General features: G+C 39.7%; 3 protein-coding genes and 1 non-coding gene across 17 annotated transcripts; 3 read left to right on the top strand and 1 right to left on the bottom strand.

Annotated features, from left to right (window-relative positions):
• The first annotated feature begins 7,447 nt into the window (after positions 1-7,447).
• Positions 7,448-29,646, top strand: ELAC1 (elaC ribonuclease Z 1). Of its 12 annotated transcripts, none has more exons than XM_066352405.1 (8): positions 7,448-7,685; positions 10,033-10,186; positions 10,557-10,602; positions 11,677-11,823; positions 13,043-13,129; positions 14,781-14,945; positions 22,179-22,646; positions 23,792-29,646. In XM_066352405.1, exons 6-8 carry the CDS (start codon positions 14,789-14,791, stop codon positions 24,256-24,258), a joined length of 1,092 nt encoding a protein of 363 aa, XP_066208502.1. In that variant the 5' UTR covers positions 7,448-7,685; positions 10,033-10,186; positions 10,557-10,602; positions 11,677-11,823; positions 13,043-13,129; positions 14,781-14,788; the 3' UTR covers positions 24,259-29,646. The 12 variants fall into 12 exon arrangements, with proteins under 12 accessions (XP_066208502.1, XP_066208501.1, XP_066208506.1 ...); XM_066352404.1 differs by having other exon boundaries at positions 10,557-10,610; positions 11,683-11,823; XM_066352409.1 differs by lacking the exon at positions 11,677-11,823 and having other exon boundaries at positions 10,033-10,167.
• On the top strand, positions 24,897-25,000 carry LOC136383627 (U6 spliceosomal RNA). Its single transcript, XR_010747448.1, has one exon. It is a non-coding gene; the product is annotated as a U6 spliceosomal RNA (small nuclear RNA).
• A 7,842-nt stretch (positions 29,647-37,488) lies between the features above and the next one.
• Positions 37,489-50,218, bottom strand: LOC136382878 (serine/arginine repetitive matrix protein 3-like). The gene is made up of 3 exons (XM_066352290.1): positions 50,078-50,218; positions 49,361-49,945; positions 37,489-39,969 (listed from the first exon to the last, which is right to left on the bottom strand). The coding sequence occupies exons 1-3, from the start codon at positions 50,216-50,218 to the stop codon at positions 39,910-39,912; spliced, it is 786 nt and encodes a 261-aa protein (XP_066208387.1). The 3' UTR covers positions 37,489-39,909.
• On the top strand, positions 49,418-114,838 carry SMAD4 (SMAD family member 4). 3 transcript variants are annotated; one of them, XM_066353433.1, is made up of 12 exons: positions 49,418-49,794; positions 76,126-76,503; positions 78,950-79,124; positions 79,695-79,724; positions 85,238-85,450; positions 88,291-88,410; positions 88,505-88,621; positions 89,978-90,028; positions 102,561-102,744; positions 104,638-104,806; positions 106,896-107,034; positions 107,574-107,703. In XM_066353433.1, exons 2-12 carry the CDS (start codon positions 76,255-76,257, stop codon positions 107,585-107,587), a joined length of 1,461 nt encoding a protein of 486 aa, XP_066209530.1. In that variant the 5' UTR covers positions 49,418-49,794; positions 76,126-76,254; the 3' UTR covers positions 107,588-107,703. The 3 variants fall into 3 exon arrangements, with proteins under 3 accessions (XP_066209530.1, XP_066209527.1, XP_066209528.1); XM_066353430.1 differs by lacking the exon at positions 107,574-107,703 and adding an exon at positions 108,496-114,838 and having other exon boundaries at positions 49,420-49,794; XM_066353431.1 differs by lacking the exons at positions 49,418-49,794; positions 107,574-107,703 and adding exons at positions 49,897-50,181; positions 108,496-114,838.
• The last annotated feature ends 862 nt before the right edge of the window (positions 114,839-115,700 follow it).

The following is a 115,700-nucleotide window of genomic DNA, read 5'->3' as shown; positions in this document are numbered from 1 at the left end:
TGAGCTTTTTTGGGGGGTTCAAGCTGGTGAGCTTTTTTTTTTTTTTTTTTTTTTTTTGCTCAAGCTGGTGACCTTGGGGTCTTGAACAAGTCCTTTTGCATCCCAGTCCTACGCTCTATCCACTGCGCCACCGCCTGGTCAGGCTGTTCCACTTATTTATGCATTCATTGGTTGATTTCTTAAAAGTGCCCTGACCAGGGACTGACCCCTCCATGTTGGCTTATCAGGATGGCACTCTAAGCAACTGAGCCTATCTGGCCAGGTCTGGATTTAATTTAGAGCTAAGTGGGGATGAACAAGGTAGGTGTTCAGACCATTTTTAATAGTCTATTTTTAATAGTCCCATTTTTGTGCCATTTTTGATCCCAGTAAATTGGGTAATAATTGGCTAGTGAGACTAGTTTTTTTATGTGGTAAAATCCAAAATAACTTTGAGAGATAGTAATATTGGTATATATGCATTTAATGTGGTTGCTTTGAGGGAACAAAGTTTTTAATGTTCACTCTAGAATATTAACTATAAAAAGTTATTCAGTTACATGGCAGCATGCATGTTATTTGACTTTTCTCTCCACAGTCCTTGATATGTTAGATGTAATATTCTGTAGGGAAAAAGGGGTGTTGCTTTATTTTCATCTTTTCTACCTATAGGTAGAGATTAATTCACAATAATTTTGAATATAATTCAGCATTTTAAGAATGCTCAAAATGGCATTCCCATTTAGAGTGTGGGAAATGCAGTTGGTTAACAGTAAAATCAGAAGTCTGTGATACAAATCTATCTCATAAATTAAAGCAACTAGGTTACAATTTGTTTCTCTAAATATGCAAGGTTTATGTTTTTCATATTACCTTTGTCAAAACACAATCACTCCCAAAAAATATTCTCTGTGAAATCTTGATTTTAGTTTACAAATGTAAATAATTACTAATCTGCTCTTTGCTTAATGCTTATTGAAAGTAGGAAAATGTGCTGAATTTCACTTTGTAATTTTACTAAGATGTTTGCTTATTAATATGGCTAGTACAGCCCCCATGGAAATTATAAATATTTCAAGGAAAAACAAGGCCAAATAGCATACAGCCTACTTAAATAAGAGAATTTTTTTTTTTTTTATAGAGACAGTCAGAGAGGGATAGACAGGAACAGACAGACGGGAATGGAGAGATGAGAAGCATCAATCATTAGTTTTTCATTGCGACACCTTAGTTGTTCATTGATTGCTTTCTCATATATGCCTTGACCGTGGGCCTTCAGCAGACCGAGTAACCCCTTGCTCGAGCCAGCGACCTTGGGTCCAAGCTGGTGAGCTTTGCTCAAACCAGATGAGCTCGCGATCAAGCTGGCGACCTTGGGGTCTCGAATCTGGGTCCTCCACATCCCAGTCCAACACTATCCACTTCGCCACCGCCTGGTCAGGCAATAAGAGAAATCTTATATGTATATATTTTAAAAGCTACTTAATCTCATTATGTGCTATTTACCAACAGCTATTTTAACAAGTAACAATTATTGGATGTAAATTAAAGAAGAAAATTTATTTAACATTAAAGCTAAGAATAGAAGCGGAAATTACCAGCATGCTGGGACAGGGGTCTCATCATGGCATCAAAATGGAAGAGAAACAAACATTTGGATTTCTATGGAAACATTTACCTAGTAAGAAGGTATTCTGAAAAATAAATGGAGAGTCATTTTAATTCTTTTGAATAAAGAAGAAATCCTGTAGATCAGTCTGTCAAAAATTATTTAATAGGGAAAAGTGAGAATTTATGATTTTTTAAATCTGCATCTACCACACCTGTAGTATGAAACAGATTGGATAAATAGTGAGGGTAAGGTTTATTTACTATAATGGGAAAGGTGTTAAAAATTTTGGTTAAAAACCTTTCTAAAGAATGGATTCTTAACCAGAAAGTTGCCTCAGAAAGTCACTGAGAAGGTTCTTTAAAATGCAGGGGCCTCTTCCCCTCCTTCCAGGTCCCATGGACCGGTGGGGCCCACAGTTCTGCATTTCTGACAAGCTCCCAGGTGATGCCCAGCTGCTAGTACAGAGGATGTACCAAATGGCATTGCTCCCGAGTACCGAGCGTGGTGTGCAGTTTCAGTTCTGTGCTCATAGGGTATGTGCACCGTATATGAAAACAATAACTAAATTATGTTCTTATAAAGAATTTCTTCCATCTATTTTTCTGTGTAGTTTTCAAACGATGTTTATAAGAACAAAAACTAGTACAGGACTTTTAAACAGATTTTTCGGAAAATGCATAACTAGAATACTGTTCAATTTTAAATTATTGATTTTAAATGTTCTTACTAAGTAAAGCCTAGCAACCAGTTTTCATTGATAAAAGATCAGCTATCAAATGGACATTTGTTTCTTCTCTAGGTTTTCTCATGATATGAGTTAACCCTAGCCTTTGTCTTTCTCTAAATTTTCGGCCCCTGGAAAAATAAGATTCTACACTCTCTTTTGCAAAGGAATTACTAATAAATTAGACCAAAGCATATTTTTAAGGGGTGTGGAGCATTATTTACTGTTATCAGATAACTAAGAAAGCCTTAAGGGGATAGTAGAGGAGTAGGAGAAACTGTCCTATGGAAAAAAATTCTTCATTCAAATGCTCCTCCGGCTTCATTCCTAAACCCACTCAGTGTCCCTCAGAGGTAGTTTCCTCATACAGTTGAACAGCTCCAGTGTTAGTGAATTCACCAAAATGAAATCAGCTCTGTTGAATATGCATAATACTTGAGGCCATTAATATAAATCTCAAAGCTCTCCACTGGGAGTCCATTTAAAGGGACTATCCTAAAGAAATGGAACCAATATTACATTTCTTTCCCAGGCAAGATTACACATGTTCAGGTGCAGACACATTGTGATTTCATAGCAAATGGAATAGAGTCATTATCTACTTTGGCTCCGATTTGTGATTTGTATTTTGATGTACATCTAAATGTTAAAGTGAAAGAAATCCTCTAAAAATAAGCTAAAGTAACATTTTTAATATTTAAAATATTCAAGATAATTCAACTGCAGAAATTTCACCCTCATCTGAAGTCAGGATGTCTCCATGTGAGCAAAGAAAAGCTCAATGCTTTGTTTCAAATTTTCATAAATTCAACTGGGCCTAATTAGGACATGACTCTTATTGCCTGATTTGCTTAATCCTTCCCAGGAGTTACTCAGATAAACTAGTGATTAGATTTTAAAACAATAATTATCTTTCTTTCTTGGACAAGAAAAATTGTGCTTGTCAGAGAGAGAAAAGTTAAGTCAGGGTTTGATACGGAAATGTGTTCATAGTTCAGTTGCATAATATATACAAATTAAGGTAAATGACTTTTGGATGCTTTATAACAGGTTTTTGCTGGTAAACTTTTTCATTTGGCTATTTAATCTTTTTTTTTTTTTTTTTCCAGATAAAAACTTATTTGCCACTTTGCTGTTTGGGAAGTTATCTCTACATTCAGCATACTTTTTAAAATACTAAGACTAAGTGGAGCCTTGGCTGGGCAGCTCAGTTGATTACAGTATTGTCCCCATATGCCAAGGTTGTGGGTCAGGGCACAATGAGCAACTAGTGAATGCATAAATAAGGGGAACAATAAGTCGATGTTTCTTCCCTCCCCCCCCCCAAAATCAATAAAAAAATTTAAGAAAAGACTAGGGAAATCTATTCTCCAATTTTTAGTATGTTCTAGAAAAATTGTTTTCCTAATTTTAAGTGTATATTCTCTAGCAGATCATTGATTCCTACATAATCATTGAACTATCACCTACATAGATTAGGTATATGCAATTAGCGAATAATAGTAAGTTAATTTCACAGATAGCACCTACTCTGTGCCAGGCATTGTTCTAAGTATCCTACATGCATCATATTTACTCTTCACAATCACCTGCTGTCACCTGTTTCAGAGAGAGGGCTCCAGGCTCAGGTTACACACCTTGTCCAGGCCCTCAGCTGCTAGTAGCAGGGCACAGGCTCTTAGCCTCAGTCCCTCAGGGAAGAAGCGCCTCTGTGATCAATGATTTTCTCTGGATCGTAAATACCTTATCTCCAAGAGTTGTTATTTCAGATGAAAATCTTCACCTTCTAAGATAAGTCTTAGGTCCTTTTTAATGGGTTTTACCAGTTCACTTGACTTTAACTTTGTTTCCATTTATAATTCAAATACAGTATAAACCTATTTTATTCATTAGTCTTCAACACTTTAAGTATGGGATGTAAACATAAAAGATTTGACTTTGATAAAGATTTGTTTTTGAATATGATAAATTACAGTAGATTCTCTGCCAGTTCACTAACATCTTTTGATTTATAATCTTCACAGAACCACTAACTGCTATCATTTCTGGGCAAATTGGTTGCAAGAGTCTGCCAGTGTCAATGTAAATTTGAATTGTAAGGTATATTTTAAATGATATCTATTGTATTATATTGCATATATATTACTTCCATTAAAAGGTGAGAACAGTTAGAAAGTAGTGATATGTACGTGTGGAATAAAGAATTTCTGAGGAGACCTATTTTAGCTTAATATTTGACATGGTAAATTTTCTGCCTAATGATTCATTATACTTTGCCTAATGACCTTTAAAATTAAAGCATATTTTTTGCAGTTGATACTGTGTTCCCTCTGATAATATCCCAGACATTAATTATTGACTTTCAAGGAAACCATACTTTACAAAAGTCACTGCTTAGCTTTTCTCACCTTTGTATTTAAGATGAAGAGATGGAATAGTCTTGCAGTTATTGTTTATGGGAATACTAGTGTAAGAGGAATGCCTTGTGTAGAGTATGTTATACCAGGTTGACTTGTAAACAGGTGGTTCCAGGAATCAGTCTAAAACCTTCATAATGATGTGAATTATTTTTCTCTTTTGTGATATAATGAAATGTGTGTATTTTCTTAGTAAAAATTTCCTATGCATAAAAAAATTGGTTATGACTTTGTTTTTAAAGTCCAAGTTTTTAAAACTTGATGTTATTAAACCTTAAAACACACCAGAACGCTTGACCCCTTGGGAGTAATTGTTAGACTTAAATTCAGAAGTGGAGCACTAGTCGTGCTCCTCATCTTTTTCCTTCCTTTCGTTCTGCTTTCTACTCACTTTCTTTCCTTGTACGTTAATCATAGCGGTAAAGGAATTATTTCTTCTCACCTCTTCTCTCCTCAGCACATACACATCCCAAATATTAAAGTACTAAATCAGGAACAATTACTAAGTCAAGAAGTGTTCAGCATCACCTATGAAGCCAACTTGCTGAAAAATAGACCCTGAATGGGAGCACGCCCCTAGATTTAAGGCCCATGTGATAGGAAATACGGAAGACAGGATATGTTCAATGATTCCACAGGGGTGCAATCAGCAAGTTCAGAATTTGGGAAATTCTACAGGACAAATGACCCAATTGCTTCCACAAATAAATGGCAAGAAAAAGAGGAAAAAAAGAAACTTAAAAAGAGAGACTTAAGAGACTTCTACCAAGTGCAATGTGTAAATTATTGGATCCTGATTGAAACAAACCAACTGCATATGAGACATTTGGGGAATAATTAGGGACATTTGAACATTGAGCAGTTATTAGATATTAATAAATAAGGATGCTATAACAAATTAGATATTAAGGAATTGTTAACTTTTAGGTGAGACAATATTATAATTTAAGTTTTTTAAAGAACTTTAATTTTAAAAACTTTATATTTTAATTTTCTGACTTACAGAAGTAGGCTTCCGCTGGATTAAGCAGTGGTGCAGTGGATAGTGTTGGCCTTGGACGTGGAGGACCCAGGTTTGAAACCCCAAGGTCGTTGGCTTGAGTGTGAGGTTACCAGCTTGCATATGGGATCATAGACATGACCCCATGGTCACTGCTTGAACCCAAAGATCACTGGGTTGGCCGGAGTCCCCCTTCCCGTCAAGGCACATATGAGAAAGCAATCAATGAACAACTAAGATTCCGCAACTAAGAGTTGATGCTTCTCATCTCTCTCTCTTAAAAAAATAAATAGGCTTCAATAGTTATGAATTGATATGAAAAATTTGAATGGTGACTGGATTTGATATTGTCTTTTTCTGATAATAATATGGTTGTATTTTTAAGTCCTTTTATATTTATATGCTGAACTGTCTACCATCATTATGTAATGGTGCAAAAAAATTTTTAAAGTTTTACTTACTGATTTTACAGAAAGAGGAGTGGGGGATCAATGAGAAGTTATCAACTCATAGTTGCTTCACTTTAATTGTTCAATTGCTTGTCATATGTTCCTTGACTCAACAAGCCCAGGGTTTGGAACTGGTGACCTCGGCGTTCCAAGTCAACACTATCCATTGTGCCACCACAGGCCAGGCAATACAAGGAATGTTTAAAAATAATCTTTAAATACAGGTTTATTTATGGGTAAAATGGCATTGTATCTGGAATTTGCTTTTGTAGGGACATGGGTTATAGGTACAAGAAGATGGACCAGATGTTACTAACTTGAAGGTGAGTGATGATTATATGTAAACAGTATTAAACAGTATTTCAAGCAAAAATCATTGCATCTAATTTACAAAGGCACTTGAATTACTTTTTTCTAAATGTTAGAATTTAACCCAAATAAGATTTTACCCTTTGAGGTTTGTATCACCCTGTGGCTATGCTGTGCTGTACCTAAGAGAACACGCCTACAATGCTTGTGGCGAGTACACAGTGGCAGCTTCAGATTTTTAAAAAAATTTTTATTTTAAATTATTGTGTTAGCATGGATTCAAGTGTCCCACTCAATATAACTTCCTCCCCCCCACCCCCTTGACCCCATTATACCCCCGTTGCCCCCTCCCCTAATTCCCTCCTGCCTTCCCTCTGGGATTTACTGTCCTGTTATCTGTATCTCTTGTGTTATGTATATATAATTTCACTAATCCCTTCACCTTCTCTGATCCCATCCCCTCATCCCCCTTCCCTCTGACAGCTGTCCCTCTGCCCCCCCCCCCCCCCCCCCCCGGTGACCCTGCCTCTGTCTCTATTCTTTTCCTCAGTTCACTTTGTTCATTAGATTCCACATATAAGTGAGATCATATGATATTTGTCTTTCTCCGCTTGGCTTCAGCTTCAGATTTTAATCAAGCATTCCCGTGTGTTCTCGGAATGGAAAAGTGGAAAAAACAGCTGAGACTCATGATCACCAGTACTGCTGATGTGAACTCTGATTCAAATATACATTGCTTTCGCCTCTTAAGGCACCTCAAGCTTAAATTTTTAGGTTCAGTGGCTGAAAGATTCGTCCGAACGAAAGAATAGAAATTACACAACTAGGTGCATGAGTGTAGCGCAGGGACAACACTCTTGATTGAAAACATTACACAGAAAACAAAACACAGAACAGTTTTCATTCTTGGCGCTCTGGCCTTCACCGGTTCTGCCCCCTCCTACTCAGCGAATTGGTGCGGGCAGGAAGGAGGAGAGGGACCCAGGGAAGGTGTCTCGGGCCCGCGCCTAGACTCCCCGCGCGGAAGCGCAGAGTGGGGGCCACCGAGCGCGGACCTCCGGCGCGTCCTAGAGCGGCGGCGCGCGCACACAACCTGCGGCGCACTTCCGTCCGTGTCCAACGCCACCCGCGGATTGCTGGGCCTTGCTGTGGGCTTGCGCCTTCCTCGGCACCCGTCACGGGCCCTGGGGAGTGGGTGAGTGGTGCAGGGCGCGCCGGAGGGGGTCGGGCCGGGGTCTGCGCCGCCGCGGCCTCCCACGCGGGCCGGCGCGCGCGCTTCCCCCCGACTCGCGGCCCGGGCCGCGCGCCGAGCACCCAGGCCAGGGAGCGCCCGGGAGCCAACGCGCGCCTCGTCCACCCCGCGGGCGGCAGCCTCCCCTGCCCGGCGCTCCTGCCGCCGCCCACCCATCCTTCTGGGACACTGACATGGAGGAGAGCTTGGGCTCGCTAGTGGCCCGAGAACTGGCCTCTGGCCCTGTCTCTCCAGGCCACGGTTCTTTTTTGTCTAAAATGGAGGATGGCAGTGTCTGCCCTGCCTGCACCACGGGGGTCGCAGGGTGGGCTCTGCCTGCCGGGACGCTGGTTCTCAACCCAGCAGCCCTTAGAGTCCTTGGGGGAGCGTTCCAAATGCCCAGGCCCCAGAATCACCAGGTGGTTGTGATGTGCAGCCAGGGCGGAGAACCACCGACCCAGAGTGACAGTACCGTGGCCCCATCCTGTGTTCCGGACAGAATGTGCACTTGTGGTTCAGGGCGAGTTGTGGTCAAGAGAAAGCAAACGGCTGTAGTTTTGTCCAATAAGATAGGGACCAAAATCTGGTTGGGTTACTTTTGATAACTAGTGCCTAGAGTGGTCCGTGCCACAAGATACGCACCACTGATTAAATAATTAATTTCTGATTACTTCCCGACCTAATGGAAGGGTTTTGATTTGCTCTGTCGTTATTTGATTTTTATTATGGAAACTTTCTAACATATACGGAAAAATTCCCAATTCATGAGCAATTAATCATGTTTTATCTATTACCCTCACCCCCCACTGGATTATTTAAAGCAAATCTGAACATTCCATTTCATCCATTAAATATTTGTTTATATGTATAAAACACAACTCCTTTTTAAAATACAAAGCCATTATCGATCTAACAAGCATTTTGTGTTAACAGCTCTCCAGTTGGCATTCACATTTCCCCAATTCTCTTCTTCCCATTTTCAGTTTCTCCAAAGCAGGATCCAAACATCTCTTAAATCTGTTCTAATCTCTTTATCCTCTCCTTTATTTTTCTCCCCTGTACAGTACTTTACTTGGTTAAGAAACCAAATCATTTGTCCTTTAAGTTTCTAGCGCTCTGTATTTGGCTTTTTCCCTCCCTGCGGTGTCCTTTAGGTAAACTGGTATTCAGATTACAGCCTTAAAAGATCAGTTTCTACTTTTTGGCAAGAAAATCTGATAGGGTTTCTGTGTCTTTCATATCCTATCTCATCAGGAATTAGATAAGGTCTTGTCTGTCTTGTGTTAAGATTGATGGATCAATGGGCCCCTTCTGTACAGATCGCACCACAGGGTAAGGAAATAGTTGACCAGGGAATTACAGAAGGTTGCCAGCTAATAATTGCAGAAGGAATGAGAGAATATCACCTTTTGGCAACCCCTAATGGAATAATGGATCCTGGCAATAATCCTTAGTGGCTGTTAACATCAGAAAAACAGAGACAGCCAGACAGTGTGTGCTTCCTTATGGAATACCACTCATCAGGTATTCTTGAATGAATACTTAAGTATTCTTGGATGATGGGTAGAGGCTATAGATGAAATAAGATTGGCCATAAGATAGTTGTTAACTATTGAAACCCTGTAATGGATGTGTGGCAATACAGTATACTAATCTCTCCTTTTGTATATGTTGGACATTTTTCATAATAAAAGGTTTTTGTTTTTTAAAGATTGACTAGTTGACTAGTGAGTTCAGGTTAGCCTGTTCCATCCATTATAGTTCTCCATTATTTTTTCTCTAAGTGGTTCTTAAATCTGACTGCACATTAGAATCACAGGGGAAGAATTTAAAAAAAAAACAAAACTAAACTAAAACATATGTCTCACTTGCAGAATTTCCTGTTTAATTGTTCTGGGATGGAGCCCAATCATTGATGTGATTCAAAAGCTGATTCTAATATGCTCCAGGGTTACATACCGCTGGCCTAGATCCATTATTGTTAGGGATTGAAATGTGATTATATTTTATTATTCCTTCTGCATTTATTAGTTTTTAACCCTTTGAGTAGTGAGTTTTTTTCATGCTCGCTGACTCCTGGAAATGAGTTTATTTTCAAAAAATGAAATTAGTTCCAGTTATAGGTTTATTACTTTAAAATCATGTTTGATAACCAAATTATGGAAACAAGAAGAACATACATTTGCCTTTTTTAATGTTGCCATACACATTTTAAAAATAAATCGATCATACTCTGGATGGTCAGGAGGCACGAGGACGTACATGAACGTTCATACTACTCATTCATATTTTTAACTCTCTTTTTGTTTAGTTTCACCTGTCTTGTGAACTGCAATCCAATAGGAAACCTCTGCAGATTAAACTACCTAATTATCAACGGAAGGTTTGATCTTGGAAGTGAAAATGTGAAGTAACACATGGAAGGGACACTAGCAGTAACCTAAAGGCTCGTGTGGGGTAGAGAGGTGTGTGTAAGGCGGGGGTGGGTTGGGGGGCGCCGACTGTATCCCCAATGGAAAGAAAGATTGGGTGAATTGTAGTTAGAAGAGTATGTTCAACCTTATGACACATCTTAAAAAATCATAAATGTTAAATATAAAATAAATTAAAATTAAATAGATCAAATACTGTTTATTGCAATAAAAAAAATTTTTAAAGAAAAAATCATCTCTCCCCACTACCACCATTTTAATCAGCCCTCAGATAACTGGTATGGTGTATATCATCCACACCGGACTTTCTCTGTCTCATATAAATGTAGGAGTTTTGGATATTGTTATAAAAATGAAGTCATGCCATAGCTATCTGTAACTTTTCTCACTGTCATTCCTCCAGGACAAGAGTTACAGACCTGAATTAGCTGCAGAATAAATAGTTCATGGTAAGAATGTATAATAAAACATAGATTATTCTGTAAGATTTTTTTTTCCAGATTGCTTCCAAATTTTAGCCCACTTAAAAGTACTGCAGTAAGCATCACTGCATAGCTTCTTTATTTCTGTAGGGTAGGTTCCCAAAAATGGAAATGCTGGGTTAAAGTGTGTTGTTATTAGGGGCATCATTATTACTGGTAACATATATTGCCAGATTACTCTTCTAAAACTTAATAGCCATTCACAGCTCCTCCACTAGTAACTTATAAGTACCTATTTTCTCTGTTTTGGTTAGCCCTGGCTAGCATTAATATTTGCCAGTTGGTGTGTGGAAAATGGTAATTTGTTTCTTTAATTTGCATTTGCTCTAACTACCTAGAGAAAGAGCACTTTTCATACTTACTGGCTGTTTGAATTTATTCTATGAATTTCCTGTATATATCCATTTTTCTATTGTATCGGGGATTTTTGTTGTTGTTGTTTTTGTATTTTGAATGCATTTGCATGAATTTTTTTTTAATTTTTTTTATTTTTCTGAAGCTGGAAACGGGGAGAGATAGTCAGACAGACTCCCGCATGCGCCCGACCGGGATCCACCCGGCACGCCCATCAGGGGCAATGCTCTGCCCACCAGGGGGCGATGCTCTGCCCCTCCAGGGCGTTGCTCTGCCGCGACCAGAGCCACTCTAGCACCTGGGGCAGAGGCCAAGGAGCCATCCCCAGCACCCGGGCCATCTTTGCTCCAATGGAGCCTTGGCTGCGGGAGGGGAAGAGAGACAGAGAGGAAGGAGGGGGGCGGGGTGGAGAAGCAAATGGGCGCTTCTCCTATGTGCCCTGGCTGGGAATCGAACCCGGGTCCCCCGCACGCCAGGCCGACTCTCTACCGCTGAGCCAACTGGCCAGGGCCTGCATGAATATTTTTTTAGGGGCATTCACTCTTTATCATACAGTGCAAACGGTTTCTCCAGGTGTTTTTTTCACCTTTTGACTTTGAGTCTTGAGATATGAAAGTTTTTATGTAGTGGAAATGCCTATTTTTACATTTTTTTTTTTTTATTTATTTTTTTTATTGATTTTTTTAGAGAGAGAGGAGTGAGAGAGAGAGAGAGAGAAGGGGGAGGAGCAGGAAGCATCAACTCCCATATGTGCCTTGACTAGGCAAGCCCAAGGTTTCAAACCAGCAACCTCACTGTTTCAGATTGACGCTTTATCCCACTGCACCACCACAGGTCAGGCGGAAATGCTTATTTTAAATTTTTTTCTGTGTTTCCTGTCTTATAATAAGGGCTTTTCCAGCCCCCAAATTATATAAATACTCTCATAATATTTTTAATGTACTTATTGAACCTTTTACATTTAAATTTCTAAATCATGTGGGATGTATTTTTATATACAGTACAGTAAGAATCTTGCTTTACTTTTTTCTGCAAAAATAGCCAATTATGTCAGTGCTATTTATTAAATGTCACCCTTTTTATACTTTTGTTATCTATTGATTCCCATAAATACCTAGATTTATTTCTAAACTGTCTTTCTCTTTCATCTCTATTTTTGGTACTAATATTACTCTCTTAATTATACCTGATTAGTGTAGTAAGTGTAATATCTAGAAAGGTAAGTCACTACTCACTGCTTTATGTCATTTTCTTGTCCATTGTTAGACATTTATTTTTTCTTCCATGTTTTGATTGTTTTTTGTTCTAAGATCAATCACTCTCACTGGATATCTGATAGAATTTGCATTAACTATACCTATACTGATGAACATTTCTGTGATATGAAGTCTTACTAAGGAACCTAGTATCTGGGTCTTTTAGGGTTTCTTCCATTCTTGTTAACTTTATTTCTAGTGATTTCATAAGGGATTTTTTTTCTCTTGTGATTGAAATCTTTCTCAGTTTTATTTTTATCTGGTTATTTTTTTATTATTTTATTTATTCATTTTTAGAGAGGAGAGAGAAAGGGAGAGAGAGAGACAGAGAGGGAGAGAGAGGAGAGAGAGACAGAGAGAGAGAAGGGGGGAGGAGCTGGAAGCATCAAGAGGCAAGCCCAGGGTTTCGAACCGGCGACCTCAGCATTTCCAGGTTGATGCTTTATCCACTGTGCCACCACAGGTCAGGTATTTTATCTGGTTATTGCCAGGACAGAAAAGTTATTGACAGTTTTGTATATTTATCCAGCTTGCTGTCAGATTTTCTTATCTTAGTATTTTTTCTTGAAAATTAAATATATATATATTTTATTTTATTTATTTTTAGAGAGGAAGAGAGAAAGAAACATTGATTTCTTGTTTCACTTATTTAATGCTCTAATGAACTGAACTACCCAGCCAGGGCTAAAATGACTTATTTTTGTTTTCTTCCCAGCCCTCAGTGTGGATTATGTATAGTTGTTTAGGTGTTTGAGTTTGTTCTCATTTATTCTACTTGATGCATGCTCCCATTACAGAAGTATTACAGAGATGGCAGCTGTGCCTAGAAACAGTGAAAAGAAAAAGAGATGCCAAGAGTTGGCAGAAATCTACATACTCAACAGGTTATTGCTGATCACTTTTAATAGCAGAAACCCACATCTCAACCTTCCTCTAGGGCAGTGGTTCTCAAACTTTTTGAAGTCAGGGTGCATTTAAAATCCTACAAATAATTGTAGGCGCACTATATACAAATTTCTGAGAAATATGTTATAATAATTAAGTCAGATATTAAAGAAAAAAATAGTATATAAAGTCCAAGCATGCTTTTATGGTAATTAAATGAAATAAATATGACAAAATTAAATTTATTCTGACATTAAAATACATTTTTATGTTACATTTTTTGAGTTATGCTTTTTAGAATTCATAAAAAAGAAGGGTTAAAAATTTTTTTTAAAAAGTTATCTTTTTATATATATAGATACATTCTAAGTAAGATTTAGTAAATTCGGCAGGTCCTGGCATGAATGTGTTAAGTTTTTTCATTCTTGTGTTTATGAGAAACATGAGCCTGAAGTGCCCTAGCGATTTCTTCAGTGTTTGGGCATATATTTGAAAGACAAACTCTCATTTCCTCATCAATACATTGAAGAGTTCCTCTCTTTTTACTCTTGTGTTGAGTGCAGAAAACCCCCACCATACATATCACCTTAACTTTACACCAAAGGATAGAAGAAACTTGCCTCCAGTCTTTCCAGGAAACACGGGGGTAGTGTAAACAATCCAGCGCCACAGCTTAACAGCCTTTGCAACCTAATCAGGCAAGTGAGGTGGGGGGTTGGGCAGACTGTCAGCTTACAGCCAATTCCCCACACCTCTGTCCCCCCAAAATCTAAACTCCAAAAACCCTGTTGGATTTTTGGTCCCCAACAGGCACATATTTCTCTGGAATACTATAGGGCGCACCTGGAAATCTAGGGTGCACCAGTGTGCCCTGGCGCACACTTTGAGAACCACTGCCCTAGGGGAATGAGACTCACTTGGCGTTACTCTAGTGCTGTGGAGTGTTGCTGTATTTTCGATCATTCAGAGAAGGAGCACACTGGATGTGAGGGCGATCTGGCTGCGACATGTCACCCCATTGATCGCCAGGGTTGATTCGGCTGATCTGGCTGGCTAGGCGGTTGTCCCCTTCCTCCCTCACCGCTCCTGTGCGTCCCTCCCGAAGCTGCACGCTCAGTTGAAGAGGACAACCTTCCCTGCTAGAGGAGAGGACCGTTCTTCAGTCAAGGGTATACGAGTAGCTGCGCTCCCCTGCTAGAACCTCCGAACAAGTCTCAGAGAAGGAGCACATCCCCATGGACACCAACATACCATTTAGTAAATGTAATTAAATTTCATCTCAGAACCTCAAATAGAGCGTTTATTGCTGTTAGTGTTTTATTAGAAGGACTTGGAAATGCTCAGAAAGTACAGAATTCCTATATATTCTCTCACTCCTCTCCCTATTGTTAGCATCTTGCAGTAGAGTGGTATTTTTGTTACAATTGAGGAGCCACTATCGATACATTATTATTAACTAAAGTTTTCAGTAGAGTTCATTCACTCTTTGTGTTGTACATTCTATAGGTTTTGACCAGTGTATAATGACACACCTGTACTGCATCAGAAGAGTTTCACTGTCCTAAATACCAGTTAAGTCTCTCAGGAACCTGTTTTGGGTGATTTTGAGCAACGATGTGAAATAACACCTAGGTGATCTTTCCACTGCAGGGTAGAAGATGTCTATGGATGTGACGTTTCTGGGGACAGGTGCGGCGTACCCCTCCCCAACCCGGGGTGCCTCTGCTCTGGTTCTTCGGTGTGAGGGCGAGTGCTGGCTCTTTGACTGTGGGGAGGGAACACAGACGCAGCTTATGAAAAGCCAGCTAAAAGCAGGTTTGTGTGCATTTACCTATCTTTTTAATACCCTCCCATGTTCTGCTTCGTTTTCTTGGCCTTCCTTGGGTCTGGGCTCTGTAACAGCACTCACAGTTGCTTCCCACTCAGTGCTAGAGTCTTGGCAAGACTTGGAAGGGCCCTGGGCACTTGGTATGCTCCTTAACCATATTTACTTATTTAACCTTCCATTCATCCTGTAAGTTTTGAGAGCAAAGATTTATAAAGGCTCAAAGTAAAGGATGGAGTGAGGCCCTGGTCGGTTGGCTCAGTGATAGAGCTTTGGCCTGGCGTGCAGGAGTCCTGGGTTCGATTCCCTGCCAGCACCCATCTGCTTCTCCACCCCTCCCCCTCTCCTTCCTCTCTGTCTCTCTCTTCCCCTCCTACAGCCAGGGCTCCATTGGAGCAAGGTTGGCCCGGGCACTGAGGATGGCTTCATGGCCTCTGCCTCAGGCGCTAGAATGGCTCTGGTTGCAACAGAGCGATGCCCCAGAGGGGCAGAGCATCACCCCCTGGTGGGCATGCCGGGTGGATCCCAATCGGGCACATGCCGGAGTCTGTCTGACTGCCTCCCCGTTGCCGGCTTCAGAAAAATACAAAAAAAAAAAAAAAGGCTGGAGTGAGATATATCAGGCATATTGGATGGACACTGCCCAAGCAAAGGAATAGTGTATACACTTATTTCCACCTGACGTAAGTACATGGTGTCTTCGGATTACAACAGTCTCGATGTACGACATTTCAAGTTTACGATGCTCACTTCTATAAAAACTTATAAAAACAGACGTGAGCGCCCTGGCCGGTTGGCTCAGCGGTACAGCATCGGCCTAGCGTGCGGAGGACCTGGGTTCGATTCTCGGCCATGGCACACAAGAGAAGTGCCCATTTGCTTCTCCACCCCTCCGCCGCGCTTTCCTCTCTGTCTCTCTCTTCCCCTCCCGCAGCCAAGGCTCCATTGGAGCAAAGATGGCCCGGGCGCTGGGCATGGCTCTGTGGCCTCTGCCTCAGGCGCTAGAGTGGCTCTGGTCGCAACATGGCGACGCCCAGGATGGGCAGAGCATCGCCCCCTGGTGGGCAGAGCGTCGCCCCTGGTGGGCGTGCCGGGTGGATCCCGGTCGGGCGCATGCGGGAGTCTGTCTGACTGTCTCTCCCTGTTTCCAGCTTCAGAAAAATGAAAAAAACAAAAAACAAACAAACAAAAAACAAAACAAAACAAAACAAAAAAACAGACGTGAGTAATTTTTTCTGTTACTATAGTACAGGGTACAGAACAGTATATTTATGTCCTTTTCCTTTTTCTGCAGCTTAGTTGTGTTTTTATGTTCTAAATTATGATTTTACAACTGTGTTAGGATAGGTAAGTGACTTAGGCTAAGGTATATTTCAATTTACACCAAAATCTGGGTTACATTACTATCATAGGAACAGAACTGTGCCGTACCCGAGGACACCTGGGATCACGAGAGAATGCATTTAGATGTGCAGAAAAGGGAGACTTTTTTCCACTTGGTTATCAGGGTAGGCATCTCAGAGAAGGTAACTTATGTTGTTGAAGGAAGAGGAGGGATTCCCTGAACAGGGCAGATGAAGGGCATTCAGCCAGAGGGCACGCAGTGAGCAAAGGCCTAGCAGCTAGGAGGCCAGGGACAGGGGTGAGGAGCCTTGGGGTGGAACCAGGCAGACCTGGTTTCCGGTCCCAGCTGTGTCTCAGCTTGTGACTTGAGCAGATCAGCAAACTCAAGCGTTACTTTCCTCATCTCAAAAATGAGAATAAAAACTTTATTCAGAAGACATGCTATGAGAATTATATATAATAGTAATCCCTTCTCTGTGTGGTGTCTCCTCATCAGTTAACTCAGCTCAAGTGCCATTTCCTCAGAGGCTTTTCCTAAACCTCTGGGGTTAAGTAGTTCCTTCCCTGCCCCAGGCATCCTACAGCTCCTTTTTTTAACTTCTCAGCATCATCAGTATCTAAAATTATGTTATTTAAATAGTTTTTTTTTTTGTTTTTGTTTTTTTTTCATTTTTCTGAAGCTGGAAACAGGGAGAGACAGTCAGACAGACTCCCGCATGCGCCCGACCGGGATCCACCCGGCACGCCCACCAGGGGCGACGCTCTGCCCACCAGGGGGCGATGCTCTGCCCATCCTGGGCGTCGCCATGTTGCGACCAGAGCCACTCTAGCGCCTGGGGCAGAGGCCACAGAGCCATCCCCAGCGCCCGGGCCATCTTTGCTCCAATGGAGCCTCGGCTGTGGGAGGGGAAGAGAGAGACACAGAGGGAAAGCGCGGCGGAGGGGTGGAGAAGCAAATGGGCGCTTCTCCTGTGTGCCCTGGCCGGGAATCGAACCCGGGTCCTCCGCACGCTAGGCCGACGCTCTACCGCTGAGCCAACCGGCCAGGGCAAATAGTTGTTTTTGTGAGCACTATCTCCCTGTATTAAGCTCAGTGATCACTTGTGTACTTAAACGTTCAATAAATGCATGAACAACATATTCAGCACTCAGTACAGGGCCTCTGTCTTATTAGGTCTTGATAACTGGTAGTTATTGAAGTTGTTACTCCTATGATGCAACACAGTACATGGCATTTGATAACTAAAAGAAAGATAGTTCTAGCATCCAAGGATCTCTTGGTCTATTGGGGGGAAATGACATGCAAACAGTCATGATGTAATGTGATAAGTAGAATAATGGAGGTGTTTTCTAAGTTCTTTTAGAGTACGAAGAAGGGACACTAACTCTATCCGGGTGTTCAGATAGAGCATTCCAGAGATGGTAAGAGTTGAGCTAGGATCTAAGAGATGAATAGAAGTTTCTCTAGGGAGAGAAGTAGGATTGGACATTCAAAGAACAGACAACAAAGTGAGCAACAAGCAAGGGAGTTTCCAGACACGTTTGGGGAATATTAAGCCATCCAGAGCTTTGAATACTTAGCTAGGATAGAAGAGAGATAAGAATGCTGAAAGAAATGAAGGCAGACTGTGGAGGCTTCTGTGATATGCTAAGGTGTTTGGACCTTATTATTCTATTAGCAGTAGGGAACCATTGAAAGTTTTTAAGCAGAGGGTGATATGGTCTGATTTGTGTTTTAGGACAGATTTTTCCTATGGTAGATGTGTTGGCAGGAAGAGAATAGCATCAGGGAGACCAATTTCAAGGCAGTTGCATTCATCTAAGAGAAGAGAGAGATGATGTTGAAGCAGGAAGAAGGGACAGGGATGAAGAGGAGAGACTTAATCTAAGAGATACTTGTAGAGCCAGCAGAAGGTGGTGATTGATTGAATGGCTTAAGGTGTAAAGAAGTCAAGAATTATTGAAGTTACAGATGGTTATGTTCCAGACCTGGGAGTTATGAAGAGAGCAGTTAAAGGAAGGAACTAATCAATATCACTTGGGACATGTGGCCCAAGGTGTACATAGTTCAACCCTAGTTATTTACTCTTTTGTGCTGAAACCTTGAGGTGAGGGCAGGTACTATGCTTTATGTCCCTTAGGTCCTACAGGTGTTTGTTTCATGAGAGTGGAGCCTGTACCATTCAACTGTTTAGAGAGTAGGGGTTGAGGTGGCAGGGTGATTAAAATAGAAACAAGAAACTGCCAAGTATGGGTACTAGAGGTTTGGGTATGGGGATAAGGGTTTTTCTTTTTATTTAATTCTGTATCAGTTATCTAATGCTGCAAAGCATTACAAATTTAGTGTCCTATTTGCATTTATTATAGTTTCTGTGGGCCAGGGAGTATCCTACTTGATGGTTTCACTTGCTGTTATTGGCTGAGGCTGAGATCTCATCAGAGGCTCAAGTGGGGAAGACTCTGCTTCCGAGGTCACTCAGGTTGTTGGCAGAATCCTTGCTGTTGTAGGACAGAGGCTGCCCACAGCTCTAGAGGGTTTCTGATCATGTGAGTTTCTGCTTCATGGTAGCTTGGAGTAGTACCAGCAAGAGGGAAAGAAACTCAAGAGGAAGTCTACTAGCAAGACAAAGTCTTTTTTTTTTATCTTATTTTTATTATTTTTAATGCAGTGACATTGATAAATCAGGGTGCATATGTTCCGAGAAAACATCTCCAGATTATTTTGACCTTTGATTATGCTGCATACCCCTCACTCAAAGTCAAATCGTCCTCCGTCACCTTCTATCTGGTTTTCTTTGTGCCCCTACCCTCCCCCCACTCCCTCCCTCTCCTTCCTCGCCCCTTCCCCACCCCTTCACCCCACTCCCTGTTACCATTACATTCTTGTCCATGGCAAGACAAAGTCTTAAAACAACCTAATCACATTACATCTCTGTGTCATAGTCTACTGGTTAGAAGCCAATTACAAGTACCACCCACACTCAGGGGAGGACATGAATATCAGGTTATTAGTTTCTCTCAATAACCCAATATAGGCTTATCATTATTTGATTCATTGAAACCCTTTCAGTTTATACTACCTCCTGGGGTAATAATATTTTATGAGATTCATAAGGAAGTACTTCGTATTTATCCAAACATACTACTTTCAAGCTTCCATGGTTTTAAATGTCAATAAATGTATGAATAACACCTTCAGCATAGGTTTGCCATGTCAATTTCTGCCATAATTTTAAAGACTGAGCTTAAGCTTTCCTTTGTTTCCCTTTAAAAATAATTATAGAAAGTATACATATTCATTGTAAAAATTCAAACAAAGCAGGAAAGTATAAATAAAAGCCTAAATTCGTGTCTTATAGGTAAAATTTCTGTACATGTAGATATGGTAATGGTATAGGCATATTTATATGTGTGTGTGTGTAATTTTGCATAAATGGAATCACACTATACTTCATGTAACCTACTTTTTTCAACTGAACCACATATATGAAGACTAGATTGCAGACATTCTCCTAGAGCAGTAAATAGAACTGCATCATCCCTAGGGGATGCTTAGTATTTCACTCCTCCATGGATGACATATTCTTGTTCTTAAATGAAAGGGAACTCATGCATTTTTCTTTCTTCATTTGATAGCTCCCTCTTACCTTTGATAATTGTGGTTGCTATTTCTTCTCCCTCTGGAATCAAGTTTCTTGAAAAATGAAATGTTTGTCGTCCCTGAGACTGTGATAACTGTGGGAAACAATTTCTTACTTGATTTGGCTCACTTACTTTGGGTTCACAGGTTGTTTTGGTGTTCAGTTTCTCTGTTTTGCAGTAGACAGGGAGAGGGCCCCGAAAGTCCTCTGTGGCACTTCAGAGGTCAGCGTGAGGTCAGGACCGAGCAGCCCCCATTGTTCTGCTGTCTGCAGAGGCCTCGGGTCTCGCTCTGAGTGCCTTGGCAGCCCAGACAGCAGGAAGGGGAAATGCAAGGGCTCTAAAAGTCAAAAACCAGCAAAAACAAGGACTGAAAAAAGAAAATAAAAAGGAGCATATTGAGGAAACTTCTCGAGTGCCTCCTGGGGATTCTCAAGGTCCAGAATCAGCCTTTGCCCAGTCTATTGTTCTGTGGCACAGAGCCTGGGCTCGGGGAGTAACTGGAAGACAGGATGGAGAACACTTGTGGTTTGCTATCACAGGACAAATCACATTAGTAAACTATTCCTGTTCTTTATTGGTATCAATAAAGTCTTCCACTCTTTTATGGTAGCAAATGTTTGAAATAGGTGGGCCATGAGCTCGGACCAGAAACCTCTGTTATACTACATATGTGTTATTGAGGCTAATTTTAAAATGCTGATGTAGCATCCTGCCACATGCTAGCAATAAATTCAGTTTACCATTAGGTAAATCAAGTTACAGCCTAGGCCAGTGTGGACTGAAAAATCCATCTGTTAGTTCAGCATGAAGGGAAGGGATGGGCCCATGCACCTTTACGTAACACCACAGGGGGTCTGCCCTCTGGTCTGCATTCTTATGTCTGTTGCCCACCTCCTCCCATCTCAGTTCTTCACCCTGGTGCTCTCTGACCCCCCTCTTTCTCCCTCTTCCCTTGCCTCTCCCTCCTTTATCATCTTCCTATTCCTCCTCCTCTGCCAACCTCACTCAGACAGACAGGCTTTTACTTGGTTAGTTAATCTCTGTCCGGCCTTAAAAGGCAGTTTTGGTTCAGGCACTAGTCCATTGGAGCCAGGGGAACTTGTTTTGCTGGAAATACATACAGTATTTGCTGTTCTCAGTGGTACCAGTAGGGGGCACTGTAACGGTCAGATGTTTTTTTGTGTTTTTTTTGTTGTTGTTAAAAAGGAACACTTTATTCATCTATACATTATAAAAGCAAGCAAAATCAGAATGTTTTCCTCAGCCATCCCGTCCACATTTTATGCAGTTTTTGTGAACTATAAATCAATGATTTCTTCATGCCAGCTGTGAAAAGGCCTTTGGTGCTCTGTCTCAGACTAGAAGGTCTCACGATTGCTGAAAGCCCTAGTCGCACCACCTCTCCACAGTCAGGATCATGAGCAAGTTGTAATAAAGTTTCTTCCACATCTCTGTTTTTTCTAGGAGGGTCCATAATATGGTATATTTGTTGCTGTAACACTTTGGGCAATGTCATTAGCTGAGTGAATTGTCCTTCTAGGCTTTTACCTATCTCCAGTCTGCCTTGCTGGATTTTATACACCACTTGTGAATTCTCCCGCAGTATGTTGCCATACAGCTCACGAAAGTGGGCTACGTTGGGCTTTACAGTATTCAACACTTTTGCCTTATCCTCTCCAACCGCCATCCGAAAGTCGCAATTTAGAGCACTGGCACCCACTTCTAATTTTTTTCTCCAAGAATCACTCAACTGGCAATTAAACTTCTTCACTGCTTTGTTTTATTCCTAGAAGTTCAGACAATTTGATATCGAAAGAAACCCATTCTCGCTCTTACACAAGAGTGCTTGAAGGTGTTTTTCATTCCACGGTCAGATGCTTTTGACTCGATGCTTACCTAGTTCCTTAAGCAAATTATTTTGGTACACTTCCTATTCCAACTTTTTTTTTTTTTTGTAAGAGGATATATAGGAAAATACTTTGAAAACTGTAACACTGTGTAGTTCAAATCTGGTTTATGAAAAAGTCTTATTAAAACTATCTAGTAAATAAAGTGTGTCTTTATTGCTTCTGAAATCACGTAGAAAAATATAAAAAAAATAAAATTATGGTGTTAAGTAAAACTCTAAATTCATTTTACTGTTTTCTATGTAAGTTGTTATATATGTTTCAGGTAGCATTGTGTGCATCTTTATTTCTGAAAAATTCCCAATTTTATTTTTCTCCCTCAATCGAAAGGGAGAATTACCAAGATCTTCATCACGCATCTTCATGGAGACCATTTCTTTGGCCTTCCTGGCCTCCTCTGCACAATCAGCCTGCAGAGCGGCTCCACGGCCACCAAACAGCCCATTGAAATCTACGGCCCTGCCGGGCTCCGGGACTTCATCTGGCGAACCATGGAGCTCTCACACACGGAGCTGGTCTTCCCGTTCGTGGTCCACGAGCTGGTGCCCACAGCAGATCAGTGTCCTGCAGAAGAGCTGAAAGAATGTGCACACACGGATAGAGCAGACACCTCTCCCAAAGAGGGACAAGGAAGAACTATCTTCTTAGACTCAGAGGAAAATGCATACCTTCTGGTCGATGATGAACAGTTTGTTGTAAAAGCATTTCGCCTCTTCCACCGAATTCCTTCCTTCGGGTTTTCGGTCGTAGAGAAGAAGCGCCCTGGTAAACTCAATGCACAGAAACTGAAAGACCTCGGTAAGTGTTTGTTTTCCTCTTTTCATCAATCAAGCTGTTGTTAACTGAAGCTGTGAGAAGTGTCATAGTAACTTTCCTTTCCTGTCTCCCATGCCTAAGACTGACGTTTTCTCCACTTAGTTCCTTTGCCCAAAGTTAGCTTATTAAGGAAAATTCCCAGGGTCAAAAGATGCTATTCAAAGCAAAACCCAGGTACATGTTTGAGTCCCTCTCTCTTCAGCTCTTCTGATGCCTATTCTTAGTCTGCCTTGTTATCTTCAGTTTACTCTGTCCTCGTAAGCCAGGTAGCTGTTGTTGTCTCAGGTCTAGGCTTTTATTTTTTCATGTCTGCCTCTTGAAATATGTTTTCAATGACATCTTTGGCCTAGAACTTTTCTGTGTCTTAATCTTGCACCTGCAACCAATGACTTTCAAGGTTTTCCTTTTCTACCTTCATTACATTAATATGGTGTTCAGAATACTTTGTCTCAACCATTTTACATACCTGGGTGTCCTGTGGAGACACTCTTATATCGGGAAACTTCAAGCATGATCTATGCTGAAATTAGTAAGCACTTTCTCTTTGTTTGTAGGTATTGTCCAGAGTGATAATCAGGTACTGTTCTAAATTAATATGAGATTTAAACCCAATTTGGTAAATGTGGAACTGCCCCCTGTACATGAAGATTGGTTATGTATGATTGCCTGAAAGGCCCCTTGACCTCGTGATCCAAACAGTCCTAACAGTTTTTTTATTGTTATTCAGTTTGTAGTACCTTGTCATTATTTAAATGGACTCTTTAATTTTGCCCAAAGATGAGCTTATCAAATAAAGCGCTCTCAAAACTGTTACTCCCATGCACCACAGAACATCAAGGCTGTTTTCTTGACTGTAAGGATGTTGTAGTGGGACTTAATAGCTCAAAATCTATCTGATACATGTGCTTGGGAAATGTTTTAAGTGATACGGCATGGCCAACACAGAACTCTTAATAATGTATAAATATTCCAGCTTTCCACAAATAGTAAAATACGTACTTATAAAAATTATGAAAAGAATTAGATGCCTTTTCCATTTGCTATTTGCTGTGCTGTTAAAACAGACTCTCCTAACAAGCCGTCAGTTTCATTCCCATGATGTGATGTTATCTGCCTTCTGTCATTAGGTGTCCCGCCAGGTCCTGCCTATGGGAAGCTGAAAAACGGAATTTCTGTTGTTCTGGAAAACGGAGTTACAATTTCTCCCCAAGATGTCTTAAAAAAGCCTATTGTTGGAAGAAAAATCTGCATTTTGGGTGACTGCTCTGGGGTTGTGGGTGACGGAGCAGTGAAGCTGTGCTCCGAAGCAGACCTGCTCATCCACGAAGCCACCCTGGATGACACCCAGATGGACAAGGCAAAGGAGCACGGCCACAGCACGCCACAGATGGCTGCGGCCTTCGCCAAGCTGTGCCAGGCGAAGAGGCTCGTTCTCACTCACTTCAGTCAGAGGTACAAACCAGTTGCCTTGGCCAGAGAAGGAGAAACAGATGGGATTGTAGAACTAAAAAAGCAAGCTGAATCAGTGTTAGATTTCCAAGAAGTGACTCTAGCAGAGGATTTCATGGTGATTGGCATTCCGATCAAGAAGTGAAACCAGTGTTCCTGAATGCATACCGACATGTCCTGATTATGTTACTGAACTTAACAGTCAAGTTTGTTGTTTTTGTTGTTGTTGTTGTTGTTGTTTTGGTCTAAAATTACTTGGGTCCCAATAATCCTAAAAAGGATGGAGTTTCATTGCTGAACTGACTCAGCAGTGAGTGGGAGCAAGCTTTTTGATAATAAATCATTTTAAAAAGAAAAAAAATAGTATCCTTTTCAAAGTCCAGATTTGACGTAATGCTAGACTAGTCAGATGTACTTCATGTTTTGTGGCTGCTGCCTCAGCTGTACCCCAAGCACCCTGGGCTTAGCTTCTCCCCAGCTTTATTGCTGCTATTGCAAAGCACGCAGGGCTTAGCCCTCTTGGCTTAAAATGGTATTTTGGCAGTTTGTGTTGAATCTGTTCATGTTATTAACAATAAAGAGAAGTGTAATGAGACATTGGACATGCAGGATTGAAGCTGGCGTGTTAAATCTTGAATTCTCTGCTGGAATACTGACTGCAGCGTCAGGCTAGGTGTTTACCCTTTCATCAATGTGTTGTTGAACTTTCCGGTTAGCTCTAAACCTGTGGTTCTCAGCTGAGGGTGATACCATTCCCTCAGATGGAGTTTTGAAATCGTGGGGGTGCTTGCTTTGGCAGCACATAGACTAGAGTTGGAACGATACAGAGATTAGCGTGGACCCTGTGCAAGGATGACATGCAAATTCATGAAGTGTTCTGTATTTAAAAAGGAAGGAAGTGAGGGAGGAAAGGAGGTAAATAAATTATAGGCATGTTTCTTGTCAGAATGACTGGGAGGTGGGGGGAGAATACTACTGGTATCTAGTCAGTAGGATCCAGGGATGCTAGATGCCATATGATTTGGGATGAAGAAGTCTCACTCCCAAATACAAATTGCAGGCCTGTTGAGGTACGTAGCAAATTAAAACAATGTGAATATACGTTATCAAGATTCATGACATCATGAGTTGAACTACTAGGTAAATCAAATTCTACAACAAATCCTAAAGAACTAGCTAAGTGAATATGTTGGAATTAGAATGTCATATGAATTGACAAGTTTTAAAGAAAATAAAAAAAGGCTCTCCTTGATATAAAAAATTATTTAACAGAAATGAGCTATGAGCTGGAGCTTATGAATCTGGAGGTAAAAAATGGTATCGGTTTAACTGAGTTTAATTTACATGTTCCTATTAATATTTTTAGCACAATTTTAATAGATGTTCTTTCGAGAGTAGCTTTTTCTTCTGAGCTGCTTCCTACCTCCTTTCTGCTATGGAGTATCTTTGACTCAGTTGCCCCACAATCTTTCTCAAAATGCATTACATGGGAAGATAGTCTCAAGTACTGATTCATTCAAAAGGGTTCCCTAATCAAATCCGTTTGGGAAACATTTTATGCTGTATGATCCTGTGGGATTGTCCTAGTGCTCATTGATATATTTAAAACATTGCTGCTTGAATGGTCCTACACTAGCCTTTGGTGCCAGAAAGACCTTATTGCAGAGTCCCATGCTGTGCCTTTCGGTGGTGCCTGTGTGTCTGGAGCAGATTGCCTGCTGTCTCTGAGCTCTGCTTGCTCCTTTCTAAAGTGGGAAAAATAATACCCATGTCATGGGATCTTTGTGATGAATAAAGAAGGCTGCATGGGAGCAGCATAGCACGTTGCTTACAGGTGTTGAGGAGCCTTGCAGCCCAGAGGCCTGTCAACTTGGTTGCAGCCCCTTCTTAGTCCTTCTTCACCATGTACTATCTGTTACCATCTCAAGAACTGGAGAGCTGTATAGTGCATATTTAGGAGTACTGCCATGTTTTCTACTATTCAATTCCTTTGGGGTCTGGAGCTTCTCTAGTAAAAAAAAAATTTAACTCATAAGAGAAGCAAAGAAATAAAACAAGCTTTTTTTATGTGATTAATATATATATATTTTTGACTCCTGGATGGGTCTGACGTCCCTAGAGTAGTGATGATCAAGATGGGCCTAGTTACTCAATATCTCAGTCGTTCTGAAGCAGTCTTCAGAACGGTCTGATTCTGCCCTGCTCTAGGCTGTCGGCCTGCCAGAGTACCAAGTGTTACCAGACTTAATGTGCAGCTTGGTTTCTGAATTCAATTCAAACAAGCATTTATTAGACTCTTACTGTGTGACCAAATGTGTACAACAGGAAGTGGCTAATACGAGTGCCTCTATTGCTTGGAGCTCTTGAGGGTTAAGACTATATTTTAGTCACTTCTACCATCTTAGAAATACTCACCCATAGTAAGCACTCAGAATGAAATAAGATCATGTTTACTGAATGAAATAAGATCATGATAGCATGACTGCACAAACTTAAGGACTTCAAGTTTCCAGACCTGAGCCTAGTTCGTTACATTACTGCATTTGCCCCAAATTTTCAGTTACCTGGTTTGGTGGTGCCTCATTCACTGAGCACCAACTAATTGCCAGGCTTGACTGTATTGGGAGTAGGGAAATGAGGATAAGACAAAATTCTAGTCGTCCTGCCTAAGCAGATAAGATAGATACGTAAACAGCAATAAATACATAGTTCCTTCCAAAGTTGAAGTCGTGTGGTCTGCCGCTCTGTTGTGCTGCTCCTGAGCATTATTTGTTAGCTGACTTGAGCTGCGCCCTTGGAATCAGGCTCTATGGATGTATATGTGCTACCCTCAGAGACCATGGGCATATCGGATCAGGTTTAGGGTTTAAGTCCATGGTAAGAACTCTTTCTTGGACTCTCTTCTGGTGTAGAATTTGAATTTGTTTTTAGTGGTAGGACACACACTAGGAATTTGTGGAGCTGGAATTCAGAATGGAGCTTATATTGGATTTCCCAGAACCTATAATTTGTTTATGGCCATATGACTGTAAGAGCGGATTAGAATATTTATTGTGTCCAAACTTGTTCGATTCACTGAATCCTCTTTTGCCAAAGAATTTTCATCTTGGAACACTGAGAAATCCTGTTCCTTAATACTTTCAAAATTATTGTACTTCTATTTAAACCTGCACAATTTATTGAGGTATTAATCTCATATCTATACTTAGTATATTTTCTTTGTCCTAAACTGACTTTCTTTTTTATTGAATTTGTTGGAGTGACTGACATTGGTTAATAAAGTCATATAGGTTTCATATGTGTAATTCTATAATATATCCTATGTATAAGGTATCGTGTGTTCACCGCCCCAAGTCTGGTCTCCGTCCATCACGACTTAGCCCCTCTATATCCTTTCCTACCTCCCTCCACACCCCTTTCCCTTTGTAATCATTGCACTGTTTTCTGTGTCTATACAAACTGACTTTCAATAGTCAGGAATCCACAATCCCTGCTTATTCTAGATTTTAAAAAATTCACTTTCTAATTCTCAAAAGGTGTTTAGACTTGCCCAAATAGACCTCATGTTAGCTCTGTCTTTTAATATTCATTCCTCATTGATATACTTTTAATAAACTTTATTTATTTTAAACAGAGAGGAAGTGGGAGAGCAAGAGAGAGGGAGAGACAGAGCATTCATTTGTTGTTCCACTTAGTGGTGTATTCACTGGTCACCTCCCATATGTGCCCTGGGATGCTCTAACTGACTGAGCTAACCCACCAGGGCTAACAAACTTTTAATCATAAAAGCAGCATAGGCTTGGTAGAGAATATTTTTTTAAAGATTCAAGAAAGGAAGACAGTTATTCATAATCCCATCACCCAGAAAGCTACTACTTCTGGTCCAGTGGTCCTCAAACTGAAGTGTGAGTCAGTATTACTCAGAGTAGTACATAGGTGGACAAGGACTTGTAGGTAGACAGAGATCCCACTTGGTTTCTAGCTCACACTTACTGCAGCGTGAGAGAGGCCCATTTCATTACTCCATCAGTAGATGATACAGAGTATCATCAATTAGTGACCCTTCTAACATGTTTCTTCAAAGACATGAGTCTTATAAAGATTATTTTTGCCTACTAGGACAAGTGACTTTATTATGTATTTCAAACAGCACATATAATTCAACTATGATTTTTTTAAAAAGTATTCTTATGCCAGCTTAAAATTTTAGTACTTTTTGCTTAAGAGGGTAAGAAATCCTTACTGCTACAAATATGCTCATGACAGATGTACAGTGAAGATATTTTTGTCTTCATAAAGGTATAAATTTATAGTGAAAGGTACTGTTTCTATCCTTACATATTGATGGGTTTTTCAGGTAAAGAATGAGTCAGAGCACATTTTTCCTTATATGGGAAGAACAAAAAGGAAATGCTGGTAATGCTTTGAATGTTTGCTCTTGGCAGGGTAAGAACAGAGAGTTATAGGGGGTGGGGTAGGATGATCAAGAAATTCTTGTCTTCGATTGTAAACAATATTTAAAACTTAAAAATAAATAGCACTTTATATTTATATTATATTAAATAAGGGGGAGGGAGTAAGTATATACCAGATGAATAGTTACAAGTGAAGGAAGGGATCTTAGTTAACTTTTTTTAGAGTGATTTTAGAGAGATAGAGAAAGAGGAGAGAGAGAGAAGCATTCGTTTGCTGTTTCACTTTGTTGTGCATCCGTTAGTTGCTTCCTGCATGTGCCTTGACTGGGGATCAAGCCCGCAACCTTGGTGTTTTGGGTTGACTAGCTAACCGGTTAGGGTGGGCTCCTTAGTGAGAGCTACAAAGGCATGGGGAGGGACACAGTCAGGACTATTTTTTATAAGCTTAATAGTACTAGCACTATGTAATATTTTGAAGTACTTATGTGTGTTTGTAATCAAGTAGTTTAGAAGTACATTGAAACACCCACACATAGGTAAGACACTACTCTGAATAATCATATCAATTGCTGGTCTCCAATTTTTTTTCAAAATGGAAAGCTGAGCCTAGCACTCACCCCTTACCTGCCACCTGAAGCTCCTTAAAGGCCTGGCGGTAGCCACCCTTTCCAGCCCAGTCTTCCCCACGGGGCCACGCGTTTTTGCAGTCCCAGTCACGTGGGCCTTCTCTTAGTCTTTTGTCAGAAGTTTCTGTTGCACAGTCTTGGCATGGACTGCTCCCTCCGCTCCCGGGGCCTAGAATATTCTTTGTCTTCTCAAGTTAACCCTTCCTGGGCCTCTTGATCACAGCTCTGCAGTCACATCCTCTTGGAAGCCCCCCTAGACTTACCCTCTAGATAGCATGTTCCTCTCACAGCACCTGCACCCCACTTTCCTGATGCTTGTCACTTTATATTTTCATTTTGTTTGTGTACTTGATTGATGTTTCTCTTTCCCACTAGAACTGTAAGCTTCAGAAGAACAGAACTGTGTCTGATTTTGTTTACCTTGGTGCTCTAGCGCCTAGCTCAGTGCCTGGAATGTATTAGGCACTCAATAAATAGTAGCGACTGGCACAACTTTTCTTGACATCCTTAATTTTATTAATGTTCAATGCCTCGTTCTCGTAAGAATTTTTTTTTCCTAACTAACATTAAAAACAAACAAAAATCCCCACCCTTAGTCTCTGAACTAAAACTGGGGAGAAAGAGATTGGTCACCTGTGACTTTAATCAGGCAAATCCTTATAAGTACTAATACAAAAGCTTTAGCTTAGTGTCCTAAGATATGCAATTACCTAGAATCAGGGAAAGAACTGAAAAAGGAGTTAACTTACCCAAGAAACTGGGATGTTGGCTTTAGCTACACATAGGAAATTTGGAGCAAAGGTAAGGTCAGACCCCACAATGGGGCTTCCGTACTCTTCAGAGTAGGGAAATGGTAAGAGAACCTGATAATTTTACAGTGGCTGCATTGTTTTGAAGCAAATACTATTGTTTCCTCCAAACTTTCCTTTAAGTCAGCTGGACTCATAGCATTTGGGGATCCCTGCCCCACCCTGAAGAGCACCAAACAAAAACAAGTTCTGAGTTCCATAACTGGGTTGACCTGGGGCAAAGGGGCAGCAGGAGTGAGAGAGTGAGACAATTCAAAGCCAAGACTGCACAGGAGCTTGAGTCAGAGGTGACCACAAGACAGAAGTCCCCAGGAATATTTAGAAAAGTGAAAGGAGGGTGCTGACCTTTACATAACCCATGAAATGGGGATGCCAGATGGGCTGAGCCAATTTCATATATACCTTAAAGCAGTGGTCTCCAACCCCCAGGCCGTGGACTGGTACCGGTCCGTGGGCCATTTGGTACCAGTCCACAGAGAAAGAATAAATAACTTACATTATTTCCATTTTATTTATATTTAAGTCTGAACAATGTTTTATTTTTTAAAAAGGACCAGATTCCCTCTGTTACATCCATCTAAGACTCACTCTTGATGCTTGTCTCGTAAGTTCGACAATTATATTTTAAAATACCACAGTTTTTACGCCGATCGCATAATTTTATTTTGTGCATTTATCCGTCCCACCCTAAAGGCAGGTCTGTGAAAATATTTTCTGACATTAAACCGGTCTGTGGCCCAAAAAAGGTTGGGACCACTGCCTTAAAGGACAGGGTAACTCTAGCTAACGTGGACACACATTTCTGTGTCCTTGGTGGACATATTCTAAGGATTAAAAAGCTGTCATATTCAGGATAACAAGAGGAGAGTGCCTAAGTTTATCCAAAGTAAAAAAATTTCCACCCCTAAATAAAGCTAGCAGAAAAACACTTGCTCAGATGTCAGCATGCTAATTATACACCCAGCAGCCTTGGCAGGTACAAAGGTGAAATTCACCCGCAAAAAAGTAAAAGGGGGAAAGCAAGGGATCAAGTTGCCCAGCTATATAAATCCCCCAGTAACTTCCAGAAACTGTGCAGGCAGCCTCAGGTAGAGCTAAGCACCTGAGGTTCAGTGTCACCAAAATGAAACCAGGGTTATTTTCTCTAGGTGGTTCTCTACATTATTGTGCCTTCCAGAGATCATAGGCTTGTCCACGTGAGGTCGTATCTCTGTCAGACATCCTGGACTGGAATTGACCTTGTAGAAGTACCCATGTCTGGGTAGGTACACCTGACTGCCGGCCCTCACTGGCCCACCAAGGGCCTGACAACAGAACTCATCTTCATACAGCCAGTGGATACTGGAACATGATCTGTTTCCTACCCCATAAGCCTTTACTGAAAGACAGTGTAGTATACTTACAGTGGTCTTCAAAGTAGGGTATTTGTACCCCTGGGGTATGCAAAGGCTTTTCTGAGGATACACAGGCATTACTTTCATATGAAATATTTCCTAAAATCAATCTTCCTAAGAACTCGTGTATACGAAGTGAGTTGCTGGCTCCTTGCACAATGCTCCAGGCTGACAAACATCTGGGATACCAAGGAAAGGGATCATTGAAATTTTGGTATTGGGGTTGAAACATGAATGATTAGCTAAATTCTTTTGCAAGCTGGCTAATTTCCAATCTGTTGCTTTGAACAAAATTGAATGAGGACCTAATCAAATCCAGATGAAGGTGTATCTCATCTGTCCAATGATAGATTTTTAAAAATATCTTTATTGAGATATAATTCACATACCATACAATGCAATGGGTTTTCGTATTTTAAGAGAGTTGCGCAATCATCGCCACTATCAGTTTTAGAACAATTTCATTATTCTTCCAAAGAAACCCTTTATCCTTTGGCAGTCACTCACTTTCCTCTCAAGTTCCCCAACCCTAAGGTATTTTCTACCACTGATCTACTTTCTAACTAATTTACTTTCTGTCTCTATAGATTTCTCTATTCTAGGTATTTCTTAAAAATTGAATCATACCATATGTGGTCCTTTGTGACACTTCTTTCATTCAGCATAATATTTTCAAGATTTATCTGAGTTGTAGCTTACATATCAGTACTTCATTCTATTTTATGGATAAATATTACATTGTATGGATTTACTACATTTATTTATCCATTTATCAGTCAATCCAATGATTGATTATTTATAAGATATCTATATTAGGAGTGAAAAGGAGAGATTGCTACAGATCTTATAAATAGTAAGTTAAAAGAGGATACTATAAGTAACTTTAATTTTAGGTAAAATTACTAAACAACTTTCTTAGGAAAATACACAGAATTGACACAAGAAAAATTGATAACTATTCATGTTTTCTACTTATGAAAGAAAGTGAATTTGTAGTTAAAACTCTTCTAAAAACAAAAACAAAATCTACCTCCAGGCCCAGATGGTTTTGCTAGTGACTCATTCTAAACAATTAAGGAAGAAATCTACCTTTATTCCACAAACACTTCCAGAAAATAGAAAAAGAGGGAACAGTTCCCAACTCATTTTATGAGGTCAGCATAATCTTAATGCCAAAACTTAAAGACGTTAAGAGAAAGGAAAATTACAGCCCTGGCCTGGCTGGATGGCTCGGTTGGTTATAGAGCATCATCCCAAAAAGTAAAGGTTGTGGGTTCAATCCCCGGTCAGGGCACAAAACAGCAACAGATTGATGTTTCTCTCTCTCTCTCTCTCTTTCCCTTCCTCCCTCTCTAAAATCAATAAATAAAATTAGAAAAAGAGAAAGGAAAATTACAGACTAATTTCTCTCATAAAAAACCGCTAAAGAAGCCTGACCTGTGGTGGCACAGTGGATAAAGCTTTGACCTGGAATGCTGAGGTCAGTGGTTTAAAACCCCAGGCTTGCCCAGTCAAGGTACATATGACAAGCAATTATGAATTGATGCTTCCCGCTCCTCCCCCACATCTTTCTCTCTCTCTCTCTCTCCCTCTCTCTTTCTCTCTGATCTCTCTTAAAAAAAATCAATAAATAAAATCTTTTTAAAAACTCTAAAAAAAGTGATTAGCTAATTGAATTCAGTAACATAAAAAATAAGACATCTTGGAAAAGGAAGTTTATTCCAGGAATGGAAGATTTGTTTAACATTTGAAAAATCAATATTTGCCACATTAACAAAATTAATGAGAAAAATGTGGTAAAATTATCTTTACAGGCGCATTTAAAAATAAAATTTGTTACTCAATTTTAAGAATTCTTCATATTAAGAATAGGAAGTCCTGGTCCAGCAGTGGCACAGTGGATAAAGCATCAGACTAGGACACAGAGGACCCAGGTTTGAAACCCCAAGGTCTCCAGCTTGAGTGCAGGCTCATCTGGTTTGAGCAAGGCTCACCAGTTTGAACCCAAGGTCACTGGCTTGAGCAAGGGATAACTCGGTTTGTTGTAGCCCCCCAGTCAAGGCACATGTGAGAAAGCAATCAATGAACAACTAAGGTGCCGCAACGATGAGTTGATGCTTCTCATCTCATTCCCTTCCTGTCTGTCCCTATCTGTCCCTTTCTATGTCTCTTTCTGTCTCTGTCACATACACACGAATAGAAAGAAATGCCCTTAATTTCATAAATATTATCTGCAAAAAAAATACAGTAAATATTATATATATTCTGTAATAAAATATTAAACGCTTTTCCCCGGGATGAGAAACAGACAAGGATGTCCACTGAATACCACTTCTATACAACATTGCTTTGAAGGTCTTGGTGTAAAAAGTCAAGAAAAATTAATGAAAAATATAAGGATTTAAAAGGAAAAAATAAACTGTCATTGTTAGCAGATAATATGATTATGTACATAGAAAATCCAAAAGCATAAGCAGATAAACAGTTAGGATTAACAAGTGAATTTTGCAAGGTTGCTGGATATTCAATAGAATAAAGAAAATTTTGTTTCTGTATTCCAACAACAAATAGATTGAAAAATTTTAAATGACACTATTTACAGGAGAATTAAAGCCATCAAACATTTAGGTATATAGCTAATGAAAAATATAACCCCTCTATTGAAAGTTATAAATATAAACTATAGCTGACTGGTGATAGCACAGTGGATAAAGCATTGACCTGGGTCTCTGAGGTCCCAGGTTCGAAACCGGAGGTTGCCAGGTTGAACACAGGTTCACCAGCTTGAGCATTGATAATCCCAAGGTCACTGGCTTGAGCAAGGGGTCACTGGCTCAGCTTCAGCCCCCTGCCAAGTCACATATGAGAAGCAATCAATAAACAACTAATGAACTAAAGTGATGCAACTACGAATTGATGCTTCTTATCACTTTCCCTATCTCTCTCTCTCTCTCAAAAAAAAAAAATATATATATTGAGCTATATATATTAAAGAAGGCTCAAATACATGGAATAGCACACCATGCCAATAACTTTGGAAGATTTAGTATTGCAAATATGTCATTTATTTCTAAATTTCTCTGTAGTTTCAGTTTTAATCCCAATCAAAAGCTCTCCAGGTCTCTATGTAGATATGTATGAGGAAATTGATAAGATGTTTCTAAAGTTTATGTGGACATGCAAAGGATCAAGAATAGCCAGGAAAATCTTGAAAGAAGAAAATTAGAAGACTATATATACTACCAGATACCAAGACATTTTAAGACTGTAATCATTAAGACCATGTGATATTGTTGTAAGGAAGACACAATGTAGTAGAATAAAGTCCAGAAAAACCTCACACATATATATAGTATTTTATTTATAACGAATATGAAATTCCTATGCAATAGGGAATGGATTGTCTTTTCATAAATAGAGGGCCAATCAAATGTCCAAAATGAAAAATAATTACCTTGATTTTTACCTTAATACACAAAAATAAATTTCATATGAACTTTATATGCAAATGTAAAGTAATATAGAATAATTCCTTGCCTAGGGGTAGGGGGAAATTTCTTAAGTACTAAGAATATAAAGGAAAATGATTGTTAAATTTGACATTAAAATTAGGAACTTCTATTCATAGAAGATACTATCAAAAAATGAATAGGCAAGCCACAGAGTGCTAGGACATATTTTCAACACCTATACTCATAAAGGATTTGGATCTAGAATTCAACAGTACTGACCAGTTGCTACATAACAAATTACCACAAAAGAATTGTGATTATCTCCCAGCTTTGGTAGGTCAGGACTCGCGGCACAGCTTAGCTGGGTTCTTCTGGCTCTAGATCTCTCATGAGGTTGTAGTCAAGCTGCCAGCTAGAACTGTGAGCTCATCTAAAGACTCAACTAAGGGAAACCTCTTTTGAGCTTCCGCATGTCATTGTTGGCAGACCTTGGTCCCTTGCCACATGAGCCTCTCCATGGGGCTGCCTCATGACATGGCAGCTGGCTTCCTACAGCACAAGCAAGAGAGAGTGAACACTCAAAACAGAAGCCACAGTCTTTAAAAATTTTTATTTATTCATTTTTTAGAAAGGAGAGAGACAGAGAGAGAGGAAGGGGGTGGAGCAGGAAGCATCAACTCCCATATATGCCTTGACCAGACAAGTGCAGGGCTCTGAATCGGCGACCTCAGTGTTCCCAGGTGGACGCTTTATCCACTGCGCCACCACAGGTCAGGCCAGGAGCCGCAGTCTTTTTGTAATTTAACCTTGCAAGTGACATCCCATGCTGCTTCTATATTTTATTCTTTAGAAGTGAATCAGTAAGTCCAGCTCACACTCAAGGGGAGGGAGGTACAGAATGGCATAAATACAAGGAGGCAGGGGTGATTATGGGTCATCTTAGAGGCTGACTACCACAAGAATATATTTTAAAAAAACATCAAAACCCTTAAAAGTCTTAATGGGGGGGGGGGGTTATATTTCACAGTGTGAAAATAATCTGCTATCAGTTGTGATTTGGGCATTTTTCTGTATGTGGGTTATATATCAATGAGAAGTCGATTTAACAACATTTTTTAGTTATATGTAAATAATGATCTCAATAAAGCCAGGGAAAAAATATTTTTGACGAGAAATTAGCTGTTGCCCCATAGCCCACTGCCCAGCCTCCGGGATAAGTGCACATTCTTGCCTGGACAATGGGAGTGTTCCAGAGTAATTGGTCAGAGGTGAGCTCATGGCCTCAACTCGGCCCTCCTGAAGCTTCCTCGAGATCCTTCGCACTGGAGCTGGGGAGAAGTAGCCCTGTTGTGCCACCTCGTTCAGCTAGAAGCCTGTGAATTAAGGGCTCTGCGGGCTGTGTTTTCCCCAGGCAGAGGCAGCAGTGGATTGGAAGAGAGGCAGTCCAGCAGCAGGGAGCCCTGGGCTCAGTCTCTGGACTTACTCTGCTTCTTTCTCTTCCTTCAACCCACGAGCTCAGCCAGCGTCCTCCCCACACATCTCTCTCTGCTTTAACCAGTGCTGGCGGGGTTCCTGTCACTCACAATTAAACCTCCTCACGGGCCCTCGGCCGGTCACTGAAGATGCAGTGATGACCTGGACACTATGCTTGACCTCCAGCTGCTTCCAGCCTCCAGAGAGCAATAAGGAGGGAAAGACAATGACTTGCAATGCAGTATGAACATACGCAGAGGGTGCAGGACCTGCCCGAGTTGAGGCTCCGACACATCTCCCGTGGCATTGGTTAGCTTCCTTAGGTCTTTTTTTTTTTTTTTTTTTTTTTTACAAAGAGAGGGATAGAAAGGAACAGACAGAGATGAGAAGCATCAATCATCACTTTTTCGTTGCGACACCTTAGTTGTTCATTGATTGCTTTCTCATATGTGCCTTCAGCAGACTGAGTAACCCTTCGCTCAAGCCAGCGACCTTGGGTCCAAGCTGGTGAGCTTTGCTCAAACCAGATGAGCCCGCGCTCAAGCTGGCGACCTCGGGGTCTTGAACCTGGGTCCTCCGCATCCCAGTCCGACGCTCTATCCACTGTGCCACCACCTGGTCAGGTTTCCTTAAGTCTTTTTTTTTTTTTTTTTTTGTATTTTTCTGAAGCTGGAAACGGGGAGAGTCAGACAGACTCCCTCATGCGCCCGACCGAGATCCACCCGGCACGCCCACCAGGGGCGATGCTCTGCCCACCAGGGGGCGATGCTCTGGCCATTCGGGGTGTCGCTCTGCCGCAACCAGAGCCACTCTAGCGCCTGGGGCACAGGCCAAGGAGCCATCCCCAGCGCCTGGGCCATCTTTGCTCCAATGGAGCCTTGGCTGCGGGAGGGGAAGAGAGAGACAGAGCTGAAGGGGGGGGGGTGGAGAAGCAAATGGGCGCTTCTCCTATGTGCCCTGGTTGGGAATCGAACCCGGGTCCCCCGCACGCCAGGCCGACGCTCTACCGCTGAGCCAACCGGCCAGGGCCTCCTTAAGTCTTTACAATGATTTTTGTGTTCAAAGCCGCCTAGTATCCAAACTACTGTTGCTCATGATCAAGTCAATAAATATCAGCTGGGCACCTACTCTATGCCAGGCTCAGCATAAGCCTGGTGATACAGACCCACTGGACATTCTAAGAGGGATAGGTGTACTTCTAACAAAATAATAAAGAATGCATGGTAAATATAAAATGAAGTCATAAGAATAGTCTATTTCTACCTGTATCTTTCTAGAAGAATAATTTAGCATGGTGGTTAAGAGCATGGGCTTTAGGACCCCAGCTCTGTCACTAGCCACTTAATCTCTGTGAGTCAGTGTCCTCTGTAAACTGGATAATATAACAACATTTATTTCATAGCATTTGGGGGAAGATTAAATGAGTTGATATAAGTAAAACACTTAAAATAGTGCTTGGCATATAGTAAGTCCTTAAACAGTACTATGTCTAAATTGTATGGATTATTAGCTCTTCAAAAGCAGGAGGCCTTGTGTTCTTTGTAGCTCAGCTAACATGTAGAGACCACTTGAGATTTTTCTACTTGCTTGGCTCAGCAGTATTAATTTATTAGCAGATGCAGGCACTGTCTTGCTTGCTGGTTTCTCCATCTGCTCTAAATTTAGTACTAAATAAAGACAGCTGTGGGGGTGGAGGAGGTTTTAGAGATCTCTGATTCAAAGACATTGGGATTTTGTTTTGTTCGAAAGCTGTATTCCAGAGAACCCAGCATCTGAGAAAGACAATTTTAAGGCATGTTTTGCAGAAATTAGTAGCATCTGTTTACATTGTTATGTGCATCCATACTTTGAATCTTCAACCATTTGCATATAGTAATATCCTAACTGATGTTCCAAATTTGATGCTACTCTCTATGAGCCTGCATAATTTCTAACTCATTATAATATATGCATACTAAATGAATTGATTTATGAAAAGTAATTCACTTTTTCAATCTTGGTAAGTAGAATAGTCACAATTCCATGGTCCCACATTTGAATAAAGGTTCCTGCTTAAACGTCACCTCCTCAGACAGCCTTTCCTATTACCCTATCTAAAATAGTATTCCACTTCCTCTTCAAATCTAATCACTCTCTGGTCTTTTTTTTTTTCTTTTTTCTGGTCTTTTTTTTTTTTAATAGCAGTTTTTACCATTTAATGTTTATTATTCGGTTGGTTCCATGTTTACTGTCTGTATCGCCCACTGAATGTAAACTGTTTAAGGACAAGGAGTTTGACTGATACACCACTCTACCCCTATCTAAAGCAGTGCCTGGCGAACAGTAGATACTCAAATTCTTGTTGAATAATAGAATTTTCATTTAACCCTCAGGGGGAAAATATTAAACAAGCGTGATGATACTGTCTTTTACAGATGAAGTAACGTGCCCAGAGCACACAGTGAGAGCTCCAGGGTTTACACACTCGTCCCTCTGACTGCGGAGCGCTGGGGTTTACACACTCGTCCCTCTGACTGCGGAGCGCTTCCATAATCTCCACCCCCGTGCCTCTGTCTTTTAATGCGTGCGGTGTAAGCATGCCAGACAGTAGTAGGAGACCGAGGGTGAGGTCAGCAGCGGTGGAGTCGCTGGCAGGAGGAGGGGTGGACCTCAGGGACGGGATGACAGGGTTTTGGAAAGGTGGAGGAGGGGAGGGCAAACCGCGGGCCTGGGCCTGATTGCCCCCTGGGCCCTTTTCCTTGGCTCAAGAGTCAGTTCTGATTTGCTCCTGGGGAGCAGTGATGACGGAGGGCAGGACATCAGGGAGGATGGCATAAATCCGCATTCCTGGGCTGCTGGGTCAAACCGTCCCATTAAGAACCCTTTCCTAGGACCCTTTGTGGACTGTGGGGAGGCCCTGAGTCCAGACCAGAATTCTAACTACTTGTGTAGCCTCTGACAAGTTCCGAGGAGCTCCCAGTTCTGGGTGTGCGGGGAGGGCAGATGGGTGTCCAGGCTGGAAAGGGCTCCTGAGCTGGGACACCTTCCATAGAGAGAGTCAGGGTTCTTGTGAGCCCAGGCAGGAGCTAACCAGAACACCAGCCTCCCTAAAATGGAGAAGGGAGGGAACAGCCGCCAGCAGCAGCTGCCGCAGGGCCCCGCGCGTCCCAGAGTGTTGAGTCTTCATTTCCTTGTGGATTAAATGTGCATTCCTCGCTGCCCGGGCGCCCACGCGTCGGACGGGGCTCGCTTGGCCCTAGAAAGGGCTGTGGCCCCAGCTTGTTGTAGGAGCAGACGCGTCAGGGTTTCTTCGCTGGGTCACCTGCAGGGCCGTTGTCATCGGTGGGAAGGAGCCCCTGAAGTGCGGGAAGTGTTGGGACAGTTGAGAGGCTGCAGCTGGTGCGGTCTCAGAAAGGCCAGGGAAGTGAAGCCAGCCAGGGGACGGAGAGGGGAAGGGGCAAAAGCTGAGAGGCAGGAGCAGCTGCTGGGAGAAAAGGAAAGGACAATCCCAGAGGCAGGGCGTCCCGGGAGCCAGGGAGAAGGGGGCCCTGCTGGCTGCGTCTGCTTGGAGGAGGGGCCAGGAAAAGCTGAGTCTGGGAACCAGCTAGTCTCCTCTGTCCTTCGCAGAGCTGGTACCTCAGTGGTGAGTTATGTGCGTCTTCCTCCAGACACCTCATTCTCACCTCTAAAAGGTGGCACTTGATTTTCCTTGAAGTTTAAAAAAAAAAAAGTGACTGTAATTTTGGTTCAAGATAAAGTGAGTTATTTTCTTCAAGGTCTCCCAAGAAAAATGCTTTAGAAACAAGAAAAGATCTTGGTGATGTTAAGGTAAGCTATTTCCCCCCTTGGAGTTGAAAGCTAAAAAGCCCTCACATGAATATTCATTATAAAATTCTTTATCACCAAAATGATGTCACAGCACAAATGCCAACTCTATTTTTTAAAAAGGTTTTGTGTTGTTTGCTTTTTGATGAAATTGTTGTCTCCAGCACTCCCTGCCTGCGATGTTCTCTCTGTGCCTGTGACATTGAATGAGACTTTTAGATGCCAAGTTCACTTGTTGGACTAAAAAGTGTCTAGATTTGGAGTCTTCTGGGGGAAGGGAATCACTGGGTAAAGTATAACTGTTTCAGTTAATGTTCATCACCATTCAATTCCTTACTCTGCAGGGGTCCCCAAACTTTTTACACAGGGGGTCAGTTCACTGTCCCTCAGACCATTGGAGGGCTGCCACATACAGTGCTCCTCTCACTGACCACCAATGAAACAGGTGCCCCTTCTGGAAGTGTGGCAGGGGGCCGGATAAATGGCCTCAGGGGGCCGCATGCAGCCCGCGGGCCGGGCCGTAGTTTGGGGACGCCTGCTCTAAAGTATGGAACCCAAAAGGCTCACTCTGCATGTTTATTAAATGAAAGGATGTTTGAAAAAAGAAAGCTGGGAAGCATTTGAGGTACATAGAATCACATCTGTGGACTGTCTTCTAATCCACTTAGTGTTCCTTTCCATTCCTCTCCCCCGGAATTTGAATCTTAGGGCCTTGTCTCGGGAACTCCTATCCAGGAGCTAGCAGTATCCACCTCATTTGGTAGCTTGTGAGAAATGTAGGCACTCTGGTGCCACCTCAGATCCACAGAACCAGAATCTGCTTTTTAACCAGATCCCCAAAAGGTCTGTAAAGTTGGAGAAACAGTGCTCTAAGGCAGTGGTCCCCAACCTTTTTTGGGCCACGGACCGGTTTAATGTCAGAAAATATTTTCACAGACCAGCCTTTAGGGTAGGATGGATAAATGTATCACGTGACTGAGACAAGCGTCAAGAGTGAGTCTTAGACAGATGTAACAGAGGGAATCTGGTCATTTTTAAAAAATAAAACGTCGTTCAGACTTAAATATAAACAAAACAGAAATAATGTAAGTTATTTATTCTTTCTCTGTGGACCGGTACCAAATGGCCCACGGACTGGTACTGGTCCGTGACCTAGGGGTTGGGGACCATTGCTCTAAGGCACCTGAGCCCTGCCCTTAGGCTGTAGCTATATGAGTGGCAGGGCAGCACCACACAAACACTGTGCAGAGGGCTCAAATTCCAGCGCTGCTGCTGAAGGAACTTCATCACACTGACAAATGACTTAAACATTTTTTACATTCAATTTTAGAGAAAACTTGCAAGAACAGTACAAAGAACTTCTATATACCTTCTACCCAGATTCACTCATTATGAACATTTTGCCACCTATGCTTTAATATTCTCTCCCTACCTAAATATTATTATTATTTCAGAACCATTGGAGGGCTAGTTGCATACATTGGTTTGCTTTTCCCTTAACACTTTAGTGTGTACTTCCTAAGAACAAGGACATTCTCCTATATCACCGCCAGATCCAGGGGAAGGCAAGCAAGACCTGAGAGGGAGTGGCCCGGGAGGGCTTCCGTAAATTCTGCACCCTAAAAGCCTTGCTTGGTACGCGCTAGTCCTTTCCCTTCACACTACAGTTATCAAAATCAGGAAACCGAACATCAATTCAATACTATGATCTATCTAATCTACTGCCCATATTTCAATTTTGTCAATTGCCCCAATAATGCCCTTTAGACTAGAGCAAGTTTTTTTTTTTAATTTTTTATTTATTCATTTTAGAGAGGAGAGGGAGAGACAGAGAGAGAGAGAGGAGAGACAGAGAGAGATGAGGGGAGGAGCTGGAAGCATCAACTCCCACATGTGCCTTGACCAGGCAAGCCCAGGGTTTCGAACCGGCAACCTCAGCATTTCCAAGTGGACGCTTCATTCACTGCGCCACCACAGGTCAGGCTAGAGCAAGTTTTTAATACCTAATTCAGGACCATACATAGCACTTAGTTTTCATATCTATTGGATCTGCTTCAATAGGGAACAGTTCTTCAGTCTTTCTTTGTCTTTCAGGACATTTACATTTTTGAAAAATACAGATCAGTTATTTTATAGAAAGTCCCTCAATATGGGGACAAGTTATTCTTAATCTCTTGATGGTTCATCTTCACCACCCATAGATTGAGAATAATTCCTGCTTGGTGTTGAATCAACTAAGCTAAAGCATGTAATAGACCTGACATATGGCAGGTGTAAGGGGATTAAACAGTTGCTACCACTGCTCAGGTGCTTGTCAGTACAGTACCACGCTAAGTGCTTTTCATGCATTATCTCATTGGGCCCTCCCTATAGCTCTGTGACATAGGTTTTATTTTACCCCCATTTCACAGATGAAGAAATGGAGACTTAGAGTAATTGGTCCAAGGTTTTGCAGCTAGTAAGGAGGGAAGTGGGAACCTGAACCAAGTCAGTCTGCCTCCAAGCACCATCTGCTTAGTAACCATACTTGCGATGCTTACCTAAAACATAAGGTTTTAAGATAGAATTTACATAACATAAAATTCACCATTTTGGCCCTGGCCAGTTGGCTCAGCGGTAGAGCATCGGCCTGGCATGCGGGGGACCCGGATTCGATTCCCGGCCAGGGCACATAGGAGAAGCACCCATTTGCTTCTCCACCCCCCCCCCCCTTCCTCTCTGTCTCTCTCTTCCCCTCCTGTGGCCAAGGCTCCATTGGAGCAAAAATGGCCCGGGCGCTGGGGATGGCTCCTTGGCCTCTGCCCCAGGCGCTAGAGTGGCTCTGGTCGTGGCAGAGCGACGCCCCAGAGGGGCAGAGCATCACCCCCTGGTGGGCAGAGCGTCGCCCCTGGTGGGCGTGCCGGGTGGATCCCGGTCGGGCGCATGCGGGAGTCTGTCTGACTGTCTCTCCCCATTTCCAGCTTCAGAAAAATACAAAAAAAAAAAAAAAAATTCACCATTTTAATCATTTTATTTCCCCCTAGCTTTATTGAGATATAGTTGACATATAGCATTGTGTAAATTTAAGTCATACAACGTGAAGATTTGATACATGTATGTAATGCATAATGATTTCCATTATAAGGTCAGTTAACATATCCATCATCTCACAAAATTACAATTTTTTTTATGGTGACACCATTTAACATCTATTCTTTTAGCAGCTTTCGAGGATATAATACAGTATTGTTAACTATAGTCACCATTCTATTTAGCTCCCCACAACTTATTCACCTTATAACTGGAAATTTGTACCCTTTGACCAACATCTCCCCATTTCCTCCAGCCTCTGGCAACCATCACTTTTTTCCTATGAGTTTTAACCACTTTAAAGTATACAGTTCAATGTATTTTAGTATATTCACAACCGTCAGCATATTTCCATCGCCCCAAAAAGAAACCTCATATCTCCAGATTCCCCTATTTCCTATCCCCTGACAACCACTAAGCTACTTTCTCTTTCTATGGATTTGCATATACACACAAGGAATACTACTGAACAAAAACAAACAGGAACTAACCACTGATACACAATAACATTTTGGATCTCAAAACCATCATGCTGAGTGAAAGAATCCAGATACCAAAAAACGAAAAACCCAAAGAAACCCCAAAAAACCTTCCATACTGTAAGATTCCATTGTGGTTTTCCATGAAATTCTAAAAAAACCCAAAATAATAGGAAGCATGTCAGTGGTTGCCTGGGGCCAGCAGTATGGGGGTGGGGACTGACTGCAAAGGTGCATTATGTTCTTAAACTATGTAACTTGTGGTCCTGGTTGCACAATGTATACATTTGCCCAAACTCATCTAACTCTTACTTTAAAAAGTTTATAAATGTAAATGATATGTCAATAAAACTGTAAAACACAGAGACAGACGATCTGTCCCTCAATGGCATTCTGTCCTCAGGGACACTGCCTAGTGATGTCCCCGCATCACTGCCTAGTCTGGGAGCAGAAAGGACACCCAACCCAGACAAACATCAGAGATCCTAGAGGACCACTGAGTCTTAGAGGAGAGAAATATGAATATACATTCTAGTCACTTTGAATTTCAAGTTTTAATCGTTTCCATTTAATTTTTTAATAGGTAATACATTACATGGTTCAAAAATAAATTATACAGTGAAAAATTTCCTCCCGCCCATCTGCCCAGTTCCCACTCTACTCCATATAACCATAGTTTTTATAAATATATATTATTTCCTTTTTAAAAGAAAATATAGCATAACATACACATTGTTCTGGACCTTGGTTTGTCATTTGGCAGTAAACCTTTGAGATTTGTCTATACAGTTACCACAAAAAATCTCACTGTCTTTTACAGTTACAGTGTCCCACTGCATGGATGGGCCATCATTTACTTATCCAATCTCCTTTTGGTAAACATTTGTGCTATTTCTAACAGTCTATTATGGTGAACAATGCTGTAATGTGTTACCTCTTGTAAGTGGTGTTTTATGTTTGTTTTGTATATGGCAAATATATCTATGGCTACATATTGGATTTCTTTTTCTTCTTTTCTTTTGTTTTAACCATTTCAGAAATAACACCAACCACTCTTCATTTTCTCTGCCTTGAAAGTCCCCACTGAATCCTTTTCTATCGGAAAACTCCTACTTTACCTCAAGATTCAGCTCAACACTTGAAACCATGTCAACACAATAAATTAAAAAAAAAAAAGATCCAGCTCAACTGTGACTTTCCTGTGAAGCCTCCTGAATCATCTGGCAAGATTAGGCAGCTCCTTCTCCTTTCTCTCCCTGTGTTCCATTCCCGCATCATCAGAACTCTGGGTTGACACTTCACTCTTCCCGCAATAGACTGGAGCTACTCAAAGGCTTGTGCTATTGTAGACTTCTCTCTGAAACCCTTAGTACTGGGCACCTGGCAAGTGTTAAGTCAGATGTTTGTTGCATGGTTAGCACTGACAAAGGGCTGTTGTACTGCCCTGTCCCTCTCTTTCAGCTGCCTCTCAGCCACTGTTAATAGAGGACTGATGCCAGACAAAGGTGGGCTATGATTTCCCTTCCCCATCCACCTAATTCCTTCCTGCTGGCCTTCACTCCTTTCCCCCGTGGGATTCTGTCCACAGCTACCCTTGTGGCCCTTGCTGAATCTGGCATGGATAGCAGCTATTACAGTTTTTTAGAAAATAAAGACATAAATGAAATAGAGCATTGGCTCCACCCATCTCCTTTCTTCCTCATCAAGTCTTTGGCCTTCCCAAAGCTGAAAGAACAAATTGCTTGATAGTCAAATGCACATCAGTCACGCTCAAACATAACTTCCTACACTGTAAGCAAAGGAGATGACAGTTTACTGGGGTAATTTTAGGGGTGTGGGAAATGCTTATAATATTCAGATGAATCATGGCCAAGTGATTTTCAAGGGCAATTTAAATTATTTTTAAAAAACATTGGGTTAACTCTAAAATGTCATAGCGCTTATACATGCCTGGAGCTCTCTCCTCTCTAAAATGAATTAAAAAAATAAGAGAAAGCAAAGGAGAAAGAAAGCTTTCAAATCTGTAGCTGCCCAGGTCAGAGGTGGATATAGGAATTGACTTCTGGGTAGGTCTCAGGAAAGGTGGTAGCTTAGCTCTCCCTCGGAGTGCTTTGAGACTGCTCTTACAATTTCTTGCTTGCTTACCTCCTCAAAGAAGTTGGAGAAACTAGGTTTCATCTTGTACTTTCAAGGGTCAGATGTAAAACGTTTTCTCTTAGTTTTTTGTTTTTTTTTTTAACAGAGGCAGAGATAGGGACAGACAGACAGGAACGGAGAGAGATGAGAAGCATCAATCATCAGTTTCTCGTTGTGCGTTGTGACTTCTTAGTTGTTCATTGATTGCTTTCTCACATGTGCCTTGACCGTGGACCTTCAGTAGACCGAGTGACCCCCTGCTGGAGCCAGCGACCTTGGGTCCAAGCTGGTGAGCTCTTTGCTCAAGCCAAATGAGCCCGCGCTCAAGCTGGCGACCTCGGGGTCTTGAACCTGGGTCCTTCCGCATCCCAGTCCGACGCTCTATCCACGGCGCCACCACCTGGTCAGGCTTTTCTCTTAGTTTTAAAGAATGGCAAAGCTTGTTATTTTGGCACATAATAAGTATTACCATTTTGGTTTTTTTAAAAGATGTTATTTATTGATTTTAGAGAGAGGAGAGAGAGAGAGAAAGAGAGTAAGGCGGAAAGGAGTGGGAAGCATCAACTCATAGTTTCTTCTCATATGTGCCTTGATGGGGCAAACTTGGAGCCTGGAACTGGCGACCTCAGCATTCCAGGTGGATGCTTCACCCACTGCGCCACCACAGGTCAGGTGGTAGTATTGGCATTTTAAAATAAGATTGTTACATCATTCTTTAAATGTATCTAAAAGAATCTATAAATATCATAATGCTCTATCACCTGTTTTAAAAGTACACACAAAAGCTTTTCTTTAAAAAAAAATTTACATCACTGTTTTTCCCCTTATTTTGCCCTTGAACATTTTAATGTAAGATTTTAGGCTGGACCCTTGGTCAGGTGTGTGGCAGCCACAGGGTTGCACCTCCGGTCAGAGCACATATGAGAAGGAACCAATGGCCTGACCTGTGGTGGCTCAGTGGATAAAGCGTGGACCTGGGACGCTGAGGTCGCTGGTTTGAAATCCTGAGCTTGCCTGGTCAAGGCATATATGGGAGTTGGTGCTTCCTGATCCTTTCCCCTCCCCACCCCCTCACTCATCTCTAAAATGAATAAATAAAATATTAAGAAAAAAAAGGAGAAGCAACCAATGAATGCACAACTACATGGAACAACGAGTTGATGTTTCTCTCTCAAATTAATGGGGGGAAAATCTTTAAAAAATAATAAAAGATTTTAGGCTAGAAAGTTTTACTGATCAGCATATCATATTTCCCCACAAAAAATTAAAAAAAAATAACATTCTGATTTTATTGATAAAATTTTGAATACCTAATTGATTTAAACAACAAAATAGCCTGACCAGGCAGTGGCACAGTGGATAGAGCATCGGACTGGGATACAGAGGACCCAGGTTTGAAACCCTGAGGTCACTTGCTTGAGCACGGGCTCAGCTTGAGCCCAAGGTCACCAGCTTGAGAAGGTGTCCCTTGAGCAAGGTTTCACTTGATCTGCTGTAGCCCCCCAGTCAAGACACATATGAGAAAGCAATCAATGAACAACAAAGGTGCTGCAACGAAGAATTGATACTTCCTATCTCTGTCCCTTCCTGTCCATCCTTATCTGTCCCTCTCTTTGTCTCTGTCACAAAACAAAAATAAAAAACATAAAAACCCCACAAAATAATACAAATTTTGATAAACCATTAAAATGAAAGCCTAGAATATATATTTTAAAAGATTTTATTTATTGATTTTATAGAGAGGAAGAGAATTGGGGATGAGAAGTATCATCTCATAGTTGCTTCACTTTAGTTGTTCATTGATTGATCGATTGTACTATGTGCCCCAACCGGGGATGGAACCTGCAACCTTGGTGTATCACATTCTAACCAAATGAACTACCTGGCTAGAGCCTTGCAAAGAATTTATAACCCTTTAATTTGGGTGGTTTACTTTCTCAGCACAGATACCATCTTCTGAATTATCCCTTTGAATTGCCCTGGAGGTCTTTACATGTTGGGTCAATGCACCTTTAGTAATGGCTGAGACTTTTGACTATTTTCTAAGGTGAGAAGACAGTTTTAAAGTGGGATGCTAATCTTCAGGTACTTTCTGAAGCTGAAAAATTTTAGATACTAGTAGAGTTCGCAGTGGAAGATCTGGAAGTGAATTACCTTAAAACTAGTCTTGGAAAATCTTCACAAACCCCAGAGGGAAGGGAAAACCAGTGAAGACGACAGTTTTAGAGGCTTTCTGGTAGAAGAGGGAAGAGCCAGGGCTATGTTGACAAGGGCCGCATGAGGCTAAGGGGTGGGGCACTGTATGAAAGGTAGGAGGGGGACTAGAAAGTTTCTGGGCCATGTGATTTAAGAAATGACTTTAGAACTTTCTAATTAGTCTTGGTGGGACCTTCAATGGAGGTTATTTCCTGATTGGTGAAAAGAAATATATTTATATAATTTGTATTTTCTGAAACTTAAATTTTAAAAAATATTGATTGATTGATTTTAGAGCGAAGAAGGGAGAGAGCGATAGAGAGTGAGGGAGAGACATTGATTTGTTGTTCCACTTATGTATGCATTCATGGGTTGATTCTTCTATGTGACCTGAATGGCAACCTTGGTGTATGGAGACAACCCTAACCAACTGGGCTACTCGGCCAGGGCTGACACTTTTTAAAGATTTTTTTAAAATTTCATTTTAGAGAAAGGGGAGAGAGAGAGAGAGAGAGAGAGGTAGAGAGAGAGAGAAAAGGGGGAGAGGAGCAGGAAGCATGAACTCCAACATGTGCCTTGACCAGGCAAGCCCAGGGTTTTGAACAGGGGACCTCAGCGTTCCAGGTCGATGCTTTATGCACTGCACCACCACAGGTCAGGCAGGGCTGACACTTTTTAAATATAAAAGAAATGCATTCTTCTTGTAAAAATTTCAGGTAAAAGAAGTATAAGGCCAAAAGCAGAGTTTATGCCTTTCTCTACCCAAGTTACCTAGTTAACAGGTGTGTTGTAGATCCTCAAAGGTCTCTTTCAACTCTAGCATTCCGCCTAAATCTCTTCCAACAAGAACCACTAACTTTTAGAAACGCTCGGCCAGGCTCTGAATGTGTGTGATTCCTTGACCGTCCTGTGCATCTCTTTAACCCATAAGGGTGTCTTGCGAAATTAAACACCTCTGAATCTAGTGGTCCAGGCTGGTGGAAAGGGAAGGTGCAGACATCGCCAGTTTCTTCCCAACGTAAACCGCTAGCTATTACAGTCTAATTTTTATGTCCACTTAGCCTCCATGACGGAGGTCCTCAAAACAAGGCTCGGCTGACACCAGTTATAAACACTCGGTGCCCACTATACAACGAGCGCTCCCGCGTTGTTTGGGTACTTTTTTGCAAAAGGATGCCAATTTTTCTTGTGACCATTCCCTCCAAGAAGCCTTCCCTCTGTGGGACAGCGCATTGGTGCAGAGCTAGATCCTATGCTGGGCTCTTAGCCCAAAGACTGGTGTTTCTCCATCGGCGCCTGCGCAGAGCGACCCTCTCGTCACTCCGGGCGGGAGGCGGGGGCAGCCGGGAGAAACGAAAGCTGCGGGGAGAAAAAGGGCCAAACCCTGAAATTACCCGGATGTGGTCTCCGCGCGCGCATGCCCAGTGCCTTCTCGACAAGTTGGCAGCAACACCTCGGCGGTAGTCGCCGTCGCCGCTGCGGTAACGGAGCGGCTCGGGTGGCGGAGCCTGCATTCGTGCCCGCCCGCTCTCCTCAGCAGGCCCTTCCCGCCCTCCGCTCGGCTGCGTGGCCGCCCAGGGGACGGGAGCGGGTGAGGGGAGCCGGGCGCCCCGCAGGAGAGGCGCCCCGCGGCGGGGCGGCCCGGGAGCTCGAGGCGGCCCGGTCCGCGCGGGCAGCGACGCGGCGCCGAGGAGGGGCGGCCTGGCCCGGAGGCCCCGGGGCGGGGGCCGAGGAGCGCTCCGAGCCGCCGGGGAAGCGACGGGCCCGCTGCCCTCGCGGACTCGCCCCGGCGGGAGAGCGAACTCCCCTCGCCATCGCCCGAGCCCAGGTAACGCGCCATGTCTCCACCCCTTCCCCAGCCGGGCCCGCGCACCCCTCCCGCGGCCTCCCCGCCCCGGGGCGGGCTCCCGGCGGCGGCGGCGGCGGCGGCGGGGAGCGCGCGGGGGGCCGGCGGTCCGCCCGGAGAACGAGCGCGGTCGCTGGACGGGCCGGACCGGCCGGGCCAGCGGCTCTTAACGGGCCGGGCCGCGGTGCCTCGCATGCCTCGGGCTCCAGGGTCGGTCCTCCGGTCCCGAGCTCCCTTCGCAGTTTGTCGCAGAATCAAGTTAAACTCGGAGAGGGACTCCTGCCGCGGCCGCCGCTCCTCTTTGTTGTTCTTGACTAGTTTCAGTGTCCGCCCGGGCGGAGCGCGGGGGGTCGGCCGGAGTGTATTGCCGTAGGTGTCTAAATGCAAGTTGTAAATGATTTGTCATAATTTCTTTTCTCAAGTAAAGTTTTGTTTTCTCTTTGTCTCTAATTTTCTCTTCCTGGTTGTGTCATTCTAATTTATGTTCTGGCTTTGATTTGTTTACTTACTTTTTGAGTATTGTGGGTGATGGCGGCGTGCAGGGAACAATCTTAGCACCTAGCTGACCACCGCCCCCTCCGGTCCCTAATAAAAAAATAAAAGACAGTTTATTTTAAGACTACAAGTACTGGGTGTGAAATTGGTGTAAGTCGGAGGGCGGTGGCTCTATCTCAACCCAAACTAGATCTTCAAAGAAATGGATGCGTTTAGTTAACTTGAAAGGTTCTCTGCGGGCATAGAAAAGAAAGGTTTTGAAAAACCCAAATTGAGTATATATGTTTCTTATTAATTTATTTGGACTTTAGTTTCCGAATGTCTTTAGTTTTTGCACCATGGTCTAAGGTGAAATTGCCGTTTATTTAGGACTAATAAATATAAAATAATGTGGAATCATTTGACTCTTAATTAACTTACTAAAGGCTTGTGGTCTTAGCCTTTTTGTTTAACAACCTTTGACTTTGGACAAAATTAGCATCCTTTTAAGTCTTAGTAACAGTTTGATTATTCGGGTGTTTAAAAAGTTTTGAGTACATTTTGGTGGAAGAACCCATTTAGTCTTAATAGAAAATATATACTCTCAAAGTAATATGACATGGAACTTGTATTTGAATAATTTTTATTGTGGCTTTTATAATTTGCCTTTGCTACGTTTTACCAAGACAAAATATATTTCAGTTGAAATATAGTATACGAAGTTCTAGCGTGTAACTTTTCTGATACGGACTTATTTTCTCTTTTGGAAAGTTAGTATGTGTCATTTCAAGTTGTAATTATTGATATAATTAACATTTTAAAATATGATTTCTTATTAATGTTTCTTTGATAATGTAACAATTTTTGTTTTCTTTATTGGATTTATTACAGAACAAGTGTAACAGGCAGGCCAAGCATTTAAGATTTGGAGTATCTTTAGATGTAAAAGTGGTGATGAATTATGTAGGTTTAAGTTGTTGGAGTGAAAACTAAAAGCTTTCTATACAAATTTGATATGCCATTTTGTGACTATTAATAGAGGTGACTTTTTCTTTGCTTCCCAGGTTTTTGGGAAGGTTACTTTAAAGAGGTATTGCATCTTGTTTTATTCTTGAAGTGGGAATATCTAAATAGAAACTTCTCTGTTCAGCTAAGTGCCTTCTTTTTAAATCTTGAGCTTAGGAAAAACAAACAAACAAAAAGCCAAAAGAAAAAAACTTCAAATCTGTTTCAGGTTTAATGAAAATTTGTTCTGAGAAAGTCACTTAAATTTTTCCCAATAAGTTCTATATGCATCATTGACCTTTTCTGATGGTTCTGCTGCTTGAAACAATTCTGCTTATACCAGGAAGCAGCAAATATTTGTAAAAACCCACGCTTCACTTTCTTAAACTATATTTTAGTAGAGCTGTATCTCCATTTGTGTGTGAATTCTTTTCTCTGCATTTTCCTTTAGACCCCCCCACCCCCAATTAAAGAGCAATATAAAACTAATTTATGCTGCCCAGTCACACTCCAGCTCTCTGGCTTGGGAACTCTTTTTTCTGAGTGAGCTGGTGTTATAGTAACATCATTAGACACTATTCTAATTGAGCTGTGAATTGCTGAGGCTTCTACTAGGGCAGTTAACCCTTCAGGATCTGCTTCATTCATTATATTTAAAATGTAAGTTTAGTGTTGCCTAAAATTTTGCCTCTTTTGGTGAGAACATACATTGTTTTTCTCATGTTTAAACTTATTTCAGTTCTGTTTCATTCTTTCAGCGCATTACTTTTTTATTTTTCATTCAGTGATATTAGAGTGAATGTTTTTTAAACATCTTATGTTAGCCATTTCAGTGTTCATTGTACATGCTTGTATTTCCTTTTTTTCCCCCCTAAAAGATTGTATAGTTAGGCAGAGGTTATTTTTGTTTATTTGCGCTTAAGTGATGGTTAAAATTGACTCTCAGATAATGTCTAATCATATTTAAAACTAATTGGTTATAGTGATTTCATTATTTTCTACTCTAAATGAAAGTTAAAGGAGGTAGATTAGCATAACACAGAATTTAATTCAATTTTATAAAATGATCAAATTTTGGACTTTTTACTCAACAGTTGAAGATTTGATTGTTTTATTTTATTTTATTTTTTTTAAATAATTTTATTTTTTTAATGGGGCGACATCAATAAATCAGGATACATATATTCAAAGATAACAAGTCCAGGTTATCTTGTCGTTCAATTATGTTGCATACCCATCACCCAAAGTCAGATTGTCCTCTGTCACCTTCTATCTAGTTTTCTTTGTGCCCCTCCCCCTCCCCCTTTCCCTCCCCCCCCCCCCCAACCACCACACTCTTATCAATGTCTCTTAGTTTCACTTTTATGTCCCACCTACGTATGGAATAATGCAGTTCCTGGTTTTTTCTGATTTACTTATTTCACTTCGTATAATGTTATCAAGATCCCACCATTTTGCTGTAAATGATCCGATGTCATTATTTCTTATGGCTGAGTAGTATTCCATAGTGTATATGTGCCACATCTTCTTTATCCAGTCATCTATTGACGGGCTTTTTGGTTGTTTCCATGTCCTGGCCACTGTGAACAATGCTGCAATGAACATGGGGCTGCATGTGTCTTTACGTATCAATGTTTCTGAGTTTTGGGGGTATATACCCAGAGGGATTGCTGGGTCATAAGGTAGTTCTATTTTGTTTTTTGAGGAACCACCATACTTTCTTCCATAATGGTTGTACTACTTTACAGTCCCACCAACAGTGTATGAGGGTTCCTTTTTCTCCACAGCCTCTCCAACATTTGCTATTACCTGTCTTGTTAATAATAGCTAATCTAACAGGTGTGAGGTAGTATCTCATTGCAGTTTTGATTTGCATTTCTCTAATAACTAAAGAAGATGAGCATCTTTTCATATATCTGTTGGCCATTTGTATCTCTTCCTGGGAGAAGTGTCTGTTCATGTCCTCTTCCCATTTTTTTTATTGGATTGTTTGTTTGTTTGTTGTTGAGTTTTATGAGTTCTTTGTAAATTTTGGATATTAGGCCCTTATCTGAGCTGTTGTTTGAAAATATCATTTCCCATTTAGTTGGCTTTCTGTTTATTTTGTTATCAGTTTCTCTTGCTGAGCAAAAACTTCTTAGTCTGATGTAGTCCCATTCATTAATTTTTGCCTTCACTTCTCTTGCCTTTGGAGTCAAATTCATAAAATGCTCTTTAAAACCCAGGTCCATGAGTTTAGTACCTATGTCTTCTTCTATGTACTTAATTAATTGTTTCAGGTCTTATGTTTAGATCTTTGAGATTTGATTGTTTTAAAAAAAGAAATTCAGACTGGTGACTTTCAGTATGTTACTGTTTGCTTCATAATATGCCAAAACATATACTTGATAATGGGTCAGACTTAGAATTTTTTGGATTTTTTTCTCATTCTAAAATGTGTAACTTAGGTGATGGGAAATGTGGCTGAATTTCTGTTTCTCAAGAACAAGGTATTTTTGAGCTGTGTCACTTTGACACTATTAGTGGTGTGATTGGCATCCAGGAAAATTTATTTTAACCATGAGAATGGATAAAAATGAGGGTAGTGCTTACCTATGTAAAACTAGAATAATAGGTGGTCAGAATCTTGTAATTTAAGTCTTGATTATTTGCTTCTGCAAGTTATAGCATAGGTAAGATAGCTACCAGAAGCTGATTGTAACATGCGTCTATTACTGCATCTTAATTTCAAGTTGGTGGTAATTGTAAATGCTTTTAGGTCCAAGAACTATACTTTATTGTTTACATTTTGTATATATTTATTTATTTATTTTAGGGAAAGAAAAAGAGGAAGAGAAGCATCAGTTTGTTGTTCCACTTATTTATGCATTCATTGGTTGATTCTTCTTTTCTTTACTTTTGATTTATTCTTGTCTGTGCCCTGACCAGGAATCTATTCCATAACCTTGGTGTATTGGGATGATGCTTTAACCAGCTGAACTTACCTGGCCAAGGTGCTTTTATTTGTATATCATTTGCATTTTAAATGAGAATTGTTTGTGGTCTGGAAAATTTATAACAGTGTGGGGTTCATCTTTTAATTTTTTTTTTTTAACTCCTAAGGTTTATGGCAGTGGTTTTCAACCTTGCCACCTGCACTTTGAAATCCCATGGCTGGATCCCACCCCCAGAAATTGTGATTCAGTTGGCTTGGGGTATAGCCAGATTGGAATTTTGAAGTGGCTGAGCTATCAGGTCCTCAAGCTTTTTTTCTTTTAACTTGTTTCAGCTTTACAGTCTTTAATACAGTGATACATATGTGTACAATGTAATCATCTCACATCTGATGGGTTCCTTGAGGATATTGCCACATTTGTTTTGTTTCCAAGTCTGTCCCTTCATCTCTCCTCTCCTCTCCTCTATTTTCTTTTTCATTTTTCAATTTGTTTGAACTGTCAGGTAGCAAGTTTTAGGATGGTGTATTTCCCATGAGAGATCGTTATAGCATCACTATCCTAACTAGGAAATTGATCCTTAAATACTCTAAAATGCTTACTTGGGCTCCTTTTAGAGACTTTGTTTAGGTTCCACAATCAGTATCTAAACTCCCAAAGGAACTTGGTCTTCATTGTGGGTAATCTGTTTGGAAACCATAAAACTTTCTAGGCACCAATTAACTGGTCACTTGTTTGGTTCCTGAGATGCAAGTTGCATTGATGTAGCTTTTGCTGTCAGCGTTCAACTTAAACATTGTGAGAAAGTTGCTCAGCAAGCTTGACTAGTTGGTAGTTGTTTAGAGGTCATTTATGCAAGTATGTTCAGTTCTCCATCTATATCACCTGAAGCACTAGTCTAAGAACAGTTACAGCCCTGTCTCTGGAAGAGCTGTTTAAAAAATAAAACAAAATATTCTTTTTTGTCCCTCCCCACACCCCATTCCAGCACACACAGATTCAGAAGTGGGAATGGAGTAGAGGGAGCATGGGAATTTATTGTATTAAAAAAAAAAGTACCTCTTGATTTTGAAGGCTTTGGATATTTTAGTATGCTTATCCTATTGCTTTATTTTCATTGGTTAATTTTACAGAGAGAAGGAGAGAGAGAGAGAGAGAGAAAGAAGGGAGAGAGAGAGAGAGAGATAAGAAGTATCAACTTGGAATTGTGTCACTCTAGTTGCTCATTGATTGCTTCTAATATGTGCCTTGCTTGACCAGGGGGTTCAAGTAGAGCCAGTGACCCCCTTGCTCAAGCCAGTGACCCTGGGGTCATGTCTATGATCCCACACTCAAGCTGGCAATCCCACGCTCAAGCTGATGGGCCTGTCCTCAAGTCAGATGAGCCTACACTCAATCAGGCAACCTCGAGTTTCGAACCTGGGATTTTAGTGTCCAGGGGCAACACTCAATCCACTGGGCCACCATCTGGTCAGGCTATAAATAAAATCTTAAAAAAAAAATCTTTGGTGAAGCAATAGAAGTTTTATATTATCTCCAACCTGGAGTGCCTATCTCTTTAGTATTTAGCATGATTAAATGAAAGTGTGCATAAAGTGTTTCTGTACATCAGAGTACAAGGTTTAGTTCTAGGAAAATCACTTGTGTGATTGAAGTGCAAGCTAACTTAGCTGCTTTATAAATGCACACTACTTTTATTTTCCCAAGTGACCAGTGCATGGGGTTACAAAATCATGCAGTTAGGCGATCCATTTATTATTTTATTTTATTTATTTATTTTAACAGAGACAGAGAGAGGGAGGGATAAACAGGGACAGACAGACAGGAACGGAGAGATGAGAAGCATCAATTATTAGTTTTTCGTTGCGCATTGCGACACTTTAGTTGTTCATTGATTGCTTTCTCATATGTACCTTGACCTCAGGCCTTCAGCAGACCTAGTAAACCCTTGCTCGAGCCAGTGACCTTGGGTCCAAGCTGGTGAGCTTTTGCTCTAACGAGATGAGCCCGCGCTCAAGTTGGCGACCTCGGGATCTCGAACCTGGGTCCTTCTGCATCCCAGTATGACGCTCTATCCACTGTGCCACCGCCTGGTCAGGCAGGCGATCCATTTAAAATACAGTGTAGACCAGTGGATTTTTATATAACAGAGCCAAGTTCATTGATACGGATTCAGATTTCACATTACAACTAACCTTTAAGAATTGCCATTTGTTGCATTTGGTGTTGAATATCCATTATCTTAAAAGGCCATTAAAATACTCTTCTCTTTTTCCAATTACTTATCTACGTGAGTTACATTTTCTTCATATACTGTAACCAAAACAACATATCTAAACAGATTGAATGCAGAAGCAGATGAGAGTCCAGCTGTCTTGTCTTAAGCTAGACAACTAAAGAAATTTGCAAAATGGAAAACAAAATCACTCTAAATACTGACTGCTTTGTGTGTTTTGGAAAATAGTTATTTTTCATAAGAGGTTATTTATATTAACACATAATGGGTTTATTATTTTAAATTAATTTAATATTTAATTTTTTCTGGCTTTAATTTGTATTATGGTAGATGTCAATAGATGTAACTCATATGAACAAAGACTGTTTGGAATTCTCTATAATTAAGAATGTAAATAAGGGGACCTGAGACCAGAGAGTTTGACAACTGCTATTTTAAAGTAACTAGTTATTTGTATCATTGATTAGATTATTGCTTGGTTCCATTGTTTGTGTAGTTTGTATTATATCACTGCTCTTTGTGAGAATGTTATAATTTTTTTCAGTTACTATATACTAGGAAATATGTAGAAGTCAAACTTAAGAAAAAAGGAAATTTCCTTGGTTTGGTCTGGAAATAGAGCTGGCCTCAGGAGTGCTCAGTCAGGATACCAACCAGCTGGTATCATCAGGACTCTATCTCTTGACTTTGCTTTCCTTTGTTTACGTTTGAGTCTCAGGTAGGCTTCATGCTAACTTCTCCAAACTTTAAGTCCAGCAGAGGAAGAGCTTTTTTTCCCCTCTGCAGCTGAAATAGAAGTCCTGGAGCTGTATCATTGGCCTGACTTTGGTCTTATCCCATTTTTGAAACAACTAATGTGGCTAGGTGTTGGCTTTGGTTAGTCAGTCTGGGGATTATCCCACCTCCCTAAATGGGGAGATTCTCTTTAGAAAATCAGATTACTGTTTTCAGAAGGGGTAATAGATCCTGGTAGATAAAAAACAGATGTCAGCTAGAAGACTTGGTTGATTCTTCTTTTAACAACCTTTAATTTATCCAGAAAATACTAATTTTTAATTAAGATGATATAAGGTGAAGCTAGTGTACCAATATGACATTTATTTATTTACTTATTTTAAAATTTTTATTGGATTTATTGGGGTGATATTGGTTCATAAAATTATATAGGTTTCAGATGTACAGTTCTGTATCACCTGTATATTGTATTGTATGTTCACCCAAAGTCTAATCTCCTTCCTTTGCCATTTATTGCCCTTTTAACCTCTTCTAACTCCCCACAACCCCTTTCGCTGTGGCAACTTCCGTATTGTTGCAATATGACATTTAAATCTAAGGCCAAGGGACACATGAGCATACCTCTAAATTTGTTTCTCTGTGTGTGGGTGTGTGTGTGTGTGTGTGTAACAGAGACAGAGAGGGACAGACACAAGAAGGGAGAGAAATAAGAAGCATCAATTCCTCATTACAGCACCTTAATTGTGCATTGATTGCTTTCTCAAATGTGCCTTGATGGAGGGGGGTACAACAGACTGAGTGACCCTTTGCTCAAGCTAGTCAACCTTGCTCAGATCAGATGAGCCTGTGCTCAAGCTGGTGACCTTAGGGTTTTGAACCTGGGTCCTCCGCATCCCAGTCTGATGCTCTATCCACTGCACCACCGCCTGGTCAGGCTCTAAATTTGTTTCTTGTAGTTTATCTTAAAATTTATCACAGAAGCATTTTATTGTATTATTCCCATCTCAGTTTTTTTGTTTTTGTTTTTTTCAAGTGAGAGAAAGGGAGATAGACTCCCACATGCACCCTGACCGGAATCGGAATCGACCTGTCAACCCCTGTCTGGGGCTGATGCTTGAATCCACTGAGCTATCCTCAGCACTGATACTCAAAGCAGTTGAGCCACTGGATGCAAAGAGGGCAGAGGGAAAGAGAGAGAAAAGGGGGAGAGAGCCCTGGCCGGTTGGCTCAGCGGTAGAGCGTCGGCCTAGCGTGCGGAGGACCCGGGTTCGATTCCCGGCCAGGGCACACAGGAGAAGCGCCCATTTGCTTCTCCACCCCTCCGCCGCACTTTCCTCTCTGTCTCTCTCTTCCCCTCCCGCAGCCAAGGCTCCATTGGAGCAAAGATGGCCCGGGCGCTGGGGATGGCTCTGTGGCCTCTGCCCCAGGCGCTAGAGTGGCTCTGGTCGCAATATGGCGACGCCCAGGATGGGCAGAGCATCGCCCCCTGGTGGGCAGAGCGTCGCCCCATGGTGGGCGTGCCGGGTGGATCCCGGTCGGGCGCATGCGGGAGTCTGTCTGACTGTCTCTCCCCGTTTCCAGCTTCAGAAAAATGAAAAAAAAAAAAAAAAAAAAAAAAAAAAAGGGGGGAGAGAGAGGGGAACAGAAGCAGATGGTTGCTTCTCATGTGTGCCCTGACCAGGGATGGAACCCAGGACATTTGCACGCTGGCCACGCTCTATCCAGTGAGCCAACTGGCCAGGGCTCCTATCTCAGGTTTTTTTTTTTTTTTTTAAATAAATTTTTATTAATGGTAATGGGATGACATTAATAAATCAGGGTACATATATTCAAAGAAAACATGTCTAGGTTATTTTGTCATTAAATTATGTTGCATACCCCTCGCCCAAAGTCAGATTGTCCTCCGCCACCCTCTATCTAGTTCTCTGTGCCCCTCCCCCTCCCCCTAACTCTCTCCCTCCCTCCCTCCCATGTCCTCCCTCCCCCCACCCCTGGTAACCACCACACTCTTGTCCATGTCTCTTAGTCTCGTTTTTATGTCCCACCAATATGTGGAAACATGTAGTTCTTGTTTTTTTCTGATTTACTTATTTCACTCCATATAATGTTATCAAGATCCCACCATTTTGCTGTAAATGATCTGATGTCATCATTTCTTATGGCTGAGTAGTATTCCATAGTGTATATGTGCCACATCTTCTTTATCCAATCTTCTATTGAAGGGCTTTTTGGTTGTTTCCATGTCTTGGCCACTGTGAACAGTGCTGCAATGAACATGGGGCTACATGTGTCTTTACGTATCAATGTTTCTGAGGTTTTGGGGTATATACCCAGTAGAGGGATTGCTGGGTCATAAGGTAGTTCTATTTGCAGTTTTTTGAGGAACCACCATACTTTCCTCCATAATGGTTGTACTACTTTACAGTCCCACCAACAGTGGATGAGAGTTCCCTTTTCTCCGCAGCCTCTCCAACATTTGCTATTACCCGTCTTGTTGATAATAGCTAATGTAACAGGGGTGAGGTGGTATCTCATTGTAGTTTTGATTTGCATTTCTCTAATAACTAATGAAGCTGAGCATCTTTTCATATATCTGTTGGCCATTTGTATCTCTTCCTGGGAGAAGTGTCTGTTCATGTCCTCTTCCCATTTTTTTATTGGATTGTTTGTTTGTTTGTTGTTGAGTTTTATGAGTTCTTTGTAAATTTTGGATATTAGGCCCTTATCTGAGCTGTTGTTTGAAAATATCATTTCCCATTTAGTTGGCTTTCTGTTTATTTTGATATCAGTTTCTCTTGCTGAGCAAAAACTTTTTATTCTGATGTAGTCCCATTCACTTATCTTTGCCTTCACTTCTCTTGCCATTGGAGTCAAGTTCATAAAATGTTCTTTAAAACCCAGGTCCATGATTTTAGTACCTATGTCTTCTTCTATATACTTTATTGTTTCAGGTCTTATATTTAGGTCTTTGATCCATTTTGAATTAATTTTAGTACACGGGGACAGGCTGTAGTCGAGTTTCATTCTTTTGCATGTGGCTTTCCAGTTTTCCCAACACCATTTGTTGAAGAGGCTTTCTTTTCTCCATTGTGTGTTGTTGGCCCCTTTATCAAAGATTATTTGACCATATATATGTGGTTTTATTTCTGGGCTTTCTATTCTGTTCCATTGGTCTGAGTGTCTATTTTTCTGCCAATACCATGCTGTTTTGATTATCGTGGCCCTATAATATAGTTTAAAGTCAGGTATTGTAATGCCCCCAGCTTCATTCTTTTTCCTTAGAATTGTTTTGGCTATTCGGGGTTTTTTATAGTTCCATATAAATCTGATGATTTTTTGTTCCATTTCTTTAAAAAATGTCATAGGAATTTTGATGGGAATTGCATTAAATTTATATATTGCTTTGGGTAATATGGCCATTTTAATTATATTTATTCTTCCTATCCAAGAACAAGGAATATTTTTCCATCTCATTGTGTCTTTTTCTATTTCTCTTAATAATGCCTTGTAGTTTTCGTTATATAGGTCCTTTACATTCTTTGTTATGTTTATTCCTAGGTATTTTATTTTTTTTGTTGCAATCGTGAAGGGGATTATTTTTTTGAGTTCGTTTTCTAATATTTCATTGTTGGCATATAGAAAGGCTATGGACTTTTGTATGTTAATTTTGTATCCTGCGACCTTACTGTATTGGTTTATTGTTTCTAATAATCTTTTTGTGGAGTCCTTCGGGTTTTCGATGTATAGGATCATATCAGCAAAAAGTGATACCTTTACTTCTTCTTTTCCAATATGGATGCCTTTTATTTCTTTGTCTTGTCTGATTGCTCTGGCCAGAACTTCTAGCACCACGTTAAATAAGAGTGGAGAGAGTGGACAACCCTGTCTTGTTCCTGATTTAAGGTAGAAAGTCCTCAGTTTTATGCCGTTTAATATGATGTTGGCTGATGGTTTATCATATATGGCCTTTATCATGTTGAGATATTTTCCTTCTATACCCATTTTGTTGAGAGTCTTAAACATAAAATTGTGTTGTATTTTATCAAAAGCCTTTTCTGCATCTATTGATAAGATCATGTGGTTTTTGTTCTTTGTTTTGTTGATATGGTGTATTACGTTAACCGTTTTGCATATGTTGAACCATCCTTGAGATTCTGGGATGAATCCCACTTGATCATGATGTATTATTTTTTTAATATGTTGTTGTATTCGGTTTGCCAGTATTTTGTTTAGTATTTTAGCATCTATATTCATTAGAGATATTGGTCTGTAGTTTTCTTTCTTTGTGCCATCCTTGCCAGGTTTTGGTATGAGGGTTATGTTGGCCTCATAAAATGTGTTTGGAAGTATTGCTTCTTCTTCAATTTTTTGGAAGACTTTGAGTAGAATAGGAACCAAGTCTTCTTTGAATGTTTGATAGAATTCACTAGTATAACCGTCTGGGCCTGGACTTTTATTTTTGGGGAGGTTTTTAATAGTTTTTTCTATTTCCTCCCTGCTGATTGGTCTGTTTAGGCTTTCTGCTTCTTCATGACTCAGTCTAGGAAGGTTGTATTGTTCTAGGAATTTATCCATTTCTTCTAGATTGTTGTATTTGGTGGCATATAATTTTTCATAGTATTCTACAATAATTCTTTGTATATCTATGATGTCTGTGGTGATCTCTCCTCTTTCATTTTGGATTTTATTTATTTGAGTCCTGTGCCTTTTTTCCTTGGTGAGTTTTGCCAAGGGTTTGTCAATTTTGTTGATCTTTTCAAAGAACCAGCTCCTTGTTTTATTGATTTTTTCTATAGTTTTTCTGTTCTCTATTTCATTTATTTCTGCTCTGATTTTTATTATCTCCTTTCTTCGGCTGGTTTTAGGTTGTCTTTGTTCTTCTTTTTCTAGTTCCTTAAGGTGTGAAGTTAAGCGGTTTACTTCGGCTCTCTCTTGTTTGTTCATATAGGCCTGAAGTGATATGAACTTTCCTCTTATTACTGCTTTTGCTGCATCCCAGAGATTCTGATATGTCGTATTTTCATTTTCATTTGTCTGTATATATCTTTTGATCTCTGCGCTTATTTCTTCTTTGACCCATTCATTTTTTAGAAGTATGTTGTTTAGTTTCCACATTTTTGTGGGTTTTTCCCCCTCTTTTTTGCAGTTGAATTCTAGTTTCAAGGCTTTATGATCAGAAAATATGCTTGGTACAATTTCAATTTTTCTAAATTTGCTGATATTGTCTTTGTGGCCCAACATATGGTCAATTCTTGAGAATGTTCCATGTACACTAGAGAAAAATGTATACTCTGTCGCTTTGGGATGAAGTGTCCTATAGATGTCTATCATATCCAGGTGTTCTAGTATTTCGTTTAAGGCCACTATATCTTTATTGATTCTCTGTTTGGATGACCGATCTAGAGCCGTCAGCGGTGTATTGAGGTCTCCAAGTATGATTGTATTTTTGTTAGTTTTTGTTTTAAGGTCAATAAGTAGCTGTCTTATATATTTTGGTGCTCCTTGGTTTGGTGCATATATATTAAGGATTGTTATGTCTTCTTGATTCAACTTCCCCTTAATCATTATGAAATGACCATTTTTGTCTCTGAATACTTTTTCTGTCTTGTAGTCAGCATTATTAGATATGAGTATTGCTACACCTGCTTTTTTTTGGGTGTTGTTTGGTTGGAGTATTGTTTTCCAGCCTTTCACTTTGAATTTGTTTTTATCCTTGTTGCTTAGATGTGTTTCTTGTAGGCAGCATATAGTTGGATTTTCTTTTTTAATCCATTCTGCTACTCTGTGTCTTTTTATTGGTAAGTTTAATCCATTTACATTTAGTGTAATTATTGACACTTGTGGGTTCCCTACTGCCATTTTATAAATTGCTTTCTGTTAGTTTTGTATCTTGTTTGATTCTTCTCTTTTGTTTTTCTATCATTTGTTTTTGTTTGTTTGTGTTCCATACTTCTTTCCTCTGTTGCTACCTTTTTTAAGTCAAGTGTTTTTGTGGTGGTTTTTTCAAGGGTGGTTACCATTAAGTAATGAAAAAGGTACCTACCATATTCATTGTAGTACCCTATCTTATGAGTATTTCTGCACTTCATCATCCTTTGCTACTGTTAATCTCCATCCTCTCCCCCCTTTTTTTCCTTTGTTGTCACAGTTTAAGTTTGGTTTTATTGTGTTCTTGGTGGAGCTGTTACTTGTGGTGTTGTTTTCTTTTGTTCTTTGAATCTGGTTGGAAAACCCCCTTTAGTATTTCCTGGAGTGGGGGCTTTCTGCTGATAAATTCTCTCATCTTTTCTGTATTTGTGAATGTTTTTATATCTCCTTTGTACTTGAAGGATAGCTTTGATGGGTATAGTATTCTTGGCTGAAAGTTCCTCTCTTTCAGGGCTTTAAATATTGGGGTCCACTCTCTTCTAGCTTGTAGAGTTTCTGCTGAGAAATCTGATGATAATCTAATAGGCCTTCCTTTATATGTTGTACACTTCTTTTCCCTGGCTGCCTTGAGAATTTTTTCGTTGTCATTGGTTTGTGTCATCTTTATTATGATGTGCCTTGGAGTGGGTTTGTTGGGGTTAAGAAAACTCGGTGTTCTGTTTGCTTCTTGAATTTGAGGCTTTAGTTCTTTCCACAGGCTTGGGAAGTTCTCGTCTATTATTTGTTTGAGTATATTCTCCATTCCATTTTCTTTCTCTTCTCCCTCTGAAATACCTATTATTCTTATGTTATTCTTTCTGATGGAGTCAGACAATTCCTGTAGAGCTTTCTCGTTTTTTATTATTTTTGAGTCTCTTTCTTCTTCTCTCTGTTGTGCCTCAAGTTGTTTGTCTTCTATTTCACTAATCCTATCTTCTATCTGGGCTGTTCTGTTAGCTAAGCTTGTTACCTCGTTTTTCAGCTCGTGAATTGAGTTTTTCATTTCTGTTTGATTTGTTTTTATAGTTTCAATTTCCTTGGAAATATATTCTTTGTGTTCATTGAGTTGTTTTCTGATCTCCCTAAATTTCTTTTCTGTGTTTTCTTGTATATCTCTGAGTATTTTTAAGATTTCTATTTTAAATTCTCTGTCATTTAGCTCCAAGGCTTCCAATATGTTAAATCTTTTCTGCATAGATTTTTCCACATCTATTTGTGTTACCTCTCTTTCTTTTGTATCCATAATATTCGATTTCCTCTTTCTTATTGGCATCTGGGGGTTGTCTTGTTGATAGCACTAATTAGAATTAATAAAGAATAAAAAGTAAAAAAAAAAAAAAGCTAAAACACCCCACAAAAAAAAACAGTAATAATTTATTATTTCCCCCTTTTTTCTTTCTTCTCTTTCTCTCCTCTCCCCTCCTCAGGGAAATATCGTGATGACCTGTGAATTATATTATGCTAAATGGAACAAAATCTGCCTATAATGGAGGGCCTGATTTGGGGTGAAGAGTTCAAGGGGCAAAAAAAGGGAGTAGGGACCTACTAAATGCAAAAAAAAAAGAAAAAGAAAAAAAAAGGAAGAAAATCTTAGACAAGCATAAGATGATTTGCTTGTAAGTGATGGTCAACTAAGAGAGATAATGAGAGGGATAAGAGGGAACCAGAAAAAAGGAGAGAAAAAAAGAATAATAAAGAAGAAAAAATTAAAAATATTAAGTAAAAATCTGGTGTATTAAGTGGAGCGAAGACTAAATACAATGGAGACCTTGGGTTGGGAGAAATGCTAGTGAGTTAAAAAGCAACGTAAAAAGTACCCAAAATGCCACAAAAATAAACAAACAAACAAACAAAAAAAACAAAAGCGAAAAAGAAAAATAAAACCAAAGAAAACCCCTTGAGTCCCAAATTAACTAATTTGTTCGTGATTGAGGATTAAATGGGAGGAAAAGTAAAACGAGAAAAGAAAAAACGAATAGAAAGGAAAAAATAAGAAAAAGAGAAAAACGAAGGAAGAAAAAAAAAGGAAGAGAAAAAAACAAAATAAAGCAAAACAAAAAAAAACAAAAGAGGAGAGAGTGAGAGTTAAGTGTTTTGGAGTATAACCTTAAAGGAGGATGAGGATGAAGAAAAGAAATAAAATGTAACATTCATGGGAAGTGTAGTTCAAGAAAAGGGAAGCATAAGATGGGCAGAGAATAGAAGGACCGAGGTGGAGGAAATAGAAATAATAATAATAAAGGCAATAAGATAGAAGAAACAAACAACAACAACAAAAAAAATTAGTGGAACAAGTTGTAAAGTCTGTGGATTTTTCTTGATTTTGAGAGGTTAACTTCTTCCTTTTTCTTTTCTCTCCCTCTTCCTGGTCGGTGACTCTGTACCCCAGGCTCTGCCCCTGTGTCACACTTAGGTAGGGATTTACAGTTGATGGGATTCTATGGCAATGTCATATAATTGGCTTTAGTCTTGCTGGTAGTCAAGGCTTGTTGGCGTTTGCAGGGTCCAACGATGAGAGAGTTTGCTTTCCTGGAGTCTCTCTCCTAGTCCCCCCTTCCTGAATTAGCAGCCTGGTGATCCAGCTATAAGGCTGCTACTGCTTCTGCCTGGGGAGTAAGAGGCTCAAAGAGCTAGGAAATCCTCACTCTATCCGCACTCAGCGCAAGGCTTTGGGAAAGGCTCTGGCAGTTTGAGCCTCCAGTGTAATCAGGCGGGGGTGGGAGTCAATTGTTGTCAAGGTGACTGTTCAGCGCCTAGCATTCAGTTGGACCACTCAACCCAGGCTTTCCACACTTTGTAGCCTGTTTTGGCTGGGAAGAAGAGGCACTAGTCTCTGCTTGCGACTAGTGTAGTATAGATCTTATTATCTGCCAAGTCCCTCTTGTTAGCATTTATCCCTGAATATGGAGGCTCTATCAATCAGAAGTTGCCCCCGCCCCTTTAGTGAGAGGCACTAAAAAATATCACGCCTCTTGTCTTGGATCGCTGAACTGAGAGAGATCTTATCAATTAGAGCCCGTGGATGCGCAGATTTCATGGGTTAAGCTAATTTCAGTGATTGGGTCCGCAGCTGTGCTCCCGAAGGTATTTCAGGCTGCCTGCGCGCCCCTTCCCCAACGCTTGATTGTTAGCTTGAATGGCTGGGTGAGGTACCCCGCCCACGGAGAGAATCTCCCAAGTAGGGAAGACCGCCCTAGCGCCTCTCCCGCTCGCCCCGCGGCTGGGGCGCACCGTGCGCAGGATAATGGGGCACCCTGGGTGTGCGGGCCAGTAGGGCGCTCTGGGCGCGTAGGATGCCCAGGGCACGCGCACGAATGGGGTGCTTCGGGCACCGGTGGCTGGGGACTCTCACTCGCAGTGCGCGGCTGCTGGGAACGTTAGCGGTGCTCGCTCTGCAACCGGACCAGGCGCACGCCGGCGGCTGCTCTCCGCTCCCGAGTGTGGGCCAACTCACCACAGGCGCAATCCCTCCGCGGCTTGAATGAAGGTCTCTGCGATACTTAGCTTCCTCCACACCCTCGTCTCTCAGATTCAAGTGAAAACAGTCCTTTCGCTTTCAGTTTGTGTGGAACTCCGGAATGCTCCGAGGATAAATTTTTCTGTTTCTAGTTGATAAATTTGTTGTGATTTTGGGGAGATCTGTCGGACGCGCTGCTCACGGCGCCATTTCCCTATCTCAGGTTTTTATAATCATTAATACTTGTGTGTATAATCTTTTGTTTTTGGAGGTTCTCTTCCATCTGCCCTCAGTGTGATGAACCTCAGCTCTCAGATGTTCCTCTTTTTAGAACCTAGGCTGTAACTTGTGCTATAGGCTGTTGAACTAAGTGTACACACACCCTTTGCCCCCTGCTTGTAAAGCCTATGATTAGAATTTCTTCCTAGTGATATTTCACCAGGCCAGGTCTTTCTTTTTTCATGTTAAATACTTTTCTCAAATATTTCCATATTAATAGCTTATTGATCATTAATCAAAATACCTATAATTTGTAGAAAATATATGTTTCATATATAATACAGCCAATAATTCAAAAGTAAACAGACATCTGAGAATTAAAAACATACCAACATTCAGTAACTAAAGTTTGTGAATTCCATGAGAGCCCTTCAGGCCAGCCCTCAGCCTTTTTATTTTTAGAAAGTAACTTAGTTGGGTTCATCTGGCTTTGTGTAGTCCATGGAGTTGCTGTTCGACCTATGGTCGACATGAGGTGACAGCTTATGAATAAAACAAGGCTGGACAGAAAACACAAAATAGGTAGATAGATAAAAAAACAAATCTTTGTCTCTTTTGCTGACTTTCTACCTACCATTACCACTGTCACCATGCGATTGGTCTGTTACAGTGACTTGAATGTTAGCGACTTTCAGACAGGCTTCTCTATGGAGCTCTTTAAAACTGCATAGTTAAACTCTTAAACTTTATTCTGTCATCATTCTATTTATCTAGGAAATGGGTCATCTTTTGACTCTCTCTTCTTTTCATCCCTTATACTTAGTTGATTAAAATATCTGGTCTGTTCAATGTAGAAATATTTCAGTGGTCCCCCTTTTGATTCATTGCCCATGCCTGTAATCTAGGCCCTATCACTCTTGATTTCTGTCTTTTAACTACTTTTCTATTTAATTTTCCAAAGCTATTTTCCATCCTCTCACTATAGAATTTTTTCTTATGGATGTCTAGGGTTGTTATTTTTCTCCTTCTCTCCTATCATTAATTACTATAGACAAAACATACGCACTCTTCTGCTTCTGCTTATCCCTGTGATTTTCATTTAGCCTGGCACATTTTTATTCACATGTGGTAGTCATTGGTACTATTCTATTCCATCAATAATCCAATGGCTCTCTCTGGCACATAATAATATTGTACTTCTCTATCTCCCTCCCCCACCTTGAAATTAGGCATGGTCCAGGGTTTCTCAGTCTTGGCACTACTGACATTTTTGGCTGGATAATTTTTTATTGTGGAGGACTGTCCTGTGCATTGTAGGATGTTTTACAGTAGCCCTGGCCTTTACCCACTAGATGCCAGTGCTCTGCCTTCCATTTCCCCATTCCAGTTGTATAAATTAAAAACATCTCTAGGCATTGCCAAATGTCCCCTGAGGGAGAAAGTTGTTCTGGTTGAGAACCACTGTCAAGGCCAATCATATATGAGCAGAAGGAGTGGTCAGCCTTTAGAACAGTGGTCCCCAACTTATTTTGGGCCACGGACCGGTTTAATGTTAGAAAATATTTTCATGGACTGGCCTTTAGGGTGGGATGGATAAATGCACAAAATAAAATTATGCGACTGGTGTAAAAACTGTGGTATTTTTAAATATAATTGTTGAACTTACAATATTTATTGGGTTAAATTAAAGGAGGAACAAGCATGTCCTCATTATTCAGGCTGTATTTAAATTTGTTATTCTGACAACGTTTCATGTTATTTATTCTTTCTCTGTGGACCGATACCAAATGGCCCATGGACCGGTACTGGTCCGCGGCCCGGGGGTTGGGGACCACTGCTTTAGAAGACAGAACATGAGTTATCCTCTCTCTTTCTTGCCACTTAAGGACATGTGTAGAGATGGAGTCTTTGTTAGCCTAATCCCTGAGCGATAACAATGAACAGGCTTCCAGTTTATGTAGAAAATACACCTATTTAAAAGAAGAAAAGAAAATACATTTATGATTTAAGCTATTAATATTTTGGGGTTGGTTGTCGCTGCAGCAGAACCTGACTGATACATCATGCTAAGATTTAGTTTACCTGTGGCCTTTCCATGCTTTCTCATTTATAGTTCTAAATCACATTAACACCAACCTCTTTTTGTGTCTATTAGTGTAATATGTTTAGATCTTCTAGATTAGTGGTTCTCAATGGAGTCAGTACTACTCCTTAAGAGATGTTGTGGAAATTAGTGGGAGGAACTTTGAAGAATTATCTTGTATTCCACAACACCTTCAACTGCCCGGAAATTCACGTAGGAGGAAACATAATTAGCCTAGAACCCAACTCCATTTCACTATTTACTCAATTTTTCAGAAATGAAGTTTCTCTTAATTTGGTTTCTTAATTGAAGTTGTTTTGTTTGGAAATTTTATCAGGAGTTTGCGATTTTGGAAAACCCATGTCATCAACTGCAGTAGCCATTGTGCTATTTGAGTTGCCTAAACAACACACCTGTATTAGAAGGTTTGAATTTGTAGCTGTCATATTTCTGATGATTCTACATATTATTGCAAGCTTCTATAATTATTTTCCAAATTTGTTGATATGCCAGAGCATATTTATTAAAATACATACTTTAATATATATTATTGTTATTATTATTTATTTTAATGAGAGGAGGGGAGGCAGAGAGAGAGAGACTCCTGCATGCATCCCAACCGGGATCCACCTGGCAAGCCCACTAGGGCAGTGGTTCCCAACCTTTTTTGGGCCACGGACCAGTTTAATGTCAGAAAATATTTTCACGGACCGGCCTTTAGGGTGGGATGGATGAATGTATCACGTGACCGAGACAAGTGTCAAGAGTGAGTCTTAGACGGATGTAACAGAGGGAATCTGGTCATTTTAAAAAAATAAAACATCGTTTAGACTTAAATATAAATAAAATGGAAATAATGTAAGTTATTTATTCTTTCTCTGTGGACCGGTACCAAATGGATGGACTGGTACTGGTCCGCGGCCCAGGGGTTGGGGACCACTGCACTAGGGGATGATGCTCTGACCATCTGGGGCTGTTGTCCATTGCTCAGCAACCGAGCCATTTTTTAGTGCCTGAGGTGGAGGCCAGGGAGTCATCCTCTGTGCCCGAGGCCAGCTTGCCCGAACCAGTTGAGCAGTGGCTATGGGAGGAGAAAAGAGAGAGGGAGGGGGAGGGGTGAAGAAGCAGATGGTCACTTCTCCTGTGTGCCCCTGACTGAGAATCAAACCCAGGATATCCACATGCCGGGCCTACACTCTACCACTGAACCAACAGGCCAGGGCATTTATTATATATTAATTTTTTTCTCCTTAAGTAACAATCAGGGCATTGTTAAAAAATCTTTTAAATATGTAAATAGCTTAGAATTGTTTCAAGATAGCCAACAGGATGATGGAAAGTATTTGTTACAAAATAGGATCTTGGTCTGATAGAGTTGAGAACCACTTTCCCATTACTGTATGTGCTAATTTTGTATCTGTAGTGATTTGCACATAGTAGATAAAATGTTTTTTGGATTGGTCAGTTTGTGGGTCCAGATTGCTTTTATAGTACACTGTTGCATTTGATACTAGCAAGTCTGTCAAGTTGGCAAGACATACATTGTTTCTATTTTATAGATGAGAGACTTGAAAGAGATGTTAACTTGCTTCAGTCACACTGCTAGAGCTTTACTTAGAACATATAATTTTATTTATAGCAGTCTAGTGCCCTTGTCTACTTATCATTACACACCAGTCTTTATTTTATTTATATTTATTTGTTTTTTTTAAGTGAGAGGAGGGGAGAGAGGGAGATAGAGTTCCACATTTCACCCCTACCTGGACCTACCCAGCAACTCCGGCTACTGTTAGCACCTGAGGCTGCTGCTTTTGGACCAATGGAGCTATCCTCAGTGCCTGAGGCCAATGCTCGAACTAATCAGTGGCTCCAGGAGGGAGAGAGATAGGAGAAAAGAAGCAAATGGTTGCTTCTCTTGTGTGCCCTGACCAGGAATCGTACCTGGGATGTCCATACACCAGGCCAACACTCTGTTTATTGAGCCAGCTGGCCAAGGCCAATATAAAAAAATTATAATGTAGAGCAGTTTAATGTAGGAAAACATCTGTACACCCCTGCTGTTATTATTATTATTATTATTATTTTTTGTATTTTTCTGAAGTTGGAAACGGGGAGGCAGTCAGACAGACTCCCGCATGCACCCGACATGCCCACCAGGGGGTGATGCTCTGCCCATCTGGGGCGTCGCTCTGCCTCAATCAGAGCCATTCTAGCGCCTGAGGCAGAGGCCACAGAGCCATCCTCAGCGCCCGGGCAAACTTTGCTCCACTGGAGCCTCAGCTGCAGGAGGGGAAGAGAGAGACAGAGAGGAAGGAGAGGGGGAGAGGTGGAGAAGCAGATGGGCGCTTCTCCTGTGTGCCCTGGCTGGGAATCGAACCTGGGACTCCCGCATGCCAGGCCGACGCTCTAACACTGAGCCAACTGGCCAGGGCCCCTGCTATTATTTTTTATACAATGAACTTTTTAATGTTTTAGGCACTTGTGGTCATAGGACCACAGCAAAGACAAACATTTAAGAAAAAGCTCTGTTTAAGAAAGCCAGAATATTTTCATGAGTTTTCAAAGATGTGTATAATTAAAACAGTTTTTGAGACACCATTAGGTCCAAAGATAGCTTAAATTTTAGAAATAATAACATTTGATAGTGAGATTATGGTGAAACAGTTATGCTCAAACATTATAATTATATTATAAGTTGGTACAAATCTTTAGGAATGTTTTATCAGAAAATGAGTTCAACAACCAAATGCTTGTACTCTTTGAAATTTGTTGCAAGGAAATGCTATAGAATAAAAAGCTATCGTCAGTGCACAAATTTGCCTGGTATATATCGTATATATGTGAGGAACAGCATGGTGTCGGTGAATTTTTATTTTTGTGACAGAGACAGAGTCAGAGAGAGGGACAGATAGGAAGACAGACAGGAAGGGAGAGAGATGAGAAACATCAATTCTTAGTTGCAGCACCTTAGTTGTTCATTGATTGCTTTCTCATATGTGCCTTGATGGGGGGGGGGGGGCTATAGCAGACTGAGTGACCCCTTGCTCAAGCCAGCGACCTTGGACTCAGCTGGTGAGCCTTGCTCAAACCAGATGAGCTCACACTCAAGGCTGGTGACCTCAGAGTCTTGAACTCGGGCCCTCCGCGTCTCAGTCCGACGCTCTATCCACTGTACCACCGCCTGGTCAGGTGGGCCAGGAATTTTTAAGATGAGAAAGTGTTGCTATTTTCTTGAACTTCTAGATTTTTGGCAACAGAGTGTGAGACAGATCCAAATAAGTATAATATAATGTGTTGTTTTAATTAGGGTGTATTTTAAATTTGAGGAATGGGTCCAGTAACATATAGGAAACAGAGTAAACAGACCAGGGAAGTAATTCTCCAGAATCAGGGGAGAGGATATGGTATGTTAGGGAATGGTCTTAGAAAAAATGAGACAGTTAAACCAGCACTTGATGAATGGCTAGGACTTAACAAGTGGATAAAATGGAACTGAATGTTTTATGCAGAAGAAGTAGCATGAGAAAGGATCTGAAAGCACAAGCAGAAATGCATTCATTTGATAATAAGGAGTACTTACATGTCCTAGGAATTGGGTGTATAATGATGAATAAGACAAGAGCAATCACTATCCTCTAGAACTTTCAGTCTAGAAATTAAAATTGTTATGAGTTGGTATTCAGAGCTTTCAAACTGATGCTACTCTTGGGCCAGATTTTAGTTAAAGGTGTGTTTTGTTTGGCATATACAGTAGTTTCTCTCTCTCTCTCTCTCTCCCTCTTCTTTCCTCTCCTTTTCCACAAATAAATGGCCAATACTTAAAACTGAGATTTCACACACAAATGCCTATTGAAAATCTGGCAGCTTTGGTCGAGCATTCTGAAATATCATTCTCGCCATAAGTGCGTAGTGGCTACCATCTAGGTAGGTATGCACTTGAACTCCTCTCTGTACTTTTTCTTTACCTGGCACATTTTATTCACTTACAAAGTTTGCCTACTTGTTTCTGTATGCCTTTGAGTTGTGAGTTCTTGGATGAGTGGTTTACCTCAGCCCTGCCCTCCTAAATTTTCTTTGACAATTTTTAATAGGAGAAAGTGCAGAAAAATGGATACTTTTTAAGAAAGTCTTTTTTTTAATAATTAAAATAAACGTTTTAGCCTGACCAGGCAGTGGCACAGTGGATAGAGTTTTGGACTAGGACACGAAGGACCCAGGTTTGAAGCCCCGTGGTGAGTGTGGACTCACCAGCTTGAGCACAGGGTTGCTGGCTTGAGCACGGGATTATAGACATGACCCCATGGTCGCTGGCTTAAGCCCAAAAGTCACTGGCCTGAAGCCCAAGGTTGCTGGCTTGAGCAAGGGGTCACTTGCTCTGCTCTAACCCCTCGGTCAAGGCACATATGAGAAGGCAATTGTTGGACAACAAAGGTGCCGCATTGAAGACTTGATGCTTTTCATTTCTCTCCCTTCCTGTCTGTCCCTAGCTGTCCCTCTCTCTGACTTTGTCTCTGTTAAAAAAAAAAAAAAAATCCCCAAACCAAAAAACAATAAACATTTTAGTATTTGGATAATAGCTGCTTTTTACTCAACCTTACACGCTAGGCACTTTAGAATTTCTCATTTGAATTCTATGTACTCTTCTTTTAATTCAGGTTCAAATACCTTTATTTGTCCAGTTACTTAGTGTGAAGGCTAAGATTCTAATCCAAAACTCTAGACTCTAAAAACGCCCATGTAAGGTAATTTTTGGTTATATGGAAAGTGTACCTTCAAACATGTATTTATGAATGTATATATGTGCTAAGTATTTAAAGATTTAAGAAAAACTGCTTCTCTGCATGGGGTTTATAATTAGTTGAGAAGACAGGCATTTATGTAAAACAGATAACAATAACAGGGAACACATGTTAAAAGCAAGTGATTGATATAAATTCTAAGGATGCTCCAGGCTGCAGCAAGTGCCAGGGAGAGTAGAAAGGAGGAAACTGATTGAAATGACAAAGATAGCCTTGGCCGGATAGCTAGAGCATCGTTCCAAAGTGCCGAGGTTGCTGGTTCGATCCCCAGTCAGGGCACATACAGGAACAATGATGAGTTAGTTTTATTTATTTGTTGGTGGGAGGTGGATTTGTAAAGATTAAAGTAAATAGCAAAAGAAAAGCAAAATAAGCATGGAATGCAGCAGCATTAACAAACAAAAACAACCCAACATACAAAGTACAGCCTCCACTGCTGCTTTCTCTCATTTATTCTTAGATTGATGGCCTTTTCTTATTCCATGTGGGTTCTTGAGGTCAGATAAATTACTCTAATTTTGTATATATTGAATGGTTCTTCATTAATATTCAATTTCTATATTTTAATTTGTTTTGAAAATAATTTACTCTGTTGCTTTTACAGGTTAAATCTTTTGTGGAATTCAGTGGCCTTAAAAAATAACCTATTGAGATATAATTCACATACTATAAAACTAATCCTTTTAAAGTGTACACTTCAGTGGTTTTCACTATAGTAACAGTTGTGCAACTATCATATCTGTCAATTTTAGAACATTTTCATTACCCCCAAAAGAAACTCCATACTTATTAGTAGTCACTCCTCATTTCACTTCCGCCCCAGCCTCTGGCAACCACTAATCTACTTTTTTTTTTTAAGAGCAAGAGACATAGAAAGGGAGAGAGATGAGAAGCATCTACCCATAGTTGCGACACCTTAGTTGTTCATTAATTGCTTTCTCATATGTGCCTTGACCAGAGGGCTCCAGCTGACCCAAGTGACCCCTTGCTCAATCCAGCGACCTTTGGGCTCAAGCCAGTGACATGGGGTCATGTCTCTGATCCCACGCTCAAACTGGTGAACCTTCTCTCAAACTGGATGAGCCTGTGCTCAAGGGGTTTTGAACCTGGGTCCTCAGCATCTCAGGCTGATGCTTTATCTACTGCGCCACCACCTAGTCAGGCTCTACTTTTTGTTTTTATGGATTTGCCTATTCTGGACATTTCATATAAATGGGATTATATAATATGTGGCTTTTTTTTTTTTTTGACTGGCTTCTTTCACTTAGTATGTTTTCCAGGTTCATCTATGTTGTAGCATGTATCAAAACTTAATTCCTTTTTATGGTTGAACAACAATACTATATCATTTACACATTTATATTTATACAGGAGGTGGACATTTGGGTTGTATTTACATTTTGGCTATTAGGAATGATGCTGCTATAAATATTTATGTACAGGTTTTCAGTAACCTTGGGTGGGATTTCTGGGAATTTGAGGAATTGTCAGACAATTTCCCAAAAGTGACTGCACCGTTGTGTAGTCCCACTAGCAATCAATGTATGTAGGTTTCATTTCTCTACTCCCTTGCTAATACTTATTATATATCTGTTTTTAAATTTTTTTAATTGAATTTATTGATCATGACATTGGTTAACAAAATTATATAGGTTCCAAGTAGACAGTTCTATAATACATCATCTGTATACTGTATTGTGTATTCACTATCTCAAGTCAAGTCTCCTTCCATCACCATTTACTCCTTCTTTACCTTCTTCCCCTTCACCCCACCCTTTTCCTCTGGTGATCATCATACTGTTGTCTGTGTCTGAGAGTTTTACTTTTCTTGATCCCTTTACATTTTTCACCAGCATTCTTTCCCTTTGACAGCTGTCAGTCTGTTTTCTGTATTTGTAAGTCTATTTCTATTTTATTTCTTTATTAGATTCCACATATAAGTGAAATCGTATGGTATTTGTCTTTCTCTATATGAGTATTAGAATCCTTTGCCCATTTAAAAATTATTATTTATGTTTTTATTGTCAGTAGTCTATTTTAACAAAGATGGGTGTTAACAGATAAAAGGCATTTGGTACTAGATGATAGTTCATTTTTCATGCGTGTTAGTTGTAGACTATTAGGATTAACTATAAGTAGTTGCTAATCAAGAATATTTGATTTGAAAGTGCTGGTCTTTGTAAGTATTTCTTTTTAAAATTTCTAAGATTTTGCTTTAGGGTGAGTAATACAGCCAACAAGGCTTGACTGAGCATGCCTCTATAATAACAGGAAGGCCTAACTTTAATATTTTTGAAATGCCAAAAACAGCAACATTTTAATTTATTTAAACATCTAAGCACCAAATTCTATTATGTGCATTGAGTCTTTGACCTAACTGGAACATTTCCATCTTTTCCCAAGTAATTGAATCAACTTTGTAAAATGTGTTCTAATATTTGTTTCTCTCTCTCTCTCTTTTTAAGGTTATCCTGAATACCACATGTCTAACAATTTTCCTTGCCACGTTAGCCAGTGTTTTTCACTGCCTCCAAACGATCAAAATTGCTCTGGAAGTTGGAGACATATTTGATTCAAAAGAAATACTTTAACAAATGGACAATATGTCTATTACAAACACACCAACAAGTAACGATGCCTGTCTGAGCATTGTACATAGTTTGATGTGCCATAGACAAGGTGGAGAGAGTGAAACATTTGCAAAAAGAGCAATTGAAAGTTTGGTAAAGAAACTGAAAGAGAAAAAAGATGAATTGGATTCTTTAATAACAGCCATCACTACCAATGGAGCTCATCCTAGCAAATGTGTTACCATACAGAGAACATTGGATGGAAGACTTCAGGTTAGCCTTTTTTCTTTTTTTATTGAATTTATTGGGGTGACATTGGTTAATAAAATTATAGATTTCAGGTGTACAATTTTATAACACATCATCTGTACACTGTATTTTGTGCTCACTAACCCAAGTCAAGTCTCCTTCCATCACCATTTATTCCCCCTAGACCCTCTTCAGTCTTCCCCACCCAGGTTAGTCTTGTACTAGAATTGTATCTTCTATAGTGACAGATTAAAATAATTGTTTTTATATTTCCTCTTATTTCTTTGGGATAATTTAACCCTTGCTCCACCTCTTTATATAATGTACGTCCTGTACCAATATTCTTTGTGAGAATATATGGAAGAATATGTATTCCATAAAATAAAGATATATTTTAAAAATTGTTTAATGTTCTGAATAAAAAGTTAAATGTAGAAAATTTGGAACATTAAAAATAAAAGGGAGAAGCCCTGGCCGGTTGGCTCAGTGGTAGAGCATCGGCCTGGCGTACAGGAGTCCTGGGTTCGATTCCTGACCAGGGCATACAGGAGAAGCACCCATCTGTTTCTCCACCCCTCCCCCTCTCCTTCCTCTCTGTCTCTCTCTTCCCCTCCTGCAGCCGAGGCTCCACTGGAGCAAAGTTGGCCCAGGCACTGAGGATGGCTCCATGGACTCTGCCTCAGGCGCTAGAATGGCTCTGGTCGTAATAGAGCAATGCCTCAGATGGGCAGAGCATTGCCCCCTGGTGGGCATGCCGGGTGGATCCCGGTTGGGTGCATGCGGGAGTCTGTCTGACTGCCTCTCTTGTTTCCAACTTCAGAAAAATACAAAAAAATAAAAATAAAAGGGAGAAGAAAGCCCATACCTTTAGCACTTTGGTATTCATTCTTGTAGCTTTCCCCCCCTCTTTTTGGTATGATTTGAATATTTTAAAATACCCATATTATACTTGGTTCTTTTATAATTTAGAAATCTGATATTGTATGTTTGGTACTTTTATATACAGTGTGTCCGTAAAGTCATGGTGCACTTTTGACCGGTCACAGGAAAGCAACAAAAGACAATAGAAATGTGAAATCTGTACCAAATAAAAGGAAAACTCTCCCAGTTTCATACCTATTCAGTGCCGTTTGATGTGGGCTCATGCACAGATTTTTTAGGGCTCCTTAGGTAGCTATCCCATATAACCTTTACAGACTCGTCACTGACTAATGGCCTACCAGAATGGGGTTTCTCCACCAAACTGCCGGTTTCCTTCAACTGCTTATCCTACCGAGTAATGTTATTCCTATGTGGTGGCGCTTCGTTATAAACGCGCCGATATTCATGTTGCACTTTGGTCACGGACTCGAATTTAGTGAGCCACAGAACACACTGAACTTTCCTCTGTACCGTCCACATCTCGACTGGCATGGCCGTAGGCTGCTCCGCTGTATACATGGTGTTATGTCACCATCTGCGCATGCGCACATGCTGCCACATCATCCTACAGAAACTGGGAGGGTTTTCCTTTTATTTGGTGCAGATTTCACATTTCTATCATCTTTTGTTGCTTTCCTGTGACCGGTCAAAAGTGCACCATGACTTTATGGACACACTGTATATAAAGCAATCTATTAATAGGAGAATTCAAGTATGGCTTTAAAATGTGTTAAAAAGCTTATATTTTACAAATTTTCTTTACCTTTCATTTTGACTGTCACGTTTTTCATTTAGAACTATGTAATACATCTGTGCTTAATACTTTTAAAGAAAGTTATAGAAATCTTTTGTCATTAGTTTTTAAATGTTTATTTCTAGGTTTTAGACATTATTTCTACAACAAACTTAAACATTTTGTGTTTTTAAAACCCAGGCACAGGCCTTGTAATCATACCTAAGCTCACTGCTTTGCTATGGCCACATAAGTTATTTATTTATTTATTTATTTATTTATTTTTCTGAAGCTGGAAACGGGGAGAGACAGACAGACTCCTGCATGCGCCCGACCGGGATCCACCCGGCACGCCCACCAGGGGGCGACGCTCTGCCCACCAGGGGGCGATACTCTGCCCCTCCGGGGCGTTGCTCTGTTGCGACCAGAGCCACTCTAGCGCCTGGGGCAGAGGCCAAGGAGCCATCCCCAGCGCCCGGGCCATCTTTGCTCCAATGGAGCCTCAGCTGCGGGAGGGGAAGAGAGAGACATAGAGGAAGGAGAGGGGGAGGGGTGGAGAAGCAGATGGGTGCCTCTCCTGTGTGCCCTGGCCGGGAATCGAACCTGGAACTTCTGCATGCCAGGCTGATGCTCTACCACTGAGCCAACCGGCCAGGGGCACATAAGTTATTTTGAGCTCTAGTTTTCTCATTTATGAATGAAGATTAAAACATTGACTTTGTAGGATTGTAAGAATTAAATGAGAACATGTATAAGTGCCTTGTATATGTATGATGCGTAACTGTTGCTCAATAAATGGTCGTTTATTTTTTCTAGGTGGCTGGTCGGAAAGGATTTCCTCATGTGATTTATGCTCGTCTCTGGAGGTGGCCTGATCTTCACAAAAATGAACTAAAACATGTTAAATATTGTCAGTATGCATTTGACTTAAAATGTGATAGTGTCTGTGTGAATCCATATCACTATGAACGAGTTGTATCACCTGGAATTGGTAAGTAGACTTTGCTTTTATCTTTAGAAGCACAAAGGGCAAGATCTCAATAGTGTTTTAAGTCTTCTAAAGTTAAATTATAAATTTGGAGGTGACACAGAGTTCAACTAAGGTTAAAGAATCAGACATTTTTAATGAAATAAAAATATTTAAATTTTAACTTTAAACAAACCTATGTTTTGACTGCTAAAACTAAGTAGTTGGTATTTTGCTCATTTAGAATATTTTTGAAAAATAAGGTGGAAAGTGACTGAGGGGCTCCAGCCAAGCCAGTGACCTTGGGCTCAAGCCAGCAACCTTGGGGTCATGTTTATGATCCCACACTCAAGCTGGCAACCTTGGGGTTCCGAACCTTGGTCCTCAGCGTCCTAGGCTGATGTTCTTTCCACTGTGCCACCCCCAGTCAAGCTAGTCAAATAGCATTTAAATTATTATTCTTGAGTTGAAATGGTTCATTAAGTTTTGACTCTTGCTTATATATATTTACATTTTATAATTTTAAATATAATGGAAAGTATTTTCATGGTAATGATTAATGTTTCATTTTTTTTTCTCCTTTAAAAAATTAAGATCTCTCAGGATTAACACTGCAGAGTAATGGTAGGTAATCTGTTTCTTGTAACTTTCTGTCCCCTCTATTTTTTGTGTGGTTTCTGGTAACATTTACAAGAAAAAGACTACTGCTTTGGAAATGTAGGTTTGGGGGCAAGTGTATCAGCAGTTAAAACTGGATTTAAATAAACTGTTGGCTCTTTGGATTTAAACTACTATTATTAACTAAAGCAGTCTAAAAATATGATAGGGGAACATAAAACATAAAAAGGAAGGATATTTTTTGAATCAGTTAAAACTAGTTATTTTGGAAGAAAAACTCTCAGAGCTCATTTAAATGGGTATAAGTACCTGTAATGTTTGGTAATTTAGAATTATATATAACATCTTTTAAATATACCAGCATTATAATTTTTTTTCGCTACAGCTTAACTTATTTTTATGAATGATGGGTAATTGTAAGAATGATTTAAAACTACATATATTAGTATTTTTTTATTCTTAACATTTTGAGTAACTAAAACAAGGGCACTTTAAAGTATATGCTGATCACAGGTGATCTAGTCTTATTTTTAAAAGGAGAAAGTGTTTTGAGATGGGAAAATGCAATAAATGGGTGTGTGTGTTTCTGGCTCTTTTTTTTAGTGTAATATTTGAGACCAGAGAACATGTTAATAAACTCAGTTCTGTGAGAACTACTTAATTTTCAGAGAGACTAATAAAGAGCCACTGTCATCTTAGAAAGGTGTACCATTGTTCTGGAGGGAAATTAGTGGCTCAGCACCTCCTTTGTTTCAGAATCTTAGAGGTGGGTCAAAATCTGATCTTAAACAAAATTTCGGAAGAGCATGAAAGTGTAGTTGTTTTTATTCTCCAGTTTTCTTTCATGTCACTAGTAATAGAAGAAGACTAGCGCCTTTTGGTATTTGTTAATGGTTAGTAGAACAGTGAGTGGGTTGGTAATGGAAGCTGTTGTGGTGGTCTGGGAAGGGCAGCTTTAATTTTTCCATTGATTTGAGAGAGAAAGAGGAAGGGGGGAAGGCAGAAGAGAGAGAGAGAGAAGCATCAACTCATTGTTCCACTTAGTTCCATGTGGTTGTACACTCATTGATTGCCTGTTGTATATGCCCTGACTAGGGATCAAACCTGTGACCTTGGTGTACTGGGATGATGCTTTTTTCACTGAACCACCTGGCCAGAGCTGGGAGAAGTGGCTTTAAGATTGATTGATGTCATGTCATTTCCCACCTTCATCATTCTCCATCCCTGTTTTCGGAGAATTAAAGCATTTAGCTCAGGGGATTTTGGGGTTAGGAAACTGCAGTGATAACTGTCAGAATCAACATAGGGAGGTGGTTGTAAGGAGATCCACTTCTGAAGACTCATTATGCTCCTTCCCTGTGCTAAAATCTGCTGTTCTTGAGTACCTGTTATTGATGGGATTGTGTGGCTCTAGGGCTGTCTTCAGGCTTGTAGATCCCCCTGCTGGTGGTTATGTGAAGGCTGGCTTCAAAAGCTTGTTTTCTCAGAAAACAACAGGTGTTTTTAACAGCTCCTTCTACACTGCTTACAAAAATTAGGAGATATTTTATCGCTTCATATTCATTTTGAAATATCCCCTAATTTTTGTGAGCAATATAGATTTGGTCAAAGAAATGATACAACTATAACTATAAAAGTTAAGAAAATGGGTTAATTCCTTCACTTTTGAGTTAGGATTGTGGTAATCATTTCCAGTCTATCTCATCTCTTCTATGAAACTTTCCATGACCACATTGACCTGTGTAGTCATTTTAACAAATATTTAATGAGCATGTATTACCTGGTACTGTGTTAGGTTCCAGGGACAAAGGGTAAATAAGGTACGTTTTCTCCAGTTGGGGAGCTCATAGTCTAGTGGGGTAAAGAACAAGTAAATAAGACAGTGGCAGTACCATCAGACAAGTACATGGCCTGCCTGCTGGTGGTGACCAAGAGTGTAGACCTAGGATGAGAGCAGTGGCTTCAGCTTTTCCGTTCCCTGTACATTCCTTACCCCTTATTGAACATTTCACAGTAATTATGTGCATTGTATGACTGTTCTAAAGATATTGTTAAACCATAATAGCCAACACTAAGTACTCATTTTGTATCAGGTATAGAGCTAACTGATTTACAAGTATCCTGTTATCATTTTCATAATACCCCTAAATCGTAGGTGCCATTACCCACACTTTATCAAAGGTGAAGAGACTGGTGCCTGGAGAGGTCAAGGAACTTGCCCAGGATTTGACAGCTAGGAGGAGCTGGCGTAGTTTGCTCACTAGCAGATATTTAAACAGTAGAAAAATATTATAAAAGACTAGGCTCCATGAGGGCAGAGGTCCCTCTTTTGTTTATTGATGTATCCCAAGTGTTAGAACAGTACCTGGAACATAGGTGCTCAATAAATATTTTTTTAGTGAATGAATTTGTTGAATGTTAGTCCATAAAGAGAAATACTTAATAGTTTGGTATCTGTTTTTCTAGACTTTAAAAATATATACTATATGTTTCTTTAATTTTATTTTTTTGAATAGGCAATACATGGTCCATAAGTCAAAATTCTATAAAAAGGTACACAGTGAAAAGAAGTGCTCCCACCCCTGCCCCCATTCCCCCCTACCTCAGGTAATCACTTTTATTAGTTTCTGGGGTTTCCTTCCAGGGTTTCTTGATGCAAAAATACTTGTACTATTTCCCTCCTTTATTACACAGAAAATATAATGTGTACTTTTCTGGACCTTGCTTTTTTACTTACATATATGATTTTTTAAAGATATATATGATCGTAGTGTATAGTAGTGTTTTGTATCCTGCTTTTTTCTCTTTGCAAAAATGTATTGCAGACATCTGTCTTGTTGATGTCTACAGCTTTACCTAAGAAATATGCTTTAAATTATTTTATTTAGAGACTTGTAGACAGATAGGAGTTCCAAACTTACATTTGGGAAAGTTTAGCCAACATACTAGGAGGCATACTTCTTGAAAGGCAGAATTCAGTTGTTATGATTGCATTTTAAGCCAAAGAATCAGTTGAAAAGCAGAAGCAATGAGTATCAGTTTGACCAGCTATATCCTCAAATCAGTAGCTTTCTCCTTATGTATTAGCAATACCAATATTTTGGTAAAAATATCACTGTAACAACAAAAAACCCTAGAATGTCCAGGAATTAAATAGAGACATCAATATCTGTGTGAAAAAAAAATCACAGAACTTTGTTGAAGAGTAATTTTAAAAAAGATTGAATCGATACAGCCATACCCACATTATGTCCCAAATGATTTTTTCTTTTCTTTTTTTACTTTTCCATTGATGATTGAGAGAGGAGGGGGAAGGGAGTCAGGGAGAAGGAGGAAAGAGAGAGACAGAAAGAAAAGCATCAACTCGTTCCATTTAGTTGTGCACTCATGATAGCTCCTCATATGTGCCCCAACTGGGGATGAGAGCTGTGACCTCAGTGCACATGGACAACATTTGATCTATTGAACCACCTAGCCAAGGGCCCCAAAGGATATTTGGTTTGTATTTTTATAATTTGGCCAACATTAATGATGAGTGCTTAGGTTCTTTACTTTTCTTTTTATTTTTTTCCTTTTTTATCTAGAAAGAGAGCCAGTAAGGGAGGGAGATGAGAAGCATGAACTCATAGTTGCATCAGTTTAGTTGTTCATTGATTGCTTCTCATCCATTCCTTGACTGGGGGACTCCAGCCAAGCCTGTGACCCCTTGCTCAAGCCAGCGACTTTGGGCTCAAGCCAGCAACTTTGGGCTCAAGCCAGCAAACTTGGGCTCAAGCCAGCGACCATGGGATCATGTCTATGATCCCACGTTCAAGCCGGCGACCCCACACAAGCTGCATGAGCTGCGCTCAAGCCAGCGATCTTGGGATTTCAAACCTGGGTCTTCAACACCTCAGGTTAATGTTTTATCCAGTATTCCATCACTAGTCAGGGTATTTTTCTTTTTCTGCCCATATAATGATGTATTAGGCATCCTTTTGGTTTTCTTTATGTTTTTGTAGAATTTTCTAGAGAGATACTGGATTGAAATTTATGTGTCTTAAAAATATCAATGTTTTTATGACTTCTGATGCATGAAAAGCCTTTAAAAGATTGTACATAGAAATTTGAACAATGAGTTATTCTGAGTATTGAAATATTCTGTTTAATGAAAAAATAACCATGCAACTAATTAGTATTTATGTATAAGGGTTTTTTTTTTCTTTAAAGATTGACATAGGGAATCTTATAGATAAAGAACACTATGTGCTGATTCTTAATGGAAAAGAGAGTATCTTTACTATTAGCTGCTCTGAGAACCTATAGTTCAGTGGTTTATAAAATTCTGGGATAGTGTTCATTCAGAAGTAGTAAAAGGTTATTTGCTAAAGATAAGCTAACCTCAAAACAATAGTCCAAAAACAAATATGGAGATTCTGGGTAGAGAACAGTTGACATTATAAATGCAGTTCTAGTTTTCTTTTGGCTCACAACAAACCCTTTTCCTTGTTTTGTTCAAGGAAAGGTTTTATGTTGTATCAGCTAGAGCCTAGTTTTGCTTAGTAATGTGTAACTACATTGGTGAAAGATGTTGGTTATTAAGTTTTTTCACACTACATATTTATCAAATGTCATTTGGGTTGAGCTTCTAGAAGGAAATTTCAGTTTGACCTACCATTTAGAATTTTTCTGTCTGGTTTTAACCCTTTCGGGACATTCAGTATACTTCACTTTCAGAAACAATGTTACTTAATAATTGTAGATCCTGGAATTAGATACTTATTAGATTCCACTCATACTTCTCCAGTACATGAAATTAATGAGAAGATATAGCTAAGTGTTCATCTCAATTTGGTCTTTTCATCTGGATATTTTCCTCAGTCATTTGGTTTTCATCTACCTCATGTTATATATTTAAGGTGGTTATGACTTCTAGGTTAATCAAGAAACTGAGGGCCTGAACAGGTGGTGACACAGTGGATAGAGTATCAGGCTGGGATGTGGAGGACCCAGGTTCGAGACCCCGAGGTCGCCAGCTTGAGCGCGGGCTCATCTGGTTTGAGCAAGGCTCACCAGCTGAGCCCAACGTCGCTGGCTCAAGCAAGGGGTCACTTGGTCTGCTGTAGCACCACGGTCAAGGCACATATGAGAAAACAATCAATGAACAACTAAGGTGTTGCAGTGAAGAATTGATGTTTCTCATCTCTCTCCCTTCCTGTCTGTCCCTCTCTTTGACTTTCTCTGTCTCTGCCACAAAAGAAAAAAAAGAAACTGAGGAACACCTCTTTAGGACCATTGCTGGAAGTTGTTGAAATATAGTCTAGCTTCCTATTTCAATGAGTCAGTCTAATTGATTGATAAAATATATCTACCTGTCAGTAAATAACTTTTGCTGATAAAGTAGTATGCTTTTAAAATATTATGAAAAAAATTCTAAGTTACTTATTTACACTATAATTGATTTTAAGTGTTATAAGATTTTCTTTTTCCTGGGAGTAGAAGCTTATAAGATTTTAAAATATGCTTTATTTTCTATATAGCTCCACCAAGTATGTTGGTGAAAGATGAATATGTTCATGACTTTGAAGGACAGCCATCATTGTCCACTGAAGGGCATTCAATTCAAACCATCCAGCATCCACCGAGTAATCGTGCGTCGACGGAGACATACAGCACCCCAGCTCTGTTGGCTCCAACTGAATCTAATGCTACCAGCACCACCAACTTTCCCAACATTCCTGTGGCTTCTACAAGTGAGTTGTAGAATCAGATGTAGTCAGCAAGTTGAATTTCCTAACCATTGGATATTTATGTATAGTCAGTCACTTGGAGGAAACCTCCAAGTAAGTAAAATTAAAAGTCCAACGGTATCTTTCATAAGTAAACAAGTATGAAATAGTTAATCTGGAAATAATGGTTTGTAGTTTATTGAAACATTTTTATGTAAATGAATAATCACTTAAGTTTAAGTAATGGTTTTGATTATAATATTGATTTAAATTAATGGTCTGATTTGTACTTTATCTGCTATTACATGCAGGAGTAAGAAGCCTCTTGAGCTTTCAAATACATCTTATAGAAATAGTTAAGTAGTTAACAAGTAGTTTTAAACCAACATGTTTTATAAAAATCTGTGAGTGGAATTCATTTTGATTTATCTTGCATAATATTTTATAATACTCGTCTCAATCTCCTGTTGCAGACTTAGAAGGAGGGATCCTTGACAAACTTGTTTATAACTTAATATCTCTCAAACATTAAGTATTTTAATCGATTTCCAAATAAAGCTAAATTCTCCATATCTAACTCTTTTTTCAAATAAGAATTCTATTTCAAAAAGGCTTCTCCTGTAATAGAGTGCCACCTTCTCTGCTACAGGGCTATTAGGTTTAGCTTGTCTTGGGGCCTGATCAAGGCAATAATGACCTGGTTCTGTTTCTGCTGTTATTTGCTTACACAGTCACCAAAGTTTGTGTGATTTGCTGCTTGGAGTAGCTTTTCTAAATTAATCACAGAGCAGGGTCTTGGCATGTATATGGTGTTATTTGCACCTGGTTGCTAAGTATCGAAGCCCACATCAGCACTAGATGCTGATAGAGCTGAACTGATACTTTGTTAGCTGCTACCAAAGGGAACATTTATTCTGTTTAATATCAGATCAGATTCAATATAGAAATATGATCTTTGGAATAAATGGAGGACTGATTTTTATAATTAAATTTTTGAGTAAAGTATACCAACTTTCCCCTTCTTTAATTTATTTCACTTCTTCAAAGCATTATCTTTTGGATTTGCTACATGAGATGAGAGTCTCGCATATAGACTCAGATATAGTCTTTATGTGAGAATGGTCTCATACTCTAAGTGGGTCATGTTAGTTAAGCACATACATTAGAACCTGGACCCTTAACAACTTGGGGGTTCTGTTATCTGTCTACTCTTTATTTACCAATTTGGGAATATAGTTGACAAAGAGAGTGGGTAGTGATAGAGAATAAAAGAGGGAACATCACAGCATAAATTAGTGCTAGAGCACAGTCACTTAATCTCTGCTGATATTATCTGAGGTTTAATTTGCATGTCTTTGTTAATGCTAAAGTGACATTTTATTCTGTTCCTGGGGGCTAAGTCCTGTGAAGACAAGAAAAAGCGATATGAATGAAATGCAATAGTTTTGTCTTGGTGTTTTTTGGCTGTATTTTCACAATTGAGTAGTAATTACTTTAGGTTTTAGAATTTGTTGAAGGATTTTTTTTCCATTAGATCTCAAGAAATGCCTTGGTAGAATTAAAAAAAATAAATAAATTGGATTAAAATAAAGGAATTGGATAACTATTTTATGTGAGCTGATTTAGTTGTATTGTTTCATTTCATCTTAGGTACTTTGTGTAGTGGAAATACTCAGCGTAGATATTGCGGTGCACTCCTTTACAGTTATGCTCATTTGGCACCTGAATATCTTTAGGGTTTCTTTCTCAATATCTGTAAGTTAAAATCATAAAATAACTTGCAAAAAATTGGGGGGAATGAGTAGAAAAAGAGATTACTATAAACATTATCTTTAAAAATAAATAATTTGGGGAATATTGAAATATTTTCTTTACCTTTTAATTTTACAGCCTTAGCCTGAAGGAAATGTGATTTGTAGAGAGGAGGAAAGTGTTCCTTTCCCTCAACACTTTGAGCAGTGGTCATTTACTCTCTTCTCTCTGATTCTACTCCCATTTAGATGACAAAAAATTGAGGCGATGCCAATGACAAATGACAATTATAAACAGTTGACTTAATTAATGCTTGCTTGAAGATATCAAGGTTTTTTTCACTTAAAAAAAAGAGGGCCTTAAAAATGTAGGCCAGTAAAAGCAATATTGTAGAATAGTTTTGAATTGAATAGAAGCTAGAGGAAGCTTAGTTCTCTGTATTACATTATAGAGAGGGCAACTAATTCCCTGTAAACCCAGGAATATGATAATGCTCTTGGACAGAGGTGATTCTTGGTTTTTAAAAGTACAGAAAAAATTTCAAAGTAGATTGATAGTCTGATAGTTTTTTTTTTAACTAGTAAATGCTATATGATTGGACAATAGAGCTTTAATTTTTTTTAATTTCCTCATCTTACCCATCACATTCCATTGAAAATATTTGCCTGCTCTGCTTTTCTTTTATCAGACCGTAGCATTCTGTCATTACCAGCACCAGAGCTGATAATAATGAACTTTCCAGTTTTCAACATTTTCTTAAGCCTAGACTTTTGGAGTCCTGATCAGAAAGGTCCAAAGCTGAATGGAGTGGCCCGGGGTGAGCGGATGTGCTTCTGAAGAAGTTACTATGATAGGCTAGACATACTGCTGACACTTGAAGAATACTGAAGGAATAGGACACTAAAATTAGCTAGACGTTACTTAAGATAGAATAATTTTGAATTTATGCAAGTTAAGGTTTGCCTTTCTAGAGGACTTGAGGGTTTTTTATTTGCTAGGCCATACATGAGTTCCACTTTCTGCCCAGATAAAATTTGGTCCTTTATTTACTGTATAAAACCATAGGATTGCATCTATAAATGTACCATGTTAATGTCTTCTTGTTCCTCTAGGTCAGCCTGCCAGTATATTGGCAGGCAGCCATAGTGAAGGATTGTTGCAGATAGCTTCAGGGCCTCAGCCAGGACAGCAGCAGAATGGATTTACTGGTCAGCCAGCTACTTACCATCATAGTATGTACATGCTCTTTAACATTTTTTAAGTAGTTAAGAAAAAATAGGCAGACTTTATAAAAGCAAATTAATCCATGTGGGCCTTAATTTTTAGACAGCACTACCACCTGGACGGGAAGTAGGACTGCACCATACACACCTAATTTGCCTCACCACCAAAACGGCCATCTCCAGCACCACCCGCCTATGCCGCCCCATCCCGGACATTACTGTAAGCTCTTGTTTTTGTTGTGAGGGCTTTTTCTTTTTTGAGGACTTTGTTTTTACATCTTTTATTCATCTTAAAATTTAGTTTTATTAAATGATTAGCATCTTTCAGTACTTTTTGTAAGCTATTATATTTTATAATTATGTTATCGTACCTTTGTTTTAGAGGAGTGATGTTTACTAAATACATTTATTTTTCTGTTGCCAAGATTTTTCATTAACACCACATTGATTTCCATTCATTTGTTTGTTTGCTTTGTGTCCTTAATCTCATGTGTATCTGTATATCCCCCTTAAACTGAGTGTCCAGATCTCAAGGCTTCCCTCTCTGATATTGAGCATACCGTAGACACTTAGATGTTGAATAATCATTACTCTGCAGACTTGCTTGAGAGGGAAACTTTCCTGATTAACCATAGCTTGTAGTTTCAGGCAGAATAGGAACATTGTTCATTTGACTTAGTAAAATCAAGAGTATAAATATTTCATATATATTAAATCTTTTTTCCTCTAATATGAGATTAATAGTACCAAATATAGAAAATATAGAAAATAAAGAATACACAGAATTCTATCTAGAGACAATCCACTTCTAATAGTTATATTTGCCTTCCAGTCATAAAAATGGGCATATATATAAATTTAGGGGGAGCTCAAATTGTGTATATTGTTATATCCTGGTTTTGTTTTTTCAGTCATGTTACTATTTTTCTATATTTTAAGAGAATATAATTTTAATGGCTGCCCCAGCATAGTAGTTAATGGTGGTGAATTTGGACCCTTAACTGGCTGTTTGACTGTTGGCAAGTTACTAAATCTCTCTAAGCCTTAAGGATAACAATAGTAGTATTGACCTCAGTTGTTGTAAGAAGTAATTGTAATAATTCATGTGAATTGTTTAGCACAGTGTCTTAACACATAATAATTTCTCAATTATGTTAGCTACTGTTTCATTATAGAAATATCCTTAATTTAATAAGCCACAAATAGTTGTTTTTAGAATGGACCTAACAATTTGAGTTATTATACATTATATTATAAATTATACTGTATTACATGTTACTAGAATAATTTATAATTTACATTCTATTTTACATGTACTATTATAAATTGCTTAACAGCACTTGGCACATAACACTAAAATGTTAGCTATTAAATATCAAAAGTAATACAAAATAATTTGCTTATTATAATTATGAAGTAATCTAAACTAAGCTTTTAAGTACTTGGACATTGCATAAACTTGATCCAAACAAACTCCTATGGTATGGTAGTTATATTTAAGTAAGGTTTATTAAAAATTTTAGCATTGGTGAACTTTTTATAAATAAAATTGGAATTTTTATGATCTTTTCTTTAGGGCCAGTTCACAATGAGCTTGCATTCCAGCCTCCCATTTCCAATCATCCTGGTAAGTGTATTTCAAAATTGATTTCCTATATTTAGGTTTGGTTTTTTTTTCTTTCTTCCTTCCCTTTTTTTTTTTTTGAGAGAAAGTGGGGAAGAGAGAGAGAGAGAAGCATCAGCTCCTTCCACTTAGTTGTGCCATTGATTGCTTCTCATATGTGCCCTGACTGGGGTTTGAACCAGTGACCTTGGGATCAAGCTGGCACCCTTAGGATCAAGCCTGTGGCCCCGGGATCAAACCTGTGACCTCCTTGGCACTCCAGGATGACGTTCTACCTACCGTGCCACCAACCAGGGCACAATTTAGGTTTTCTTTATGGTAATAGAAACACACAGGTTAGATAAGTACAATTTTCCTATTGCATTAATCAGTAGTTTATGAGTAACCAGTATAGTCACACTTAAATTGTCTATATTTGATTCCTTTTAACTGTCTCTGAAAGAAAAGACAAGAACAATCTTTTTTTTTCCTGAAGTGAGAAGCAGGGGGAGGCAGACAGACTCCTGCATGCGTCCGACCGGGATCCACCCGGCATACCCACCAGGGGGCGATGCTCTGCCCAGCTGGGTCGTTGCTCCTCTACAACTGGAGGCATTCTAGCGCTTGAGGCGGAGGCTATGGAGCCATCCTCAGTGATTGGGCCAACTTTGCTCCAGTGGAGCCTTGGCTCCGGGAGGGGAGAGAGAGATAGAGAGGAAGGAGAGGGGGAAGGGTGGAGAAGCAGATGGGCTCTTCCCCTCTGTGCCCTGGCCGGGAATTGAACCTGAGACTTCCATACACTAGGCTGAGCTCTACCACTGAGCTAACTGGTCAGGGCGACAAGAACTATCTTTAGCCAAAATATCTAGTACCAAAATGCTGGCTTTAGCCTTGAATACATAAATATGCAGCAGAAGAAAACTAGGTTTCAAAACAGAACAGATACAAAATTGTGACTTAAAAAGCTAGCAGAAGATCTGAAGTAGATGCTGAAAAGAGAAATAACTATCTTAGAAAATAGAGTCAAAAATCTCTGGCTAGGAGTGACGTCACGGAAATGGCGCCGTGAGCAGCGCGTCCGACAGATCTCCCCAAAACCACAACAAATTTATCAACTAGAAACAGGAAAATTTATCTTCGGAGCAAACTGAAAGCAAAAGGACTGTTATCACTCGAATCTGAGAGACGAGGGTGTGGAGGAAGCTACCTCAGGGGCGTTCATTCAAGCCGCGAGAAAGTGCACCGGTGTTCACAGACCCGGGACGGGAGGCGTGATATTTTTTGGTGCCTCTCGCTAAAGGGGCGGGGGCAACTTCTGATTGATAGAGCCTCCATATTCAGGGATAAACGCTGACAAGAAGGACTTGGCAGATAATAAGATCTATACCACACTAGTCGCAAGCAGAGACTGGTGCCTCTTTTTACCGGCCAGGACAGGCTGCAAGGTGTGGAAAGCCTGGGTTGAGAGGTCCAACGGAATGCTAGGCGCTGAACAATCACCTTGACAACAATTGACTCCCACCCCCGCCTGATTGTACTGGAGGCCCTGACTGTCAGAGCCCTTCCCAGAGCCTTGCACTGAGTGGGGATAGAGTGGGGATTTCCCAGCTCTTTGAGCCTCTTACTCCCCAGGCAGAGGCAGTGGCAGCCTTGGGGCTGGATCGCCAGGCTGCTGGTTCGGGAGGGGGGGACTGGGAGAGAGAATCCACGAAGGCGAACTCTCTCGTCGTTGGACCCTGCAGACGCCGGCAGGCCTTGACTACCAACAAGACTAAAGCCAATTGTGTGACATTGCCATAGAGCCCCATCAACTGCAAGTCCCTGCCTGGGTGTGGCGCAGGGGCAGGGCCTGGGGTGCAGAGTCGCCGACCGGGAAGAGGGAGAGAGGAGAAGGAGGAAGAGGTTGACATCTCAAAATCAGGAAAAATCCACAGACTTTGCAGCTTGTTCCACTGTTTGTTGGTTTTTTTTTTTTTTTTTTTTTTTTGTAGTTGTTGTTGTTTGTTCCTTCTATCTTATTGCCTTTATTTCCTCCACCTCAGCCCTTCTATTCTCTGCCCATCTTATGCTTCCCTTTTCTTGAACTACACTACCCATAAGTGTTACATTTTATTTCTCTCCTTCATCCTGACCCTCCTTTGGGGTTATACTCCAGGACACTTAATTCTCACTCTCTCCTCTTTTGTTTTTTTTGCCTTATTTTGTTTTTTTCTCTTCCCTTTTTATTTCTTCCTTCGTTTTTCACTTTTTCTTATTTTTTCCTTTCTATTCGTTTTTTCTTTTCTCGTTTTACTTTCCTCCCATTTAATCCTCAATCACGAACAAATTAGTTAATTTGGGACTCAAGGTTTTTTTTGGCTTTGTTTTTCTTTTTCGGTTTTGTTTTTGTTTTTTTCTGGTTGGTTTGTTTTTGTGGCATTTTGGGTCCTCCCAACCCAGGGTCTCCATTGTATTTGGTCTTTGCTCCACTTAATACAACGTATTTTTACTTATTATTTTTATTTTTTCTTCTTGATTATTCCTTTTTTTGGTCCTTTTTTCTGGTTCCCTCTTGTCCCTCTCATTATATCTCTTGGTTGACCGTCACCCGCAGGCAAATCAACTTATGCTTGTCTAAGATTTTCTTCCCTTTTTTTTTTTTTTTTAATTTATTTATTTTTATTTTTATTTTTTTTGCCCCCTTGAACTCTTCACCGCAAACCAGGCCCTCCAATATAGGCACGATATTTCCCTGAGGAGGGGAGAGGAGGGAAGGAGAACAAAGAAAAAAAAAAGGGGGGAAATAATAAATTATTACTGCTTTTTTTTTTGTGGGGTGTTTTACCCTTTGCTTTTTTTTTTTTTTTTTTTTTTTTTTGTGTTTTTGTTTTTGTTTTTTACTTTTTACTCTTTATTAATTCTAATTAGTGCTATCAACAAGACCACCCGCAGATGCCAATAAGAAAGAGGAAATCGAATATTATGGATACAAAAGAAAGAGAGGTAACACAAATAGATGTGGAAAAATCTATGGAGAAAAGACTTAACATATTGGAAGCCTTGGAGCTAAATGACAGAGAATTTAAAATAGAAATCTTAAAAATACTCAGAGATATACAAGAAAACACGGAAAGGCAATATAGGGAGATCAGAAAACAACTCAATGAACACAAAGAATATATTACCAAGGAAATTGAAACTATAAAAACAAATCAAACAGAAATGAAAAACTCAATTCACGAGCTGAAAAACGAGGTAACAAGCTTAGCTAGCAGAACAACCCAGATTGAAGATAGGATTAGTGAAATAGAAGACAAACAACTTGAGGCACAACAGAGAGAAGAAGAAAGAGACTCAAAAATAATAAAAAACGAGAAAGCCCTACAGGAATTATCTGACTCCATCAGAAAGAATAACATAAGAATAATAGGTATATCAGAGGGAGAAGAGAAAGAAAATGGAATGGAGAATATACTCAAACAAATAATAGACGAGAACTTCCCAAGCCTGTGGAAAGAACTAAAGCCTCAAGTTCAAGAAGCAAACAGAACACCGAGTTTTCTTAACCCCAACAAACCCACTCCAAGGCACATCATAATAAAGATGACACAAACCAGTGACAAAGAAAAAATTCTCAAGGCAGCCAGGGAAAAGAAGAGTACAACATATAAAGGAAGGCCTATTAGATTATCATCAGATTTCTCAGCAGAAACTCTACAAGCTAGAAGAGAGTGGACCCCAATATTTAAGGCCCTGAAAGAGAGGAACTTTCAGCCAAGAATACTATACCCATCAAAGCTATCCTTCAAGTATGAAGGAGATATAAAAACATTCACAAATACAGAAAAGATGAGAGAATTTATCACGAGAAAGCCCCCACTCCAGGAAATACTAAAGGGGGTTTTCCAACCAGATTCAAAGAACAAAAGAAAACAACACCACAAGTAACAGCTCCACCAAGAACACAATAAAACCAAACTTAAACTGTGACAACAAAGGAAAAAAAAAGGGGGGGAGAGAATGGAGATTAACAGTAGCAAAGGACGATGAAGTGCAGAAATACTTATAAGATAGGGTACTACAATGAATATGGTAGGTACCCTTTTCATTACTTAATGGTAACCACCCTTGAAAAAACCACCACAAAAACACATGACTTAAAAAAGGTAGCAACAAAGGAAAGAAGTATGGAACACAAACAAACAGAAACAAATGATAGAAAAACAAAAGAGAAGAATCAAACTAGATACAAAACTAACAGAAAGCAATTTATAAAATGGCAGTAGGGAACCCACAAGTATCAATAATTACACTAAATGTAAATGGATTAAACTTACCAATAAAAAGACACAGAGTAGCAGAATGGATTAAAAAAGAAAATCCAACTATATGCTGCCTACAAGAAACACATCTAAGCAACAAGGATAAAAACAAATTCAAAGTGAAAGGCTGGAAAACAATACTCCAAGCAAACAACACCCAAAAAAAAGCAGGTGTAGCAATACTCATATCTGATAATGCTGACTACAAGACAGAAAAAGTACTCAGAGACAAAAATGGTCACTTCATAATGATTAAGGGGACACTGAATCAAGAAGACATAACAATCCTTAATATATATGCACCAAACCAAGGAGCACCAAAATATATAAGACAGCTACTTATTGACCTTAAAACAAAAACTAACAAAAATACAATCATACTTGGAGACCTCAATACTCCGCTGACGGCTCTAGATCGGTCATCCAAACAGAGAATCAATAAAGATATAGTGGCCTTGAACGAAATACTAGAACACCTGGATATGATAGACATCTACAGGACACTTCATCCCAAAGCGACAGAGTATACATTTTTCTCTAGTGTACATGGAACATTCTCAAGAATTGACCATATGTTGGGCCACAAAGACAATATCAGCAAATTTAGAAAAATTGAAATTGTACCAAGCATATTTTCTGATCATAAAGCCTTGAAACTAGAATTCAACTGCAAAAAAGAGGGGGAAAAACCCACAAAAATGTGGAAACTAAACAACATACTTCTAAAAAATGAATGGGTCAAAGAAGAAATAAGCGCAGAGATCAAAAGATACATACAGACAAATGAAAATGAAAATACGACATATCAGAATCTCTGGGATGCAGCAAAAGCAGTAATAAGAGGAAAGTTCATATCACTTCAGGCCTATATGAACAAACAAGAGAGAGCCGAAGAAACCACTTAACTTCACACCTTAAGGAACTAGAAAAAGAAGAACAAAGACAACCCAAAACCAGCCGAAGAAAGGAGATAATAAAAATCAGAGCAGAAATAAATGAAATAGAGAACAGAAAAACTATAGAAAAAATCAATAAAACAAGGAGCTGGTTCTTTGAAAAGGTCAACAAAATTGACAAACCCTTGGCAAGACTCACCAAGGAAAAAAGGCACAGGACTCAAATAAATAAAATCCAAAATGAAAGAGGAGAGATCACCACAGACATCATAGATATACAAAGAATTATTGTAGAATACTATGAAAAATTATATGCCACCAAATACAACAATCTAGAAGAAATGGATAAATTCCTAGAACAATACAACCTTCCTAGACTGAGTCATGAAGAAGCAGAAAGCCTAAACAGACCAATCAGCAGGGAGGAAATAGAAAAAACTATTAAAAACCTCCCCAAAAATAAAAGTCCAGGCCCAGACGGTTATACTAGTGAATTCTATCAAACATTCAAAGAAGACTTGGTTCCTATTCTACTCAAAGTCTTCCAAAAAATTGAAGAAGAAGCAATACTTCCAAACACATTTTATGAGGCCAACATAACCCTCATACCAAAACCTGGCAAGGATGGCACAAAGAAAGAAAACTACAGACCAATATCTCTAATGAATACAGATGCTAAAATTCTAAACAAAATACTGGCAAACCGAATACAACAACATATTAAAAAAATAATACATCATGATCAAGTGGGATTCATCCCAGAATCTCAAGGATGGTTCAACATACGCAAAACGGTTAACGTAATACACCATATCAACAAAACAAAGAACAAAAACCACATGATCTTATCAATAGATGCAGAAAAGGCTTTTGATAAAATACAACACAATTTTATGTTTAAGACTCTCAACAAAATGGGTATAGAAGGAAAATATCTCAACATGATAAAGGCCATATATGATAAACCATCAGCCAACATCATTTTAAACGGCAAAAAACTGAGGACTTTCTACCTTAAATCAGGAACAAGACAGGGTTGTCCACTCTCTCCACTCTTATTTAACGTGGTGCTAGAAGTTCTGGCCAGAGCAATCAGACAAGACAAAGAAATAAAAGGCATCCATATTGGAAAAGAAGAAGTAAAGGTATCACTTTTTGCTGATGATATGATCCTATACATCGAAAACCCGAAGGACTCCACAAAAAGATTATTAGAAACAATAAACCAATACAGTAAGGTCGCAGGATACAAAATTAACATACAGAAGTCCATAGCCTTTCTCTATGCCAACAATGAAATATTAGAAAACGAACTCAAAAAAATAATCCCCTTCACGATTGCAACAAAAAAAATAAAATACCTAGGAATAAACATAACAAAGAATGTAAAGGACCTATATAATGAAAATTACAAAGCATTGTTAAGGGAAATCGAAAAAGATACAATGAGATGGAAAAATATTCCTTGTTCTTGGATAGGAAGAATAAATATAATCAAAATGGCCATATTACCCAAAGCAATATACAAATTTAATGCAATTCCCATCAAAATTCCTATGAGATTTTTTAAAGAAATGGAACAAAAAATCATCAGATTTATATGGAAGTATAAAAAACCCCGAATAGCCAAAACAATCCTAAGGAAAAAGAATGAAGCTGGGGGCATTACAATACCTGACTTTAAACTATATTATAGGGCCACAATAATCAAAACAGCATGGTATTGGCAGAAAAATAGACACTCAGACCAATGGAACAGAATAGAAAGCCCAGAAATAAAAACACATATATATGGTCAAATAATCTTTGATAAAGGGGCCAACAACACACAATGGAGAAAAGAAAGCCTCTTCAACAAATGGTGTTGGGAAAACTGGAAAGCCACATGCAAAAGAATGAAACTCGACTACAGCCTGTCCCCGTGTACTAAAATTAATTCAAAATGGATCAAAGACCTAAATATAAGACCTGAAACAATAAAGTACATAGAAGAAGACATAGGTACTAAACTCATGGACCTGGGTTTTAAAGAACATTTTATGAACTTGACTCCAATGGCAAGAGAAGTGAAGGCAAAGATAAATGAATGGGACTACATCAGAATAAAAAGTTTTTGCTCAGCAAGAGAAACTGATATAAAAATAAACAGACAGCCAACTAAATGGGAAATGATATTTTCAAACAACAGCTCAGATAAGGGCCTAATTTCCAAAATTTACAAAGAACTCATAAAACTCAACAACAAACAAACAAACAATCCAATAAAAAAATGGGAAGAAGACATGAATAGACACTTCTCCCAGGAAGAGATACAAATGGCCAACAGATATATGAAAAAATGCTCAGCTTCATTAGTTATTAGGGAAATGCAAATCAAAACTACAATGAGATACCACCTCACACCTGTTAGATTAGCTATGATCAACAAGACGGGTAATAGCAAATGTTGGAGAGGCTGTGGAGAAAAAGGAACCCTCATTCACTGTTGGTGGGACTGTAAGGTAGTACAACCATTATGGAGGAAAGTATGGTGGTTCCTCAAAAAACTGCAAATAGAACTACCTTATGACCCAGCAATCCCTCTACTGGGTATATACCCCCAAAACTCAGAAACATTGATACGTGAAGACACATGTAGCCCCATGTTCATTGCAGCACTGTTCACAGTGGCCAAGACATGGAAACAACCAAAAAGCCCTTCAATAGAAGACTGGATAAAGAAGATGTGGCACATATACACTATGGAATACTACTCAGCCATAAGAAACGATGACATCAGATCATTTACAGCAAAATGGTGGGATCTTGATAACATTATAAGGAGTGAAATAAGTAAATCAGAAAAAAACAAGAACTACATGATTCCATACATTGGTGGAACATAAAAATGAGACTAAGAGACATGGACAAGAGTGTGGTGGTTACCAGGGGTGGGGGGAGGGAGGACAGGGGGAGAGTTAGGGGGAGGGGGAGGGGCACAGAGAACTAGATAGAGGGTGGCGAAGGACAATCTGACTTTGGGCGAGGGGTATGCAACATAATTTAATGACAAAATAACCTAGACATGTTTTCTTTGAATATATGTACCCTGATTTATTAATGTCATCCCATTACCATTAATAAAAATTTATTTAAAAAAAAAAAAAAAAAAAATCTCTGGCTAGTTAGAATTCAGAAACTGATTAAATATGCTCAAAGGAATGAATATAGCTAAATAGATTTTCTTAATTCTTAGTTTGACTATAACTTAAAATTTTTTTTTCTCATTGATATTGATGGGGAGGGAAGGAAGAGTGTGAAACTTCAACTCATTGTTTCACTTAGTTGTTCCACTCAGTTGTGCACTCTTGGGTTGCTTCTCCTGCGTGCCCTGACTGAGGGTCGAACCTGCGACCTCTGGTACGCTAGGTCAATGTCTTAGCCACTGAACCACCAGCCAGGGCTGAATATAACTTTTTAAATCTTTTTTTTTTTTTAATTTTTCTTTTATTAATTTTTTAGAGGAAAGAGAGAGTGAGAGCGAGAAGGGGGAGGGAGGAGCAGGAAGCATCAACTCCCATATGTGCCTTGACCAGGCAAGCCCAGGGTTTTGAACCGGCGACCTCAGCGTTCCAGGTCGACGCTTTATCCATTGCGCCACCACAGGTCAGGCTGAATATAACTTTTTAAACTGTAGAAGTAATAGAGAAAGTTTAGAAATAAAATACCAACAGCTTTTTAACATAAACAGGATTTTAATTTGTTTTCCTTCCCTTTATCCCTTCATATCTGTTTATTATAAAAAGATGCAAATATATAATTTCATCTCATCACCTTAATTTTCACTCTAATTAAAAAAATTTTATTATAAAGAATTTCAAAAATTACTGAATTTCAGATTAATATGGGAGATCCCTTCCTCATTGTACTCATTGCTTAGTTTTAGCTATTAGCAGATAATGGCCAATCTTGTTTCATTCATACCTTCACCTACTTTTCATTCTTACTGTCACCTGTTATTTTGAAGGAAATCCTATATAGTCATTTTAGTAGTATAGATTTCCAATAAAATTTTTAAAAAATATAACTATAGTATAACCATAATGATCAAATTAAAGGGTAATTTATACTTCCTCAAAAATATCTATATCATTTTCTTAAACAGTGTTCTGTTATTTATTATTTTTGTTGGTTCCATTTGTTTCTTCTGGCAGTTACACAAAGCATTGAGGGTAAGATCTTTATGCTTATAACTCTTACACTCCGTTTTAAGAGATTTAAAGAATCTCTGGAACAGAAGGTCAGTTGCTTTAGTGATCAAATAAGAGTATGAGAGCCACTTTACCATGCTTACTAGCAGTAAATATGATAGTTTAGTAAACTTTGCCCTTCAGAGGCAAATAATACTTGTTTTGATTAGGAGAAAAATTCTGATGGGACAGAAACATTTTTTTAAACATATATTTATAGCCCTGGTGGGTTGGCTCAGTGGTAGAGTGTTGGCCCAGCATGTGGATGCCCCAGGTTTGATTCCTGCTCAGGATACACAAGAGAAAAGTCCATCTGCTTCTCTACCCCTCTCCTTCTTGCTTCTCTCTCTCTCTCTCTCTTCCCCCTTCTCCTCCTGCAGCCATAGCTTGATTGGAGCGAGTTGGCCCAGGTCCTGAGGAGGGCTCCATGGCTTCTACCTCAGGCACTAAGAGCTTGGTTGCTGAGCTACGGAGCAGTGCTCCAGATGGGCAGAGCATCGCCCCCTAGTGGGCTTGGTGGGTGAATCCCTATCAGAGCGCATGCAGGAGTCTGTCTCTCTGCTTCCAATCCTCTCACTGAATTAAAAAAAAATATATCTATCTATATATATTTACTAGTTAACTTACTCTCTTTAGTGAATTTCCTATATGTTATTTGCATATTTGTTCTAAACATTTTTGTGGGTCGAGGAGTCTTGCCTTTTTATTAACATTATATGTGAGAAATGTAATGTACAGAAAAGTACATAAAACATATACATACAGTCTAATAAATAACACTGAAGCCAAAACCTGTATAACCACCACTCAGATTGAAAACTAAACATTGCAGTAACCCCAGAAAGCTTCCTGCCTCATGCATTTTGTCTCAGTCAAAACTCTTCTTTTCCTACCCCCCAGAGACGAGCACTATCCTGCTTTTTATGGAAATATATATATATATATATATATATATATATATATTTTGCTCTATGAAAGTGAAGACTGCATCATTAAGCAATCTAGTTTAGTAAATTTTTTTTGTATTTGAAATTATATAATTGAAATCATTGTATCAGAATCTTAGTTTTGTTTGTGAATAAATAGATTGTGATAAGGGGGAAATCTAGAACCTTAAGAAAGAAGTTTTGCTAGATTTGAGACAGCATCACTCAAAGACAGTAGTGGCGCCTGACCAAGCGGTGGCATAGTGGATAAAGCGTCGGACTGGGATGCGGGGGACCCAGGTTCGAGACCCCGACGTTGCCAGCTTGAGCGCAGGCTCATCTGGTTTGAGCAAAAGCTCACCAGCTTGGACCCAAGGTTGCTGGCTCGAGCAAGGGGTTACTCGGTCTGCTGAAGGCCTGCGGTCAAGGCACAGATGAGAAAGCAATCAGTGAACAACTAAGGTGTCACAATGCGCAAGGAAAAACTAATGATTGATGCTTCTCATCTCTCCGTTTCTGTCCATCCCTCTCTCTGATTCTCTTTCTGTCTCTGTAAAAAAAAAGAAAGAAAGACAGTAGTGGCCACTGGCAGCTTAGTGTGGGGGTAGTTTTCAGTCTTCTTAAGGTATTGGAAGGTATTCTGAAGGAATGAGGATAATCAGGGCTCAGAAGAAAGAGCTACCCTGGATGAAATGATGGAGTGGGGTTGGAAGTGGTGGCCTTTAGCTAATTATTTGGACTCAATTTTAGATTCTGCAATTGCCTCATCGTAGACTTCATTCTTCTCAGGACAGAACTGTTGAGGTCTGACAGCATCTGGTGGTTAGGGAATAGCATTAACTAATTAGGAGGATATACATCTAGAGCAGCGGTTCTCAACCTGTGGGTTGCGACCCCAGTGGGGTCACCTAAAGCCATCGGAAAACACATAATGCATATCAGGTATTTACATTCCGAATCATAACTGTAGCAAAATTACAGTTATGAAGTAGCCACCAAAATTATTTTTTGGTTTGGGGTCACCGCAACATGAGGAACTGTATTGTGGGGTCACGGCATTAGAAAGGTTGAGAACCACTGCTCTAGAGCATTCTTCATTGACATTAAAGCCTCTTTTCTTTGAGTAGACTAAGAAGAAATTTAATGGTGAGGATGATCTTGAAAGGTCTCTGTCCAAATGGTGGTGGGAGGGGATCAGCTCTGCCCATACCCCTTAATAGAGTCAGCTGGTTGAAACCCAAATGGCTGTGAACTCTTTGGCTGTGAATATTAATGGACTCCAGAGCAGGTTTACCTCACAGCCATTTATTTTTCCTCTGGTACTATTTTAAAAAATATTGCAACTGATCTCCCTATTGAGAGAGCTTCTAGTCATATTGCCTTCTTCTTCACCATTTAATCTCTGCTTAGGATCTAGTTGTTATTTCTTTGCCAAAGAACTTGTATTGTTTTCCTATTTATTGCTTAACCATAGGATAAAGTCCAGTTTCTTAGCTGGGGGAAGAAAAAGATTTTTTTTGTGTATCTTTCCGAAGTGAGAAGCATGGGGGGGGGGGGGGGGCAGACAGACTCCCGCATGCACCTGACCGGGATCCACCCAGCATACCCACCAGGGGGTGATGCTTGGCCCCTCTGGGGCATTGCTCCATTACAGTCAGAGCCATTCTAGTGCCTGAGGTGGAGGCCATGGAGCTGTTCTCAGCGCCCGGGCCAACTTTGCTCCAGTGGAGCCTTGGCTTCGGGACGGGAAGAGAGAAATAGAGAGAAAGGAGAGGGGGAAGGGTGGAGAAGCAGATGGGTGCTTCTCCTGTGTGCCCTGGCCAGGAATCTACTGCTGAGCCAACCAGCCAGGGCCAAGAAAAAGATGTTTTTAAGAACACTTCCCTGGAATGTCTTAAGAGTCAGTGTTTTAAAAAATAAAAGTTCAGACTATATAGAAAATATGTACAGTCAAATGAAATATGGTAAAATAATTTATTTTAGCCTCTGAATACTTCTGTTCTTTAACTTCTCAGTTAATTGAGTCCTTTGAGGTCAGAACCAAATTCCAGATTTTAAAAATGACCTCACAGTTTCAAGAATGCTAGGAACTGAGCTGAAATTCTTCTGGGTGCTTTTCAGATGCCTCTTCTCACCCTTAACCCTTTCTTTTAGGAAAAGCTTTGTCTTACGGAGTGATGTTTGCTCCCATTTATCTTTTATAGCTCCTGAGTATTGGTGTTCCATTGCTTACTTTGAAATGGATGTTCAAGTAGGAGAGACATTTAAGGTTCCTTCAAGCTGTCCTATCGTTACTGTTGATGGATATGTGGATCCTTCCGGAGGAGATCGCTTTTGCTTGGGTCAACTCTCCAATGTCCACAGGACGGAAGCCATTGAGAGAGCAAGGTATGGATTATATAGGCTTTTAAAAAGTTGAACACAGTACATTGTTTTTTATTCAAAGTTATGTTTCTCAATGTAGATTTTATAAGTGTTGGAAATAGGAAAAAAGAATAAAGGTCATCTTGAAAATTTAGAATCAGTAAGCATTCCGCTTGAATTGTAGATGTTTGTTATTTTTAAAATATGATAAAAGACAGTCTTTTATAAAATTAATTTTTTTAGTTATATACAGTTGGTATATAATCTTATATTGGTTATATTATGCAGCTTTAGGTGTACAGTATAGTAATTTGATATATTTATACCATACAGAGTGATCACCCCCACTAATTCATCTGTCATTATGTAAACTTATCACAATATTATTAACTAAATTCTCCTTCCTCTTTTCGCCCATCTCCACCTTCCCTTCTGGTAACCATCCTTTTGGTCTCTGTTTCTATGGGTCTGTTTTTGTTCTGTTTGTTTTTAGATTCCACATATAAGTGAAACCAGATGGTATTTGTCTTTCTCTGCCTGACTTATTTCACTTAGAATAATACCCTTGTCTCAGATGGCAAGAATTTAATATTTTTTATTACTGTACAGTATTCCATTACATATATACCACATTTTTAAGATTTGTGGGGGGTAAGTGATGTTTCTATGTTTTGAATAGTAACGACCTTTTGGAATCCAATTTGGAAACTAATTTTTATTTTTGCTTATATTATTTCTGCACATCTATATATTCTGAACAATATAAAATGAAGACATGTTTCGCCTGACCAGGCGGTGGTGCAGTTGATAGAGTGTCGGACTGGGATGCAGAAGACCCAGGTTCGAGACCCCAAGGTCGCCAGCTTGAGCGTGGGCTCATCTGGTTTGAGCAAAGCTCACCAGCTTGGACCCAAGGTCGCTGGCTTGAGCAGGGGGTTGCTCGGTCTGCTGTAGCCCCATGGTCAAGGCACATGAGAAAGCAACCAGTGAACAACTAAGGTGTTGCAACGAAAAACTAATGATTGATGCTTCTCATCTCTCTTCGTTTCTATCTGTCCCTATCTATTCCTCTCTCTGATTCTCTCTCTCTGTTTTTGATAAAAAACAGTAAAACAAAAACAAACAAAAAAAATGAAGACATGTTTCTGCAAGTGTTATTTATAATGAAAAACAATAAAAGGAAAATGGTTAAGTAAATTTTGATAAACTTATTTTTTTAAGTAATTAAAATGTTAATAAATAGTTTATATAATCAAATGTAAATGTATGAGGTGAACTGTTATAGGAAAAAATACATAATTTTAGGTGCTATGTAATCTCAACTCAATAAAATGTGTGTGTGTGTAAATACATAATCTTGACTTTATCACTAGCTGTGTATCTTTGGCAAATTACCTACTCTCTAAGCCAGTGCTGTCTAATAGAATTTTCTGTTATGATAAAATGGTTTATATTTGTGTTGTCCAGTATAGTAGCTACTATGCACATGTAGCTGTTGAGCACTTAAAATATGGTCATGTGATTAACTGAATTTTAAAATTATTTTAAATTTAAATAGCCACTTGTAGCTAGTGGCTTTCAATTTGGACAGTGTGGCTATAAGCCTTAGTTTTGTCATTTATAAAATTAGATTAATAATATTTAGCTCATTGAATTGTGAGGGTTCAGTGAGAATTTATGTTAAATGTTCCTGAAACATAGTATTATATATATGCTCGACATTATTATATATGAATAAACTATTAAAAAAAAGAAGGAAATATATGCAAAAATGTTAACAGTGGCTATCTTTTGATTATGGTGTTATATAAAGTCCTTTATTCTTCATTTTTTAATATTGGATATGCTGTATAATCTGAACTAATATTTTTTAAAATACTTATTAAAATAAAATGTAATTTTGTTTCTCTTCCTAAGGTTGCACATAGGCAAAGGTGTGCAGCTGGAATGTAAAGGTGAAGGTGATGTTTGGGTCAGGTGCCTTAGTGACCATGCAGTCTTTGTACAGAGTTACTACTTAGACAGAGAAGCTGGGCGTGCACCTGGAGATGCTGTTCATAAGATCTACCCAAGTGCATATATAAAGGTTAGTGGAAGTTTTACTTACATATTTTAGACTAGGGGCCCTGGTCGGCCGGCTCAGTGGATAGAGCGTCCACCGGCATATGGACATTATCCCAGGTTTGATCCTCGGTCAGGGCACACAGGAGAAGTAACTATCTACTCCTCTCTCCCTCCCTCTCTTTCATTCTTCCCCTCCTGCAGCCAGTGACTCAGTTGGTTTGCACATCAGCCCCGGGACTGAGAATAGCTAATTGGTCTGAGCACTTCAACTTTAGGTGCTAAAAATAGCTCTGTTGATTCGAGCATCGGCCTAAGACAAGGGTTGCTTGGTAGACCCCAGTTGGGGTGCATGCAGGAGTCTGTCTCACTACCTCCCTTCCACTCACTTAAAAAAAATATAGACTTGGAAAGCTCTGTTGTGTAAAGACTTGAGATGGAGGTGGAAGGAGTAGAATAATGTTTTTTTATGTATTAAATCTCAGGAATTATATTTTTAAAACATTTTTTGGGGGGCAGTTATTTATGAACTGCTTAACTCATTCTAAACAGTAAATATAGCAGAAACAAAATAAGTAATATTTATGGACAATTTACTATATACTATGCCAAGTTTACAACAACCTCATGGAAAAAAGCATGCATTTTTCAGTTTTATAGATTAGAAAGTTGAGGTTCCAGAGAGGTTAATAGAGAGCCCATATAATTAGCAGATATTAGTGATAGTATTCAAAGTTAAGCTTTTATTGTTTTATATGTTTTTATTTAGTGAGAGGAGAAGAGGCAGAGAGACAGACTCTTGCAGGTGCCCCAATTGAGATCCACCTGGCAAGCCCACTAGGGGATGATTCTCTGCCCGAGCTCTATCGCTCAGCAATCGAGCTCTTCTTAGTGCCTGGGGCAGAGGCCATGGAGCCATTCTCTCAGTTCCTGCGTCTAGCTTGCTCCGGTGGAGCCATGGCTGCAGGAAGTGGCGGGGGGAGAGAGAAGCAAGGGGGGTGGGTGGAGCAGGAGATGGGTGCTTCTTCTGTGTGCCCTGACTAGGAATCAGACCCAGGACATCCACACATTGGCTGACACTACCACTGAGCCAACTGGCCAGGGCCCAAACTAGTTTAATAAAATCCAATTCCCTGTCACTGGGATTCATTAAGATTTTATATTTGCTTGATCTGTCCTTGTTTTTGTTTCTTTTTTTTTAATTGAGTGTAAATGCATTTTCTCTGTTTCTTAAGTACCGTATTTCCCCATGTATAAAAGTATGCATCTTAAAAATGCAGATGTTTTCTTATATAGTGACAGTGCCATTTACTGCTCCTCCAAATAGCGAGAATGATAAAGAAGTTGGCCATATGACCAATGTCATCAATTCAGCCTAAAGAAAACGTGCAGCAATTTGTTATAAAAGGGTAGGGTTGATTTCTTAACTGTTTATTTTACCCAAATGGGTTGTGTTTTTCATGGACAGTAACTCTGCCTCACCCTGAGTTAGATAAAGGATACAGGAGCAGGTGGCAACCATAGCTCTCTTGATGGTGAACTGTACCTCTTATCCACCTTTCCTAACTACCAGTTACAGTATACATAAAAACTTTAATTTTATAATTTATTCTTTCTGAGAGTTGAATGAAGCTGTAAGGTGTTTTTTTTTTTCCTTAAGTGAGAAGCAGGGAGGCAGAGAGACAGACCACTGTATGTGTCCTGACCGGGATCCACTTGGCAAGCCCCTTATGGGGCAATGCTCTGCTCAACTAGGGTCATTGCTCAGCAACCAAGCTATTTTAGTGCCTGAGGCAAGGCCATGGAGCCATCTTCAGCACCTAGGGCCAACTTACTCTAATTGAGCTGTGGCTGCAGGAGGGAGAGAGAGAGAGAGAGAGAGAGAGAAGGGGAGGGGGAAGTGTGGAGAAGCAAACAATCGCTTCTCCCTGTGTGCCCTGACTGGGAATTGAACCTGGGACATCCACACGTCAGGCTGACTCTCTACCACTGAGCCAACTGGCCAGGGCCTGAAGCTATAAGTTTTAAATAAATTGTGCAGTGATTTTTTTTTTTGATGTGTAGAATCTTTTCTGATGGACTCACAGTTTTGAACCTATACTGTTTTTTTTAAGGTCTTTGATTTGCGTCAGTGTCATCGTCAGATGCAGCAGCAGGCAGCTACGGCACAAGCAGCGGCAGCTGCCCAGGCAGCAGCTGTGGCTGGAAACATCCCTGGCCCAGGATCAGTAGGTGGAATAGCTCCAGCTATCAGTAAGTATGCTTTTGTTTTGTGCTGGTGGTGTCTCTTTAAGTGTAATATGTAGTTGGTGTTTTATCTTGATTCACTCACTTGGTTAGTTACTTTAAGCAATAATAGAAATTAAAGTTCTCTTTACTGGGATAATAACATTTTTTAATTTGTAATGTGTTTTTGTTTGTTTTTTTATATTTGCCCTTTATCTGGTACCCTGTTTTCATTCTGTTTGTGTCAAAAAGGGAGTATGGGGTAAAAAAGAAAAGGGGTTATTATTATATTATTGGTCATTTTCCCATTTTTTGTTGATGGTTTTTAAATAGCTGCCTCACCAACCAGGGTGGGTTGTTATCACTGACATGCTTGGCTTTATTCTTGAAGGAAGGAGATTTCAATTTCAGAATTAGGAACCTCCAATTTTTTTTTAAGTATGCTAAGCATGGAGAGAAAACTAAGTGAGGGTGGTATTTTGATAACTTGTAGACTTTTTTTTAATTTTAGGGTAAAATTGAACTGTGTGCCAGGTTTCACACTGATGGGGAATTTTTTACTGCAGAGTTAAACTCCTGACTATAGACTTTTATGATGGAAACACGTGGCACCCATCTTCCACGTCTGAAGGCATAACTAGTGATTCATTCAACCCCTGTTCTTAACCTCTTCAGTGTGGTAAGCAAATCACACTGGCCAAGAAAACTGCAGTGGCCCTGCAGGTTTCTCTACAGTACATGCAAATCCCTCCCTTTAGTGTCATTGTAGCATTGATGAGTGCAGATTGACTAGGACTGTATGTTCTAACTGGAAAACTAGGTGCAGAGTCTCCATTGTGATTAATGTTCAGGAGTTTACAAATTGGAGGTAGATAAGGGATATTCATTTAGAGAATTTTAAAAAAATTGGCATCTAAATCATTAATTTGCTAGTTTTGATGTTATAAACATGCTTTTACTAAAGAATCCAGATATATTATTAAATTTCTCATTCTCATCTTCTGCCCTCATTGAGTTATTGCATATTTCCTGTTACATTGTGAAATTGAGAGACATTGGGGTCATCCACAAACTTTTAATGGAGTCAGGACTGTTAGTCATGTCTTACTCTGAAATAGGTTGTTTAGACAGACAGGAAAGTTCTTAGAACTATTCTGTGGACATGCACTGCCTTTTACAAACAAATTATTTCTTATCTCTTTACTTCCACTTCTAAGGAGAAAAATTAGTGGGGTGTTGGTAGATTGTAGTAATTTACTTTATAATTGGTGGTAGCTAAATGACCCTTATGGAATGGAAATTGTCTTAGCCAAAAGTATTCAGTCCTTGATGAAGTCTAGATCTGTGCTTGCTTCTTGGCACTTTGACAGAGAATTATGTGCTGGCGAGAGTGAAGCCAAGAAAGCTGGTTACTTTATTAATGTAAGATGTAGGGAGAATGGGAAGAGATCACCTGTCCCCTGATGTCTTTCACATCTTCTCTGTTAGGTTTGTCTGCTGCTGCTGGAATTGGTGTTGATGACCTTCGTCGCTTATGCATACTCAGGATGAGTTTTGTGAAAGGCTGGGGACCGGATTACCCAAGACAGAGCATCAAGGAAACACCGTGCTGGATAGAGATTCACTTACACCGGGCCCTCCAGCTCCTAGATGAAGTGCTTCACACCATGCCTATTGCCGACCCACAGCCTTTAGACTGAAGTCTATTCCTGTTGGGCTGTAACATTCATTGTCAGGATGGTGGACTACAAAATACAATCCTGTTTATAATCTGAAGATATATTTCACTTTTGTTCTGCTTTATCTTTTCATAAAGGGTTAAAAAAAATACATTTGCTGCCTTGCTCCTAGCAGACAGAAACTGGATTAAAACAATTTCTTTTTCCTATTTAGAACTTTTCAGGCATGGCTCAGAGCTTGAAGATCAGGAAAAACACATTTGTATTAAATCTTCATCAGTTACGTTTGAAGGAGTCATTCCAATGCTGGAAAATTTAGCCCTTTAAAATGTCTTAGACCCTTTTCTATGCAGAACATCAGTATGTGTGTTATTTTACAGAATAAATTCAATTGCTGATTTTAAAGGCAGAGAAGTTCTCAAAGTTAATTCACCTATGTTATTTTGTGTGTGAGTTGTTACTGTTAAGCATACTTTTACTCCAAATTATTGTGCCATGTGGGTGAGTTAATTTTACCAAGAACAACTTTACTCTGTGTTTAAAAAATAAGATAGTGATGTATTATAATTTTTTATCCAAAATAACTTTGCAAGTTAAACTAGTGAAGATGATTTCAATTCAGACTGTCTTGCAACTTCAATTTTATTTTCACCAAGGCAAAACACTAATCTCTGTGTATACTGAGAATTCCTTAAAATTATCAAAGAAATATAAAATTACACTTGTTATCCCTATTGGATAACTATTTATCGAGTAGTGTAACTTTTGCCCTGTTAAATGGTAGATAGATTCTTCAATAGTTCTAGGCACAGAAGCCTAGGGGAAGAATTTACTAAGAAGTCTAGAAAAGAAATTTCTTTCCTTCATTAATTCATAGGGAAATCTTGTATTTTTAAAAACACTAAAAGCAATGTCACTCCACCTAATATCTCACTGCTCTGCAAAGGTGGCAGTGCTTAAACTTAATGATGAGTATTTTGGAACTGCTAAATTCTATGTTAAATACTGTGCAGAATAATGGAAACATTATAGTTCATACTAGGTAGTTTGGATATTTTTGTACTTGATTTGATGTGTGACTTTTTTTTTTATATACTCTTTAAATCATGTATGTTATGACATTGTTTAAAATTCAGTTTTTGTATCTTGGGGCAAGACTGCAAACTTTTTATACCTTTTGGTTGTTCTAAGCCCTTTGCCATCAATGATCATATCAATTGGCAGTGACTTTGTATAGAGAATTTAAGTAGAAAAGTTGCAAATGTATTGACTGTACCACAGACACAATATGTATGCTTTTTACTTAGCTAGTAGCATAAATAAAACCAAATCTCAACATACAAAGTTAAATTCTAGGTTTGATTTTTAAGTTTTTTCTTTTGTACTTTTAAGTCCAACCTCAGTGGCAGGACACCTTCTGGTAAATGACAGGCAACAGCCAGTACTGCAGCTTTGGTCTCCCCTCGCTCTACTCGGACTTCCTGTGGACATTATGTATCAAGGGTAGAGTTGGTTCCTTTATGAACCTTTTTTCACTGTAGCAAAAATAGGCCTGATTGTCCACAAGATAAATAAATTGTCTACAGGATAAGTAGTGTGAAATAAAATCAAGGATTAAGTTTCAGATGCTTTTACTCTGCTTGGAGGGCCTTTTTAAGCATAAGATTCTAAGGTGTGCTACAAGTTTGAGAAGCACTTAGCATGACAGTCCTTCTGTCACCTTAGATGAACAAGTCTTCTGCTTCCTTGCTTAGTTCTTCTTATGACCACCCTGGAAACCCCAGTTTGCTTATTGCTGTGATTTAAACATAGATCTTGATCTAAGCTACATGGCTTTTGTTTTTAAAATAACTACCAACTCATTTTTACTCTTGAATACTTATAAATACTTTTGTTAAAGACCTCATTTCAATCTGTAAAAGTTTGGTGATTTAGGTTTTATTGGTAGATTTTTAAAGAGATATCTTTATTCTGTAGAAATTATTGACTTTAGGTTCATTTTACTGTGAATAAAGAGTAGGTATGGGGGAGAGAGTTTTAGAATGACAGATTTTTAAAATCCAGATTATTTGATTAGAACCATAAGCATGCTATGATATAATCTATTGCCTCCTTTTATACTTTAAGATTTCCATGTTTAATGAAACATGAAATCTGGGTAATCGTTCGGGGAAAATATGTGGAAAATATTTGCTAAGAAGTCTGTCTGCGATACTAAGCTGTTGCTTTCTGCTCGGAGCCATAAAAGTACATAGAAGTACTTATAGTTATCAATTGCTTTAGATTTGTACCTAGGTGCAGTCACATACTTTTGAGAAAGCATCTAGTATGTCATGATCAGTTGTTTCTGAGAGCTTGTTTGTGAAATGTTTCCACTTCTTAAATGTAGTCATCTTTAATGAGTAAGACTGAAGAATCACTAGGTTTAAAATTTTACAGCGACTTGAAGGGTACAGTAGTCTCTGCAGGTCTCAGAGTGTGATGATTGTGAGGATTCGGTTCTGGGTGAGTTGTCTCAGCTAGTTCCTGTCTTTGACTTGCAGTGTAGAGTTTTGGTGAAAGCTAAGTGGGAGATGAACCAAGTGTACTCTCTGAAATCCAGCTGAGGCCCATTCCTCATTTGTCCAGTGCCTTTCAGTGCGTTAGCAAAGGGAATCAATCCTTCAGGGTGTGGTCTTTATTTCACAGGTGGGCTGTAGTCTATCTCTCCTTTAAAAGGATTCATCATTTGGTGTGCAGAGATAATGACAATAAGTCACTGCCATATAACCTTGCTTTTCCAGAAGCATGGTTCATTTGTATTGACTTGAACCACTAACTAGGTTGCCTGTCCCATTCCTTCTGTAAACATTGTGGGTTTACAGGTTGGGTGGCCTGGCTTAAGGATAATTGTACTTGACACATCTAAGTAAATTGAACACATTTAGGTATGTTAAAAATCCATTTTTATGGGGAAAGGTGTGGAGTAAAGGGAGGTAATTGTAATAGGAATTTTGAAGACAAAATATAATGTCCTGTCTTCCAGATGATAGTTTATTTTAAAAGTTCATTGCAGTTATCTTTTTTGATTGTGCTCATGTGGAGAAGAAGTTTTTCATTTTCCCAAGGTGCTCCTTCACCATCGATGGAGGCTAGAGAATACAAGGTGAACTATTTCTGTTCCTGGTTTGGTGGTCACTGGTTAATAGGTGTTACTCATTGGCTATTATGCAAAATCATATCAGGTCAGACCCTTTTTGAGAGTGTTTTGGAAGAAGCAATTTTATTTTGAGTAGGGCAGTCCTTTATGTTCGTAGTCTTTATAGTTTGTTCCCATTATCATTGTCATTTACTGGCATTTTACTTAATGATAGCAATTGGGAAAATGGTAAATTTAGGTCACTGAGGTAAGTGTGTATATGAAAGCAACTACCTGTGAAGTCAGTTAACGACTCTTGTAGATGGGACTTGGCCAAGGCCAGCAGATAACAGACGGAAGAAATGCATTCTTTTTCCTTCTGAAGGCAGAACCCATCATCTTGCAGACAACTATCTAAATAATCGCCGAATCCTCCTTTGCAGGATTATAAAAAGTAGGTTATGAGAATCTTTCGTGTGAGCTTATTTTTTTGTTTGTTTGTTTTTGACAGCTAGATAATTTTAAGATATATCAGGGAGGATGTGAAGAGTTAGTGGCCTTATTCATCGCAGCATCCTCTGGCCCAGACTGGTCCTGAGCACTTGTCCCCGTGTTACCAGGTGGTGTTTATCTTGCATCGCTCTGGATTGGAGTTTTTCACATAATCCAGACTGGCCTTATTTAAGCAGTAAAACTTTTCTATTTTATTTTAGCCATTTCTTTGATGGAGATATTTAATATGTATGTCAGAGGACATACTGGATCTGTTTCTTTTTGTGCCAAGCTCTTCCTCGGCTGCAGAGGCGAGGACTGTCTGCCTTTACTAAGTGGTTGCAGACTGCTGTGGTTTTGAGTGTTTCATTTTTTTAACCCCTCCCCACCCAGTCTGCTCCCTTTCTGACACTGATTACTTCCTGCGTATTGTTAGTGTGCCTCCCCTTACTTGCTCTTCTTCCCTTTCTGATTCATTTTTTCCAGCTGCTTGGGCAAGGAAATCAGATAACCAAACTTACTAATACTTTCTTTGAATACAAGGGCAAACCGGCACAGGACCCAAGAAACTTTCTGTCATGTATTGAAAGGGACTTCAGTGCTTTGGCATTTGACTGCTTAGTGCTTCCTGATTCTTGGCTCAGTTTCAAGTAGTTGAGGTAGAGAAAAGTGAGTCATATTCATATTTTCCCTCTTTGCAAGATTTTGAAAGGTTTCATTGCATCCACTTGAGTGCTGCTCACATACAAATTGGGGTTAGGATTACTAAATTAGTATTGATAGCCAGCGGCGTAGGGGACACCAGCACCAACAACCCTGTAGACAGGATTGTTTTCGCTGTGTTTTGGTGTCCCCATTGAGCCCTATGTCCCGGCCTTCCTCCTCTACAAGGGTTTTTGACCTACAGGTGCCTTTATGAGAATTGAGGTCTTGATGTCCTACCCCAAGGAGTAGCTAAAGTAATTGCTGATGTTTTCAGGGATTTTAACATCAGACCTGAGTGAATGAATGAATGAACTTTTTTTTTTTTTAAGACTATAGTAAGGACTAAGGAGAACACTGGTGAAGACAATCATTTATCTATTGATGGGGACGGTTTTCACAGTTTATTTAAGATGCTTTCTCAGCAGGTCTCGGAGCCAGTGCTTGTTCAACCTGAAACCACTGGCCCCAGACTAGGATCAGACAGTTGAACTCTCTAGTTTGTGCTCTGCTACTAATTTGATGTATGACCTTGGGCAAGTCATACCTTCTCTGGGCCTCAGTTGCCTCATCTGTAAAATGAGGGAGTTGGACTAGATGAGTTCTTCCAGCTCTGAAATTTAAGTGACCTTGCCTACCTTACAGCAGTTTTTGATTTCTTCCTTACCTTTGCTCTGCTGTTTGAGGGGACTTTTTTTTTTTTTAACATTCCCACGTTCTTCAAATGAAAGTAGGCATGAGATTTTATTACTATTCTCCTATGGACAAGAAGTTACATAGTATGTCCTTAAGATGTAAATTCAACCAAAGGCCTAGCACCACCTTAGGGGCTGCAATAAATACTTTTAAAAAATGAAAGGGGAAAAGCCTTCCTTTTATTTCCCCATCAACTCGACTGAGGGTTAGTGAGAGTTTTTTGAATCATGACATTCTAATTTTGGGGTTGGTATGTGAGTGACCCACGCCCTTAAGTGCTGTGTGCTGATAATTTCTTTTCTGCCCCACTAAAAGGAATTGAAAACTTATGTAAATGCCTACTGATAGTAGAGATCATTATTTTGGATCTTTGGTTTCTTAACTCCTCTGCTCAAAACGGGGAAATTACTTTGAACTGTGTTAAAATGGTTTGTACAACTCAAGAAACATATAGTGGATGATGATTCACTTTATTCTTGGCTCTTTTAGTCCATTTTGATTAGAAGACTTTTGGCTGGAACATTCCTTTCAGAGTTTTTTTCCAGCCTATCCTTGGATGAGTGTAACTAATGAACTTGGCTTTTGCAGGCTCCTTGAGAGCCATTCTTGGGGTTGGGTTGCGGGTAGGGGGTTGGGGAGTCCTGGTAGAGGCCAGCTCTGGTAGCTGGGGAGGAAGGGATGGAACCAGCTGCTGTTGCTATGGTTGCTTGTCATTGATAGAAGGACTCATGGGCTTGGGATAGTTAAAAGGCTAAACATGGAGTTGGCAAACTTTCTCCAGGTATTGGGTTCTGGCCAATGCCTCACACGTGATTTAAGGGAAACGTGAACGTTTGTTGATAAAAATTTGGTGGGCTGCAGAAGCATTTGGAGGAAGCGACTGGGGGTTGGGACAGATTTGGCCGTGGTATTTCCCAACTCTGTCTCCTCCCCTGAACTCAGAGGAATGCAGCTATGCTAAAACTCAGAGAAGAGCCACACTAAGCTTCTGCTTTTGGGAAAACTGGTCAGCTAAAGTTCTCGTAGTTCCTTTGTGGCTTTCTGTATACATTTTCCTGGTTGAAGTCTGTGGCTAAAAAATCTTTTCCTGAGAACTCTGTAACAAAGTATGTTTTTGATTAAAAGAGAAAGCCAATTAAATCATTACGTGCTCATTCTTTTTCTTAAGCTTACGGATGTTTTGGATCTGGAAGGGGTTCCTAATCACTTTGAGAATTCTCAAACTTGAGGACATTTCCCTTCATTGTTCTGTGACCACTGAAATGGGAAATACGGCATTTGAAAATAGGACCGTGGAAGAACAGTCCCGATTCTTTCTCATTTTGTGGAGTCACGGTTGGAGGAGATGTAGGTGCTAGGGGATTGTGAGAACCAAGATGCTAATGGAGAGACAGAAATTGGAAATTGGAAACCCTGTCATTGCCCATCTAAGGATTAAGGAAAGTTAATTACCCCTAGCTGCCTCCTGTGTGAAATGGGGGCCAGCGTGGAGAGCTGTGTGTCAGGTAAGGTAATTCTACGGCAGTGGCTTATAAAAAGCATGACCAAATTAATACCTTATTTCTAATCTTGCTTGCATGAGTTCCAGAGATGTTTATGAGGCCTTGAGACTTGTTCTCACCTAAAGGTTACAGTATTTTTAGGCTAGAAGTTGAAGAGGGTAGTAGATGGGCATTCTGTTGGTGAAAAAAAGCATTGCTTTGTGGAGCACTTCAGGAAACAGGGCAGTTGTATGTATTCTTACATGTATTCTCTCTCTGCCCTCTGCTTTTGACCCTTGATTCTTTGTGCTTTATTCCATCTCTTGTTTTATCACCATTCCCACAAATGGCAACCTCAAAAGTAGGCCATTCCCAAGGCCCTGCAATGGTCCCCACTCCTGTCCCTTCTCAGTGTGATAAGGTGCAGTGCCCTTTACCCTCAGCCCTTTCAGCTGCAAAAGGATTCTTTTAGTTCTGGCCCTACTTTGGGGGTGGCATCCACTTCTGTATTTGATGTAGTATTGT

Source organism: Saccopteryx leptura, chromosome 11 (assembly GCF_036850995.1).
Source record: "Saccopteryx leptura isolate mSacLep1 chromosome 11, mSacLep1_pri_phased_curated, whole genome shotgun sequence".
NCBI lineage: Eukaryota > Metazoa > Chordata > Mammalia > Chiroptera > Emballonuridae > Saccopteryx > Saccopteryx leptura.
Note: the sequence above shows the minus strand (reverse complement) of the source record. Positions and strands in the feature narration are given on the sequence as shown.

What these genes read in the sequence shown, in the direction of transcription:
- ELAC1 (XM_066352413.1), top strand. Translation starts at nt 14,789, where the DNA reads ATGTCTATGGATGTGACGTTTCTGGGGACAGGTGCGGCGTACCCCTCC. An exon ending in GAAAAGCCAGCTAAAAGCAG is followed by an intron (nt 14,946 to 22,178) that starts GTTTGTGTGCAT and finishes CTCAATCGAAAG; the next exon opens with GGAGAATTACCAAGATCTTC. An exon ending in ACAGAAACTGAAAGACCTCG is followed by an intron (nt 22,647 to 23,791) that starts GTAAGTGTTTGT and finishes TTCTGTCATTAG; the next exon opens with GTGTCCCGCCAGGTCCTGCC.
- LOC136382878 (XM_066352290.1), bottom strand. Translation starts at nt 50,218, where the DNA reads ATGACAAATCATTTACAACTTGCATTTAGACACCTACGGCAATACACT. An exon ending in CGGCAGGAGTCCCTCTCCGA is followed by an intron (nt 49,946 to 50,077) that starts GTTTAACTTGAT and finishes CGGCCCGTCCAG; the next exon opens with CGACCGCGCTCGTTCTCCGG. An exon ending in CGCGCGGAGACCACATCCGG is followed by an intron (nt 39,970 to 49,360) that starts GTAATTTCAGGG and finishes TTAAACTTCAAG; the next exon opens with GAAAATCAAGTGCCACCTTT.
- SMAD4 (XM_066353430.1), top strand. Translation starts at nt 76,255, where the DNA reads ATGGACAATATGTCTATTACAAACACACCAACAAGTAACGATGCCTGT. An exon ending in CATTGGATGGAAGACTTCAG is followed by an intron (nt 76,504 to 78,949) that starts GTTAGCCTTTTT and finishes TATTTTTTCTAG; the next exon opens with GTGGCTGGTCGGAAAGGATT. An exon ending in AGTTGTATCACCTGGAATTG is followed by an intron (nt 79,125 to 79,694) that starts GTAAGTAGACTT and finishes TAAAAAATTAAG; the next exon opens with ATCTCTCAGGATTAACACTG.